The following is a 144179-nucleotide window of genomic DNA, read 5'->3' on the forward strand; positions in this document are numbered from 1 at the left end:
TAAGGACGTAGCGTGACTCTAGCAGCAGCTTATTCCACTACTGTGGTAAACAGCCATGTTTTCAGCTGCTTTCTAAATTGCATCAGAGAGGATTGACAGCTCAGCATGAAAGTAAGTAAGTTCCACCATTTATCTGCACAGATAGAGAAGCCCCTACCCTCCTATTGCTGTGTTTGATCTAGGAACGATGACTTATACCAGGAGAAACGATCTTGCAAATACTTAGGCCTGATCCAATGAAAGGCCTTGTGAACCAAGCACATGGCCTTAAAGATAATCCTTTTTCTCACTGGGAGCCAGTGAAGACTCTTTAATGATTCAGACATAGGACTAAATTTAGGAATTTTTAGCAGCAATCTCGCTGCTGCGTTTTGCAAAGCCTGCAGCTTCTTTATCACAGATTTCTGAGCACCCAGATACAAAGCATTACAGTAGTCCAGCTTATAGAAAATAAGAAATGATATAACTATCTTCTGGAGGTCAAGGGGTATAAATGAAAAGATTTGTATTTATTTGCTCCGAAAAGGATAATTCAGTATCAACAAATGCACCTCACTTCAAACTGCCAAACTACAAACTGTTGTGCTGTATTAAAAGGATCATGGTCTGAAATGCAGTGTGTTTTATAGTATGGGATGCAGGTGTTTCCATTTGTCCAATTTACATCAGGTGTGTTCTACTAGCATCCATCCAATGACTACAGTGATGGTGCATTGTTAAGCGCATAACGCAACTGACTCCCTCTGTCAATGAGACGCTGCTGGGAGACTTCCAGCACTACTGTGACATCTAAATATGGCCAGCGGAGACCTCTTGGCCTGACAGCGATGGAGTACTAATCGCCAATATAGGAGCATGCTGCATCAACAGCGGGTGGGGCGACCCCGGAGGTAAACACTCCGTCTATGTGAAAGGCAAGTCAGCCAGCATGCATCTAAATACGGCAGGCAAAAGACCGTTGACCCGAAGCAGTACTTGGGACTTCCACCATGGTGGGACGCCAGTAAGACCTCCAACATCAAAATCAGGCCCTTAGTCTATTTCTTGGAGAAAATCTTAGTTGAGAAGACTGTCGGCGGGTCAGGATGCTATCAGGATCTGAAGAGGAGATTGTTCATGTCAGTCAGATGAAGAGCAGGACCTGAGGGGGAGCCTTGGCTCCCCTGGGAATTACGAGGAAGTCGACATGGAAGGCAGGAAAATTTGAAACCAGCAAAGTCCGAAAATCAAGCCCAGAAGGTGTCAACAGTGATAAAGTGCCGCTCAGCATTGGTCGTGTTGAAGTTCTCTACAGTTGGGCTAGACACTTTGGGATATATTTATAAAAGGTTTTGCATTTCCTTTGTATCACGCAAAGAGACACAAAACCTAGAATGAGATTTACCAAACCACTTTTCTTGGCCCTGCATGGCTTGAAAGATCTGAGCAAATCACTGCCTTGTGCCCCAGGGAGGAGTTCCATATATGGAGAAGGTGTTTTCCAATGCATCCATCCATGGATTTTGGTGCATTCCGAGATTTAGTAGACCTGTGAATGCATCAAAATGCTATGCCTTCCCACAAGAGGTGTACCAAGGAAAACAACTTGTACTTCTAAAAGTTTTCCTCTTGCTATGTGTGCTGCAAACTGCAACACACTTAGAAAGAGGAAAAATCCTCCAAAGATTGTTTTTGTGCAGAAAGTGTTTCATCCTGCACAAAAACATCCTGTCTGCACTGCAGGTGTGCCTGCTTTGGTGCTGTGCAGCACATAGTTAGCCATAGAAAGGTGATGATAAAAATGAGCCATACAATTTTAAATATGGAGCATTGTAGTAGTGTCACAATAAGTGCAGCAGTCCACTAGTGACATATATCTTACAGGCCCTGGGTACATGGAGTACCATATACTGGAAACAAAAAGGGAAATTAAAAATTCCATTTAGGAATTAACCATTCTTTCATGTTTTTAGAAGCCAAACCATATTCACTGGAAGCTGGACAGCAGCATAGAGCCCATACACCAGCAACAAAATCTAGCAAAAAGTGGGAGGATGACGGCACAAAAGGGCATTTTTTGAATATTACCATATTTTGTAAAGTTCATATCATGATAAATATTTAAAATGCATATACTCACATAATGACAATATTTTGGGCTACTATATTTTTGTGGTTGATTTTTTTGTATTTTATGTAGAAAGTATTTAACGTCTATATTTGTGTCCTTAATATTTTTGTTATATTTATTATCTCAGGGTCTGATTCACAATGGTTGCTATTCACAAAGGGTTTTATGCAGAGACTCCGATAGGCATCAAATTGGAGTTTTTGTGATGGTGATGGTGGAAATAGATAACATCACAATAAATCTTACAATAGGGGATAAGAGGATCAGGAGATCAATCAAGGCTTGGATGGAGGGTGGAATTCCGCAAAAAGAGCGAGAAATGGAATTCAGGCAGTCCCATGGACACAGCATACCTGTCATGGAACGAAGATGTCAGTGAACACAATTTGACAGCTGACAGACTTCTGAATGAATTATCTAGGCTACAATGCAAAATGGGGAGAACACCAAAAGTTATAAAATATTTATAGCTAGTAAAAATGGAACTGCATAATAATGGTGCAACTGCATTCTGGGATTGTCTGTCTGTCTGTCTGGGGCACATGATTAACAATAGATTAATAGTGCAATTGAAATTCCTCATAGAAAAGAATGTTAAATAAGAAATAAAATACCAAAATTACAATCAAAGTAAAAATGGTGTGCACGATTACAGGGACAGGAACTCAATTTTGTGTAGGTGGCATTAAAAAGACAAATCTAGTACCATTAGCTGCACGTACCCTAAATTAGTGATCAGCCTAACATTATAAAATAATTTCTAGCTCTGCCTATTATGTCAGCCACATTAATCACTTTGCATTTGTCCTAAAGCCACTAATCATCATTATTTTAAACAAATCACCTACTTCCAGTCTGTAGAATTATGCCTCTTTGAGTATTTTCCCATGGACGAAGAAATCCAGAAATTGGTCCCTCTCCTGGATGTTGTTGAGTGATGTGCAGATGTTCTTTTCCGCTGATAAGAGAGAGACCTGTTGAACAAGAAAAATGAAAGAAAATTGAGGTTTTGAGTCAAGTTAAACTGAGAGGTCTCAGATAAACACAGAAACGGTGGCATGCAGTTAACTTCTTGATGTCAATGAAGTAACAGTTCCAGAGACTAGTAAAAGTAATTACCCAGAATGATCAACCGAACATTAAAAGTACTTATGTAAATTTCTAATTTTCTACGTTTTATGTGATAATGATATTCTATATGCTTAAACTGTTAATTGCAATTATATATCTTTATATATATGTATTTATTACAAGTGTTTTCAATAAAAAAAATTGACACAAAAAAAAGTACTAACTTTAACTCACATATGGCACATTAATCATAAGCAATTAACTAATTAACCTAAATATGCTTTCTTGCAAACATTGATGTATCTGTTCATCTCTTTGAGGCAACACGCATAACATGTGCAGACCTCTTAATCTTCAATGATAGCTGAGAATGTAAATGAAAAGGCAGGCAAGGGAGGCAAATTATAGCATACATTTCAAACGTATACACCATTGTTCATTGCACAGTCTGTTGTTCACCCTAAGGTTGAATTTGTTTTCTTTTTTACCCTTCACTGTGTCAAAATGCCAGTGTCCATTATTATCTGTCAGTGCCTTGTATAGTGAGCATAATTATCTAGTTTTGCTTCTTTACATTTCTTATGCAAAAGAAACAATTGATTGACGGAATGCTGGACAATGCAAACATTCACCCCCAGTCACAAGGATCTTGCTTTTAATCCATAATTATTTTGCTCCCCACACCACCCCAGTTTGGACCTAGCTATATGCAAATCAGTCTTGACCATGTTCCTTGTGGGAACAGTCCAGCCCGAACTGCCAAGCCAGGTCCTGCCTGGACCGGAAAAAAGCATCCTGGGACCGGTTTCAGGGCATCACCCTTCATCAGCCAGGCTAGCTTGAATCCAGTGGTGTAGTGAGCATGGGACCTATGTCTGGGCATACACTTCTCACTTAGGGTGACATATGCAAAAGAAACAATTGATGGACAGTATACTGGACAATGCAAACATTCACCCCCAGTCACAAGGATCTGGGTTTAATCCATCATTCTTTTGCTCACCGCCACAGTTTGGACCCGGCTATATGCAAATCAGTCTTGACCCTGTTCCTTGTGGGAACAGTCCAGCCCGAACTGCCAAGCCAGGTCCTCCATGGACTGAAAACAAGCATCCTGGGACCAGTTTCAGGGCACCACCCTTCATCAGCCAGGCTAGCTTGAATCCAGTGTTGTAGTGAGCAGGGGACCCACGTCTGGGCATACCCTTCCCACTTAGGGTGACATATGCAAAAGAAACAATTGATGGATGGAATGCTGGACAATGCAAACATTCACCCCCAGTCTCAAGGATCTGGGTTTAATCCATCATTCTTTTCCTCACCACACCACCCCAGAGAGAACCTGGACTAGCAGTTTGGGCTGGACTGTTCCCACTGGGCGCAGGGTAAATACTGATTTGCATATGGCTGGGTCCAAACTGGAATGGCATGGTTAGCAAAAAAACGATGGATTTAGGCCCAGATCACTGTACTGGGGTGAATGTATGACATTGATCTGCATTCTTTCCATCAATTGTTCTTTCTGCATTTGTCACCCTGAGTGAATCCCATTGGGCACAGGGTCAAGACTGATTTGCATATGGCTGGGTCCAAACTGGAATGGCATGGTGAGCAAAATAACAATGGATTTAGGCCCAGATCTCTGTACTGAGGTGAATGTATGGCATTGTTCTGCATTTTGTCCATCAATTGTTCTTTTTGCGTATGCCACACTGAGTGGGCTGGGTATGCCCAGATGTGGGTCCCGTGCTCTCCATGCCACGGGAGTCAAGCTATCCTGGCTGATGATGGCTGAAACCCCGAAACCGTTCCTAAGATGCTTGTTTCCAGTCCAGGGAGGACCTGGCCTGGTAGTTTGGGCTGGACTGTTCCCCTTAGGCACAGGGTCAAGACTGATTTGCATATGGCTGGGTCCAAACTGGAATGGCATGGTGAGCAAAAAAAACGATGGATTTATGCCCAGACCTCTGTACTGGGGTGAATGTATGACATTGTTCTGCATTCTGTCCATCAATTGTTCATTTTGCTCTTTACGTTTCTTGGCACACTGAATATAACACAAGCTAGCTGTGTTCTTTTTTTTAACAATCAACACTGTATTGTTATTTTTTAAATTTTAGTCCAGCCTATATAATTCACTTTCATATTTAGAGACTTCCCTTTGAGGGCAATCACTGCCTATTCATTGTGATCATTGTTATAGTTGATATATGCTGCTCTTGAGCTTATCTGCATCTGTGCATTTGATATAAGTCCCGTAACACTTACAAACCAATGCAGTAAATGTTTCTATTGATGCTGCTGATGCTGGTTTTATAATAAAAGGTGGGACTTCTAATTATGATTGTTAATATGCTGCTGAGTCACTACTGCATTATCTAGAGTTTTGCGAAGACAGAAAATTGGGTCTGCTTTGCCCTTGCAGTTGAAACTCTTTATCTTCGCGTTGAGCCCCTGTTTTGGTGATTCAGTTCAGTTCAATCTAGTAAAAATGTTATTACTCAATTTAAGAAAAGATCATAAACATATACTGTACCTATTTAGCAGCAAAAGACAGACAAATAAATATGTACACACACATAAAATTGAAGTATCATAAAAAGCTTGATGCTTCATCCAGTGCTGAATATAAATTGAAAATCAGCACTCAATGTTTGCACCATTGATCAAGTTTGGTGGCATAGGTGTACACTTTGGAAGATATGATCTTTTACTGCTGCCTGGAATTTGTATCTAGATAAAAGAGCAAACTTTTACAAAACCAGCTGCTTCGGTATTAACATTGGTAAATGTACCTTCCACCTTAAGCAAATGGGCCAGCAGCAAATTGAACAATGAGATGGTATGGGTCATGGTAGAATCTTCCTTGTTGTCTTCCCAGGTCAAAATATCAAACCACGTATGCATTTTCATCAAGCACTCTATTAGCTCCTATTTGTCCACATCCATTGATATGACTTTAGCAGTAATATACTAAATAGGAGTGCCCGCAATGGATTTATTTGCACAAATACATTTATCTGATTTTTTCACATTCAATAATACGTCAAAGTTATGACATCAATAATTAAATTCACAATTATTAAAAAGTCAATCCAAAAAAAGGAAATTATTACCTAAAGAATTTTTTTTTTTTAGAAGCAGGTGTGTAGATTAATATTTTATTTTCAAAAAGTTTAGATTGTATATACAAAGGGGCTCACAAATGATCAATATCAAAAACACACTGAAAACGGTTATGAATAAATTTTACACATCTGGGGGCACCACAAGTAAATGTTTTAGTCATTCAAATCCTATGTACATTCTTTAAAACTGTCTTACAAAGTAGAACAAAGTTACAAATAGCACATTTGAGAATAGCTTTTTAAAGGAAATTGGACGCTGTGTCAATGTTTCGATCACTGTAGCTGTATGTTAATGAGACCATCTTCAGGACTGAGGATGGTAAAGATTCTGCCTATGAAATATTTTAAAAATATAATAACTAGCACATTTTAAACAAACTAGAAATTAATTGGACAGCACCTAAAAGAAATATAGAAGACACCTGCAATAATAAAAAATAAATAAACATGCTTAAAATAGTGTGTATATAGGAGACCCAGGTCCAAATTTTAAAAGACCATCCTTATTTTTGAAGATCACCTGTCTCCAAAAGCTCAGAAAGTGATACTTGTTCATATTCCTGCATAAGTATAAGCCGCTCACTTAATAGCCCAAGAATGAGCAGTGGGGTTGTAAGGGATTGCTCCAAAGTAGTCACCGATATCCATTGTATTAAAAAAGGAGCAGAGATAAATGTTATGGTCATCAGAAAGCTGTTGTAGATGACCCATATATTTAGAAACTTACACGACTGATTGTGAAGTGAAAGGGAAATGTGAAGTTCCTTTTGTCACAAATCACAGGGACAAAGCTGTTATTTAGGCATTAATGAATGAACATCACTGTTAAACTCTGTCAAGAAAGACAAATTGTTTATTAGGTGGTATATATTAAATTTTATACCATCAGAGAAATACAAAACACTTCAAACATTGGGAATTAATAGGGTATAAAATAATTTGTTGTCACAATTAATTGACTTATACCAAACTGAACATTCTTACCAAGATCAATTGATTTATTATCTTAAAAACACTTTCACTGTGACTACAGAATGGATGTGCACTAACACGGATTCCGAATTGGTGATAAGATAAAGATATATATTTTTTTACTTATCCAGCTACAATTAATCGATTTCCACTAACAACAAAATATACAACATATTCAATCCAGTAAGATGTTAATTCAGAGTTGTGATTGTTAGTCCACATTTGAAAGAAGTGCTCATATGGCTCATCGGGGGTTGTATTTTTACACAAGGCAGTTGAAATGAATTAGATGCAGCATTGTAAGTTATGTATTCCAGAAGTCTTAATTCCTAATGATTATGGAGTTTAGAGCCATTTTGGAGAGGATTAGACTAAAAAAACATATGTCGTAAGACTGCGGTAATTGAGAAATGCTGCCAATGATACTTTATAGTGATTTAAGAAGTTTATAGCAGTAAACTTCATTAAAAATCTTAAGGGAAGGTGTAAGAAACATTGTATGTGTATATCTCATTGTGCATATTTTATGGAGAATTAGTTTCATGTCTGTCTAAACAGACAACAGTGGCAGTCATCATGAATAATGTCATATTTACAGTTATTTGTTACAAAAACAAATTGGTAAACAAGCAAAGAAAAAGGGAGGAAAAGAAGGAATATATACCTCCACATCTGGCAGTCTTATTTCTTAACACTTTTGTCAGACCAGCCCTTTTATGGTGCATAGCGAGCAAGCTCAGTTGACTTCTACAAGGGGGCTCTCCCCCCAAGAAAATGTGGGAAGAAATGGCATTTCATTAAATATTAAATTGTATTAGTTTTTAAAGCATAGTACATGATGACCTTACAGTACAGCAGGATATGGCAATCTTTATTGGTGCTCTTCAATGATTCTCCTCACTTTCAACTGCCAACAGTGCCTCTCATGTCTCCATAGCCCCTTTCTCACATGTATTAAATTTTTTTACAGTGCCTTTCATACCAATGTAGTGTGCTGTAGCATTTTACATCACACACACATACAAGACAATGAGTCATATGTGCATAAATCAGTGTATAGAAAATGTTACATATGAGAAAGGGGACTACAAGGTGTAGGATTCACGTCATCTCTGCTCATAAACATTTTTGAAGAGTACTTGTTCTGGGGATGCACAAACTCAGGATTCAGAACGTAAGACAGTGGTTAGGGTTGACTTTACTAATAAGAATGTATTCATACCAAAACAAACCATTTTGAGCAAAGTTAGGGTAATGAAAGACTGCGACGAAAAAACATTACTTTTTAACCCAGATTACGATTGTAATTTATGAACTGCACAGTAACAAACTCATCTCTGTGACAAAAGCAGTAACCCACTGACCAATGCAAAAAAATACTGTTCTGTAATTGCAAAGTGCATACTATTTACAGCAGGCATATCAATCCTCTGTGCTACCTTAGATTAATCGAAACTGTCACTACACAAAACTGTGATCTCTCTCCAGCAGGTACATTAATAACCTGAGATATCTTGGCACTTTTATTGTTTCACTGTTGGATATACAAAGAACTCTGCAGTACTTTAAAAAGTGCTGCACTGCTACAAAACTGGTCCCCAGTGACGAAAGGGGACCCCCACCCATCAAGCCTCCTGGGGAAACATCCGATGCCCGGTACGGCCAGTCTGGCCTTGCTGGAAGGGGCTGTCAGACTTTTATGTTGGGTACACATACACCGTTCTTGGACAAAAGTCCTTTCACAATTTTGGTGACCATGCAACCTATAATTGAAGACGTGGATTAAGTATAAATACCAGGAAATTCAATCCTGACCTCTTTTAATTTGAACAGCACTGACTCAGACATCAAAGGAAAGTCTCCTAAAGTAAATAGTGCCCATCTAGCGATTAGCATAAATCAAGACAGAAGGAGGTCTAGGGTACAAAAAAGGGCATGAAGAACATAGAATATCCTCTTTTTTAACAAGTTGAATATGTTACCTGAGTGCCTACAAACTGAAGGTAAACTAAATAGGGTAACACATGAAGGTTAAATTGTAAGGTCTCCTATATACACCACCTGGGAAATCTGTGATGTGAGGTAACTGATTGAATGTAAGGAGGATAGTCTCTATTTCAGACAATTAGGTGGTCACAAAAGATGTGACCAAGAGTACTGATAATATACTTTCAGAATTTATATTGGTGATAAAATCAGCGCCCACCCAACAAACTCAATCAAGGCTGGCTTGATGATTATTGAAGAAAATTTGGCCTACAATGATTTTGCTTATTGAGCTGACAACATCATATGGTCAAACTTACTATTTTTCTATTTTGAAATTCTGGTGTCTATTAATGGTCTATAACTTCAACGGAATTATGAGAATTACAGGCTTATGACTCATATAATGAAAATATTGGGTCTGAATAATGTTTTGAGTGAATTATTTCTTCTTAGTCTAGAAAAAGAAATTGAAGGTTGCCTCAACAATTGAAGCAGTCAGAAGAATTATATAGTTTTTCGAATCCTCCTTTGAATATCTGCATTACGTGAGGTAAGTGCCTCATATGAATACCTAAGGAGGAGTGACAGTTATCAAACATTCTTCTTTAACTAAAGAAGACAGGGATTTTATGCAGATGATACATTGACAAAATATATTTTAGTTATTTCTCCCTACTCAATGTTATAGAGGGACTATAAGGGAGTAGAAATGCGGTGTATAATGTATATGTGATAGTATTAATAGAAACAAATGAGTATGTTGCAATGAAAACATGGATGTGGAGTGTTGTCAGGTGGACATTTTTAAACCTAATTGGAATTGATATGATGCATGAGTCTGAAAGAATGGTATAAGTATGGAAAAATGATAGGTGAATGATAAGTAAACAGCTAGGTATTTGTTTTGAAAATATGGTGTGCAGGAACTCAGAGTCAATTCTGAGTACTGTGAATATACAGTTTGATAAAGTTTATTGCAGTGTTGCATGTTATCGACAGTAATGAAAGGATTTATGTTTAAAAAAAGAGGAATCAGATTTTTTCTCCATGAATAACATTTGTTTGGTTTGCTTGTAGATCCTGTTATCACAATCATGATCAATATTTCAAATAATAGTTTTCTAGGAAGGATATAAAATGTAATTGTCCTGAAGAAAGTGTTTTTTACCAACTCAATTCTGGCCTTATAAATGGCTTAAACAAACAAAACAGTGACAAAACCCATTAGCATTGATCAATTATATATGATTAATCAATACATGTTTGCACAATGAGATAATAGTAAGACAATAGGTTGATGTGCACAATTTTAATAAGCTGAATGTACACGCATGTTTCTAATATTTCTTCACATGGTAAATGTTGTCTGTTTTTATGGGATTTTAGTTATATCAAAATGAATTAGTAGATTTTCTATGACAATAATAAACATCTAATGTTTATTTTTAAGATTTTATGTGGTTGTGTTCTGAATGTTTTCAGAATGTATAGCCCTCCTAGTGTGGGGAAAGAGGATGAATAGAATGCAAGAGTGTAGTGGTGATTGAATAAGGCTTGTGATAAATATATTTTCTTTTTTTATTCCAGGGAAAAGATCTTTCACTTTGAAAAGTTATATCTCCTTGGTTTCTGAGGGGTTACTCTCATGTATTGCCACAGGTTAATACTCAACTGTTGGACACACATAAACTGGTTTCACAAAATGGCGGATGAGCTTCTGGAATTGAATCACCCATTCACTTGCTTCACAAAATGGTGAGCAAACAATGTCCATCTATTAGACACTCACTAGTTTGACAACTAATTGTAGGAAAAATCCTAAGAAAGGAAGAAAGAGGCATAGTTGACCAAGAGGAAATAGCTGTCTGCCCTGGACACACGTACTTCTACCCCCCAAGGCCATCATGAATACTCAGCCAAGACTGTACAAATATAAATTGTTTGTCAGCCCATCAACAGTCCCATACACCACCAATAAAGCAGCAGCAAGAATTTAAACAAACAATTAACATAATAAAATCATGCTAGCTCAGCAACATGGAAACTGACAAAAATCAAGTATAAAATAATTTACAAAATTCCCAGTTAGCAATAGGCAATATATACCGTAGCCAAACACTGTTAAAATATGCAGAAAATACACATTATCTCTCTCACACATGCAGAAAATGGTGGACAGGCTCATGGGAAAGTTGGCAAACATAGAGAAGAAAGGATTCTGGATCCCGGAAGCAACCCCCTCAGCCACCCTGCAGACATTAAATGAACCAAAACTTTGGCATGATTTCAAAGCCACTAACAGGTCCATAAAATATCACGATCACAGCAGTAGTGAGAATGTAAATATTCGATCAAAATAATAACTGTGTAAATAAATTAATGACTGACAAAAGATTAGGCCCCATACAGTAAAGCACCATCGTACAATCACAAATCTGGACAAAAAAAACAAGGGAAAGGAGTAAACATATTCCCAGACTTTTACTGCAATTTCTCTTTTTATTTATTTTTTATTTCTTTTGAGAATGTTATAAAGCACTCAGGTATCAGAGTACTGTAAATAGCAAGAGCATATCCGTTACATGAACCATATAAATGTTGCAACCTGACAGCAGCAAAATCTCACAGATTTCGCTTTCATTGTCAGATCACCAGTTATCTTGATAAAACTAGACTGGTGATAGATGTGTGTCAGTGAGAGAACCTTGAGTGTCTTACAGTACATAAGTCTTCCTGGTCCAAATCCTTGTGGAAGGAGTTTGTTTAATAGGATACTTTTGGCCTCCTTTTTGAAGGTGCGGGTTGATGGATTAGACCTAAACTCTGCCGTGAGAGACTTCCAAATCCTCATAGAGAATGCAGTGAAAGTGATGGCATAGGTTTTCTTTGTATTTTTTAATCTCTGATGTTCCAGCAGGAGGGCGCTTAAGCTCCTTAGCGGGTGGATGCCTCCTGAGATCGCGTTTTTTTTTGCCAGGTACCTGGGTTCATCTTGGAGGAGGCCTTTGTGCGTCATGCAATCTATCTTTATCTGGATTCTGGCTTTGAATGGGAGGCAGTGGAAAGACAAGACAGAGGGTGTGATGTTGTAAAACCGTCACTCTTTCCAGTTTTTATTCTTGCTGCAGCATTTAGGGTCTCCTTGAGTACTGCCCTGCAAAGGGTGAGGAGTGATGTTTGTGATTTTAGTAGGCCTGTTAAGGTTGCACTACCATATGACTAATGATTGTACTTCGGTCTTGAAGTCCAGTGGCTGGATGAATAGAGTTACCTTTTTTTTAGTTAAATATTTTTATTGAATAAAACATAAGAGTAGTGCAGTATACATTCATAATCCAGTAATGCAGTAGAACATAACGCAAATGAGTACAAGTGAGCTATTAATATTAATATAAAAAGCATTTTAAAAGTAAGAGCTAAAGATAACAGAAAAGAAAAAGGGGAAGAAAATGGAAAAAAGTCATCAAAAACGTCTGACCTTGTAATTATAAAACTAAATAACAAAGATACTATCAAATAACTATAAGAATTATATGTACATTTTGTAAACCTTATAGGATCAAAAATAATTTCACTAAGTAAAATAAACATGTTTAAAGGGTACAATAAAACAGAATGAGTTTTATCATAGATAAGTAGAAACAGGAGACCACACTTTATCACATATAATTTCTAATGAGGGTGCATGAAGGTAATATGTATCCAGACAATGATTGTAACAGATTAAATTCAATGAGTTTTGGATTGGGATGTCCTCTTCTGTTTTGAAGTTAGATTTAACAACTTGTATGGCAATAGCAATTAGCAAGTCTATCAATTGTCCAAGGAGACGATCATGAGACCAAATATCATGTAACTCTCCCAAGACTACCTTTTGCTATGAAAATGTCAAGACAACTTCTATAATGTAATTAATTTTAAACCAGATTGACTTCCAGAACTCTTATAATTTATAGTAATGAAAATACATGTGCAAATATAAGCCATCCAGCTATCTCTAAAATGTCTGAAACAAACAAAAGTGGAAGGTGCACCAGTCAGGAGAAGTCCAAGACAAATCGGTATCTTTAGTTATATCCTTTATTTTCTTACAGATACTCAGCCAACGCGTTTCGTTCCACACTGGAACTTCTTCAAGGCTGCAAATAATTGACATGACAACATAGAAAAACATTTATAATATATAGACGACAAACATGACTTTAAGACAGGAATGTCATATGACATAAACAGTTCTATGAGTATTTAAAAAATCCCACAACTACAGGATTCAGAAAAGACATAAAAACCAGTCATAAAAAATAAACATATATATGTACAATCTCAGACAAGAAACAAGTGACACATAAAAAAGACAAAACATGGGTATTTGGTAACATATTCAATCACATTTATAAAAAGCCGTGTAACTATGTAGCTATAATCCAAAAATGTTTATGAATTTCAGTAAATATCTAATCCTAGGTAATCCAATAGACAAAAACATATAGAGAGTATGGACCTGAGGCAAGATAGGTCCAATGTAACTTGTAGTGTGAGTACAAGATACAATTTGATAGAAACAACAAGGAAAGTAGGATAAGAGTACCGGAAGAGACAAAATGAAACCGAAACTCACCAAATTCAAATCTTAGTGACCAACGGATAAAGCAATGCCATGTGTCATAATCCCACATACATCGGTAATGTTCAGAATAAGTAATCTGGTAAGAAGATCAATATAGATATATAAATATATTTAAAAACAACCATACGTATTGCTGTATGTCAATCTAAGCAAGAGAGTGCATGAAATAATGTCTGATACGAATATAGTAATAATTAATGCCCTAATATTCAGGCCTATATCTATAGACAAACACAATTAGAATAAAAAACTCTTAATAAAGTGGAAAGTGATTAATAGGAACAAGGACTTACCCTCCAAAGTAGATGTCAAATGACTTGTATTAAGGTGATCATGGGTTGCCAGCGCTGTATGTATAAGTTTAACTTGCGTTCCACACAAAGAACCGAAATTAAGTGGGTTCCAATAATCTAAGAAATATTAAATAAAAAATAACTCACTAAATAAATGCAATCTCAAGACAAACATAGCACATCAAATGATTAACGTGCAACATGTGCAAAAGGGTGACAGTTACAGCCCCACGAGTATGGGATTCAACTGATATAATCGCAAATCAGGCTTGCCGTGAACGTAAAGGGACGCCTACAACGTAAATTATCCTGAAAAGGTTTCTCAGGGAGAACAAGGTGGCGTTGGTATAACCATTGCCATGTAAGAATGCACAGCTGCGTGTATAGCAGTGCAACATAAGAAAGAAGCTCGTCATGTCATAACGTAATTAAAACAACCACACATAAAGAAGTAGCGAAACACTACTCCAATTGCTTGTAAGTGACATAGTAGTACAATGGGTAGGAGGCGAACATATATCAAGGTAGGAGTCACCCTAAGTAGCTCCGTAGCCCAGTTTACAATCCAAAAAATAACAAGGGCGGATAGGACTTTAACCCAGACAGTGACTACCACAGAGCCACCAAACCTGCACACAGTATCTCGCTTAAAACATGGTTAGCAACAAGTATATAGCGAGAAAGCACCAGCGCACTATCAATAAAACGCGCACGGCAATAGTGATCCATAAGTAAAGAATCACCGTAGACATTATAGAACGTAAGGCACTTATATATAAAGTTGAACACAACGAGTCATGGCAAAAGGTAACAGAAGCACGAGAAGTACATACCTAGGAAGTCCCATGGTACGAAAGACAGAAATAGGCAACCAATCAGTCCCAGGTGTAACACAAACATAATTTAAAGTATTTAGGAAAGACGCGCGCATCCAGGTCTACGGTCACGTGGTACAAAGTGCCTTAGGTGAAGGCAGCGAAAAAGGACAAAGGGAGCGAGAGAAGACAGAAAAAAGTCGCCATGTTGGAGAAGTATAAACCTCCAACATAATTTTTCCACACACAGTGCACAGTGACGGGAAGATAAACCTGCGTCACCAGTGTGCAACGTTCTGGTGGGATAATAAGTAACGATAACCAAAATAGTCATACACAGTAAAAGAAGCGGACGGAGACCTTTTATACCACGTGGTCCTAGTTTCTCATAACCCACGGGTAAGACAAATATCGATATGTAGACCAGAATAACTGGTACGTCCCGCGGGACATATCCAAACGTTTATGCGATAGATGCTAAATGTGGACAGACTCTTCGCCCCCAAGGAAAGAAAAGGGGGAATCCGATATGCAGCCGTCACCATGATGGAACGGTGGAAAGCCCCATCATTGATCAATTTCAACTAGATGGTGACGGGCGGTAAAGCTAGAGGCACGACATAAGATACAGGGCGGCCATACTTAAGCATTTAAAATAAATAAAGACATGTACCAGGAAGTCATAAAAGTCGATGATAACAGAGATAACGCCCTAAATGTGACCTAGAAAGTGAAACATACATCCCCCGCATGATATTCAAGAAATGTCAAAGCTAAGTGAACCAAAACGTGGAGAGTATATATTCCTACGATGTGGAATTGATGGATGTACTAGATATGTCATATATACACAATATGAAAACATGTCACAAAAGGAGCAGTCCGTATTGATTGATGGTACACATTACAACCAAGTAGGGTAGGCAAGTGGGCAAAATGTAAACTACAGGAAATAATGCATTTCGGAGTCAGAATTGTGGCCCAGTGTGGTAGCACGAAGGCGACATATCCATTTTGATTCTAACTTCCTAAGTGCCAGTTCCCGATTGGAACCTCTTTTTCCTATAGGGACATGATCAATACCATGAAACCAAAAATTGTTACTGCCAATATGTTTGTTGTTATAATGGTCCGTAATAGGATATCTGGTGTCTCTATTATTTATTGCTCTTCTATGTTCCTGTATGCGTATTTTTAAGCATCTTGTAGTGCTACCCACATAAATGATGTTACATTCACATCCAAGGATGTATACCACATAGGTGGTATTACAATTCATAAAGTAGTTCAAATGATAAGTGCGAGGACTGTTAAAGGAGAAAGACTTGGTTTTGTTTTTTCCATTCTTGCAAATATTACACGAGCCGCAAGTAAAAAAGCCCTTGGGTTTTTTAGGAAGCCAATTGGCAGAGCTTTCGGGGGGTCACAATATAGCTAGGACAAAGTTGTTTTCTTAATGGTGTGCCCCTCCTATATGTAATGGCCGGCCTGTTGGTAATACAGTCCTGTAGTCCTGGGATAGAAGAGAGAAGATGCCAGTTTTTACGTAGAGCATTAAAGATGCTATTACTATGGGTTGTGTATTGTGTGATAAACCTCAGTTTCTTTTCATTTTCATGACTGCCTCGTTCAATTGTTTTATCAGCTAATGTCGAGATCCTGTTTGTACATGTGATTCTCTCCTCTGCCTTATCAAGTATTAGGTCATTGTAGCCTCTGTTTTCAAATCTTTTCCTAGTTTTCTTAATATTAGTGCGGAAAATCTCCTCTGTACTACAATTCCTTCTAACACGAATCATTTCGCCAAAGGGAATATTGTTGATGACTGACCTGGCATGGGCACTGGAGGCGTGCTGAACTGCATTGCAAGCTGTCTCTTTTCTGTACAATTGACTCTGTATTTCCCCATCCTCAATGAAAAAATTGATATCCAAGAAATTGATATTGTCCTCATGAAAGGACATGGTAAGTCTGACATTAAAAACATTTTCATTGAGGTACTCAAAATATTGCTGTAACATCTCTACAGACCCTGACCAAAGGCAGATGATGTCGTCGATGTACCTCCCCCAGAACACAATAAATTCAGTACAGGGGGAGGCACCTCGGGCCCAGGCATGCTCCTTCTCGTACCACCCCATGAAGAGGCAGGCATACGAGGGGGCAAACCCGGAACCCATCGCTACGCCCTTGATCTGTTGGTACCAATTATCATCATGTAAAAAGAAGTTGTTCATAAGAATTATTTCCACCATTTCCACAATCATTTCATTGTATTCAATCAATCAATCAATCAGCTTTATTCGGCAATTAAGACATAAAAGCACATTTACAAACACTATTTACAGTTATATAAATTACCTAAAAAACAAAATAAAATTCCAATTAAATTTTTGAATGTCCGTCAGGCTAATTCTTCCTTTAAAAAAGGTGAGAGATCACAGTCATGAAAATAGAACCAGCTCGTATCAGCTTAAATTGCAAGGGGATAACATAATATAACATTATGGTCGCATTAATTGCCTACTTATGATAACAGCAGCGGGTGGTGTTAACAAGATGTTGTATTGTTTGTGGGTGAGGAGTTTACATTGAGTCTCAGAGCTTTTGACCTTATGCCCCAGGCCCATCCTATGAACTTAGCCACTGCTATACAAATCGGGGGTGCAGGATCAGTGCACAGAATGCGAAGGGCGATAGCATATCTTCTGATGCCCATAGACTTACAAATTGGTTTTATCCATTTTTTTCGTGGTGTTACATACATTGGACAAAAGAATAGCACATGTCCTATGTTTTCGCATTCTTCTACGCATCTATAGCACCTATCATTACTAGTACCTGGTCCCCCCCATCTAGAAGTAAAATCTGCAACGGGTAATGTACCCACCCGCAGCTGAAAATATAGCTTGCGATCAGAAGTTTTTTCAATAATGTCCCAAAACTTCTCTTTGAGGGGTTGGACTTTTAGCTCTAGGAAGCGGGACGTTAAATGGGTGGAGAGGCCTTGGGCAGTTTCTAGTTTATAAACCCATTCCCAGTACATAATTTTCAACTTTTCTTTGGAGGGGAAAACTGCACATGCAGGGTTTTTCCAAAGTTCAATCAGGCCTATACTACCCAAAAGGGATTTTATCTCAAGCAACCAGGTTATTTTTTGGGACCTATCGGATTCAATTATATCCACAAAGCCACTCCTATAATGCATGAGTTCATCTGTGCACCAAAGTCGACGCCAGTATAATATTGGACGTAACCTCGCCAGATGTACTAGGGTTTTTTTGCCAAGATCCAATAATAGGGGACGCAATGGCGTACTAGGTGGAAGATTTGTGACTTTGCGAAGAAAAGCATTTTCTAGGACCTTCAGACTATTCAAATTGCCAAAGCCCCAGAGCTCAGCCCCATAAAGGCATGAGCCCAGGACCGACGTTCCATAGATTTCTAGAACTGGAGAGATTGGCTTTGTGAGTGAGTTTTTGAATCTGGATAGGAGAGCCCCTGATTTTTGTTTGTGTTGCAACACGGCGCGGTCTAGTTGGCAACCCCAACGCATGTCTTTTTGTAAAGTTATCCCCAGATAAGTAAATGAGGTAACCTCCTCCAAAGGTAACTTGTTCATGTATATTTTCCCTTTGAAGGATTTTGATCCGTTAAATGACATAAATTTGTTTTTTCCCGTGTTAACTTCCAGACCCCTTTCAGTGCAGAATTCTTCAAAACACCGGAGGGCCTTCGATAGGCCACTGGGGGTCTTCGAAATAATCAACGTGTCATCCGCAAACATGAGGATAGGGATGCGTACACCGGCCAAAGCAGGTGCATCGGTCGGGGTCAGTGAGAGGCGACCGGCCACCCCGTCGACAAACAGTGAGAACAGGGTCGGCGCCAAGACGCACCCCTGCCGCACTCCCCTACCGACCGGGAAGTCCTCGGTCACCTCCCCCATTTCATTGTATTCATAATGTTCTGCGCCATCTCTATCTAAGAAAGAGCGCATAGCCATCATGCCGAAGTACTTATCAATACATGTGTATAGGCTGATGACGTCAAAAGTAACAAACAGGAGTTCATCGGACCACTGGAAGTTTCTAAACTTGACCAGAATATCCTTACTGTCCTTAATGTATGAAGGAAGGTCAAGGACGAATTTCCTTAATTTTGCATCAACGAATTTAGAAAGGTTCTCGGTGGATGATCCCACCCCCGAGATAATAGGTCTGCCTGGTGGAAAGGCCCCCCCTTTGTGTATTTTTGGTAAGACATATATGCAGGGATATGATGGACAGCTAACTTTAAGGTATCTGTACTCCTCTTCCGAAATAAGGCATATATCTCTCCATTCATTGAGCCTGCCATTGATCATTGTAATCAGGGCAGGGATGGGATTGTGTGCGATAGATCTGTAACACGAAGTGTCACCCAGCTGACGATTAATTTCGTTCAGATAGTCCAAGCGGTTCATGACAACCACGTTCCCACCCTTATCGGCCTCCCGTATCACAATGTTAGTATCATCTCTAAGGTGTTGTAAAGCCAGTCTTTCAGATTGTGAGATATTCTGAGTTGGTTTGGGTTTGTATTTATTGATATTTTCCAAAGCGTACAACTCTTCCGACATTTTTTTATGAAAAACGTCAATGTTAGGATTGTACCCAAAGGTAGGCATAAATTTGGACTTAGAGCGGAGGCCGCTTTCCACATGGCCATCTTGTCTAATGTCAAAATCATTAAGTAGGGTGGGCATGTCATAAACGTTATCATCACAGATTGAGAGGAGGCATTGTATATTTCGAATATCAGCAATTGTATGGGTAGTCGGTTCACTACCGGGGATACCCTTAGGTTGTTCTGATGGTCTATTGGCAAAGAAGTCATGCAGTTTTAACATTCTAATAAACTTAAATAAGTCCACATGTGCATTAACCAGGTCACCACTTTGAGTCGGGCAGAAATTTAAACCTTTACTAAGTACAGTCATCTCTTCTTCATCAAGTACTTTATTTGAGAGATTGACAATTTTCAAGTGACAACCATCATCAACATCAACAACAGGTATAACATCATCCTGCATTACTTGGTGTTTGTCTTTTTGGTTCTGCCTACTGATTCCGGTTTTCCGGTTGTAGTTTTGAAACTTGCCTTTTTTCCTCCTCCCTCCCCGTCTGGTTTTTGCTCTTCCCTCTTTTGTTGCAATCTGTTCGAAATGCGTAGTTTCACCAGTTCTTTCTGAAAAGAAGTGGCCCCTTCCCCTAAAGGGACATCGTTAGTCAAAGATGATGATGCCGTACTTCCCTGTGATGACACCGATAGGTTACTCACGGAACTTACGTCATCGCTTTCACCCTTATCCTCTCTATTCCTCTTTTTGTCCTCCAACCCCTGTACGTTATCAAATTTCTTATGGAAAGTGTAGATTCTTCCATCGCGATAATCTCTGTCGTCTCTCTTGATTTTTCTCAACTTTTTGTCTTTCAAATAGATCTGATGATTGTCTATAATCTGTTTTAAAATAGCATAGTTCTTCTCTATTAAGTCCTTCTCTTCCATCTCACTGATTAATTTTTCGATTACACTTATCTCTTCCTGAAGCTTCTCCCCTTTTTCCATTGCATGTTTAACCAAGATTCGCATCATGGTTTGTGAAGCTCCTTCCAAATTGCACTCCCATTCTTTAAGGAGAGCATCACTTAGATCTTCAAAGGTGGGGAAGATTAAAATACGTAAACCCCTTGGAACCTTGCCATTTTCCATATACTGTTTTAGGGTAACCCCGTCCCACCACCGGCTTAATTCTTGTTTTTTCAAACGTTCCAATCTTATAAACAGTGTTTTTAAGCTGTTTTTTTGTGTAGATTCTGGACTGGTTTTATCTTTAGAGGTCCCTGTACCGAAGAGGTTGTGTGCCATTTCTTCCCGGCCGTCATCAAATTTTGACATGTTTAATAAATTGGTATAATACAATTTGCGGGATAAGTGCAAAAACAGTCAACAAAGAATTGCTATACAAGGTAGGAACTACGACTGACTACTAGTTTAGCACTTATAATCCCAAAGTCTCATAGTTAGTATTCAGATCCTGTGCACAATGCTTCCGGAGTGCGTCGTAGAGCAACCCCACTGAAGGTCAGATACAGATGAAACAAACAAAAGTGGAAGGTGCACCAGTCAGGAGAAGTCCAAGACAAATCGGTATCTTTAGTTATATCCTTTATTTTCTTACAGATACTCAGCCAACGCGTTTCGTTCCACACTGGAACTTCTTCAAGGCTGCAAATAATTGACATGACAACATAGAAAAACATTTATAATATATAGACGACAAACATGACTTTAAGACAGGAATGTCATATGATATAAACAGTTCTATGAGTATTTAAAAAATCCCACAACTACAGGATTCAGAAAAGACATAAAAACCAGTCATAAAAAATAAACATATATATGTACAATCTCAGACAAGAAACAAGTGACACATAAAAAAGACAAAACATGGGTATTTGGTAACATATTCAATCACATTTATAAAAAGCCGTGTAACTATGTAGCTATAATCCAAAAATGTTTATGAATTTCAGTAAATATCTAATCCTAGGTAATCCAATAGACAAAAACATATAGAGAGTATGGACCTGAGGCAAGATAGGTCCAATGTAACTTGTAGTGTGAGTACAAGATACAATTTGATAGAAACAGCAAGGAAAGTAGGATAAGAGTACCGGAAGAGACAAAATGAAACCGAAACTCACCAAATTCAAATCTTAGTGACCAACGGATAAAGCAATGCCATGTGTCATAATCCCACATACATCGGTAATGTTCAGAATAAGTAATCTGGTAACAAGATCAATATAGATATATAAATATATTTAAAAACAACCATACGTATTGCTGTATGTCAATCTAAGCAAGAGAGTGCATGAAATAATGTCTGATACGAATATAGTAATTATTAATGCCCTAATATTCAGGCCTATATCTATAGACAAACACAATTAGAATAAAAAACTCTTAATAAAGTGGATAGTGATTAATAGGAACAAGGACTTACCCTCCAAAGTAGATGTCAAATGACTTGTATTAAGGTGATCATGGGTTGCCAGCGCTATATGTATAAGTTTAACTTGCGTTCCACACAAAGAACCGAAATTAAGTGGGTTCCAATAATCTAAGAAATATTAAATAAAAAATAACTCACTAAATAAATGCAATCTCAAGACAAACATAGCACATCAAATGATTAACGTGCAACATGTGCAAAAGGGTGACAGTTACAGCCCCACAAGTATGGGATTCAACTGATATAATCGCAAATCAGGCTTGCCGTGAACATAAAGGGACACCTACAACGTAAATTATCCTGAAAAGGTTTCTCAGGGAGAACAAGGTGGCGTTGGTATAACCATTGCCATGTAAGAATGCACAGCTGCGTGTATAGCAGTGCAACATATGAAAGAAGCTCGTCGTGTCATAACGTAATTAAAACAACCACACATAAAGAAGTAGCGAAACACTACTCCAATTGCTTGTAAGTGACATAGTAGTACAATGGGTAGGAGGCGAACATATATCAAGGTAGGAGTTACCCTAAGTAGCTCCGTAGCCCAGTTTACAATCCAAAAAATAACAAGGGCGGATAGGACGTTAACCCAGACAGTGACTACCACAGAGCCACCAAACCTGCACACAGTATCTCGCTTAAAACATGGTTAGCAACAAGTATATAGCGAGAAAGCACCAGCGCACTATCAATAAAACGCGCACGGCAATAGTGATCCATAAGTAAAGAATCACCGTAGACATTATATAACGTAAGGCACTTATATATAAAGTTGAACACAACGAGTCATGGCAAAAGGTAACAGAAGCACGAGAAGTACATACCTAGGAAGTCCCATGGTACGAAAGACAGAAATAGGCAACCAATCAGTCCCAGGTGTAACACAAACATAATTTAAAGTATTTATGAAAGACGCGCGCATCCAGGTCTACGGTCACGTGGTACAAAGTGCCTTAGGTGAAGGCAGCGAAAAAGGACAAAGGGAGCGAGAGAAAACAGAAAAAAGTCGCCATGTTGGAGAAGTATAAACCTCCAACATAATTTTTCCACACACAGTGCACAGTGACGGGAAGATAAACCTGCGTCACCAGTGTGCAACGTTCTGGTGGGATAATAAGTAACGATAACCAAAATAGTCATACACATTAAAAGAAGCGGACGGAGACCTTTTATACCACGTGGTCCTAGTTTCTCATAACCCACGGGTAAGACAAATATCGATATGTAGACCAGAATAACTGGTACGTCCCGCGGGACATATCCAAACGTTTATGCGATAGATGCTAAATGTTGACAGACTCTTCGCCCCCAAGGAAAGAAAAGGGGGAATCCGATATGAAGCCTTCACCATGATGGAACGGTGGAAAGCCCCATCATTGATCAATTTCAACTAGATGGTGACGGGCGGTAAAGCTAGAGGCACGACATAAGATACAGGGCGGCCATACTTAAGCATTTAAAATAAATAAAGACATGTACCAGGAAGTCATAAAAGTCGATGATAACAGAGATAACGCCCTAAATGTGACCTAGAAAGTGAAACATACATCCCCCGCATGATATTCAAGAAATGTCAAAGCTAAGTGAACCAAAACGTGGAGAGTATATATTCCTACGATGTGGAATTGATGGATGTACTAGATATGTCATATATACACAATATGAAAACATGTCACAAAAGGAGCAGTCCGTATTGATTGATGGTACACATTACAACCAAGTAGGGTAGGCAAGTGGGCAAAATGTAAACTACAGGAAATAATGCATTTCGGAGTCAGAATTGTGGCCCAGTGTGGTAGCACGAAGGCGACATATCCATTTTGATTCTAACTTCCTAAGTGCCAGTTCCCGATTGGAACCTCTTTTTCCTATAGGGACATGATCAATACCATGAAACCAAAAATTGTTACTGCCAATATGTTTGTTGTTATAATGGTCCGTAATAGGATATCTGGTGTCTCTATTATTTATTGCTCTTCTATGTTCCTGTCTTTAGTTTCTTTCTTCTTGGCCAGCTTCCCAACAGCAGGCACAGCTCTCAGAGGCCCCAAAACTGGTTCCAGCACTCTAGGAGGGGCAGAACTCACACAGCAGAGTTCAGGGGGAAGCTGGGGGTGAAGTCCTTTTGTTCCGGGGACTTCTTAACAGGAGGCCAGCTCTACTCAGGCCCTTGGAGATCTTTCTAAGCACAAGTTGAAATAAAGTATTTTGTAGTCTTTCTCCTCTCCTTCAGCAGCAAGGCAACCACTGCAGGCCAATCCCCCAGGTCAGGGACAGTACTCCTCCTTACAGCTTTCCCAGTTCCTTCTCCTCAGGCAGAGGTTATTCTTGTCAAGCAGGATCTAATTTCTTGGGAGCAGGGTCCCAATACTTATACCCCTAATTCCTTTGTTCCTCTGGGGTAGAGGGGCCTTTGCCCAGCCAGAACCAGTTCCTGAGCACTTTGTTGACATGACTCTGACTTTCTATTCAGGGTGCAGGGCAGAGACATCAGCCGCTCCACAGGAGGCGGAGCCAGCATTGTGGTGGCAGAGCACAGCCCTATTCAGAGTCCAGGTGCACTCCTCCCACCCATCTGGATGTAAATCTCTCTATTCACCACCGGGCTGCCACAGCCTGTCTCCTGGAATTCCCCAGCCCTGTCACTCACAGAAACCAGACAGCAGATACACATCATAGCAGAGGCGGGCTGAAATGGTTAGGCAAGCAAATACCAGCTTTCTAAAAGTGGCATTTGAAAAGAAAGAATATTAAAATAAACTTTAGTAAAAGATGTATTTTATTATTCTGAGTTCAGGCATACTAAACTTGCATTTCTACCATGCTCCCTGGGTCTGTTAGGATCATAGAATGTAACAATTCTAACAGCCCATTCTGGCCTATGGAGAACAGGTAGCCTTACAATAGTGAAAAACGAAATTGGCTGTAATTCACTATTAGGACATGCCACACACATCATGGCATGTCCAACCTTATGCTTACAATGCACCCTGACAGAAAATGGTGTGTTCCCGAGCTTAAGCAAAATCAAACTGTCCAGTGTAGTTTGACAATTGACAAAAATCAAGTCCAATCCCTTTGTATGAGGATTTATCTTTTCTTTATTTTCTCAGTTGTCCTGATCGCATATTCCACAGCATCAAGCCAGAAGTGGATGCGGCCAACACGTGTTTCGTCTTGGGGTAATTGAACCCCCACGACTTCCTCAGGGCCTATAAATCAAGTGGTCAATCACAAAAAACGAGTACGATGGAAAAGTCAATCAGAATAGAAATACTAATAGTACGTATCCGGAACCTCCGTTCTAATTCAAACAGCACAGTTCCAATGAAAAGAGTGTCACTCGGCAATTGATATTCTGTGAAGGAGAGTACTCCGTAAATATCTGGGGTCCTAATGTGTATTGAAGCAGATGCACCCTGCCCTTGGGCCTACAATAGGGGTGACTAATATGAAGTTAAGGGAAGGTTTAGGGACTGGCAAGTGGGGGCACTTGCCCAGTCAGCATGACAGTACCAGACTGCATGCAGGTTCTGCAATGGCAGACCTTAGACATATTTTACTAGGCCGCTTCTGTGGGTGGCACAACCAGTGCTGCAAGCCCATCAGCAGCATTTGTATTTACAAGCCCTGGGCACTCCTGGTGCACTTTACTGGGGTCTGACAGTAAACCAAATAAGTCAATCATGGAATCCAAACAACATATACATTTTAAATAGGGAGCACTTGCACTGTGGCACTGGTTGGTAATGGCACAGTGCTCTGAGCAGCTAACACCAGCGAAACACATGAGGCACAGCGATAAAAAGTGGAAGGGAGACGCACGCCAAGGTGACAGGTCTAACATTATGCATCAACTGCGAAACAGTTATTATACTCTTATCAATCCAATCTTTATGATGAAAAACTCAGCCTAAATGTATGAGATTTTTATTGTACCAAATGGGATCAGAAGTTAATTGATACAAAGGTGGGATATTAAACACTATATATGGTCTCAGTAAGTTACAAGTGTGTGAGATAACAGAAGGTAACCAGGGCATAGGATGTGAAGACATAAATAACATATGTAGATATGTGACTAGATCAATAAGTGCAAGTTCCAAATCGGACCATAATATGTTTAGGGTAGTATTAAGGGATAATATGAACTCTGAATGTGTTTAGTACCGAACACCTTCTGATAGCGAGGAAAGCCAATTAAATTAACTCCAGCAAACCAGGTGAACTGGAAAAATGTAATTTTTTTACCCCATTCCATAGAAACCTTTTAAATCTGTTGTCTATTTGTGCTATAGGTTTTTGTACGATATGAATGGGAAACATGTTAAGGAAACATTTTATAGGAAGCAGATGCATCATATTAATTGTGTCTGGCCTGCACCACCACAAAAGAAACAAAGGGGACCAGTTTTGGATATGAGCAATGATTTTGTATTGTAGTTCTTCAGAATTTGCTTCAAGAGTATCATGAAGTGAATTACAGTACCAAATACCCAGGACTTTAATTTTAGAGGATTTCCACCCCAGTCCCGATTAGTCAAAATGGCCCTATACACAGTATTTATTCAGTGGTAAAACCTCTGACTAGTTAATATTGAGTTTGAACTCAGAGGCTCAAGAATAGATGTGCAGTTCTTTAAAGAAAGCAGGGAGGGATGCTTCTGGAACTGACACAAACAAAAACAATAAAATATCATCAGGTTAAGATGTACATTTAATATGTTGATTTTTAAAGCAAAGACCTGAGTAGGAAGGAGAGTTCTTTATTTGATTTATAAAAGGATCTAAAAGCTAAGATAAAAAGTAGTGATGACAACAGACAACCCTGTCTAGTACCTCTTTTTAAAGGAAAGTACAATAATTGAATACCGCTTTCTCATGTTAAGGTTTGAGGAGAGGAATACAATCAGAATATTTGGTCAATCAATTTTGGGCCAAAACCATGCCACTGGAGCTCTTTATTTCAGAAATCTGAACCCTGTCAAATGCTTTTTCAGCATCTAAAGATAGAGCTTCTAAGGAACGTTGTACTTTATGAGCTTTATTAATTATATTATAAAAAGTACAAGAGTTGTCAGCAATATTGAGTCCTTTAACAAAGCCCATTTTTTCAGGATCAGTAATGACTAGTAAGAATGTTTCTAGTGAAAGAGCAAGAGCTTTTTGAAAAATGTTACGATCCATATTAGTGAGTGACATTTACCTGTAATTTTGACACAACTTTGGGCTCTTCTTGTGTTTCAGAACGAGACATATCATGACTTCAGTAAAAGATTCTATAGAAGAATTAGAAGAGGAAAAGAGGTAATAAGTGTATATAGAAAAGGAAGTAACACATTTTAGAACTATAAATAAAATTCTACTCTGCAGCCAACTTGTCCAGGTGATTTGTCTGTTTTTTTTGGTGCAGTTAATAGTTCCTGGAATGTGAAGTTCTGTTCTAAAGAAGAAAGATCTAAGGGGAGAGGAATCTGCTTATGTAAAGAAGAGAAGTAGTTGTTTAATAAAGTGTCCGAAGGGGTTGTATTAGGAGAATATAAATCTGTGCAACAGTGAACAAAGCAATTTAAAATCTCTGTATCTTTATAAACTGTGCATCCTTGTGAAGTCAGAATAGAATTGGCTTTTTGTTTTTTATGACATGGCCTGAAATAACAAAGCAGCCAATATCTGAATTTTGTAGGTCTGAGTCATACATTTACTAATGAAAAGACAATCAATCCTTGATTGAGTTTGATGTAATGTGGAATGGAAAATATATTGTCTAGGGTCTGGCTTCACAAATCTAAATGCATTTATTAGGCCGCCATATGAAATGACCTTCTGAAATTATTTTTGTCTGGGATTAGGGACAAATTTAACAACAGAATATCTATCATGGAAAGGATCAACAATATGGTTATAATGACACCCCAACATAAAATTATCATTAGAGCAATTAATAAGCATTTGTTACAAGTTAAACCAAAATTAAGGGTCGGGATTATTATATACATTAACCAAACACATTTCAATTCATTGACCTTAATATGAACCCTTAACCACCTGCCCACAGTCTTTTTCTTCTGAAAGCAACTGTGCAGTTAAATGTTTATAACATACTATAGCAACTCCAGCCTTTTTACCCAAAGCAGGAGAATAAAACATTTCTCTGACCTTCTACTTTCATAGTTCTCATATGTCACTTTCAACTTTAAGGATTTCTTGTAATAAAACTATTTGTAGATGGGACAAAATCTTGATGTCTCTCAATAGGGTTTTTTAGACTCTTAACGCTCCAAGTGATAACTCTAAGATGTTTTATATTAAGTATAAAGAGAATAGCAACACTTACTGTCTAAGAAATTGAATGCTGTAAAAGTGGGAGATAGGAAAAACATAGATGAAATGTGGAAGAAAAAGAAGTATAGGAATAAATGAAAAAGCCCAAAATACAAAAAGGGATGAGAAAAACACATCTCGAAATTGCAGAATAAAAAGAAAAGGTGACCATACAACAAGATACATATAAAAACATTTCAAACAATGAGACAAACTCAAAATCAGGCGGAAGGGAGTGGGAAGACCCACAGGAAAATTAGCTCATAATCACATATCTCAGGAATGACACTATAATTACAAAAATGGTTTAAATATTCTGAGAGAATTGATGAATAGAACAGCACTAAACAGAAATTACATATAAAAGAAATTACTGTCACTTACCCTACCCACAGGACAGATAAATGAAATGTGCAACTAACAAACATTCAACAACTAATATACATTGAGCCGATTTACTTCACAAAATATTATGGGTAAACATCAAGAAGATTTACAGATGAGTCTGCAAAAGAAGAAAAACAGTAGATTACATTGAACACTCAAAATGGGAATGATAGGAGAATAAATAATTGCTCAACAATGACAGGGAATAATTATACAATTGCATGAGCACCAATTTCCATTTCTTCTGTATGATGTCTGCGTATAAAATCTTCTAAAACCGTAGGGTCGATAAAAGTGGCTTTCCTGTCTCTGTAGGTGACCTTGAAAAGGCAAGTATGTACCAGCCTATTTCTGGCATCCATTGCTCAAAGTTGCGGTCTTAATTCAAGGAATTGTTTCCGCCTAGTAGTAGTTGTGTAGAGTACATCCTGAGACAAAAGAAATGCTATTTCCTGACCATTGAAGAGATTTTTGCAATTCTGCAGCTTCGACGATTTTCATCTGATCTGTGTACTGAAGAAATAACATAAAAATAGCTCTAGGTTTGACTTTTGTGGTTGATGGAGACTTTGGACCCAAACGGTGAGCTCTTTGTATGCTTAAAGGATGTTTCATATTGCAGGATGTACAACATAGGAGTTATTCAGTGCGAGGAGGAGGCAGGAGAGAGCAGCCATTGCGAGGAGGAGGCAGCCGAGGCAGACACATCAAGTTAGTGCCTTTTTAATTATTTTTAATAACTTTGGGAGGGTGGAGGGGCCGGCTAACTACACTCCACCACGGAGTCATAGTTTTGCCTGAACTCCGTGTTCGCCGCTCTAACACAGAGTAGGCAAAACTAAGCAAACTCCGCTGGCGGAGTGTAGTCACCCACCCCAGGTTAGTAATTTGGCAGTTGTGTTTATGAAAATATACCATGTAGATGATTTGGGGAGTTCTGAAGAGGAATCGAAGAGTATGGGAAAAGGTGGATTGAGTGCAAGATAGGTTGTAGGAGACATATTTGGAGTGATAATACTTAGTTTGGGAGTAGTGTTGAATGACATCAAGATTAGACGGCTGTCTACCATGGTGGATAAGTTATCTGTTAACGCATCTCAGTCTTTGCTACTCATAGATGGGGAGATGGTTTTGATAAGAGCGATGGTGATGCAAAATCAACTTGCATTAGATGTGTTACTTGCAAAGGAGGCCAGAGTCTGTCAGATGCGGAAGGTCCAACAGTGTGGTACTTACATCCATGATAAGAGTGAAGATCTGAGGGGATATATTAGTAATATCACTGATATACATCATGATATACAGGACTTGGCAGCTGAAGGAGTTTGGGATAAGATTGAGAAAGGATTTGGTGCAGTTGGGAAATGGTTTGCAAATTTGGGAAGTGCAACCTTTGGAAACATCCTGAAACCGATAATGATTGCTTTAATCTGTATCATTGTTTTTGTAGGGATGATAAGGGCATTAAAGTGGCACAAAGAGAAGCAGTTGGAGGACTCCTCAAGGGAAAGAGAGAGAAGGATAGAAATGTTGCAGGACATTTATTATGGGAATTCGAAGCAAACGAGGTGTTCAGGCAGAGAAGATTGGCTACGACATCTGTTTAGATCGGTCTCCTCTGCAGGGATGTTTGAAACTTTTTGAGATGACTCAACATCATCAGAGGGGGGACAGATGGAGCGGAAATGTTGTTTAATTTGTAGGGGTGCATCATACTTACATATAGAGTGCACACGAATATAATCTTGGATTAAGTAAACATGAGGTGTTAGAAATGTGAAATTATTAATGCAACTACATGACATATTTTAGGTTACTAACAAGTGGTATGGAGAATTAATGTGCAAAATTTATGTAAGTAGCAGAAAACATTAACTTGAAAAACTCATGCTCGGAAGTTGACACTACTCATATACTAAAGATGATTGACAATGTTATTTCTATAATTTGGTATGATGTGTTAGTCCACGTACTTACACCTTTCCTTTTTATTTGAAATGCTTATTTAGGGATGGCATCTTAGTGATAGAATAGGGATAGATTTAATACTTTTCACTCATCAACCCTCAATGCAGGGAATATTAGACTAATGCGTCCTGATTTTCTGCATTATACTTCTTGAATTAATAGTTTTGTTTATGTTGCACAGCTTAAATTGGATGCTTAGATTTGGCTTCATGCTAATTCCTTTCTAATTATATACCCTCGTGTTGAGGTGCCTCTATGTCCAGTTATTTTTGGCTTTGTAATAAATTAACTAACCGAATGTAGTTGTTCATGGAATATTATGCATTAAGGAGAGCTATTGACTAATTGACTGTGGACTTATGATTTTCCCCCTTCACACTTTCATGCTGCGAAGAAGAAGCATAGGAGTGTGTCTCTAGAAAAGATTGAGATCTAATAGGTCCGGTCCTTTAAAAAGCAATCATATCCGAGCCCTCTGCCCTTTCCGGGATACCATCAAGTCTGGGATTATTTCTCTGGTTTCTGTATTCCAAATCTTCAATGACTCTTATTAGCATATCAATATCCTTATTAATTTGGGAGACATTGGGTACCGAGTTTTCCACGTCACTGATACCTAGCTTCATAGTAGAGATCCTTTTATCCAGTGCTATCCATCTTTCTTCTAACCTTTGCGCAGAAGCTGTAGTTCGAACAACAAATAGCTGCAAAGACTTCAGCTCATCCATCAAATCAATAAGAGTAAGCGCGATGGGGATTTAGGAGAGGAGTCTACGGGCCCGATTCACAGAACTAACTTAAGACAAAATCCTAAACTTACTACCATTTTGGTATTCACAGAAGGCACTTACTCATTTTGGTATTCACAGAAGGCACTTACTCATTTCGGTATTCACAGAAGTTAGGAGTCCTAACTTTAGGACTCCTAAATGCCTTCTGTGAATACCGAAAGTCTTAAAATTAGGATTTTTCTCAGTTTAGTAGTAGTATAGTTAGGACTCCTAACTTTAGGACTCCTAAATGCCTTCTGTGAATACCGACAGTCTTAAAATTAGGATTTTTCTCAATTTAGTAGTCCTAAATTTAGGACTCCTAACTTTAGGACTCCTAAATGCCTTCTGTGAATACCGAAAGTCTTAAAATTAGGATTTTTCTCAGTTTAGTAGTAGTATAGTTAGGACTCCTAACTTTAGGACTCCTAAATGCCTTCTGTGAATACCGACAGTCTTAAAATTAGGATTTTTCTCAATTTAGTAGTCCTAAGTTTAGGACTCCTAAGTTTAGGACTCCTAAATGCCTTCTGTGAATACCGAAAGTCTGAAAATTATGATTTTTCTCAGTTTAGTAGTAGTATAGTTAGGACTCCTAACTTTAGGACTCCTAAATGCCTTCTGTGAATACCGACAGTCTTAAAATTAGGATTTTTCTCAATTTAGTAGTCCTAAGTTTAGGACTCCTAAGTTTAGGACTCCTAAATGCCTTCTGTGAATACCGAAAGTCTGAAAATTAGGATTTTTCTCAGTTTAGTAGTAGTATAGTTAGGACTCCTAACTTTAGGACTCCTAAATGCCTTCTGTGAATACCGACAGTCTTAAAATTAGGATTTTTCTCAATTTAGTAGTCCTAAATTTAGGACTCCTAACTTTAGGACTCCTAAATGCCTTCTGTGAATACCGAAAGTCTTAAAATTAGGATTTTTCTCAGTTTAGTAGTAGTATAGTTAGGACTCCTAAATTTAGGACTCCTAAATGCCTTCTGTGAATACCGAAAGTCTTAAAATTTGGATTTTTCTCAATTTAGTAGTCCTAAATTTAGGACTCCTAAATGCCTTCTGTGAATACCGAAAGCCTTAAAATTTGGATTTTTCTCAGTTTAGTAGTTGTAAAGTTAGGAGTCCTAACCTTAGGACTCCTAAACTGAGAAAAATCCTAATTTTAAGGCTTTCGGTATTCACAGAAGGCATTTAGGAGTCCTAAAGTTAGGAGTCTCAAACTTAGGACTACTAAATTGAGAAAAATCCTAATTTTAAGACTTTCGGTATTCACAGAAGGCATTTAGGAGTCCTAAAGTTAGGAGTCCTAACTTCTGTGAATACCGAAATGAGTAAGTGCCTTCTGTGAATATCAAAATGAGTAAGTGCCTTCTGTGAATACCAAAGTGGTAGTAAGTTTAGGATTTTGTCTTAAGTTAGTTCTGTGAATCGGGCCCTACATCTTTTTTGGGTCTTTTAACCGAACCATAACCATAACCAAATCATATCCTGACTGCCAGCAGTTGAAAACTCTTTGCCCAGCCTCATATCTACTTTACACTTGGTTAGAGTTTGGAAATGTTTAATCTTTGATATGGACTTCTCCAAGTGCTTATGGATGTTCTTATATAAGCACAGAAACCAATAGAGAATATGCACAAATAAAAAAAAACTGATATAAGGAAAGTCTGTGGACTCAAAGGCAACATACAAAATAATCCAATGCTGGAAAAGGTATCCGTCTGTTAATTACCATGGTATCAGTCCAATTTTGAGCCAAACATAGGAAATAAAGATAATTAAGGCTTAATATATAACAAGAACACAAACGATTTGTGTTTTGAGAGAGAGGCATGCAGTTCTCATCTTGAATTAAACAAAATGGCAGCTGGAAAATATAAGTACTTAAATTATCATTATATTTCACCCAGAGCTATGAATTACAGACTCAGAAGCAGGCAAAAACATTTCTTATCTGGGTAGTAGGGTCAGCACAAGTGCATCACTATACATAAAGAGTTAATAACCCCATAAAAGTGTCTTCATGCAAAATAAACAAAATGGTGGGCAGGTCTTCACGAAGAGTTGAGGAGTGAAGAAAGCAGGCACTTTCAATTAATAACCAGTATCCAAAAAGTTCATAGAGAGCCTGTTGCCACTCTGACACACTCTAAATTCACCTGGAATCATTTCATTTTAGGTTTCTGTCACATCCTCAGTCCCTCGAGCCGAGATGCCACAAAGCTTCAAAGGAATGTCACCATCTTCCATGGCGCCAAAACCATGCCCCCTGGTTCTACTTTCTTGCGGAGGTTGAATTGGAAGCATGAACCGTGTGTAGTTGTGCAGATGTTTGTTTGCATGTTAAGGTTCTTGTCCAGGGTTATCCCAAGGGATTTTGTTGATTCCCAAGTGATTTTGTTGATTCATTGATGACTGGTTTTCAATTGAAGGCATTGGAGTGATTGATCCATCCCTCCTCGTGGGGAGATGAGAAGGAATTCAATCTACACAGAGTTCCCTTTCACTATTATTGTTAAATCAGCAATAAACAAACGTAATGAAAACAAATCCAAAATGGGGCAATAAATTGGTGGTGCCTACCCTGAAGCGGTCTTTCACATTGTAGTATCTGACCCTTGCTGCGATCCCGCATAAGCCACAGAGCCAGTCTTCTAACAGACTGCCTTATCTTGGCACTCCCCAAGTTCTTGCATAATAATTCAACTGATTGGACCGCCATCTGGGTTTCCCCATTGGCACGCAGTTGCCTTTTGAGTACGTGCCAGTCCCGTACGGGACTACAACAATGTTTTAATGGCATGACGGCAAGTTCCTGCGGTGGTGGGTAGGAGTATGCAGACCACCTGACAGTAAAGATAAGCTATAGCATGGAGGACTGATGCAAGAGCAGACCCTGAGGGGTTGAGTCTGGGGGGGAGCGGATATGGGGGGTGGAAAGAGACAGGGTACGACACACACACCTGAGAGCCGATGTATGCTGCTGCTGTTTGTTTTGCTTTTTGATTTTTGATAGTTGAGTTTTTCTGTTCATAATATCTGCACACTTACCCGAAGTGTTTGATCCGTTAAGACTCTGTTCGAAGGGACCAAGGGAACTAAGCCAAATACACGCACGCTGTTATCCCTACGGAACTTGTACAACCTGCTGAGACCCAGTTTGCAGCTGCGCCCACAGCGCCCACAAACGAACATCTGATATAGGCTACCCAGTCACTATACAGATTGTATTATGTAGAATGATGGTTCACTGCAAGGTCAACTGTTTATGATATATGTTATTTTTCACGATGCTGTATTCTTGTGGTACATAACAGGAAACAAAACAAAATTAAATAAAACAAAAAAAGTGATCAAGTTCTGCAGGGTAAGCTGGAAACATGCTACCAAGCAAGCAGCTCAACTGAAGCGTGTGTGCAGCATGATCCCTTTTATCAGCAGACTGCTACTCCCAAACACAGCTTTTTTCTTTCAAACCTGGACCTCCGAAAACAAGTAGATTCATGTATCATAGACTTAGTCATAGTCTTTTTGGATTTCACAAAGGTGTACCCCCTTTTTCCTAGCTAATAAAATGTACCTATCCATCTATTGTGGGAAACCTCCTAAGGAGTAACTGTGAATACCCATAAAGCTCTCTACATTCCTGACCATCCCCTGGAACTTCAATTTCCTAACATAATAATTAAATTTAGGACTTCTGCAAATCATCCACCCTGCAGGTTCTCCGCAGTTTTAAGTTACACAAGCATCTGTAAATATTGACTGATCCTGCCTTTCACTCAATATCTGTTCATATTGGGCACATTTGTATTATGGTGTGCAACAGATCCTGTAAGTTGTGCCCTGACTGGTCAGTACATAAGGTCTCCCGGAGTCATATCTGGTTCACAAAAGATGTACAAAGGAGCCAATAACTTTCCACATTTGTGTGATTGAGCTCCCCTGATTCATCATAGGACATAAACTGGTCTTTTGAATGGCTTTGATAAAATGGGTTATTTGTAATTTGCATTTGCAGACTTTAATGCAGGAGGTTGGATGGAATCTGCTTGAAAATTCAGATGAGCATTGTACAGCCAACATGTCTTTAAACATAACTGTTGTGTCACTTGTTTTTCTGAAACATCATTTTATTAAATTTCTTATTAATGACTCTAGATTATTGTCAGTGCATGCTGCTGAAATTCCTCAGCTGTATTACATAGCTGTTGATGCTTTTCAAATTTTCAATATATTTTTTTTTTTTAAACAATGTTTTAATGGCATTAGTTTCAGGCATACCTGTCTATGTCCTGATGATGATCCAGCGACTCTGTGTATGGGATCGAAATGTTGTTGACTTTTTCGCACCTTGACTGCTATCTGAATTATCTGATTTATTGTGATATGGTGTTTGTCTCTATATTAGCTTGACAAATCATTGAATCTTCTTCAAGCACTTAGAAATGCCTGAGCCTTGTTTCCCTTTTAATTGTCACAGTATATGCGTTTCTACTTTATTGTTTTTTGTTCTTTTGCAAAACATATAAAAATTAAAAAATGTCTCTGATGGGCAACATAATATAGATCTCATAGTATTTCTATATTTTTCCTTCTTTACTAATCCTCCCTGTGAGTGACCATTAATGACTTAACATACCCTCAATCAAATATCTGATATTTTACAAAGTACATGATTGAACATACTTGAGGTTCCCCAAAAATCTGATGGTAGATTAGACAGCAAAGATTTCAGGAAAATAGGGATGCTTCTGCTAAAGTATCCAAATCAAGAATTGACCAAGACTCCGAAAAGAGCAGAGAGGGTTGTACAGATCAAGAAGGGGCAGTTGTAATGTAGACTTACACTTTATGGCACTTTCACTAAAAAAATGGAAACAATTTAGTCAAAAATACTCGGTGCCTGGCAACAGTAACCGACCTGTGCAACATGGTAAAGCTTTTTATCAATGATCCCACGTTCTTGCAAAAAAATGTTTAATGTGGTAAAATGTTGTTTACATGCCACGGAGTGATGGTGAGATATCGGCAACATTCTACACATCACAAGCGTAACACGAAAATACCCGAGATTACACGAGGTTACACTGGTGGAAAAAAAATATCACCCTGGCTACTGTTATCAGCTTGCTGAGTAGAAAAAAGCAAATCTTCCAATCAGCACCACCCCAACAACATACACATTGGGGATTCCAATTCAATGTGCATTATACAAGAAGAAAAGTTCCCTTTTTTATCTGAAAATATGTATTTATTATAATCAGCCTCTCAACATGAAACCATCGTATATATCTGCCGCTTAAGTACAAATTTTACTTCGGGCAATTACAGATAAAGGCTTTGAATGTGGAGATGCACAAGGATTGAACATAAACCACAGCTCATCATTTATGTGAAGTGAACTTTGAACAACTTGATAGCCAGAAGGGTTAATGAAATTGCACGCATGTTGACCAAAATATCAGACTGGACAGCAGAATATCAAGGCGGTGTTTCTTAAAGGATGCATTATTTTCCACAGCCTACCTTCAGCATTTTAATCAGTGTTATGGATCAGAAGTCCCAGACCTCTGCAACCATCTAACCAGTTGTAACTTTTTTTTACTGAAGAAGTGAGATTAGAACATTAATCACAGGTTTCAATTCAAAATTGTTTTTTGTTTACCCAAGCCAGCAAAGTGAGCCTGAATTACGAACCGATATTTTGTTATTGAGCTTGAATTTCATTTGCAATAAGAGAATTGGGCGTTTAGTAGAGGAAATCCGAAGAGGCATCTCAATAAAAAAGAAACCAAGCAGATTAACATCGCTGCCCACATATACGTGTTTGTAATTGTTTATTGTATTTCTGTGTATTATTCAGGCTGCGTACATTTCTACAGTGCTTAAGGTGGCTACATTGCCTTGATTCGGACAGAATAAAACATTAAATATGGATTGAACACAGAGGACTTTACTCTAAAGGCCTGACTTCTAAATTAGAGTTTTTATAACTTTCTATTTGGAAATGGTTCTATTTAGTGTTTATTTTCACTTTCGAGCACAATGTAGATTTTCGAGTTACTATGGATGATGAAGATTGGTTTCTTTTAATTATTTGGTTCATTTTGCATTCGGGGTTACTGAATGTTAAAAACATATATTTCATATATGTACACTGGCACATACAACTAATTGGAGATGGGAAAGATGAATATATTACGACGATATGCTCTCATAGGAGCGTGTTTAATAGTAAGAAAATAAGGCTTATTTAGGTATGTTTTAGTTAGCATACCTAGGCCACAACTGACATCACTGGACTTCAATCTTCTTGCACTGACCTCATGGGCGTAGATTCTCCAAAATGCCAGGGGTAGCGGAAGTGACATAACTGAGTGACCCATCCCCTTATTACATCACAGGAAGGGATTTGACATGACTTTTGACTCTGAAAACGTCACAGGAATTTTTGTAATGTGACCTTTGACCCTATAGATATTACAAGAAGTGACATCGCTGAACTACACAAAAGCCGCACCAGTATTAAAAGCAGTTGATTAAATATCGAACAATTATAAAGCAGATACAACTCTATTTAAGTGACCACACATATATTAACAACTATTCTATGTCCAGTTCTCTCCAAAGACTCTGCCTGGGTGCAAGGCAAGATCTGAGCCGCTGAGTACAGGGGGAGACGTATGTCTACGTTAGTGTAGAGCGAGAGTTGTTTCGTTGTGAGTGCACACGAGCAGTGTGTATGGTCAAGGGCAGGGTGAGCAGTGTACCTATTTGAGTATAGGGTGAGGGATACAGCATTTTGCGTAGAAGGTGAGTGGTGTGCATTTGTGAATTTACAGTGAGTGCAGGGTTAGTGGTGTGTATAGTGCATGCCAGGGGATGTGAGTAGGTACAAGTGCATAGTGAAGGCATTGTCGACAGGGACATTATTTGGGGGTAGTCATGGGTTGCAGCTGTGACCTTTAGCTTGCTCCCCACTACCCCTGGCACTTCTTTTACGTACACCTGGCCTCAGAGGAGGCAAAAAGTTGCCCCCTCTGAGGCCAGGGATCGGAAAGGAAGTGCAAGGAGTAGCAGGGAGCAGGATAGAGGTCACAGCTGCGACCTCTGACTACCCCAAATGACGTCCAAGATTTCGATTGTTTGTATAACTGCGGGGTAAGCTGTCTGTCTGTATGAGAATAGGAAGTTTTCAGTCTGTAAGCAAAGTGTATTTTGAGTGCAGGTTGAATGGTGTGTATTGTGAGTGTGAGGTTGAGGTCTACCTTTGTGAGTATAAAATTAGAAGATTGCTTGTATAAGTGCAGTGTGAGCAATGTGAGTGCAGGTTGAGTTGTGTGCATTGGGAGTGCATTGGGAGTTCAGGATGAAGAGATGGCTTGTGGGCTGTAGAATGAGTGGTGGGCATCTATGAGTGTAAGGTGAGTTGGGTCTGTATGATAGTAGAATGTACGGTGTGTCTGTGTTTACAGTGAATAATGTGCCTGAATGCAGAGTTTCAGTATGTTTATGAGTGTATCTATGTGGGGTAAGCAAAGTTTTGGAATGTTGGGTGAGCAATGTGTCTGTGTGAATGTAGAGTAGGTGGTGTATCTTTGTAAGTGTGGGGTAAGTGGTGGGCCTTTGTGAGTGCGGGGTTGAGTAATATGCCTAAGTGCAAGTTATCAGTGTGTATTGAGAGTGCTGGATGAGTGGTGTGCCTGTATAAGTACAGGGTTCAGTGCATTAAAGCCAGACCTATTGGGATTGCCAATACTTGTTAAAAATTTAGAAGGTAAATGTGCTTTAAATTCACTCTTTCATTTTTAACCATTTGAGTAGGTGTCCTATCTAGTCTCACTAGAAAGCAGTACCATTTTTGCTAGTATCACTCAGTTGCGCACACAAACAAAAAATGTGCACACACAAACAGGTCACTGCTGCACAAACATTAAAGTAATTAGAGGGAACACTGTCTATAACTATTCTTACCTTTTGAATTTTGTCCTGCAAAGGTTACTTTATTTGCACAAGCGGCCTCATCCTTTGTGACTCACATGGCCAAAATTCTGTGCATCAATCATTTTGCATTCAATGTTTTCTAGATTGGGAGAGTGTCAATAATATTAAAACAGTTGTACATATATTCATTTTTACCTGTTGCATTACACACTTCTCGATTTTCTTTGCACTGTAGTAAGTAAGCACAATTACTAAGAGTGTGATTATGATTCTGGCGGTCCATGGACCACTAGACTTGTGGGGGTGCAAGAGTGATGGTCTCTCAACTGCCCTATTGCAATTAGGGTGGCCAGACTTTCATTACCACACCGCAACTACCAAGAAACCGTTGTTCCCTGATGGTGGTGCTGCAGTGTAGAGCCAGCGATATGCTTGGCTGGATCACCGTGACCCAGCAAGCATATTACAAGCTTCTTCCCTGTCACGGTTTTCATGGCGGTTCCACCACCATGAAAACCATGGCAGAGAGGAAACAAAGGTGTCCCTTCATGGCCCTCTGGTGCCTCATACCATGTTGATGCCCACAGGGGGGCACAAGAAGTGCCCCCTGCACACCAGTTCCTGCACTGCCTGGACATTACAGTCTATGCCATGCAAGAACTGTTTTTGGCATTCCAATTGCGGTGCCCATTTTCTGAGGCACCGCCATGGGAACATCCAAAAAAAAGCCCGCCAGATATGATAAACACTGGCGGGCCACCAAACCACGAGTTTTGCGGGGTGGCGGCGAGGTGGACCCTGCACTACACTGCCAAACTCGCAGTCAGGTGCTAAGTGTAATGGAATGCATTTTACCAACTTCGCAGTCCTGGTAGGGTGGGTTGGCCTTGATGGTATTTCAACAAGTGCCTTCAGGATCACAATATCAATGGTGTTGCAAGTTTTCATTAAACTAAAAATTGTCAATATCCTTCGCTTTTGTTCTGATAGTTTCATTGCAAAATTTCTATAAAAATGATTAAAAGAAACAGAATTGATGTTCCATCCATGCTGGCATTTTTAAATTTGTGTTTGGAACATAAAATATGTACTTCATAATATTATAATATTATTCATTTAATATCTTAAATTAATTACTATATTATTGTAAATATCAATCAAATCAATCAAAATAAGCTTTATTTGAAGTCACCAGGTGAATCATAAAAGCTACAAAATACATACATGTCAAAATGTAAATCCAGAATACAAGTTAAAACAAAGTACAAAAGGTTATTATATATAAAAACAGTCATCGACTGCACGATCATTCAATTACTATTTACAACTGCTTCCTGTAATTGATAACGGCCAGCAGAAACCGTAACATTACTACACTTGTGTATAAATTCGTTAACATTTGCAGGTGTGTAAACGCTGGGCGACATTGTACAAAACCCAGCTGTAATGACAAAGGTTTGATGAGTTTCTTTCTCAGCCCTGAAAAATATTTACAAAAAAGTACAGTGTGGATTGTGCTCTGTGGTGAAGTATCATCGCAGGGGCAATTCCCAGGGTGAGGTGACCAGTTGTTAATCGTAGGTAAACTAATTAAACATTGGAAAATATCCAACCAAAAACGTGTCAACACAAACCTGTGGTGCTGGTTGTACACTTTGACTAAGTGCCATTGCATGTAGTAGCTAGTCGGAATCTCCTGATTCCTCAGCACCGAAGGTTTCAAAATTTTGGAATATAATCTGGTTTCTTCCAATAATGAAATGCAATTCAATTTCAAGGATTTTCTATGAACGGTAACCAGGCATTCGGGACGTTTGAAATACTCGGGATGGCGGAGGTCTGTCAGGAAATTGTGCACAAATTTAAGCCATAGGATATTGAGTGCGTGCGTAGATTTTAAACAATCATCAATTATGGCTTGATTGAGAGAGGTGTGGTCAGATGACCAAATTTTATGCCAGAGAAGAACTGGCTGGATCTTGATCAGATCTGCTATGTAAGGGGCTCCTAATTCAGAGTGACAAATGTAGGTTGAGCTACTTTTTGGGAGTGCAAGGAGATTCCTTAAAAAGGCATTTTCTTCAAGTTATAGAGTATCAATCTTCCCATACCCCCAGAGCTCAGACCCGTACATAGCAGTGGGTCTGCATTCGGCCTTATAGATTTTCATCAATTCCCTCGGGTGTTTAATGCCAAGCTGTCTAGCAAAATTTAGTAGAGCCATTATCGTTTTAACAAAATGAAGTCTCCTTGATTTAATTGCCACTGGCCAGTTCCCAGCTTGACTGAACACAATCCCAAAATATGGAAAAGTTGCTGTGAACTGAATTTTAGAACCCTCAATAAAACTGTCACGGCAGCTGGAAGCCTAATTCCCAATTTTCATAGCAAAGGTTTTACTGATGTTAATTTTTAGACCATGGTTTTGCATGAACTGTGCAAACTCATCAACTAGTCGCTGGAGGCCAAGTGGAGTGGAGGCAATTAATACTGTGTCGTCGGCATAAAAAAGTGCTGGTATTGCCCGATGTCCCACCTGAGGTAGATCCACACACTTGCTTGCCAGTGGTCGCCTACACTGTTGAGATAGAGATTAAACAGGAAGGGCACCAACACACACCATTGGTATACCCCTCTTTCTATAATAAATGGTCCGGTACATTTACCATTAAGGCGGTAACGGACTCTACCCCAGCCTTGGGCGTACAGTTCTCTGAGAAAGTTCCCAATAGGGTTGTCCAAGCCCATGTTAGCCATGATTGACCATAACTTATCATGGGATGCAAAATCAAATGCAAATGATAAATCTACAAAAACTAAATACAAATTGCCTCCTTTTATATGCACATATTTACCAATGAGTAGGTCCAGATTAATGGCCTGCTCTGTGGTCCCAAGCCCAGACCTAAAACTGTACTGCAGATCTGATAGGATATTGTTGGTTTCTTCCCAGTCCTGCAGTTGACCTAGAAGAATAGACCAGCCACCTTTACTAGACAATCTAGAAGAGGAATAGGCCTGTATTGTGCTCGATTGATACGGTCACCCTTCTTGAATATAGGGACAATAAGAGACTCAGGCCAGGTGGGTAAGCATCCTTGTCCCTGACAAGCTCTGAAGAGCAAGGTAAGGATGGGGCCCCCAAAGGTCGGTGTTAGATTTAAACAGATTGATAGGGATCCCATCAGGCCCCGGGGCTTTACCCCCCTTGCTTGCTTTTAGTGCCATAACAACTTCTTCCAGGGAAAATTCTGGATATTTCAAATTATTCAAAGGTTGAAAAGAAATGGTAACATTGGTGGGAGACGCGGACCCAGTATGAGTATAGGCAATAGGAGAGGGGGTTACAATGTCTTCCTTAGAAGAATGCAAATTAGTAAAATATGCTTTTCAGCTCATGGGCAGTCTAGGGAATTATAGGAAGGGAAGTTGATGACATGCCAGAACGTGATGTTATCAGTGGACTGACTAGCCTCGAGTAGTCTGTTCCACATTTCCTCCTTCAGGTTTCTTTTCCATTGTTTAATGGCTAGTTTATATGCTAGTCTGCATTCCCGGACCTCATTAACAGATCTCGGTTGTTTGGCTGAAGCTGGTTTTAGATTTTTGTGGGTTTTTGTGCAAACTGAATCGAACCAGCCACAATGACCCGCCTTTGCTTATTTCTGGTTTACATGAGCCCCTCTCCACTGCCCTTTTTTATAAGATTGAACGTTAAAATAAATTACTGTGCCTCTGTAGTTTCATCTAGGCATACCTCAAACGCCTCCCTCTCTTTCTGAATTAGTTTTGTTGAAAATTTAGAAGGATCCACCAGGGACCATCTTAGCACGTAACCATTACGATGGGAAATATCAATTTCCTCTAGTGCTGTAACTTTTTTTGCATCTCCGAAAAGGTCAAAATTCAGGGCAACACTTTGGGGGAAATGATCACTGATTGCTATATCATGGATAAAAAACTCTAAAACCAGTGCTGAATAGTGCTGGGGAAAGAGTAAAAAGTCTATCACTCTATTCTTGCCCCTGCCATTATAGGTGCGCTTCACTGTGACTGGTGTATGGGTAAGTTCATTGCAAAACCACAAGTTGTGTTTGTAGAGTAAATCATTTAAAGTATCCCCATACTCCGAATGGAGGAAATGGGTAATGTTACAATTATCAGGATATGTCATGCCACACACCTTATTAGGTGACTGAGGGTAGAGACGTATGTTAAAATCTCTGCCCCATAAGATAATTGGATCCCTACAGTTATTAGGGAATGCTTTCTCCAAATCATGAGCTAATTGATGAAGAACTGTAATGATTTCCGATGTGCAGGCGTTATTGTAAAAATTACCAATGGCCAGAGTCAAATGTGCAGAAATTTGGAGGGACACAATTTGATAGAACACTCTTGCAGCAATCACTGTAGCATTTAGGGGAGCCAGCATATTTGGCACATAGATACGCAATCCCCCTTTAGGTCGACCATAATTGGACTTAATCGCTGGGCAGTGAAATGTTTTAAAGCCTTTGAAATGGATTGGATTCACTGCCCAGGTTTCCTGCATGCAAAGGATGTGAAACTTAGACGTGAAGTCAAACCATTCGCTTGTAGTGCCTTTGTGGCGTAGACCAGCTACATTCCAATAAAGCACTGAGGAGGCTACCGCAGGGGTCTTAACTGCCGCGTGTAGTAACTGTAAAGCTGAAAAGTCACCAGCAATACAAAGCCTAGAGAGCTCTGAGGACTCAAATGCATCATCTATCTCTATGTGTGGCCCCCTCTCATGCACTAAAAGAATCGCGGATCCACTCTGGCTCTCCCCACTTAGATTATCAGTAGTCTTTAGTCAATCCACACCGCTTAATGTGGAAAGACAATCAAACCTATTGTGGGTCTCAATTGGGTGCTGATGCACTAGTAATTTCACCTGATAGTGCGTACAAACTGCTTGTGCAGAATTTGGAGGGGGCGGGGGGCTGGTAGTAACAGCCAAGTGGTAGGACCGCAATCTGCTTTGTGGTGAAAGATGGTAAACTGGCTCTTTCAAGAATTAATTTCACTAGATTATGGGAGGTGAATGAGAGCACAGTCGCCCTCTAAGGTTTTGCTTCCCGTATCCACCCATTTAACTCTACTGATCATTTTCAGATCTGCAAAGTGTACTCCATCAAGCCCTAGCCTCGCATTCAACCAATTTAAAGATGTATTCCTAAGAGATTCCCATGATGCATGTACGGAGCTAGAGACACTGGGGACATTAGCTAAAATTATTACATAGGGTGTAACTGCAGGCGGAAGCTCTAAATAGTCAATGTTTGAAACAGGAAAGGAACGTATAGAGTCAATAGTTGCATAGTCAGAAAGAATTTTGTTTTGAGTCGCATTATGTGATGTGGTGGGGGGTTAATAAGTTTGGATCGGGGTATTAAAGGCTGTGAAGGAAAATAACAGCCGCGCCCTGAAGGATCAGTGCTTGAAATAGAGCTAATCATGTCCCCTGTCCTAGCAGGCACTGTGTGGTAAGGTTGATAATTGTCCTGAGTGTTATGAATAGGGTCGGGCAGTAAGCAGGGTCGGTTTAGAACATTGTTATCCCTAATTTGAGGGGGACTTACTCATGGTATTTGATTGTTACCCAGCAGGTCCAGTCGAGAAAGGATATTCCTCTCAATCCCTTTTAGTTGCTCCGTGAGTGAGCTAAATGCAACCCTGACTGACTCAGAAAAGGACTGTACCAGGGCGGACAAGGATGAATGATCAGCATGCTGATGGTCAGCCACTATTTTATTAGATTTTTTGATTAGCGATTGCTTTTGAGTTGAAGTTTTCTTAGGGTGTTGGCCTCCCCCACCTGGTCCACTAGAAACAGACACTAGAGGGGCTTGGGACGACACAGTAGATGGGGTTTTAAAATGTTTACTTGTGGGTTGAGTGGTAGATTGGGTGTCAGGAGGGGCTGTAATAGGGGATCTTGAGGTACACTTCTCTAATTCTTTATCTTCCCACTGCCCAATTACTAGTACACTATCCAAACAGGAATAACAGTTGCAGTAGAAGTAGAGAAAAGCGAGTTAAGATGGGCAAAAGAGATCAGGGCAACCATGAAGAAACTATACCGTAGGATGGAGGTTACCCTGGGCCCTAATGATTCTGTGGTAAATATTGATAAAAAGATCCTCAAATCGCTGGGGAGGGAAATATCTATTGTAGAGGATCGAAAGTATCTTGGGAATAAACCATCAGTACATTTCATGATTATGGCTTGGGAAGATAATCAATGTTTCCCTTATATTGATAGGCTACCTGATTGTGGATTACGGAGGGAGGTCCTTAGGGTAAGAATCGGGGTAAACCCATGTTATACAAATTATATGGTAAAAAGCGCCATGATCGACAAGATGGGAAGATGTACTTGCACTTTGCACACACACTGTGATCTGTTACATATATTATTAGATTGCCACAGGCTCTTAGAATTACGATGTAGGTTCTTAAAACCAATATTTAAGTTATATGAGATAAAAACTAGGATACAGGCAGTCGCACTGTTAACCGAAATGACTAATTTAGATATTGCTGTTGCCATGGGGAAGTTTATGCAAAAAGTGAAAGTATTTTTGAATACCCTTATTGAGCTGTAGCAAATAGATTATGTGCAACTTAGGTTATAAAGGCGTGTAAATGAGTTTTTAAGATGTATTTTAATGTTTTAAAAGAAATGAACTTTTTAAGACGTAATTTTAAATATTGTGTGTTTTCAATTCAATAATACTTTATTTCGACCTGTTTCGGCCATAAAAGCAGCATTTAAAACACAGTACATTAAAATACACGGTAAAAAACACATCAATACTAAAATTTACAGCTGGCAACCCAAATTTGTCTAGGCACTGTTTCGAATTATAAAACTCCTTTTTATCCAAAATGCATGAAGATACTTAGAAAGTGCAAACACAATATAACCTGTTGTGTTCGATTTAAAAATTCTAAGTGCATCAGCATGTTTGCAAAAGCCCAGGTTCCTACATACAGGTACAATCCAGTGCTTCCGGGCTCTGCTATACATGGGACAGAAGAGGATGTGACATTCATTCTCTATGTCCGTGCCGCATCCTGGGCATTTAGAAACCCCGGTGCTAGACCACTTGTTAGTAAGGCATGCAAGAGGGAGGTAGCCAAACCTCCATTGGATATATAACTTTCTGGCCAATACAGGGTAAATTACATTCAAATAGTCCTCAAAAAAGTATATAGTTTTTATCTCTAGGAATGAATTTACCATAAGACCATTACGTGAGTCATGCAACCATACACTAGTGCATCTAGATCTATATGACTGGGTAAGCAGTTTCCCTGAGATCTCACTACAGGCAATCGCTGGCTGATGCCACATGTCTGCAAGACCCATTAACATTAATTCCTGTTTAACATAGGAGAGCCAGGGAATATGCACAGCTTTGCTCAGGTTTAATACTTCCTGCAGTTCAGTTCTATATTGTATGAGTTCGGGAGTTAACCATAATCTCCTCCAGAATCTAAGGGGTTTAATAGATAGTTCCTCCTGGATAGGGAGTAAGCCCAGGTCGAGCCTTAGAGGAATAAGGGGAGTACTTTGTGGGAGCATTAGCAGCTGCCTCAGGAATCTATTCTCTGCTTTGGTTAGTTCGGGGCTCACAACGTGCCCCCATAGTTCCCCACCATACAAGGACGCTGCCCTTGCCCTGGATTTATAAATTTCAAGCCCTGGGCTTATGGGCCTGTATGTTGAGGCATTGTTCATTTTCAGTATTCCACCCGCTATTTGAGTCAATTTGAGCTGGGATTTTAGGAGATGGGGCACCCAGGAAAGGTTTTCGCTCAATGTGACACCTAAATATTGAAAGGTCTGCACTCTCTCAAGCGAGACTGTATCCAAGATAGGAGGGGGTCTGGTGCATCGTGGGGGATTAAAAATCATGAATTTGGTTTTGTCTACGTTGATCTGTAGACCATGATCAATACAAAATTCATGAAACCCTACCAGTATGCGCTGTATCCCCATGGGTGACTTAGATAGTAAAAGAGTATCGTCGGCAAACATTATGGCCGCAATTTTCTTGCCTGCCAGCCTGGGTGCGTCGTTGTTTAGTACTGCATCCAGGCAGGAAATCAACCCGTTCACATATAGGCAAAACAAGGTGGGGGCAAGGACGCACCCTTGCCTAACTCCCTTGTTTACCGGGAACCTCGCAGACAAGACTCCTCCCCTCGCACACCTGACCTGTGCAAAATTCTGTGTGTGCAGTCTCACTAGTATATTCAGCAGAGCATTGGGTACACCCATATCCCGGAGAACAGCCCACAGTTTCCCCCTTGGCACGGTGTCAAATGCTGAACGGAGATCAACAAACACCATATAGAGGCTGCCACCCTCTATTGTGACAGTCTTCCAATACAGCATAGCTAGACGGAATAACTGATCCGTAGTAGATGTTTCACTCCTGAATCCTGCCTGGTAGGGTGACAGAATTTCGTTCTCATTGATCCACTCTTGCAAACGATCTAGAATGAGTCGCGCAAATATTTTTGGGGGGACATCAATGAGACTGATGGGTCTGTAATTTATTGGGAGCAGGGGTGATCCCTTTTTGAAGATAGGTATAATTTCAGCTCCCAACCATGAGCCTGGAACTTCTGCGCCTCGCAGGATAGTATTAAATAGAGCGCACAGGTACGGTGCCCAAATCAAGGGCCGATCCTTGAACATGTCACCGGGAAGCTTATCTAAACCTGGCGCTTTGCCCCACATCAGTTTTCCCAGGGCAGTGGTGATATCCTCGTGAGTAAAAACCAGGGTCTCATCCTCATCGTCTCCAGGTGTGTAAGAATGTGAATGCAGAACGTCTAGGTCGGAGGATCCTGCATAAAGAGACTTAAAGTGTGATTCCCAAACCCCAGGATCTAAATTTACTTCTATTGCGTTGCGGGGTTCAGCAGTCCCATTATTCACAATTGCCCAGAATCTCCGCGATTACTTATTAGTAAGTGCAGAGGCAAGATTGTGCCAGCGCTCCCAGTCCCAGGCAATTTTTGCCTGTTCCATTACTTCCTTATAGGAGCGTTTGAGAGCACGAATAGTTGAGCTATCAGTACCATCCTTAATTGCATTCACCAGTGTGGTTTTTGACTTCCTGCACGCAGCATTATACCAGGAGGAAGGGCGGGGCGCCATAGGTTTGTTGGTAGTTACAGTTGGATTAAAAATATCGGCTAGCGTATCCACCAGATCCTGGTGGAGAGTAAGCAAGTTCACAGGAGGAACAGAATGCTCTTCTGCGATCAGGATGTCCCTTGCCATGGTGAGGAAAGGGAGGATGGTTGAATATAAGCTGGAGAGTGCATCCCTCTTCTCTCGCAGTTTCACCCATTTGACTCGCCGCCTATTATTGGATAAAACAAGGCCAGGATCAGTTGGCACTTCGGTTTGTCGCCTTGAAACAAGGGGGGATACCATCTTGAACACCAGAGCGTTATGATCGCTGTCAGTCCTGGGCAGTACCTCCAGATCCACGATCTTTGGCCAAAGCCTGGTCTCAGCCATGACATAGTCTAGGTGAGATTCATGATCTTTTTTATTGTACGTGGACCTAGAGGGGATGTCCGAAGGTTTCCTACCATTAACCGCCCTAACTGAATTGTGGAGGGTAAGGGACATAATCTGTGTGGCTAGCGGGGACCAAGCCTTAGCTGGAGCAGAGTTGCAGGGAGGAATTCCCCAGAACTCATCCTCTTCCAACAGGGCCCCCTCGTTCATCCCTAATAAGGGCTCATAATGGCAGTTGAAATCTCCTGCAATTATATACTGGGTTTCCCGATTCAAAGAGTCGAGAAAAGCTGAGAGTTCCCTGATGGTGTTGGATTCCCTTGCCAGTGCTGTAGGGCGGGAGTAGACATTAATTAGTGCTAGTTTGAAGGAGGGTGGCCATGTCAGTAAGACACATAAGATGTCAGCTGAGTTGGTCTGAATTAATTCTGCTTTGCAGCCCAGGTGGATACCAACCCACGTGGTCAGGCCACCGGACGGCCTCCCAATGCCTCCCCATCGCGCCAGGGTGTTAAAGGCCACATACCCCAGTCTGTGTGCTCCCTCCCTAGCCCAAGTCTCTTGAAATAAGATCACATCGAAAGTATCTACAAAGGTGCCCCAATCAGGGCACTTGAGTTTAGTGCTTATTCCCGCCACGTTCCAAGATGTTATAGTCATGTGCTGAGCGTGGCTTATGGGTGGGGATAGGAGTACAGGCAAATTGGAAGAACTCTCCGGTGGATTAGGATCAATGGGGGCCACGGAAGCAATACTATCGTTGGCTGGATTTTCTGTGAGGTGTTGCTCACTGGGACTACAGCCAATACGCGCTAGGAAATGGCCAGAACTGAGCCCTCCAGGGAGGGAAGGAACCTCCCTGATGCAGGGGAGCATACTGCCTTCGCGAGTTGCCTCAATCTGGTTGGAAACCTGGGTTCCATCTAACGACCTAATCAGTCAGTCCACCTGATCTAACTGGCTGAACCTGTTGTAAAGGGGGATGGAAGTGCGTGGCAGGGTATGGACTTCTCGCCTTGTTTTCCCGACACGCCCCCATCGGGAATGGGGTACAAGGGTCCATTCAGTTTCTTGCCGTGACACAGATTCACTAGGGTAAAAAGAAGTAAGTGGGCAGGTTGCAATTTTAGTTTCAGGGTGGGAGGATCCCCACCTGCATATGTACTCCACTGTTTTGGGGTCCCTGAAGTTGACTATGACGCAGTCACCTTGTATAGTTTTAGGGGTGCGCCCTATCCAACCCACCCTTCTAACCATAATAATGTCACTACTGGCGTGGGGGGGCAGAGGCCTGTGGATACACAGCCATTGCATCGTCTTATTCTTTAGGGAATTAAAATCTTCTGTGGTGGCTTCACCGATTTCAGGGATGCCTGTGAGAACGACCACAAGGGGACATGATTCGGGAGGTAAATCAATTGTCAAAGTGGGCCCAAGTACCTCTCCCAGATCTCCCCTTCTTGACGATCTTCCACTATCACTACCCTTTGCCACAGGAACAGATGCTGGAATAATAGGAACAGGTAGTTGGGTGTTAGTGAGCCTGTCTTCAAGTTGAAAAGGTGCTGAGTTGGCAATAGGATCAGAAGCTGCCTGATCTGTTGCAGGGTGGTTAGACAGTAGCTGAGTATTTGGGTGGTTTGGAGGTGCAGCTGGTGTTATTCCGTCCGTCCTGCTATTGTGGATGCATTGGCAGGAGCATTGCAAGTGTGTGGTATTGTGGACTTTTCCGAATGCACCATTAATATGAGTCTCAAGCTGTGCCAGGTGGGTTGTTATGCTATCTAACCTTTTAATAATAGGATCGAGTAAGGTGTACAGCAATGAGTTAAGTTGCAACATTGTTGCAACCCCTTCAGTTTGAAGCGAGATGTTGGAAGAGGCACTTGCATCAACTGTAACAGTAGGGGCAGCTAGGTGCGGGGTCCATGACTTGGGATCTTCACTTAACATACTGGGAGCTTCAATGGTTAGATTATCCCGCCGCTTTAGGGTTTTAGTACCCCCAGGATAGGTTCTTTTCCCACTCGGAGCTTTGGATTTGTTTTTCGAAGGCATTGTCAGAGTTTTATCCTTCTTATTTCGCAGGGTAGGGCCTGAACACAGCGGTGGGGGGGATCTAGCTTTCGGAGATGTTAATAATTCATCACAGCTTGTAGTGTCACTGGTGGTGTGTCATCTATGAATTGGGTCAGTGGGAGTGTGGATGATTTGGCGCCTGGGCAGTTAGGAGTACCCTCGATGGCTCGGGGGGTACAAGCAGAGGCCAGAGGACCCAGAGAAGAACGTCTGGCCTGTGCAAGTTCTTGCGAAACTCTGCGTTCCATTAGAACTATGCCCTGATCTATCACTGAGTTAGCTCTGATAATGAAATTATCTAAGGTGCCCGCGAGGTTGTCATTACGGGCAAGATTCCTGCCCACTTTGGTGGCCATTGCGCTATAATCAGAATATCGGGAGGAGTAAGCGTTAGAGCACCCACAGCTATGTCATGCAATGCCTAACACCCACTGTACCCGCTAAACTCTGTCAACCAGCAACAATACAACAGTGTGATTACTAAACCCTATAGGAACCTACACACAAGTCCGTGGATGAAAGGGAGGTAGCCCGGTCCGGTCTCTTGCGGGCTCGAACGGGATACAACGGGCCCGCCCTTGGCCCGGGCTTCGCCCGCGCTGCGATCCGCGCTGCGGAAATACGTGACCGGAAATAAATAATGAGGGGGGGCGGGGCTTTGGGAAGAGGAGCAGGTGAGCAGAGTTAGCGGAGCGCAATGCTCCAAGGTCCTCGCAGTCCCGTTGTTTAGGCAGTCCAAGGCCCCCAAAAGCAGCGTAGCGTCCTGGGCACAAGGAGCGTGAAGGAAACCCAGCCTGAAGTGCAGCAGCCCAGATCTTAAATACAGGAGCCTACGAGCGGCTCCCGCGCAGCGGGGGCCGCGAGGCGTGGCGTGGGTGGAGAGACCAGCGGGAAGAGGAGCAGGTGAGCAGAGTTAGCGGAGCGCAATGCTCCAAGGTCCTCGCAGTCCCGTTGTTTAGGCAGTCCAAGGCCCCCAAAAGCAGCGTAGCGTCCTGGGCACAAGGAGCGTGAAGGAAACCCAGCCTGAAGTGCAGCAGCCCAGATCTTAAATACAGGAGCCTACGAGTGGCTCCCGCGCAGCGGGGGCCGCGAGGCGTGGCGTGGGTGGAGAGACCAGTGGGAAGAGGAGCAGGTGAGCAGAGTTAGCGGAGCGCAATGCTCCAAGGTCCTCGCAGTCCCGTTGTTTAGGCAGTCCAAGGCCCCCAAAAGCAGCGTAGCGTCCTGGGCACAAGGAGCGTGAAGGAAACCCAGCCTGAAGTGCAGCAGCCCAGATCTTAAATACAGGAGCCTACGAGTGGCTCCCGCGCAGCGGGGGCCGCGAGGCGTGGCGTGGGTGGAGAGACCAGCGGGAAGAGGAGCAGGTGAGCAGAGTTAGCGGAGCGCAATGCTCCAAGGTCCTCGCAGTCCCGTTGTTTAGGCAGTCCAAGGCCCCCAAAAGCAGCGTAGCGTCCTGGGCACAAGGAGCGTGAAGGAAACCCAGCCTGAAGTGCAGCAGCCCAGATCTTAAATACAGGAGCGTACGAGCGGCTCCCGCGCAGCGGGGGCCGCGAGGCGTGGCATGGGTGGAGAGACCAGCGGGAAGAGGAGCAGGTGAGCAGAGTTAGCGGAGCGCAATGCTCCAAGGTCCTCGCAGTCCCGTTGTTTAGGCAGTCCAAGGCCCCCAAAAGCAGCGTAGCGTCCTGGGCACAAGGAGCGTGAAGGAAACCCAGCCTGAAGTGCAGCAGCCCAGATCTTAAATACGGGAGCCTACGAGCGGCTCCCGCGCAGCGGGGGCCGCGAGGCGTGGCGTGGGTGGAGAGACCAGCGGGAAGAGGAGCAGGTGAGCAGAGTTAGCGGAGCGCAATGCTCCAAGGTCCTCGCAGTCCCGTTGTTTAGGCAGTCCAAGGCCCCCAAAAGCAGCGTAGCGTCCTGGGCACAAGGAGCGTGAAGGATCTATGGTCTATGGTCCAAATAAACGTGAATTAAAAACTGAAACTGAACAGTTGCACCTGTTTCAGTAGAAGTCGGACCAGAGACATTATTAGTGCAATTTGTTAGAGACTCCTCCACACTCATAAACTGTTTTTCCAACACCCCCATTGCACCTTTAATATAGTTCAAAATAGAAGAGTGGGGTGGGCACTACTCGGCGATTTGATTTCCGTTTTCCCATATCCAAAAATTATAACATGACCAAGTGGGTATACTATTACATGTGCGTGAATCGCAAGAGTAAGATAATACAATAAATATAGCTACATCTACAGAGACTACAAAAGTTGCCCACTGCAGGACCGCAGCAAAGCCCCCAATGTAAAAATCCACGATTGGTTGAGACAGGCACTAAGTAGGCAGGTCAAAGCAATGGGACAAACCTTAGCAGCAGAACTGGATACGCACGGGTCACTTCAGCTCCTTGGGTCATGTGATAAATCCAAGGGAGGGTGGCCCTGCCCTGCCTCCTCCTGTCGCTGATGGGTGCAGATGGGCCGGCCCTTGGCACGGACTTTGCGGGGGTCATGGTGGCTTTTTAAAGTGTGAAGATGGACCTCCTCCCTCCTGGGAGAGCAGAGGATTTTGAGGATTTGAGTCCCCCAACTGGCAACCACAAGCCATCTGTGGCAGTGGCAGCACAAACAGCGTCCTGCGCTGTGGGTTGTTGGTGCTTTTAAAGCACGAAGATGGAGTGCCTCCCTCCTGGGAGAGCAGAGGATTCTGGGGCTTGGAGCCCCTAAACTGACAACAACAACCCTCCGTGGCAGTGGCAGCACAAACAGCGTCCTGCGCTGCAGGGGTTGTGGGCGATTTTTAAAGCGCGAAAATAGAGCTCCTCCCTCCTGGGAGAGCAGAGGATTCTGGGGCTTGGAATCCCCAAACTGCCAAAAACAACATGTCCGTGGCAGTGGCAGCACAAACAGCGTCCCGCGCTGCAGGTGTCGTGGGCGCATTTTAAAGCGCAAAGATGGAGCTCCTCCCTAATGGGAGAGCAGAGGATTCTGGGACTTGAAGTCCCCAAACTGACAACAACAACCTGTCCGTGGCAGTGGCAGCACAAACAGTGTTTTGTCTTTATTTCAATGTTTTATTTAAACAATTTAGGAGTGGGAACAGTAAATTTGACCCCTCCATGATCCAACACTATCCTTACTGTTACTTGAATTGTAGTGGGAATAGTAAATCTGACACCCATCCCCAAGTCCAACTCTCTGTCTACTTTTGTTTACGTTGGAGTGAGAATAGTAAATATAACCCTCCTAAGTCCAATGCTTTCCCTAATGTTACTGAGATTAGAGTTGGAACTGAAAACCTGACCACTCCAAAATCCAAAATTTTCCGTAATTTTCCTTACATTAGAGTGGGAGTAGTAAATCTAACACCCCCTAAAATCAAACACTTTCCCTAGTGCACTGGCTTTTTTTGTGTTGTAATTCTTTATTAAAGTATGACAGACTATACATGTAGAAAGTGGATACATGGTAATAAGTTTTGTCGGTCATTAGTATAACATGTCCAAAACACAGCAATGTAGGAGAGCCACCGATGACTATCAGCTGCATTGTATTAGCAGAAAACATTGCTTGCCTATAAATGGGGGGGTAAAGGTATGTATGGGGTAAGGATGTTGAATGTTCCTGTACATTCTGCACCACACCGTGTATATCCTGCATCTGTGGGATTGGATTCTTCGGGCAGTGTTGTAAGCGGTGGGGGCTTCGTGGTCCTCTGTGGAACAGGGTATCACAACAAGAGTAGTACTCGTGAGGTCATCCCCAGGGCAACAAGACTCTCTACGGGGTCTGGGGATGGAGGGGGTGTCCTGTGGTGGGTGGGAGTGTCAGAGGGTGTAGCTGGGTGTGGTACCTTGCATGCAGTGGCAATGCTGCAGTGAGCAGATTCAGGTACTTGCGGATGCGTTAGAGGTTAGACACATAGGTGCTAAGTTGGGTCGGGTCTCATCCGCAGTAGAGGGGGGCTGCTGAAGTCCAGGGACAGAGAGGAAGGAGAGGCTCTCCCACAATTTCACCATGCCCCCCTGGTCTCTGTTGGTACGCACATCTGCTGTGATAAACTCAGGAGATGGTGAGGTAAGGAGGGCTTGGTGAGCAGGGGGCGGGGGTGTGTGGGGGGGTATCGCAGATGTCATACTAGTCTCCTCAACCCTGACAGACACAGTTAATTTCTGTAAAGGGGTGTAAGTAGGCGGGTCACCATACGACGTGCGAGGGCCCAGGGGAGGGGGAGCCCACGTTATCCTGTCCGAATGCCAGGGGGGGGTGGGAGAGGGCCCAGGAAGAGGTGGGGGGAGGCAGCTGGGGGGCCTAGGATACCAATTTGGGGTGGGGATAGTCTCCAGAGGGGTTGTGAAGGCAGCAGAGGGGAGGGAAAAGGGAGGAGGGAGAGAAGTGAGGGAGGGGAAGGGAGAGATAATAGATGAGTGGGGGAATAATAACAGAGAGTGTCTGGTCACCTGGCAACACAGGGTACAGTATGAGGGTGAAGCTGTGGAGGGTTTGCAGGCACAACCTCAGATTGGCTTCTGAATAGTAAATCAGACTGTTCAAAATCCAGCACTTTCCCTGCTTTCTCTCAGGTTGGAATAGGAGTGGTGAATATTATCTCTCCATGTCTGTTTTTAATTTGATTTTTTTTAAAGTTTTTTAAATATATATTCTTTGTGTTTTAGTTCAAAATTTTAGTTTAGTGGAAATTAATTTTCACTTTTTTTTTTTTTTACATGCAGTGGTTTGCCTTAGACCTATGTGAATGCCCTCAAACATGTACATTTAGGAGCATTCCCAAACTCTGATTTAATCCTTTTCATCCCTGGAAATGGTTGGAGATTTACTTGAGCATGGGCTGGAGTAATTTTCCTTCCTTGTTGAGAAGGCTTTTGAAACACCACTTGATTTTACAGGAAATGTTTGGGAAGGGCCCGTGGGGAAAACATTTCCCTCAAAAAGAAACAATATGTGCACTTGTGAAGGGGAGTCTTTTGTCACTGTTTGGTGATCTATGTTATTGGGAACTCCAGACAGTGGGAAATAAACTCCACTGTAAAAGTCACCTAACCTTTTCCAGAGTACACTTGGAAACCTGAAGCTGTCTTTTCAGGCATACCACTGGGAATTTTAGTGAAAAGCAGGAAAATCACATTCAATCAGAGGTAGAGGTCCTAGTCTGTACTTTTCCTTCATGTTTTGTGACTCAGGCCCACTATTTGTAAATTTGCAGAAAAAAGCTTATCTATCATGGAGTGAATAGTATGAGAGTTGATTACGGCTGTGAGCATTTCAAGTGACAGATGGGATGAGTTTGAGGCTACTGGGTGAAAGAGTTTAGTAGGCCTTGCAAATTGATGTACCTTGCATGCAGACTGCAAACTTAAGAGGGTTTATTACAAAAGGTCATCACCATTGTTAGCCGATGATAGCTATTTGGAATTTGACTTAAAGTGAGCTATGCAGATGATTTAGATCTTAAGAAACAGAAAATAAATCTGTCATTTTAGGAAACTTCCCACATATGTGGACAATAGGGTGGAGAAGCACATAAGCAGTTTACTTTATCACTTACAAGGAAAAGCTCTTAAAAATTCAAATTGAGTGTGGACCCCCATACACAAATTTGTTAATAGTCAAAACATTTAATGCAGCCTCTATACTTCGTGAGGAGTGTGCATAATACCGATGATTTTACAAGCATGCAGAAAAGATAGAAATATAAGTATTTTATTTTTCTCACGAGGAATCAAATGTGTAAGTCGGGAAACACCCTTCAGCCTACTTCCGCTTGTTGCAACATGTTGTCTTGCAACCCACAAAAAGCCTGCGAAACTGGGTGCAAGAGATAGTTTGCCATTTTTAATCTTGGTCTTTGAAATTGCACTAATTCTCATCTCCTATAGTAGTATTTCCACCACGAAATACTTGCACTAAAAATAAAGTGAAAACAATGCATGAAGATAGTTTGTGTATTTTCTTTATGCTAACTCGGTATTCGCCTAATATTTCTTAGGCAATAGTCAAAGTCAATCAATCTGAGAACTCTTTCTTAGTGGCAACGCACCCTCCATTAAAGGTGGCTATACCTCCATGTAGATATGGACATTTTTAACTCATTGATTCTTTTTTCATATCACAGTTGTCTTTCAATGGAATAAATCTTCGTAAAGACTCCCTATGTGGATGGGGAATATTATTATGTGCAATTGACGAAATATGAACAAATAGTTAACCTTTCACATATTTCCCATGATTAAAGAACATAGTCGTACATGCATTTTCTTACAAATATCATAGGTCTCTTTTGAACGAGAACATAACACATCTCCTCATTTTGCATAACTTTTAAAAACATAGTCTGATTTAAATAGAGCATTATTACATATTTATATTTCGTGGACTAAAACATAAATGCTTCTTTATTTCTCATTAAAATTAGAAAACATTGTCATCCTGCTGTAGTGTAAGATTGGACACAATCTTTTATAATAATATTGCGCTCAAGTGTTTTGTATCTTTCATATGAAATTTCATGGATGTGTGTCTCATCATATGTGAGAAGATGGCCTGGCATATGCTGGTCACTAGTTATAGTGGCCACCTTGCACCAGTCCAATTCGACTCTTATGGTAGATAGGTTTAAGACAACCTTTTAAAGAAAGCTATCCTAGTGGAGCAGCCTTCAGGCTAAGTCTCTGAGGAATGTAAAGCAGCTTGTTTTACCTTATACTCTCTTGAATTACCAAATGAAAGGACACCACACAGGTATATATATCAAATATATATGTATTTATTTCTAGACACACTCTACTAATCTCTTTATGAGATTAGAAGTCAGGAACACATTCAAATATCAACGTTTCACAATAAGTTAAGCACAAATATGGCTGGGGCCCTAGGGGCGTACCAGACCATATACTAAAAAAGAGGTTTAGGAAAGTCGACTTGCAAGGGGACAAGGCCTAGGGCCTGTAGAATTGCTGGGGCTTCACTGATCAACCCAAGGCAGGTAAGTAAAAGACCCACGGGAGACGCATGCAGTGTGAGAACACAGCCGCGGGTTCCCTATTGATTTCAATGGAGCAAGTCGCAGTTGGATTTTTAAAGTTTTAGGGTACATCGAGAAGTCTACAAGCAAGCCACCTACAAGGTTAGTAATTCGAGGGCCAACACACACTAGGGCACCGGAGTGCACGAGTTACCTCACCCAGGGAAGCCGGGTGCATAGGTGTCTTTTGGTGTCGGGTCACGTCGCTGTTATCTATGGAAGCCAAAGAAGATTTGCTGCTTGTGAAGACTGAAGAAGTGTCCGGTGGAATCCAAGGCTGGATTGAAGATGAAGATGACCTGAAAGCAGAAGGGACAGTGTTCACAGTCACTTGCCAGTGACCCGGGGCCAGGAAGATGGTTGCCCACGGAAGTCGGGTGATTTCAGGTGATCAAGGGTGTTTTGACTCTTCGCTCACGAGGACCAGGAGGCATTGACGATGACCAGCAGCTGGATTCGGAGTGCCCCACAAAGTCTGCAGCTTACTGAGGTGTCGGCAACCAGATTGGAGCCAACAAAGGGTAAGTGAGGGCAGACCTGGAGCAACCAGCGGAGCCCTTTGGTTTGATCAGAAAGTCTTCAGGGGACCCACAAGCCAATGGGCAAGGGATCGCAAAGACGCCTCATGAGGAAATGCTTTACAGGAGCCTACGGTCACTCGGGACGGGGTAGGCCTTTGATTTTCGGTGCACCACCTGCTGGAGGCTTGGGCCACAAATGGTCTAAAGCACAAGTTCGTAGAATGTCGTGAACGGGTTGCACTCGACAATAGTGCACGGTACCCGGGTATTGCTGTTCCTCATCACTTGTGGGGTCCATTCGCCTCAACTCTGCTGAGGACTCACAATGGCCGTCGAGAAGTCAGGATATCTGCTTCTGGGGCTGCAGGGGCTTCGGGTTCCAGCAGGAGCAGGAACGTTTGCGACTGTTAATTCAAAGTTTTGGTGCCTGCCAAGCAGGGGAGTCACTCCTTGACTCCAAGGGAGATTTGTCCGTCTTCCAAAGGTAGTGGAACGTCGAAGGACCAGGATTCTTCTTGTAAAGCGTTGTCCAGGGATATCTAACTTGCAATGGCAAGGGTTCCCTATCTTACACTAAAAGACAGGGAGGGACTAGCTCTATGACCACTCCTCTGGGTGGGTCAGGGTAGGGGGTGGTTACACCCACTTCCCTTTGTCCAGTTTCACGCCAGAGCAGGGATAGGTAGCCCCTGAACTGGTTTGAGCTGGCATATGCACAGAGGAGCCTACTGCTCCCCCAGTGCAGGACTTCAAAGCACTCTAGGAGTGCACCCACCCAGCCCCAATACACTAAATCCTGTCTGGAAGGTGGTAACACCTCCCTGTGACAGGATGCCTATTGTTGGGCCTCCTCCACTGCGAGTTCCAGTCAGCAGCAGGAGGGCAACCCAGTGTCTGTGCTGGTAGCATCCATTTTGTGATGCCAGGGCTCTTTCAGATTTCTACCGTGTTTCCACAGTGGGTACATGTCGTCCCCTCTAGAAGGGTGGGATCATACTCCCACACCAGTTACTGGTGTGGGGGTATGATTCCAAGTTGTTTGACACCAAACACAACATGTTTTGATGCAGTCATTCCAAAGTTAGCATTTACCGGGAGGTTATAATGCACTTAAGAGTATATGGTTTAACCACATCCACAAACAGTCACAGAGAATAGACTCTGCCTGCTGCAGAGGGGTCCTGCTCATGCAGAGGCACCCCCTCACATTGTAAACCAAGCACCCTGCCCTCAGGATTGATAGGGCCTGCCTTAGGGGTGACTGATAGGTTTATATGTGTGTGTATGGTGAGATATAGGAATCTATACCTCAGTGAGGAGTGCTAACACTACCTCACCCAGGCTGCAGTAGCAGGCCTGTGGTGTCAGATTTAGTCTGCTTCCCAGGGGTGGCATAATACATGCTTCAGCCCCTGGTAGGCCTGTGGAGTACCTATGCCCTTGCTACCTAGGGTACCATATAATAGGGGCTCATAAGGTACCACAGTATCCAATCACTAGTGCATCTAGTATGCACTCAAAGTTGTTTAGAGAGAACAGAGAGACTGGGGCCCTGATTAGCATGGACCCAGCCAGACTATAGCTAGAAACCAGTGTTAACATCAGAAAAAAAGTGGGGACAACATAAGTGCAGATCCTACTCTCCTACACAACCTCCCCCCCAAATGCAGGGACACTAAACTAACCTTGACCAGTTGAGTCTTCGTGTTCTAAGTGGAAATACCTTGAGAGTCCATCTGCATTGGCATGTTGGGTCCCAGGTCTATGTTCCACTGTATAGTCCATCCCCTGTAGGGAAATGGACCACCTTAGCAGTTTAGGATTTTTACCTTTCATCAGTTTGAGCCATAGGAGGGGTGTTTGGTCAGTCTGAACTATGAAGTGAGTGCCAAACAAGTATGGCCTCAGCTTCTTCAGGACCCACACCACAGCAAAGGCCTCCCTCTCTATAGCTGACCAACGTTTCTCTCTAGGGGTCAGCCTTCTGCTTATAAAAGCTACTGGCTGGTCTTGACCTTCATCATTCAGTTGAGACAGTACAGCTCCCACACCCAGCTCAGAAGCATCTGTTTGGACAATGAACTTTTTTGTGTAGTCTCGACTCTGTAAGATGGGAGCAGTGCTCATGGCCTGCTTCAGGTCATCAAATGCCTTTTGACAGCTAGCTGTCCACTGAACCTTTTTTGGCATTTTCTTAGAGGTAAGATCATTTAAGGGGGTCACTATAGATCCATATCCCTTAACAAACCTCCTATAGTACCCAGTCAGGCCTAAAAAGGCTCTAACCTGTGTCTGGGTTGTTGGAGCTACCCATTCCATTATGGTTTGGATTTTGCTCTGCAAAGGTTGAACCTGGGCTCCACCTACAAGGTGGCCCAGGTACACAACCTGACTCTGCCCTATCTGGCACTCAGTGGCCTTGATAGTGAGGCATGCTTTTTGCAGGGCCTCCAAAACATTTCTGAGGTGGACCAGGTGATCCTGCCAGGTGGAACTAAAGACAGCAATATCATCTAGATAAGCTGAGCAATAAGTTTCCATACCTGTCGTAACTTTATTCACCAACCTCTGAAAAGTGGCCGGTGCATTTTTCAAACCAAAAGGCATCACCACAAAGTGGTAGTGCCCACCAGGGGTTGAAAATGCTGTTTTGGCCTTGGCATCATCAGCTAATTTGATTTGCCAGTAGCCAGATGTTAGGCTAAATGTACTCAGATATTTGGCTGAGGCCAAAGTATCAATGAGCTCATCTGCCCTGGGAATTGGATAGGCATCAGTCCTGGTGACTGCATTGAGGCCTCTGTAGTCAACACAAAACCTCATTTCTTTCTTACCACCCTAGGTATGAGGTTTAGGCACAAGGACTACTGGACTAGCCCAAGGGCTATCTGAAGGCTCAATGACACCTAGTTCCAACATTTTCTGGACTTCAGTCCTGATACAGTCTCTGACATGGTCAGGTTGCCTGTAGATTTTACTCTTGACAGGCAGACTGTCTCCAGTGTCCACCTCATGGGTGCACCAGGAAGTCTGACTAGGGGTCAGGCTAAACATATGTCTGAACTGCTGCAGAACTTGTCTGCACTCAGTTTTCTGATGGTCAGTGAGGCTGCGTACCAAAGCAACACCATCGACTGACCCATCATCAGGGTTCTGTAAGAGCAGGTCAGGGAGAGGGTCACTCTCCTCCTCCTGGTCCTCATCAGTTGCCATGAGCAAGCCCATGTCAGCCCTGTCCTCATATGCTTTAATCTGTTGACATGGAGCACCCTAACGGGGCTCCTGGGAGTTCCAAGATCCACCAGGTAGCTGACTTCTCCCTTTTTCTCAACAATTGTATGGGGGCCACTCCACTTGTCTTAGAGAGCTGCTGGGGCCACAGGCTCCAACACCCACACTTTCTGTCCTGGCTGATAGACAGTCAGTACAGCCTTTTGGTCATGCCAAGCTTTTTGCAGTTCTTGGCTAGCCTCCAGGTTTTTGGTTGCCTTCTTCATGTATTCAGCCATCCGGGAGCAGAGACCAAGTACATAGTCCATCACATCCTGTTTGGGAGGTTTGAGAGGTAACTCCCAGCCCTCCTTCACCAAACATAAGGGATCTCTTACAGGGTGCCCAAACAGAAGTTCAAAAGGGCTGTAGCCAACCCCCTTCTGTGGAACTTCCCTGTATGCAAACAGAAGGCAGGGAAGTAAAAGGTCCCATTTTTGCCTAAGCTTTTCTGGGAGGCCTTTAATCATTCCCTTTAGGGTTTTGTTGAACCTTTCAACTAACCCATTGCATTGTGGGTGGTGGGGAGTAGTGAACTTGTAGTTTACACCACATTCCTTCCACATTGCAGTTAGATACCCTGACATGAAGTTTGTAACTCTGTCAGATATAACCTCCTTAGGGAAACCCACTCTGGAGAAAACTCCAATGAGGGCTCTTGCCACCACAGGGGCTGTGGAGGTCCTGAGGGGAATTGCTTCTGGGTACTTGGTGACATGATCCACTACCACCAGGATAAACCTGTGCCCAGATGCTGTTGGATGGTCAAGGGGACCAACAATGTCAATCCCTACCCTTTCAAAGGGAACCCCCACCACAGGTAGTGGCATCAGGGGGCCCTTTGTTGTGCCACCTGACTTGCCACTGGCTTGGCAAGTGACACAGGAGCCACAAAAGTCCTTGGTGTCCTCTGACATGTGTGGCCAATGAAAATGTGGAACAATTCTATCCCAGGTCTTGTTTTGGCCCAAGTGTCCTGCCAATGGAATATCATGTGCTAGGGTCAAGAGGAACCCCCTAAACTTCTGAGGTATTACCAACCTCCTGGTGGCTCCAGGGGTAGGATCTCTAGCCTCAGAATATAGGAGTTCCTCATCCCAATAAACTTTATGGGATCCACTAGCACTCCCAGCAGCCTCAGCAGCAGCCTGCTATCTGAGGGGTTCAAGAGAGGGGCAGCACTGTTGCTCCTTACTCAGATCTTCCCTGGTAGGTCCCCCCCCCCCAATAACTCAACCTGACCAGGCTCAAGTTCCTCTGGGGCAGTTCCTTCTTCAGGCTCTGCTTCTCCTCTCTCAGGAGGGGAATCTGAGATCTGAGACAGAGGTGAAGGCATTGCCTTATCCCTACTGCTCCTCCTCTTGGGTAGCATCTGGTCCATAGTTTCAGGATCCAGAGCTGGTTCAGCTTTATGAATTTTGGCCTGTGACCTGGTCACAGCAAATACCTCTGCAGGTATGCCCAACATCTCAGCATGAGTCCATAACTCCACTTCAGACCAGGCTGAAGTCTCTAGATCATTGTCCAATAGACATTCGACAGGGAGGTCTGCACTGACTACTACTTTCTTGAGGCCAGTTACCCCTCCCCAGGAGAAATTCACAATTGCCAGACTATAGTTGGTCCTGACATTGCTTGCATTGGTAACCTGGTATATTTCACCCAGGATGATCTGTGCAGGGTCCACTAGATCCTCTGCCACCATGGTGACACTAGCACCTGTGTCCCTGAATGCCAAAGCCTGTTTGCCATTTATTATAGGCTGCTGTTTGTATTTGCCCAGATTACTGGGACTCACTAGGAAGGACATGTCAAGGTCTCACTCACAAATCAGCAATGCCTGAGTGGGTACTCTGACTAGGTCAGAGTCCATATCAGAACCCAGGGTCAACCCAACTAAACCCTTATTCTGATTACCACCTCCACCAGTAGCTGCACTAAGGGGAACAATTGCCGTAGGGGCTGGACTGGTGGTGATTTGGTCTTTGGACTTGGTACAATCAGAAGTCCAGTGCACCAGGGCTTCTTTTGGCCTTTTCCCTTTGTAGACTGTGAATCCCCACCAGATGCAGATTTTTGGGGCCCTTGTGAAGACTTCTGGTCTTTTGCCTTATCGCCACCTTTCTCAGAGCCTTTAGGATCTTGCTTCTTGGTGTCACCCCCTTGGTTCTGGGTTTTCTGCCTTACCCTGGTTCTGGCCCATTTGTCTGCCTTCTTTCCCAATTCTTGGGGAGAGGTCAGATCAGAGTCCACCAGGTACTGATGCAACAACTGGTTTTGGCAATTATTAAGGATCTGTTCTCTCATTATAAGATTATACAATCTCTTAAAATCAGTAACTCTACTACCAACCAGCCAACCCTCCAGAGCCTTGGTTGCACAATCAACAAAGTCAGTCTAGTCCTGAGTCTGTGCTTTCTGGGTATCTCTGAACTTCAACTTGTAATGTTCAGTGGTTAAGCCAAACCCATCTATCAGTGCACTCTTCAGGACATCATAATCATCAGCATCCTCTTCTCTAACAGTGAGGAGCTTGTCTCTACCCTTATCTGAAAAGGAGAGCCACAAGATTGCTGCCCACTGTTTCTGGGGGACCTGTTGTACTTTACAGGCCCTCTCCATAGCAGTTATCCACTTGTGGATATCATCCCCACTCTGGTAGGGAGGAACAACCTTGGACAGGATCCTATGGTCTGGAATGTAATCTCTGCCTCTAGGGACACTGTTGCTGCCACCAGGGGGTTCTGACCCCTCTTTTTTAGAAGATCTCTGGAGCTCAAAGGCTTCTCTATCTAAGGCCAACTGCTTGGTTCTGAGGGCAAGTCTTGCTTCCTCATACTGGAGCATTTTGTACCTTCTTTCAGAGGAGGTTTCCCTTCTATTAGAGTATGAGTTCCTCTGCTGGACAGATTCTCTGTCAGAGTGATATGAGTGGTTAGATTCCCTTGAAGGGGACCTAGGCCTCGCTTCCACTCTGTCAGCTCTCTTAGGGAGAATTCTCTGTCCTTTCCAGACCCTTGTGGGTCTGGCCCTTCAATCACAGACTCCAGGTCATCATGATTTTCATCATCTGACCCAGAGACTATGGCTGACCCACCCCCTGATCCAGTTCCACTAGCTCCTAGAGCTAGTTTAAGATCATCTGCTATCAGTAGATCAGGTGTAGTGTGGAGGGACTCTGTCCTAACCCCAGGTGTCTTGCAACACACATGGCCTTCAAGTCAAAGAAGGTCATGTCCTTATACTGAGGTTGAGTGGACCCACTGGCTCCATCCCTTGAGGACATTCTAGTGTTGTGCAGTGTTGTACTACCTACACTAGTTTGTGGCCTACTGATCCTAGCTTGAGCTGTAGCAAGGGTGTCCTATCCCGTCACAAACAACTCTAAGTTCAGTAGAACTTATTGATACTAAGCTTGACTTTTATATGTACCTTGAGTACCTTTAGTGGTTTTCAGTTAGTAATTCAAATAGAGATTTTCTGGTAAAACAATGGCAAGCTGGAATCCCACACGCTGCCCACCAATGTGAGAAGTTGGCCTGGCATATGCTGGTCAGTAGTTATAGTGGCCACCGTGCACCAGTCCAATTCGACTCTTATGGTAGATAGGTTTAAGACAACCTTTTAAAGAAAGCTATCCTAGTGGTAGCTGTGGAGAGCAGCCTTCAGGCTAAGTCTCTGAGGAATGTAAAACAGCTTGTTTTACCTTATAATCTCTTGAATTACCAAATGAAAGGACACCACACAGGTATATATATCAAATATATATGTATTTATATCTAGACACACTCTACTAATCTCTTTATGAGATTAGAAGTCAGGAACACATTCAAATATCAACGTTTCACAAGAAGTTAAGCACAAAAATGGCTGTGGCCCTAGGGGCGTACCAGCACATATATTAAAAAGAGGTTTAGGAAAGTCGACTTGCAAGGGAACAAGGCCTAGGGCCTGTAGAATTGCTGGGGCTTCACTGATCCACCCAAGGCAGGTAAGTAAAAGATCCACGGGAGACGCGTGCAGTGTGAGAACACAGCCGCAGGTTCCCTATTGATTTCAATATAGCAAGTTGCGGTTGGATTTTTAAAGTTTTAGGGTACTTCGAGGAAGTCTACAAGCAAGCCACTTACAAGGTAAGTAATTCGAGGGCCAACACACCCAAGGCACCGGAGAGCAGGAGTTACCTCACCCAGGGAAGCCGGGTGCATAGGTGTCTTTTGGTGTCGGGTCGCGTCGCTGTTTTCTATGGAAGCCGAACGAGATTTGCTGCTTGCGAAGACTGAAGAAGTGTCCGGTGGAATCCAAGGCTGGATTCAAGATGAAGATTACCTGAAAGCAGAAGGGACAGTATTCATAGTCACTTGCCAGTGAACCGGGGCCAGGAAGATAGTTGCCCACGGAAGTCGGGTGATTTCAGGTGATCAAGGGTGTTTTGACTCTTCGCTCACGAGGACCAGGAGGCATTGACGATAACCAGCAGTTGGATTCGGAGTGGCCCACAAAGTCTGCAGCTTACTGAGGTGTTGCTAACTGGATTGGAGCCAACAAGCCTTGGTAACAGCAAGTCTTGTGAAAAGTGAATTAAGTCAATGGTGCAAACCAGCAAGGTCTGAGGGACTCACCCAGCAAGGGTAAGTGAGGGCAGGCCTGGAGCAGCCAGCAGAGCCCTTTGGTTTGATCAGAAAGTCTTCAGTAGACCCACAAGTCAACGGGCAAGGGATCGCGAAGATGCCTCATGAGGAAATGCTTTACAGGAGCCCACGGTCACTCGGGATGGGGTAGGCCTTTGATTTTCGGTGCACTACCTGCTGGAGGCTTGGGCCACAAATGGTCTAAAGCACAAGTCGATAGAATGTCACAAAGGGGTTGCACTTGACAATAGTGCATGGTACCTGGGTATTGCTGTTCCTCGTCACTCGTGGGGTCCACTCACCTCAGCTCTGCTGGGGACTCACAATGGCAGTTGAGAAGTCAGGAGATTCACTTCTATGGCTGCAGGGACATCGGGCTCCAGCAGGAGCAGGAAAGTTTGCTACCATTGATTCAAAGTTTTGGTGCCTGCCAAGCAGGGGAGTCACTCCTTGACTCCAAGGGAGATTCTTCCGTCTTCCAAAGGTAGTGGAACGTCGAAGGACCAGGATTCTTCTTGTAAAGCGTCGTCCAGGGATATCTAACTTGCAATGGCAAGGGTTCCCTATCTTATACTAAAAGACAGGGAGGGACTAGCTCTATGACCACTCCTCTGGGAGGGTCAGGGTAGGGGGTGGTTACACCCACTTCCCTTTGTCCAGTTTCACGCCAGAGCAGGGATAGGTAGCCCCTGAACTGGTTTGAGCTGGCATATGCACAGAGGAGCCTACTGCTCCCCCAGTGCAGGACTTCAAAGCACTCTAGGAGTGCACCCACCCAGCCCCAATACACTAAATCCTGTCTGGAAGGTGGTGACACCTCCCTGTGACAGGATGCCTATTGTTGGGCCTCCTCCACTGCGAGTTCCAGTCAGCAGCAGGAGAGCAGCCTTGTGTCTGTGCTGGTGGCATCCATTTTGTGATGCCAGGCCTCTTTCAGATTCCTACCGTGTTTCCACAGTGGGTACATGTCGTCTCCTCTAGAAGGGTGGGATCATACTCCCACACCAGTTACTGGTGTGGAGGTATGATTCCAAGTTGTTTGACACCAAACACGACATGTTTTGATGCAGTCATTCCAAAGTTAGCATTTACCAGGAGGTTATAATGCACTTAAGAGTATATGGTTTAACTGCATCCACAAACAGCCACAGAGAATAGACTCTGCCAGCTGCAGAGGGGTCCTGCTCATGCAGAGGCACCCCCTCACATTGTAAACCAAGCGCCCTGCCCTCAGGATTGATAGGGCCTGCCTTAGGGGTGACTGATAGGTGTATACGCTCTCACAGCCCTGGTGCCATACCTTTGACTTGCGAGCCTGCCGTTAGGGGAACGGCCATCGTTGGGGGCATTTGTTTCTTCTTATCTTGGCACACCTTACATTGCTTCTATTGCTGCCGTGAGGGGAACGGCCTCCAGGAAACTTCATGCCCCAGCATCCTTAGCTCCGGGCGTTTGCCGTAGACGTCACCAGGCAGTGCCTGGGCTTCATTTAAGGCTTGCAGTTGCCCCGCTGCGCAGGACGCACGCGGGCAGCGCCCGGGCAAAGCCCGGGCCAAGGGCGGGCCCGTCCTTGCCCGTCATCGCCAGATCGAGCCAGGGCAGGGCCATCCCCCTAATCTACAGACTCCGGCGTTGCCTTACTGAGTTATGAGAAAGGTACTGTGATTATCTCAGTAGTTTGCACGGGGGACTGCTTATTTGCTTATTGGTAACTAAGGGTTGAATGCTGAGATTAGCGCACAGCCTGCGAGGACTTTTTATTATTGTACATTCAAAATTTCCTCGCGCTGCGTACTTGAGGTCATCCACGGGAGTGATTAACGTGTGGGGAAGTACCTAGAAGGATTATAAACATCAGGAGCCTGAGGGGCAGTGTCAGCATCAGCGACCCCTCCCTCCCTCACCGGACATTTAAAACTACCTTGCGCCTTAGGCCCTTAGAGGCCTGAGGAGGCTGGGCTGGGACAATCCCTTTTTAACCTGTGTATATATTGTGGCCATCAGTCTTGTAAGGGTGTCACAGGATTTTGTATTCGTATTTTTGGATTTATTTTTTGTCTGTGTTTTTGAGGGGGTTGTTTTATTAGTTATTTTTAAACCCACTAAATATGGCTAAGGTGCACACTAAAATAGGTATGAGGGTGGCGGGTATGGGGACCCTTGATGGGTATCTAAAACAGGTAGAGTCAGCCGTTACTAAGGAAATTGAATTAGTTGAGCGGAGATTGTCCTTGGAACCAATTAGGCAAACAGCCCCACCATCCTTATTTGCAGTGGAATCTGCCCTTATCGACGCTCCATTGGAATGTTTGTATTCTCACGTGATTCCAAATGGGTCAGTTGTATTAGATAATCTCACGATTTCCCCCGCCCCTTTACCTGTAATTAGTGTAGCCCCTTCCCCCGTGGCCACATATACCAGGCAGTTGAGGGCCAGACCGGATATGAAAACTAATCGTAGCAAAACCATTTCAGGGAAAAGGAAGGCTAAGAATACTCCACATGGTAGTCGGCAACAGGCAAAACTACCAAGAAATAGCAATCTTGCACCTGGGTTGGATCAAATTGGAGTTAATGTTCTCCAACTAGACAATGAGGACATGGGGAGGGAAGAAATGACTGTATCAACTCAGATATCGAGCATAGCAGTAGGGGATTTATGACAGATTTCACTAAGATTTTGGATGCACGCTTTAGGTCTTTTATATCGCCCTTAATGGCTAATTTGGAACGAATAGATGACCGACTTAATGTAATCGAAAAACATCGTAACATCGAAGCTGTAAATACTGGGCCAAGTACATCGGTAGCTCACTCACTAAATGTAGTTACAGCCTCAGTAAATAACTTGTTGGATTCTATAATTACCCCTTCCCAACAATCAGTACCCCTAGTGACCTCCCAGGGCATAGAATCAAGTATTCCTCCCCTAGTGCCAAAAGTCATTGGTGTAACTCGGGGAGAGGAATGGGGTCCGTGGAGTTCAGTGGGGAGGTCAAGTCCTCGGACACAGCCTGCTAAGAGAGAATTGTCGCTACATCTTCCAGCAGAGGCATGTCCCCATACAATAATCCTTGCTAATGTTCCCAAACTTGAGGGCGGTAAAAATGAACATTGGACTTCATTAAAAAATAAGGCCCTCCATTATTTGTCCAATAAAACTGTTTTGGGTCAACATTTGGATAACAACTTTATGATGATTAGAAGGGTGCCGTGGGTGGGTAAGACAAAGAAAAGCCTAGAAGGTGACTGTGTCCTCATAAGCTTTAGATACCCCAGGCTGGTTAATGATATACTGAGGCAGGCTAGATCAGTTAGAATCCAAAGTGAATTTGTGAACATACTCCCTTTGGTGTTCTTTTATCCACCACCTTACATCAGGCCAACGTTTAATGATCCTCCTAAAGGGAGCGGTCCCTATGAATTCACCATCCCAGTCTTTAATAGATTTGATACCCTTTCTAATCTGGGAGAAATTGAGTGACTAGGGAACCAAGAAGATACCATTATCCATGCCACTCCGATTAGAGTTCTCCCGGTAGCCACACTGGCAAGAAATGTTCCTATTATAGAAGGGCGTGCTCAAGGGCCTAGGGGTACACCCATAAAGTTGGTAACCTGGAACATAGCTGGCCTGAAAAATAAAATAGACGATCCAGCATGACGAGAATTTATTGGTATGGGAGATATCATAGGACTACAAGAAACGTGGGACACAGGGAATACCCTGACTATGGATGGCTTTTCGAGTTATTTTATCTCAGCGGTTCCATCTAGGATGGGGAGGGCCAAGGGTCGCCTGGTTACCTTAATTTCAGTTACTATTCCCGGTATACATACTCAGTTAGACACAGGATCATGTAACTGTTTAGCAGTTCAAATCTCCTTGAGTGGGGTGGGTGATATTCTAATTATTAGTTTTTATAATTGTTATGATAGAGTTACCATGACTGATCACCTGGCCATGTTAAATCTTTTTTGGGCAGATTACAGGGAGACTAATAAAAATCAATGTTTTATCATAGTTATGGGAGATTTTAATATACACGGCTGTTCAGACAAATGATTGTCATTAGATCTATTAGGTCCGGGAGGGCAAGGGGAGACTCATTTTGAACATTCTGCACAGGGAGATCTCCTCGAAGTAATTTTGGCGGACAATGGTCTGATGCTTCCATTTATGTTGAATGAGGAGATACCTACCTTTAAAGGGAATGGTAGTCACTCAGATATCGACTATATTTTTATTAGCCTAGTTCTAGGGGATAGGATTTATGGTTATTCGCCGGTTTGGTCACATTTTAGCGACCATAACCCAGTGGCCCTCAGTATTTTGGACTTGATCACAAAGCCTGTGATAGCTCCAAATAGAATGGACAAATTTGATATTTGTCCAACGGATCAGGCCCGTAGGTTTAGATGGAGTAAAGTTATACCAGGAGACTTCCATACTAACCTAATAAGGAAGGTAGGATCTGAGCTGGACACATGTTTGAATCTGGAAGCAGGGAACAAGGAAGTTCTAGAGGCTTATTCGATAATTTGCTCTAAGGTCTCAGCAGACCTCAGATGCCCAGGGAAAGCTAAGAATCCTGCTGAGATGGGGTGGTTTGATAAAAATTGTTCGTCAGCCAATAATAAGCTGAAGGCCGCCCTGAATTGCAAACCAGTGAATAGGGACACTGTGGCCCTGCTTAGGAAAAATTATAAGAAGGCTTTGGAAACTAGAAGACGGAACATTCGGGAGGATGCTTGGGAAGAATTATCCTCCGTGGATGTGCTTAGGAATAGCGCCAAATTTTGGGCTGTTGTAAATAAACCCTTTTTCCGTGATCCCTGTAATGACCAATTAGACTGTGGTATTCAGGAACAGTTGTGGTACTCTCATTTTAAGTCAGTCTATGAAGGGGAAAATAGTGGGGAGGTGAATACGCCTACCCCAATCTTAGATCCCTATACTTTAACGGTCACTAAGACTGAGGTAGAAGACGCTATCGGGAAAATGACGAGCAACAAGGTTCCGGGCCCCGATGGCGTTCCTGCAGACCTCTTTAAATCAGATCTTAAGATATGGTCCATAGTTTTAACAAACGTTTTTAATAGGGTATGCACTGCAGGCATTCCGGTCACCTGGTCTGAATCTGTTATCGTTCCCATTTTTAAGAAAGGTAATAGAGGCGATCCCAGTTGTTATCGCCCTATTTCCCACATTGATTCTGCGGTGAAGTTGTTGGGGCGAGTGGTTTTAGGTAAAATAACACCTTGGTTGGAGGACACTGATACCCTTTCATGCCTGCAATATGGGTTTAGGAAGGGACGAGGCACTATAGATCAAAGCCTCAACCTTCACCTATTAATTGGAAAATACACTATTGCCAAAAAGGGCACGCTATATTTAGCTTTTATGGACCTTTCCTCGGCTTTTGACCGTGTGAATAGGTCCAAACTTTGGGGATTGCTCCTTAAACTCGGAATTGATAAAAATATTGTGTATTTTCTTGCTGATTTACATAGGGACCTTACCGCTACAGTTAGATATGACCGTTTAGGTAACTGTACGGGCAAGATTGGGATCACCAATGGGGTTAGGCAGGGGTGCATTTTGGCTCCCCTACTTTTTACCCTATATATCAATGATTTGGGTGCTGTATTAACAGAGGCGTGTAAGGATATTCCTAGGGCGGGCAAGTATTTTATTCCAGCATTATTATATGCAGATGATGCCGCTTTAATAGCACGTACAACAGTGGGGTTGCAACGTCTTTTAAATTCATTTTCTAATTTTATGAAAACACTGGTCTTAAGTGTAAATTTTGCGAAATCGCATGTCATGATTGTGGGCAGCAAGTCCAAAAAAGTTAAAACTATGCACTGTGAAGGGAATTTTCTCTCCAGGGTAACAAGATTTCCATACTTGGGGGTTATTTTTGACGATCAGTCCTCCTGGTCGCCCCAATTAGTTGCTAAGCGCAATGCTTTCGCGAGGTCCATCTTGGCTGTTTCGGACTTTGCGCGTAAACTTGGGGTGAAGCCTTTAAAGGCTGTGTTAAAAATTTACGATGCCAAATGCATTTCAATAGCTATGTACGGAGCTGATCTGTGGGGGCTTAAAAATGTAAGGGTGTTGCAGGTGGTGGAGGATAAGTTTTTGAAATCTATATTATCCGTTTCCCAGTCAACCCCTGGAAACATTGTTCACCAAGAGTGCGGGATAGAATATTTAGGAGACCGCATAGCTTTAGCCCCGCTATTGAAATGGATCTCAATATGGTTAAACCCCGAATTAGAGTTGAATCATGAGATCACCAGGGACTGTTTATCCCTTGAGTATGGTAATACTATTCCCTGGCTGAACTATGTCAAAAAATTATCCATAGAAATGAGTCGCCCTGAACTGTTTGTTCACCCAAATAATTTACGAAAGGGGGATGTGAAATGGGTGAAAGACACATACAAGCAGCGGGTAAATTTAGCAAGAGAAGAAAAGGAACTATATAAACCAACAGTAAGGGCTCACCAGTTGTTAATTACCTCTAGTGGTATAGATCCCTATCTGGGAACTGTCAATAATATGAATCATCGTTATTTACTGACTAAGTTCAGATTGAACAAATTCCACCTTCTCCTCACAGAACGCCCAGGGTGGACGAAGGAGACGGATTTGGAGATTTGTTCCTGCGATAGATTCTCTATTAAAGACACTGTGCACTTTATCTTCTTTTGTAAACATTTGCGCCCCATTCGTAAAAAATTCATTATTCCTCTTATCATAGATAAAGGTTTTAGACAAGTTAAGCCAGCTCTCTTGTATCCTCAGCTGTTGGGTTCTACCTGGGAGATTTTTAATATAGAAAGTTTTCTAACGATAGCAATGAGATTGAGGAAGAAGATCATCTGGGTATGTGCATAGAATTACGGGTAACCCATGAATTATGATTGCGTGTTTTTGCTTCAATTTTTAATGTGTTTTTATCGCCTTTTTAATTGATATTTATAATTCTTGTTTTTTATATACATATGTAATTGTATCGTTTGGTTTGTCACATTTTAAACAGCGGCCCTGACCTTGTTGCACAATGCTTTTATGTTTTTTGCTATGAACCGAATAAAGTATCTTTGACTGACTGACTGAGGTGTATATGTGTGTGTATGGTGAGATATAGGAACCTATACCTCAGTGAGGAGTGCTAACACTGCCTAACTCAGGCTGCAGTAGCAGGCCTGTGGTGTCAGATTTAGTCTGCTTCCCAGGGGTGCATTAATACATGCTTCAGCTCCTGGTAGGCCTGTGGAGTACCTATGCCCTTGGTACTTAGGGTACCATATACTAGGGGCTCATAAGGTACCACAGTATCCAATCACTAGTGCATCTAGTATGCACTCAAAGTTGTTTAGAGAGAACAGAGAGACTGGGGCCCTGATTAGCAGGGACCCAGCCAGACTATAGCCAGAAACCAGTGTTAACATCAGAAAAAAAGTGGGGGCAACATAAGTGCAGATCCTACTCTCCTACATCATCTTTGTAAAAGATTATTCATTTAGTATGGCACATGGGCCTGGAAGTTTTTAATTGTTGGAGTGCTATAAACTGACTTATGCCTTTCATGATGTCATATTAAAGATGTATCACTCTTCACTAAAAAGGGGGAGATGTCAAGTCTGGAGGACACTAGGACCATGGGGATGCAATGCATGGACACGGGACATCACGTCATGCCATTTGGGTTGAAAAACGTCCCTGCCACATTCCAGAGACTGGTCAACCAGGTACTGTCCGGGCTGGAAAACTTCAGCACCACCTACCAGGATGATATTGCAGTGTTCAGCTCCAGCTGGGAGGAACACTTGCAACACCTCTGTGAAGTGTTGAAGGCTCTGCTGGTGGCAGGCCTCACTATCAAGGTCAGTAAGTGTGAGATAGGGCAGGGGGTCTGTGGTGTACTTAGGGCACCGGGTAGGAAGCGGCCAGGGGGTGCCCCTACAGCCTAAGATTGACACCATTCTGGCTTGGAAGCTCCCCTAGATCCAGACAGAGGTGAGGGACTTCTTAGGTCTCACCAGCTACTATTGATGGTTTGTCAAGGGGTATGGCACCATTGTTGCCCCCTTGACTGAGCTGGCTTCAAGTAAGCAGCCAAGGAAAGTGATTTGTACCGATGCTTGTCAGACCGCTTTTGATGCTCTGAAATCTGCCATGTGCATGACACCCGTGCTCAAGGCACCCAATTTCTACCAAGACTTTGTAGTGCAGGTGCATGGTGTAGGTGCAGTTCTCTTACAATTGAACGATGAAGGCTTGGGTCAGCCTGTAGCTTACATCAGTAGAAGGCTACTTCCCAGGGAACAGAGGGGGAGTGCAATTGAGTAAGAAGCTTTTGCTGTGGTCTGGGTGCTGAAGAAGCTAAGGCCATACTTGTTTGGAACTCTCTTCCGGGTTCAGACAGACCTCAGGCCCCTCAGATGGTTGATGCAGAGGAGGGGTGAGAATCCAAAACAGTTTAGGTGGTCGATCTCCCTACAGGGAATGGACTTTATGGTGGAACACCTCCCTGGCACAAAACACGCCAATGCTGATAGTCTGTTCAGATTCTTCCACCTAAGTGATTAGAACTCCTAAGAGAGTGGGTAGTTCTGCCCACTTTTCAGTTGGAAGGCAAACGTGTTAGACTGGGCATCCTCGGTGTGGTTTCCCCTGACATTTTGCCTCTACCTTCTGTAATTTTGATGTTATGCTGAATTTCGTATTTTCTGGCTTAGAAGCTTTGCGCTCTTTGCCATTTCTGATCAGCGTCAACGTGCAAGTGCTCCCTGTGTTCATTGGTATTATGATTGCTTATCCATGATTGGCATATTTTATTTACTGGTAAGTCCCTAGTCCAGTGCATTGTGTGTACCTAGGGCTTGTAGATCAAATACTCCTAGTGAGCTTGCCACACTGATTGTGCCACTCACATGAGTAGCCCTGTGAAAGTATATCAGACCGCAGAGTCTGAGTGTGCAGTTTTAAACTGCTATGTCAACCTGCCAAGTGCATCCACTTGCTAGGCCCTAACCTTCTCTTTTCTTGCATGTAAGGCACCCCTCAGGTAGGCCCAAGATCAGGGTGCAGTACTGGCAATTTTGTTTTTTACTTTTGAAATGCTATCCTTCCTATAGGCTAACATGGGAGTTGCTTTATAACACCTTACCAGTATAGCTTTCCACTGGGACAAGATGGATAAATGGAGTTTAGGCCCTCTGAATTCACAATTTAATAGCACATCTTTTTAGCGAGATGGTTTTTTAAATTGGGTGCTTGAAAAAGCCACTTTTAGAAAGAAAGCATTTTCTTGTATAACCAATCTGTGTGCCTCTGCTATTTTGGATATTGCCTGGTTGGTATTTTGAGCGACATGAGCTGGGGATGTGCATTCACAGTAGACAGCCACAAGGGGGGTTGAGTTGTGTCCTGCATTTCCTGGGTGACTCATAGCTGGGCTGAACAGACTTTTGCTGCATTTACAGTGGTCGGAGGAATTTTACTTGCGCCTGAATAGACAGTGTCTCTTCTGCACAACTGCTGTCTCCGCCTCCTTTAGTGAAGCTGGGCCAGAGATGGCAGAACTGGTTTGGACTGGGCTCAGAGACCCTTTCCCCAAAGAGAACAAAGAGAAAACGGGGTATAAGTATTGGAACTTAAACCCCAGAAAATTAGATCACTTCTTGATTCAAGAGGAACCTCTGCCAAGGAGAAGAGCTGGAGAGCTGTGAGGAGGAGTACTGCCTCATTTACTTTGTGTGCTTAGTTGGGTTGGCCTGCAGTTGGCCTGCAGTTGCTGCTTCCGCTAACGAGAGGACAAAGACTTGAACTTTGCTGTGAACCTGCTTGAAGAATCTCCAGGAGCCTGTGTGTGCTGGCCTCCTGTTCTGAAGTCTCAGGGACACAAAGATTTCACCTGCAACCAACAGACTAGCACCTAGACCCCTCTTTGGACTCCTGTATTCAAAAGGATACCAATTACAGTTTCTGAGCCCTAAGAATTGTGTGGTTGGTGCTGCAAAGCAAGAAAACCAACTCTGATGCCCACAGCACCGCAGCCAATGATGCCATGACCTGCACCGAGGCAAGGGGCACCTCTTGTGTAGTGCATGATGTACTGACCCACTTATACCGCAGATCTGACGCCCTTCAACACCTGCAGTTATTGGCCGTCCTGACACTGGCGCTTGCACCGACGCCTTCACTGCCAGCGTCAGGATCCCAATATCGCAGAGACGATAACGGACGAGGGTGAATTCACAAACTCTTCGACGTGGCATCTCCTCACCGGAACCAATGCCTCACCACCGACCCCACCTAATTTCCCCTGTCCTCGATTCGAAGCATCGACTCCTCACTGACTCAACGCCTCGCCTTCCTCAGGGCAACCGGGAACAGGCCTCACCGTGGCACCTTGCATCAACTACAGAATGCCGCACATCATCTACTAACTTTATTTCCAGGATACTGTGGTGCAAGAGTCCGTGTGGCTCTGTGCCCGACGCCGCAAACCTCTTGGTCGGCGCCGTACTTTGGATTTTTGCCTGTCACAATGTTGTAATAGTCCCAGGTCGAGCTATTAGTTTCTACTAGTGCAATTTTTGAAATAACTGTTCTAAATGTGATACCTTAATACATTTATGTTGGATTTTTGTTATTTTGGTCTTTTTGGTTTTGATAAAGGTACTTTATTTTTCTAAACTGGTATGGTGTCCATTTGTGGTGTTTTCACTGTGTTTGGATACCAATACTTTACACATTGTCTTTGGGGTAAGCCTGTCTGCTCGTGCCAATCTACTTAGTGGGTGAGCAGGGGTTATCTAAAGTGTGTAATCCCTTACCCTGACTAGAAACAAGGGTCCCTACTTGGGCAAAGGTACATATCTCTGCCAATTAGAGACCCCCATTTCTAACATATATCATTCCACTTTTCCATTTTTGGTGATCACATCCAGTCGCATCCAATCCTGTTGGTGTTCCATGGATATAAAGGTAGTTTGCATTTTCTTGTCCCTGCTGTGTTCATTATTATTTGATAATCCTTTCCTATCTAAACGTATATATTTTAAATAACCCTGGGTGGTGAGCTCCGCTCCGCTCGCAGAATTTGCGGAGTTTCCTGCACTGCGCGTTACGTGGAGATCACGGAGTTCCGAAAAACTCCGCTTCACGTTGTGTAGCATAGTTTTTTTCCTCGCTCGCATTCGTCAATGTCAAGTTGGGGAGCGCGAGCGAGGAAAATCAGCCTCCCGGCGAGATTTGTCCTCGTTCACGATCGTCAACCTCAAGTTGGCGAGCGCGAGCGTGGAAAATCAACATCCCTGCGAGATTTCTCAATGCGGGGTGGGGTCAGGTTTCTCATTGCGAGTGGTCGTGTATGCTCACGTTGAGAAACTGCCCGTTTGCGTTGAGAAAGCTGCCGCTCTAGTAAAAATCTGCTCGAGCGGCAGAAAAGGAAAGTAGGGACCCCTTGCACTGTGCATGGTGCCGTTCTCAATAATTGCACAGTGCGGACAAGCATCCGACACTGTGCAATCACTGCTAATGGCATTTTTTTTATCGTACTCCGCCTTTCACGTAGGTCTGCGTAGTGCGGCGGAGTTTATTTTGCCCTCCGCGTAGTGTCGAGTAGTGCAACTCTGTGAACTTCGCCCAGGGTTAATTTTAAATAGTATTTTAGAAGTCGTAGTTCTACCTCATATTTCCTTAGCTTCTTCATGTATTCACATTATATATTTCCATTCCTTTTTCAGTGAGTATACTCACGTTATATTTTCACACCTTATTTATGTATTTCTTAGTTTTTACTATTTTTTTAATGATTCTTATTTCCGAATGTTATCCATATGTGATTATTAAGAGCCTTATTTTGTAACCTAGCTTTTTGGCTCTTAGGATGTCTAGGTTGTTGCAAAGGTTTTCAAAGTTGTTTATAAGAAACATGAACATTATGATTTTCCATTCAGGGAGCTAGCACTGATGAATTTAGCTGGCCAATCCAAAAGATTTCTTGTTCTAATAGCATTTTGTCAACATCTCCTCCTTGAAGCAGCCTCAGAATTTTCTCACATCACATTTGTAGTCTAAGCAAAGTAGCACCTTCATTTAACCAAGTGTGTGCCACCTACAAGAAAGAATTTATAGATCTATTTAGACTAAAACTAATGTACAAAGATTGGGTACACATTGTCAATATGCGCATTTCTAATTTCCCTTAAAACTTTGTGGATCTTTCAAGTATTCAACTGCATTTCATGGAAACAGACACCTGAAAAGTAGGCCTCATAGGACATTTTAGATCTTGACATAGAGGTGGACAATTGCTTTAATTCTGCCAGAAAATGTTTGAAATGTTGTCTTCACTTCTTCAGTTGAACCATCCCCATTATCTTTGTAGTTCCTTTGATAGTGAACATCTACTTTGTACATTCTCTTCCATGATCATCAACGAGAACACAAAGGTGCAGTGGTATCGTCGATAGATCTGTTGAAGAAGTAATCACCCATTCTAAAGTGATCTGGCCATCAGCATGCCTGGCAGAGCTATGTGAAATCAAAAGTGTGTCTGACTATCATCAAAAGTTAAATATAGAATCAAAGACATGCTGCAATCCACTCATGAATGTTAGGGAATGAAGGTTTGTAGGATCTGACATTTCATCCCCATTTCCGGGTACACATTCTCAATAGACACAGATGATGATGGAAATTCCACCATTCTCTAGTGTGACAGAAAGCTTTTTCAACACAATTCCAAAACCAAAGTGGTAGCAGTTATTGCTAAGTTAGAGATTTTTGTGAGGGTCCTCAAGTGCAATAGAAGAGAACTCAAATGGCAGCAGATGTTTCACGTAAATCTGTCACACTAGCAGAAGATAGTTCTCCAGGAAAAACTAAAAATCCTTCTCTTAACACTTTAGGAGGTAAAGGAGTCATCCTGATTAGGAGTACCCACTTGCAAAAATTTTAAATTTATGTCAGCCTGACAACTATTGACAGGAACCACCAAAAGCAGTTCCTGACAATGTATTGTAACTTTGCCGTACAGTTCAATCAAAAAGTTTCAAAAGATTTTTTATTTTCAAAAGCAAAACCCCAAGGTTGGTTTTTGTTTTTTTCAATAAAAAAAGCAAATTACCCCCTCGGAGGGGGTGTGATATCCCATGACAAGTAGGGCATTTTTCGTTTTTTACTGTCACTTAACACAAGGGTTTTACTAGCAGAGACCGTCAGTAGTAAACAGCTATATGTCCACCCATGTAAATTGGGCAGAGGGACACATAGCCTTTTCTCCAACAGCCCTTACTCTGTCGGACCACCAGATAAGTTTGGACATAGTAGAGATGGAGTCATCTTCACTGTTGCCAAACTATGGTTCATTTGCATCTAAATTTGCATATAAATTTGGTGGGAGGAGCATTATGTTGGTGGTAAGGTTACTTACTGCCAACATTCAAATCAGTCACAAACTTCCAATTTCGAAAAGGGTCATAAGTAGGAAAACATAGAAATAAGCGATCACATTTTAATTTGTAATTTTTCACCCTGTAGGCTGATTTACAAAAGTAATATACAGTTGCATCTGTGAGACCCAACTGTTTGCAGGAATATATTGTGTTGCCTGGTTTTCATAAATATGAGATGCCCAAAGACAACCACTGAGCTGCAGCTTACAATTATATTTCACTGTGAATTGACGTTGCATCAATTCGGATGGTAAAATATAATGAATGTAAAATAGGAATGAATGACACCTATTTTTTTTTAATTAAACCTAAATACTTTTTATGTTTGCAGCTCTAAATTTGGGGTTACTCATACTATCATGTAATTTAGACTGTGATTTTGTAAAATATATTCTTTCTTGAACTCTGGCTTACATTTGTACGCCAACATGGGAGAGAAATCAAACTGATAATAACAAATGTTTTACTACTTTTGGTTCCCATTCTTCTTCTCACATGCAAAATAGAGTCATCAAGATTTTGACGTAGAAATTTACATGTTTCTGTGATGTGGGTAGCTGTAGTATTTGGGCCCGCATTTCTAAGGAAACCAACTAAACTCAGACATTTAGGAGGACGAAACACCCAGGGAAGTCCCAGGTGGTATGTCTTGCATGGATTCCACTGTATATTCTTACGAAGAGGCCACTACAAACTTCAAACATTAGTTAATGTCGCTCTTTTTCTTGAAGCGCTCTACATAATTCCTACCACCCAATGTTCCCACACTTCTCTGAAAAAATGTGATACCCCACTTGTATGGATCTACCGATTACATGAGTCAGGAATGGCCCAACCCAGGGACCATGTGAAGACCACAAGGATAATAGTTCAACTTCATATGGTCGCAGTTTTCATCTGTTTTCTGTCATGGGTGAAAGGCATAGCCACACAAGTGGGGTACTGTTTTTATTTCGGAAAAGTGGGAACAATGGGTGGTACGACTTTTGTTAGTAACCTGCAGATTCCAGAACTTACCCGTATATAAATAAAAGGAAAATGTGTGATTTAAGCTAAAAAGTAAGGTTTGCAGGGCGTTCTAGGTAACAAAACAAGTAGGACCACCAGATCATCTTTGGTTCGCCTGTGTCTCTAGGTTTTGAAAATGCCCAGGATGAGAAAGGATCATTTGTTGCCAGCTCACACAGACCCCTAATAGTGCAAGCATTCACAATCGCAAATGAAAGGCAATCAGGATTTACCCCCTCTCTGCTGAACCATATGCCAAAACATATGGGATGGGATGGGGTGTGGCAGGAAGGCAAGTGGTGGAGTGGGGCAGGCAGGCCAGACTCACTCCCTCTGTTTTTTCTTTTAATTATCCTTACTGTTGAGTGAGCTTCCTGGGAGAATATTGCGGGTTAACCCCAATCAGACACACAGGGATGGCAAAAAGACTCTTGGATCTTTTAGTGGTGGGTAAGACCTAATGTCTGGAAGGGCTGCCACTACCACTTCCTTTCTTAAAATACATGCCATTCTGTGATGCTAGGTTTTTGCACCTGTCGGGAAAGGGGGGACTGATTGTGTGTAAGCCACACAATATGCAACCAATGAGGGCTAAAAGGCTGGTATGGCCATTAAGGGTTGGTGATAGGGAGGGCAGGCCACATGCCTAGGCAGGATACACTACTGCTTTTGTTATTTAAAAATCCCCTGATGCTTGATGTCCAGTTGGTTTTCTCTCCTTAGGAGGACACAGATTGGGAATAAGCCCTCCCAACCACATATGGGCAGAAAAACATACTTTTTTTTTCAAGGGGGCCACTTGTCCGTAACTAGTGTGGGCTCTCAAGCCCAAAGATACATTTTGATGCAAAGGGAAGGAAAGATTGGGAGTAAACCCCCCACAGTTTGCTCCAGGGGTTGCAATAAACTGTTGTGGTCTTTATGGGGTTGGACATAGAGCAATTGCCTCTGCAACCCTTTTTTTAAATAAAACACAAATTGAATTCCTTGGTGTCCAGTAAGCTTTCTGCCTCACTCCATGGATATATAGGGAGAAAAAACACATTGTCCAGCCAAAGGTGTGAAAACGGCTATTATTTTAGCTTTAGAGAAAACCCAGGAAAGATTGTAGTGGCTTTTTTGAAAAACGGAGTATGGACCAGAGCCAGTGTGGCAGCCCCCAATCCTTTTCTATAAAAGTAAATCCCAGTCACTAGTGGGTATTCTGCCCCCTTGCTGGGACAGATTGGACTAAACCCCCCAAATGCTCCTGCATGGGTAGCAAAAAACTGTAATTTATTTTTGGGGAGAAACATTTTCCCATGGACCACAGGGTCTGCTGTCCCACACAACTGGGACATCTTGAGGTTGGACCCTTGCTTTGGATTTCTCTCTTGTGGAGATCCTCAAGCAGGAATCTACTGTCTCATTCCTAGTGGCTTCTGTCTGACTTTGATCAGTGCTCATTTGGCTGAGTTATGACCTAGAGCACTAATTAAACTGACAGCAATCAGCTTGTGATGGCCCTTACTGCTCTATATTTAGTTTTTTAGATGTCAACAGGCTACACAAATGAAAAGAAAATCTTCAAAAAGTGAGCAATTTTCTAACCCAGAGCAGACGACGATATGCACCCTTTGCACTCCTGAGAAAGTGTAGTGTATCTGAACGTCTCTTCCATTGCACTTAAGCAGTTAAAAACTGATGCAGTGATTTCTTGTTTTTAGCACCTTAAAAACTCACTAAAAAGTCAGTTCTACAGCAAATTAAGACCCTTAATGATGTAACAACTCCACCTGTCATTCTCTAGCCATTAGACCTAAATAATGTCTATAGAGGCATGTAGCAAGACTGAACGTCTGTTTTGACATCTTCATACTGGAGAGCATCGACAGAGTGTACACAGCTTCTCACAGGTTAGTAGGTGGACTACTAGGACATCAATAAATTCTGATTAGGAGGACTTGAAAACTGGTTGAAACAAACAACATCCACGCTTGCAACTACTGCTTATGTCTGAGAGCTTTGATGGCCTTGCAAGTGTGTCTTGCTAATTCCCAAATTATGTTACGTACTTAGGAGAAAATTGCCCTGATATATCAAATTTGTTGGCTGATGTTTAGTGATCTTTGTTCAGTGTCAAGTGAGCTCTGGGCTCGGTTTCATGTTTCAGAGGTAGAAATTCCACCCAGCATTTTAGAACATTATCCTGCATTGACCAAGATGGAAAACCAAAGTGTCTGTATGCATCAGGGGAATTTGTGTGTGTGCTTTGGTGGAAATTGCAGTAATCCTCATCTTGGATAGTAGAATTTCCAGCACCAAACTTGAGTAGTAGAAATGAACCTCTGAGGTGTGGATACATTCTCAATGTTGACCTTTCTTGTTTACTGAACATGTTAAGGATGTTTCCTAGTACTTTAGAGGCACTACACTCTAACACTATTTTCCTAGTCACCTTGTAGAGAGTAATCACTGCTACACTTAATAGATCAGCCATTTTAGGTTGAGCAGCCAACTTCTATAGTTTTTTTAATGCTACATTTGCTCCAGCATGGACATACTGTTGCAGCAAAATGATTTCTGCCATTCAATAATCTCTGAATTTTGCTGTTATGCTGATGGTAAATCTACAATTGTTTCATCAATTTTTGAATAACACCCTCCTCTGAACCAGACCTATTAGAGCAATGAAAGTAGTTTTGGTTAAATTCATTTTCATTCTCATCTTTATCCCCTGGATTGTGCGTCCACAAGTGGAATAATACATTTTTGGTTTAAAGATGATTTAGATTCCAGTGTGATACAGTCTTAGTATACTTAGAGAGTGTATCATTTTTTTTAAATGTGACAGATTTAAGAGGGAGCGTAGGTGGTACCCACATGTGGTGATGTCCTTTGTTTTTCAGGATTGAGTCTTCAGAATTTTAACTACATTTGTCAAAGACTAATTGCACCATGATGCAATATCAACCAAGCAAGTAGGTATGCATAACCCTTAGGATTGGTAGATTCAAGAAGAGACCTTGTTAGATAATACTTACCCACCATTCATGGCACGAATGTTTAATTAGAGGGGTGATTGCATATCACAATAAGCATTTTCTAGGAGGTGTAAACTCTATTAACAAGATAAAAGTATCACCTCGTGCACAATTTATAGAAATTAGCTACCTACTGAAACTGACCTGGTCAGAAAAAAAGCCACCAAAGACATGTTAACAAGTAGTAAGGATTTCAGATGAATGTAACATAACATTTACTTAAGAAACTCTCATCAAGCAATGCCAGATCTACTGCAGCACTGACAGCACACCTGTGATAATCTAGAAGAAAATATCAGTGATTTATATGCTAATACAGAGACAAGATTTAAACTGTGAAAACAATATAAACTTTCCTTTAATGCCAATCAATGCAAAATCTGCTAGATAGAAGGGGCTTGTTTGGGGAAACGTTTGTGTCACATAAAATACAAAACAGTAATGCAACCAAAGTTGACATCAATTGATGATGCGGATTGCAGGCATTTCATAATGCCACAAATGACATGGATGGTTGTACATGGAATCTTCTTTGATGCAGAATTTGCATGGGTTGTATGACTTCTCCATAAATTAATGGTAAACTATTCATTATAGGCCATTTTAGCATCCGGACATATCAAAACAAAAAATCCAAGAGCTTCTTCTCTGTAGAATGAATTTAGATGCACTGGGACACATGGAGTGGGTGAAAAATGTTTTGCACAATAAGAACTAAATCCTAAAATGGAGGTTGACTGGAAATGTCAATGTTATTATGTTCCAGCTTTGCTCCCTTTCTTTTTTAACCACTACAGTATAAAGAAAACAGATGAGTTTGGGAATCTAGCAAACCTCTATGATAACATATTGATGGATATTTCAAGGGCCCTTGCCCCTTTTAAGATGTCCATCCACAATGACAATGCAGAATCAACACAAAAATGATGCTCAGAGTAATTAAGCAAGATTAGCTTGAATGACAAACAAATGAAAAACACACACAGAGGTTTGCTGAAAGAAGCACAGTCAACAGAAGGTCAGACAGTGGCCAATACAGTTATAAAAGGTCTATCTAGGTTACTATAGACAAACATTTTTAGAGAAGTAACCTGGATGAGCAATTATTCAACAGAAAATGGTATAACCATATAGGGATTGTTTGCCAGGAAAAGTGAAATTAGCACAGTTATCAGCAAAGACTAATGTGCATACTCTTCTTGCAAGGAGGTATAGATTAATAGCAGTAAAAAATATGGTATGTAGACTAACAATGGCTATATGATATGCCAGCCCTCCCTTCCCCACTAGCCGAAGCTCACTCTACTTAGCACCAGCAGTCTACACCCTGAATTACAGTGCTCTCTAGAAAAATTCCCTTTGTTAGACGCAGACGCCCTGGACGCCCTGATTTCCAGAGTTACGTCTGGCTCCCCCATGGACCCTGCCCCCCCTCAGTACCTCTCACTAGTCACCAATTCCATTCGCCCAGTCATCTTAGATGCCCTAAACTCTTCAATCACCTCCGGCACGGTGCCTTTGGCCTGGAAACGTGCCCAAGTGAGAGCCCTTTTGAAAAAACCCAATCTTGACCACCTTATTATGGCCAATTACCGCCCCATTTCTCTCCTTCCGTGGCTAAGCAAGCTGCTGGAGAGACATATAAACTCCACTCTGGTTCAGCATTTGGAATCCAATAACTTGCTGCACATCACCCAAACAGGATTCCGCCCTCAGTTAAGGACCGAGACGGCCCTTCTGGCGGTAACAGAGGAGGCAAGGAGACTTCTGGACCAGGGCAGCTCAGCAGCTGTCATTCTTCTAGACCTCAGTGCCGCCTTCGACACTGTGGACCATAACATCCTGCTTGAGCACCTAGAAAAAATGGGAGTGAGAAACATGGCACCTACCTGGTTCCAATCCTTCCTAAAGGATCAGTCCTTCCAAGTCTTTGAAGGACCTGCTTCATCTAATCAGCGGCCACTCAGCTGTGGGGTTCCCCAGGGTTCATCCCTGAGCCCCACGCTTTTTAACACTTACATGGCCCCACTGGCGGAAATAGTCCTTCCTTTTGGCATAAAGATCATTACCTACGCAGATGATACCCAACTGGTGGTGGCACTCAACCACCCGGAGGGATCATATGATGCTCTAGGCACTTGCCTAGAGGCGGTAGCCGAATGGATGGACCTATCCCACCTCAAGATAAATGGGGATAAGACCGAACTGATGTTTCTGGGGCAATCTCCATCTCCCTCTCCGACACTCACCTGGCCGACCGTTCTTGCCCCATACCCACCCCAAAACAGCAGATTAAGAGTCTAGGCGTGTGGCTTGACAACTCTCTCTGCTTTAACCACCAAGCCACTTAGCTCTCCGCCACCTGTTTTGGCCTAATGAGAATGCTAAGAAAGATCCTTCCCCTGCTCCCATTCCAGGCGAGGAGGATTATGGTACAAGCTCTGGTATTGTCCCACCTGGACTACGGGAACGCACTGTATCTCGGTGCCCCTCAGTCCACAATCCAGAAGCTACAAGTAATCCAGAACTGCGCAGCTCGCCTATTGCTTCAGATCCCCTGGAGGCAAACAGTGAAACCTGCCCTGCGTAGCCTTCACTGGCTTCCCATTCGGGCCAGGATACATTTTAAGGCCTTGTGCTGGCCCATATAGCTATGTGGAAATCAGTCCCAGGCATTCTTCAGTCCTTGGTCACCCCCTATCAACCCCCCAGAAGTGTCCGTTCCAGATCCGCGTTCCTTGCCACCTCTATGAAAGTACAGAGATCCAGATTGGGGGACGCTCCTTCTCCCTGAATGCCTCCAACCTCTGGAACACCCTCCACCTCACCCTCCGCGGGGAACCCAACCTGCTGGCATTCCAAAAACGTCTCAAAACTCATCTGTTCAGTACCTCACACTAGCACCACATGCCTTCTCTGTCTCTCCGCTCCGCAAGCGCTAGGAGGCCTCAGGGTAGCTAAGCGCTATACAAATTTAAATTCATTCATTCTATGCAACTGCAATAATTTGTACTAAGTACACCACTTTACATATGTATTATTGGCTCCTCAGGAATTGTCCAGTTATGGTGTGTCCCGTGGACTCAGTGGCACTCCTTGATTGCTTTTCCTTATGCCAAGAGACTGATTCACAAAGGTAAACTTACATAGGGGCATATCAGCAAGGCGAGGCAATAGAATAATTGCCGCTTTTGCGGCCGTTTTCGGCCGAAAAGCGGCGATAATCTTATCGCCTAATTAGCAAGCTCACGCTAACACGTGAAAACTTGCGTTAGTGTAGGAATTCCTAACGCCCAGCTTTGCATCTCTAATGAGATGCAAAGTGGGCGTTCCTGACCTGACATGACAGGAGAAATGTCGCTAAGCGACTTTTCTCCTATCATCAAGCCCCACGCTATGAAGCATGGCGGCAAGAAAAGTAGCGATAACCCCTGTTATCGCTACTTTCCTTATGCCTGCTTCAGGACTGACTTAGCCATGATATCCTATGGAAGGTGGATATCATGGCTACGTTTGTGAGTGCCTATCATCAAACTAACGCCACATTGCGTGAGATTATCGCTGGGTTTCCAGCGATAATCTCACTTTAGGCAGTTAGCCTGAGGATTTTTATCGCTTTTGAGATAAACGTTGCTAATAGCATGCTATCTCAGCGATAAAAATCCACGCTAGCCAGCGATAATTATTCTAGCGCTAAGTGCGCTTAGCGATAATTATCGCCGGTTGTTGCTGATATGCCCCATATTTGTATACATGTACAATTGTTTTTTATTCCCAAAGGGATTTACTAGTAATATGCTTATGAGTGTGGACACTCTGCTCATAAAAAGACCTATTTTTTTATGTGCTGTGAATCCACACTCGTAAAGATACTACTCGTAAATCCCTTTGTGAATAGTAAGCAATCGTAAACTTACATAAAAGTGTAAGTAAACCTTTGTGAATCAGCCCCTTGGCGTAAGGAAAATCACATCTTAATTATCAGTAAATGATGCAGTCTCTTCATGTAAAAGTTGAAATAAACAATCATGTAAATCAGGCCCTGAGCTCTTTCTTCCAGGCTCATGAAACAGGAAACAGTACACAAGCAAAATTAATGCTCTGTTTGCTATTTGTGAACAGCTACATGAAAAAGAACCTGTCAGGTTTGATTGTCAGCCAGGGAGAGCATCCTTCACTAAGATAAGAAATCTTATGAGCAGATGACATTTTATGTCACTATTCCTCGCTTAAATAATGTGAAGCATCTGGCAGCCCTCTTCGATCCAAAGCTTACAGTGAGAGATCCCATCAAGAACTGTGGTGTACATATAGAAGTGCTTGATACATTCTCATTGCATCTGGAAGCAACTATGGGGCACATTTTTTTTTCCACATGACACAGCAAGGGAACTTGCTGTGCCCTGTTGCATGAAAGGTGGGGAGAGCAGATACAATCCATATTTACAAAGATATATAACATTTCTGCCCTCTCCTTGCACCGTCACACTGCATGCTGCCTAAAACCAATACAGGCACCTTTGCACCACAGTGCTTGGGTGCCTGCATCAGAGGTCAGATTGCTTTTGTTCGGGCATGCACAAAAACAATCCTTAGAGTTATATTCCTCTATCTATGTGTGTTGCATCCATGGAGCAACCATTACACCTCTTTTGAGAAGGCGTACCATTTTCACCCACGCTCCACCCATGTAACATCTATCTAATGCAAAGTAACGCAAGGTAGGTACATCTGGGCCTGAGGATATCATATTTGAATGTAATTATAAGCTCATGAATGAACCCCAGGGTCCAATAGTAAGAAGGGTTGCAAAAATGTGAGTCATGACTAAGGCTGAGAACTCTGCAAACATAAATATAGGTAAACTTACATTTTGAAGTATGTTTTTTAGTATTACAACAGTATTACAAAGGGCAGTTTGTGAATCAGTCAAACATGTTTTTCTGCATCACAGTATAATTTCCCTGCATGACAAATTTGATTTTGCTTTAATTAAACTCAGCCAAACATCAATTTGAACACAGACATTTTCTAAAGAAATGTACTATTGTGAAGCATTCCTATGTACAATGACAAGTCTTTGCAAAAATGTTCTCCCCAAATGTAGCATTTGCAGCAGAAGAGTACAGTTATATCTTACAAAGTGTATCATATAGAAAACCTTTTGTTAATTATAAATAAGGATGTTACTAGCTCACTTTCTCCCAGAAGTTTTCATTTCCTCACAGAAGTGGCAAATCCCAAAAATTAAAAGCTTACAGTTACATTGTTTCCATATAACTTTGACAATTAGTTGGGAAAAAGCTCTGCTTCTATGCCCACCTCTCTTAATCAAGACCATCTTTTAGGCAATACCGTATTACCTTGCATGGTTGTAACTTTGGCAGCATCCCTCTGTTACTCAGAAAACTTGGTTTCATTTTTTCCATATTTCCTGGGGATTTGCTGCTCAGGTACCCTCCAAGACTATGTTCACCCCAATCCAATTTACAGCGTAGACCACCCTTTGAAGAGCAGTGGAATTACTTCCACAAACTTTGAAAATATGGCTAAAGTTCCTCAACTCTATCCCAGTACAAAGTTTACCCATTTTCATAACAAAAAAAACAAAACACTTAAACAAATGGATTGGATAATCTTCCCATAACCTTCCTACTACCATAGTTTCTGTTGTCTACCACAGTAAGACACGTATATACTTCTTTGTTTTATTCTGTAGGCAAATGTATGTGACAGTCTTTTTCCATTACTAATTGTTGTGATGTAGTGTTTGTTTAGGGTCTAGTATGCACCTTCTTTTTCTCTCATGTGAGTGGGGGTGGCTTCCAATCCCTTTCAACATTTTGGATTTCTCTGAGAAATTGAGTACAGTGGCAAATACAGGTTGCACTATTACCAGAGGCAGTTGGCCTTTGAATAACTGTCATTTACTATTTTAAGTTGTTTACCCTTTCCTGATGATATAATGCCTTGATTTGACAATTGCTTCCATAGCCAATCCTATGCTTTTGAGTATTTCAAGAGTCACTATGCTCTTTCTTTTCTTTTTGCAGACAATTGTTTTACGTTTCTTCCTCATACAATTGCTTTTATTCTTGCTGTTTTTCTTCTAAACCATTTTAGTAGGATTTTCATAGCAAGGTGCAGTAATTGTAGCTTCATAAATGTATCTGTCACTATAGAATAGAGATCAATAAGAAGATTGATCATAAAAACTTGAATAATTATCTGGAGCAATACAATAATTCTCAAAGGTGATCCATTAGAGAAGACTCAATTTCCTAAACACTTAAGGTTTTTAGACTTTTTAGTGACATAGCAAAATGACAATGACATAGTCTCAAATGACTTGAACACTTCTCCTCTAAACAAGATAAATAAACAGAATTTGGTATGCTGATAACATAGCTGAAAAAGAAACAGGGGAACATGTGTTCTTTTTTAAACCTCATATTTCATTTTAAGGCTAACTCCACTAGCCACACAACAATAAATCAAAGGGATTGTGGCTGTAAAGATGGTTTTATCATATTTATTTTCTAATTTGACACCAGGAAGTCTGTTCGAAACTATTCCCAACACTTGTATGGCAATAAATGCCCACATTTCTCCACAGATACCCAGGTGTCAAGGGCTAGGCATCTGGTAAGTATTAGCCTCCATTTCCTCATCTCCCAGAGGTAAGCTTGATTCCTTCTATTAGCCAAAATGTTGCATGTGCCAAAACGGACACACCTAGCAACCTGTGCCTTCCAGAAACAGCAAACAGGAGGAAAAAGCTGAAGTTAAAAAACATCCTGAAAATGGGAAGGGAAAGCAAGACTTCTGGAGCTGGAGACAAGAGCTGGCGGTGAAGATGGAACTTGCAGCATGCTGAAACGTTCTGTAGCAAAGAGTAATAAGTAATATCACTGGTTAAGTGGGCCAAATTACCAAGTAATTACTGATAGCTATTAGTTTAACCCAAAAAGAAGTGTGTCTCCTTCACATCAACCAGAGATTTCCATTAAAATATTGCTGCATAATTATGACAATCTATAGAGGCTCCTTGCACACTCAGCCTGAAGCCAAGATATTCTACTTCCGTCTTGTAAACTTCACATGACTCTTGTTTGCAGAATAGATGGTTCTGTCCTAATCTGAACAATACTTTGTCTATGTGTCTATAGCAAGTATTGATGCCCTTAAAGTAAATTAGCATGTTTACAGATTCCAAGATGTATGTGATTAGTAGAACCCTATTCAGACCTTGGTAGTCTACAAGGCCTAAACTCATTTGACTTCTGTGGAACAAAAACATCAAAGTTCTCGCTTGAGAGGTGGATAAAGCAATAAGGCCATTCTGAAGGTTTTCATGGAGCTGTTGTCTCAACACTTACTTTTAAGGATCTTATAAGGAATAAGTCCTGCCAAAGGAAACAACAGCTCCTGGCTTGAGAGGGATTGCACAACTTCATGTAAGGTGGCAGTGAAAATTCCTCAGCTTTTTCAAAAATATCAGGAAAGTGTTAGTATTGAATTTGTAATGACTGCAGAACATTTACCATAGTGAAATTCTGTGGCTTTTCTATGAGGCCCTTCTTAGGAGACCAGTAATTCTCTGAGTATTAATACTGCTCATGAAAGAAATGGAAGGATAGACAGATTGTCCTTGTAAGCCTTTGTTTCAAGGATTATTTTGGGTCAGCCAGAACACTCCCTAGATTAGGGAATGCTGGGTGAAGTTATGATATTATAGGATACAAATCCTTATTATCACCAAAACTCAGGATTCAGTGAATTGATACCCTCTTTACTGTGCCAGAGACCAACGAAGACCTATGCATAGGTTGGACCTATTCTGAAGAATTAATATGGACCTATGGCATATTTATTTTCATTGCTTACATGAATGGGCCTAGGTGTTCGCTGAAGGCGTCTGTGAATGTAAGGGACAACATCGAACTAAATGTTCCGACCAACCACAATAAATGAAGAGCCCAATCTTCTAATATAGTTCGCTCTCATGAAAGTGCACCTATACTTTAGTTTATCTATCTAGGTTCTTCACTATTAGATGTTGAAGGTTCCTCTGGAACTCCCCTTTGCAGCCCTCTAGATAAAATTCTAGAGCTTCTAAAGCTGGAAATTTCAGAGATTTGTGCTTGTCCATCATACATTCTAGTAGACAGTATTCAATGAGCAGAGCCACGCCCGTCAATTCAGATAAGGTAGATGGTTAAACTGATTAAAAAAAGTTTTCTTAAATCACTTTTCTGAGATCCCTTTGAAACAAAGTCCTCTTGATCAAAGTGGTTTCAGTGACTGACGAAAACTGGTGTTATAAGTTAGCAAATCAAAATTTCACAGTTGCATGTTGCACAAGTCTTCCTCAGTGGAAAACTCCAGGAGCGGTCCCCTCAAGTATTCTCGTAAAGCCTTCCAGGAAATTGGAGTAGTTAGGTAGGGGTCATCAGAAGTGCCCAAAGATGCAGCACAAGCCAATGCAGGTCTGGTCAAGGCTCCAGTTAGGTATCCAACCTTAGACTTGTCATCAGCAAAGACAGAAGGCATTCAGAAAGGTATACAGTCAAGGCATTCAAAAATGTGGACTAGAAAAAAATGCCTGTTTGAGGACCAAATTTTCATTCAACTGTTGGGTATTCTGCAACTTTTTTTGTAAGTTTTCTGTAACATCTTGTGAGCAATCCAGCAAGGGCCCCTATAAGGGATGAGTCTTTACCTCAAATCTGATTTGTGTGTGCCACAACAAGTCAGGGGCCAGGTGCCCGGTCTGGCTTAGCTTCCCTGCCTTCATCTGCCAGAGGAAAGTGTGATCCCTTGCAGTAGCCGCAATTTCACCTGTTTTCAAATTTACACACCTAGCAACCAGCGTCTTTCAGAGACAGTCACAAGGAGGAAAGGACTTAAAGCAAAAATAACTTGTGAAGATGAGCAAGAAATGCAAATCTCCTAGAGCTAAAAGTAGGAGATGGAGCTGAAGATGGAATTTTCAGCGAGCTGAAAAGTCCTGGAGTGAAGAGATTCCTAAGGAAAAGGTTCCAGGAGCAAGGGGAAACACCTGAGACAGAAAAAGAACCAGAAAGCAATGATCCCGAGGAAAAAAACACTTTCACAAGTGTTGCATCACCCTGGGCAGGAACAACTAATATAGAGCCAGTTACATCAATCGACAAACTCAGAAATGGGCTCATCTAGAGGGGGACGCTTAGGCCATCCACCCCCAAACATATCAATGCTGTTCCAGCATATAGCCAATATTCCTCACATAACAAAAAGAAAACAACACAACAATGATCCTTTAGTTGGATAGCAGAACAAGGCTGTGTGGTGAGCTTTCAGATGATAATGAGGATGTTGCTTAATTCTACTATCTTCCGCAGAACTTCCCAGGACCCCTTCACACCTGTTGGGGATTGGGACTTGCCCTCACATCTGGTGCTGCTGTCGCTTCTTCCTCAGTCATCACGGGATCACACCTCCTAAGGTTAGTCCCTCCAGCGGAAACACCTCAGGTGCTTGTGCAAACCTCTTGAACCAACTCACATTACGAGTCACAGTCCCAGTTTAACCAAAATTTTGAACTGGGCTTGTGACACACAAGTGACACAAACCTGTGTAATATGTTTTTTTTTACACGCAATCTTCATTTTTCCAATCGCCGTGAGGGGAACGGCTGTTTATCCTCATTTGCCTACCTTCACTTGCCTGCCGTGAGGGGAACGGCATTGAAACCGCCGCAAATTCCGCCAGCTGGACTTCAAATCCCAGGGGGCATAGCGCAACCAGCGCAACGGACGTCACCAGAGGGCGCAGGAAGCCGTCATAAGCAGCGAGCGCCTCCCGCAGAGCGGGACGCGCAATCTTCATTTTTCCAATTGCTGTGAGGGGAACGGCTGTTTATCCTCATTTGCCTACCTTCACTTGCCTGCCGTGAGGGGAACGGCATTGAAACCGCCGCAAATTCCGCCAGCTGGTCTTCAAATCCCAGGGGGCATAGCGCAACCAGCGCAACGGACGTCACCAGTGGGCGCAGGAAGCCCTCATAAGCAGTGAGCGCCTCCCGCAGCGCGGGACGCGCAATCTTCATTTTTCCAATCGCCGTGAGGGGAACGGCTGTTTATCCTCATTTGCCTACCTTCACTTGCCTGCCGTGAGGGGAACGGCATTGAAACCTCCGCAAATTCCGCCAGCTGGACTTCAAATCCCAGGGGGCAGAGCGCAACCAGTGCAACGGACGTCACCAGAGGGCGCAGGAAGCCCTCATAAGCAGCGAGCGCCTCCCGCAGCACGGGACGCGCGCGGGCCAAGGGCGGGCCCGTCCTTGCCCGTCACTGACATGAACAGGCAGGGCTGGGCCACCCCCTCAACGTTGACTTTCAGCTTGTGCTTATAAGGTACTGTTGTGCTCTGTAGCTCCTAGGGCAAACGTAATTGTGTACTGCCTGTGTCATATTGATACTAGGGTCTTTCCTCCTGCCAATATAGCAGGTTATTGTGCAGCTTGCTGTGTTTCCCTGTTTCCCTGTATTGTTGTTATCGCCTGGAGGCGGCTAAAATCTCGTCGCTCGACCTTGGTGTGTTTTTTATGAGATGACAGGGAAAGGGAAGCGCACAGGAGGGGGTGGGACAGTATCTGGTACCTTGGATCAGTTTATAACCAGAGCCGTTTCGGTTCTAGAGCACGAAATTGCTATTACTGAGCGGCGTCTTTCTACCGAGCCTATGTATGCTAGACGCTCATCCATTGGGTCACTAGCATTAGCAAAATCTCCTAGTAGGCTAGTAGGCTAGTAGGGCAGGGTACTAGTTATTTGGCTCAGCAGGGGGACGCTGTGGGTAGCCCTACTACCCTACAGGACAGTGGTAAGATCATGGAGGCCCCCGGTGAAGTTGTTTCCATAACTGACAGCTCCCCAAAGCCTGATGTAGCCTACCCCCAGACAAGGGCCAGTAAAAAAGTTACAAGATCTTCCAACTTGAAGAGGAAAAGAGACGGGGTTGCTCAAGGGGGGAGACAGTCGAAAATTCCTAATGTTTCGAAAAATGTATCTAGCGTGATGGGTGCTATACCGGCTGATGATCGTTTGTTTCTGGGCGAGACAAATAAACGCCCCTTTGTCCAGTCTCAGATAGGAGAAATGATCCCCCAGATTGAGCAGGTGGTGCGATCATTAATACTCCCCCTTTTAGAAAGGGTAAAACTGGTTAATGAAAGGGTTGAACGCCTTGAACAAACGATCCTTGATAATTTTTGCTCATTAAAAAATGTTATCAAATTAGCCACTAAAGACAGAGCAAAGCCTAACCCTATGCCCTCTGGTGCACCCACCATTCCCATTCCTATATCTATCCCTTCTGCTGATCCTGCTGTGATAACCGAGGCTATTCCAGGAACGGTCCCTCACAAGGCTCCGGTCAATGATAATTATAACAACTTAGGGGCAGGTCAGAAAAGCAATGATTCTGGGGGCAACATTAACATTTACAACGTAAATAAGGGTGGGAGTGAAGGCGAAAACCGGGAGACTAGTGATAAATCCATTAAATCTCCTATGGTTCACATCCATCTCCCACCGGACTCCATTCCTTATGTTGCTGTATTGATTGGTGTCCCCGAACTAAAAGGTGGTGAACCCGAATCTTACCAAGAACTTAAAAACAAAGTAACATTCTGGTTAAATAAGAACAGACCCATCCCCAACTACATGAATGGGAAGATCCTTTTTGTTAGAAGGGTTAGCTGGGTGGGACCTAGATTAAAAGACGTCCCGGGTGACTCCATCATTGTTAACTTTGAAGATAGGCGCATAGTGCGCTTTATCTGTGATCATCCATCCTTTGGGGATTGGTCGGGGATTGGGGTGCACGACCTAAGGTATTTCTATAACCCAGCCCCTAATCCAGCTGGAAGTACTAGACAGGATTGGGTAAGAAGCGGAAAAAAATCTGGGTTCATTATTTCCCCCTTTGATTACTACAATGGTATGTGCAATTCAGTAGATCTGGCCTGACCGGTGACAGAGGGGTCGATCCTAACAGTGTCCAGTAATGGAAATTCCGCTGGAGTTGCGCCCTTGGGTGGAGTAGATCTAGTCCATTCTGTATCTCCCAGGACGCCTAACTCAAAAGGGGCACAAAACTCAAGTCCGGACAGGGAGTACCTGAGGGAATATGAAACAAGTTCTGATATTTCCCTCCAGGCTAAAAGGTTCGGATCGGGGGTGGGTTCAATGATATCTTGGAATGTTGCTGGCCTGAAGGCAAAAATGGGTTCTCCTGAATGGGTCGAATTCATTAGTAGTTTTGATGTATGCCTTTTTCAGGAGACTTGGTCCTGCGAGCCCCAGCTTATGCAGGGATATCTGAATTTCCATGTTCCAGCAACTAAGGGACCTAAAGGGCGCCCTATGGGTGGCCTGACAATTTGGGTTTGTCAAGATTTATTTTCGACGGTTATCGAAGTGCCAACTGGGTCCCTTGATATTCAACTAGTTAGGCTACCATTGGGCCCCCTGGGTGATTTGGACATTTATAACCTGTATATGAGAGGGACCAAGGGGTCTAGATCACGGGTCCTGGTTAGTTTGGATTCCCTTATAGATCAGCACTCGAGTGAGAGGGGAGTGCTTGTCGCTGGGGACTTGAATGTTACTTTTGAACCTCTCCTGGACCCAGACCTTGGGTGGGGTGTTGATCCTGAAGAAGACCAGTTCTGGGGAATACCTGGGCTTGACCTCGAACCAATTAAAAGGTGGACTGAGACCGTAGTACAGGTCAATGCTCTTTGTTACGAGCAAGGACTGAGGGCGTTGAATGGTAGGACGTCGGGTGATAAATCAGGGGCCAATACATTTGACAATGGTCGTCATTCAAGTATGATCGACTATGTCCTTTGTAGTTTGAAGCTATGGCGATCTATAAAGGACATGGTGGTCGAACGAAGAGTTGAGAGCGACCATAATCCCATTTGCGTAACTCACCGGTGGTGGAAGAGTAGCTATACAGCAGTAGAGGTGATGGAACCTAAGCCACCTGAAGTTGTCCCCTCAAATGACATGCGCAGACTTAAGTGACGCAAGGTCAAGATCAACGATAAGGCCATTGCCGATATCGATAACAAATTAGCTAGAGCTGCATTGGATCTTGAGGGTGCCTTGGCCATCAAGACAGGTAGTACTCTAGCTACTGGATTCCATGAAACGTTGTTTGAGGGAATAAGTTCATATTTCATGAAACCATCAAGAAAATCCAACATGGCCCCACCCAAGCGGCTACGATGGTATGATGGCGATTGTAGGAGAGCCAGGGCTGATCTGGCTGCAGCCCTTTTTAGTGGACATAATGATTGTGTCCGAAAGGCCAGACAAACATATGAAAAATCTGTAAGACAGGCCAAAAAGAAATGGGACGAGCTCCACTGGCTTGATTTGAAGGGAGCGTGTTATGCCAGGGACACCCGGCTATTTTGGAATATCATTAAGTGGGATAGAGGAGGGCTGCCTGATAGACCCTCAAACCATGTCTCTCAGGAGGAATGTTTAAAATATTTCAAACCACAATATGCTTGTAATCCCAAATTTAATTTCGTTTGGGCTACAACCTATGATTTTTACTCCCTGGGCCCTTTTAGCAGAAAAGATGCTCTAATGGCCCCTGGGATCTGTTGTAAGTGGGCGCGCTCCAGGACCAGATGGGGTTCCACCTGACGTCTTTCTCCACAATAAAGTTTGTTGGAGCAAGTATATTACTCTATTGGCAAATGCTGTGGCTGAAGGTGCGTCAGTCCCTAAGTCATGAGGGGGGCAGTCATAATCCCTGTGTTCAAAAAGGGAGACAAGGCACTCCCAGGTAATTATAGGCCAATTAGCCTGATAGACTCCATCCAGAAGGTTATAGGGAGGATGGTTTTGAATCAGATAGTAGAGTGGATTGAAGATAACAAAATTCTATCCCCCTTTCAAGCGGGTTTCTGTAAGCTAACCAGTACAGTGGACCAGGTCGTTCATTTTGTCCAGCTCCACTGGAAGGTAGTTACTTTGGGAAAAGGCAGCCTCTATACCGCTTTTGTGGATTTGAGAGCTGCCTTCGATCTTGTGCCTCGCCTACGGTTGTGGGCAGTGTTAGAAAAACTAGGTCTCCACATAGAAATTTTGACCCTGGTAATGAGGTTACACAAGTCTAATTTTGCCAGGATTCAGTGGGGTGGGCCTGGTGATGTCACTCCTGAGTTCCCGGTAGAGCGTGGTGTGCGCCAAGGTTGTACCATGGCACCCACGCTCTTTTCACTGTATATTAACGGGATAGTTGACCACATGCTCTGTGCTAGCAATGACGCCCCAAGGTTGGCTGGTGTCACCATCCCAATACTGATGTTTGCGGACGATACGCTTATTGTATCCAAAACCCCGAGCGGCTTGCAAAGAGCTTTGCTTGTGTTTGACGATTTTTGTCTTGGCCGTGGTCTGGAGGTAAATGTGGCTAAAACGAAATTTATGGTTTTTAATCCACACCCAAGTTATAGAGGGAAAAAGCTATATATGAATGGACAACCATTAGAGATGGTTAACAATTTTACGTACCTAGGCATGCACGTAGCAAATGATAACAAATGGAGCAAGCACATAGAGATGGCCGCCCTGAAATTTAGGCAACTATCGGGAGCCCTAAGCAGGGAGCACAAAAAATCTTTTACAAAACCAATAAATCCTGTGCTCCAAGTTTATGAGGCTAAGGCCTTAAGCTCCGTGCTTTACGGGGCAGAGCTATGGGGGTTTGACCAGCTAGCTTCTTTAACCAGAGTTGAAAACAAATTCTTTCGAAGTACTCCTTTGGTACCTTTAAGATATGAACTAGGTAGGAAGGCCATTTCGGATATAGCAAAACTTCGGCCGGTTTTATACTGGCGGAGACTTTGGACCACTCCTGAGCTTTCCCATTATGCTAAAGGTCTCATGGACAACATAAAACTAGATGTGTTTCATAAGTTCGGATGGTTGAAGAACCTCCATGAGACCTTGAATGACATGGGTATGGAGGGGCTATGGAGTGACCCGGTGGCTGCTCTGTTCCCCTCAAAGAGATCCCTTAAAATGGCATACTGGGAAAGAGTTGAATACCAGGTATGGAGTAGAGCAAACCCTTCGGGGATGTCTGGCCGTTATCTGGAGGCAAAAATTACACCTGCTCTAGAACCGTATTGGGACTTGGTTGCCAAACCTGGAGACAGGAAACTTTATTTCCAGTTTAGAGCTGGTTCTTTACCTCTCAGGTCTCTGACAGGAAGGTGGTCCAGTGTACGGGAGGAAATATGCCCTGCCTGTGGGTTACAAGCAGAAACAACTGCCCACTTCCTGTTTGTCTGCCCTGCATTTGCTACCCCAAGACGAGTTTGGTTGTCCCCAATGTGCAAGACTTTAGGTACTAGGAGTAGTGCTGTGGCATTAACAATTTTGTGTACAAGCACCTTAACAATCATTTCTATAGCATTAGCCAAATTTCTGGGATGGGCGTGGATTTTACGGAATAAAGCCATTAAGCAAACCCTAGAAGCCCCCTAATAAAAAACTGGGGCTCGGGTTTCTCCTCTTGTATTATGATATGTTTTTTTAAATCAACTCAGTAATTTATACACTGCAGTAGACTTTGTTGTAATTTTTAACTATGTATTTCTACTCTCCAGTCTTTTGACTTGTTTAATGCTTTTTTAAACTAAGTATTTATTGATGGGTTTTTTTATAACTTCTCTGGGCACTAGATGTCACATTTTGTTTTATGTTTGTGTCTTTTATGATCTTTTTAAAATCGAATAAAGACTGATGATGATGGTTTTTTTTAATTTAATTTCCAGCACAAACTTGTTTTGTGCTAAACATTTGCACTGCTTCATGTTACTCTGTGTCAAGGGAGAATTCCGTGGGTGGTACATGTGCGTTCTCATACATTCACCCATAATCTTTGTCACAAAACACTATCTACTAATAGTAGACATGGTTTCCAACCCAAAAAATACCCCCACTGGAAAGCAAGTGTTAAAAAGGAGAAATAATTTTATTTTTCCAAGTTATTCCCAATTTATGTGTTCTACACTGTAGAGCACACATTCTGATCAGGAAAGGTTTTAAAGTTAGGCACAGACACTGTTGCACTAATTGTATGCCAGAGCTACAGAGAAAGCATAACAGGCCATACATTTATAGATATGGAGATGTCCTTCTCTCTGAAGCAACGCAGCAACCTTGGGTGCTGCCCTATTCTGTGTGAAAGTTAGATAATCTTGGCTATTGTGTCTTGACTCCATCAGGCAATGCCCATGGTACCATTTATTCACACCACCTTTATTGTCATTCGAATGGAAGCCTCAACTTCCTACATGCACAATGACATGATCCCCCACCCTATTTTAAGCTCCTTTTCTGGCTCATGGAATAATTTTGTCATCACCGGGTGGTAACAGCATCTTTATCCCATGGCTCGGGGGACAATGTCATTTGATAGGATACAATGCCTTGAACTGGCTGTCCTGTAAACATCTGACTAGGGATCTGTCCTGAAGTGACAAGCAGTGTATGTCGGTACTCATGCAACATAGAGTACAAGCATCATTCTAAATGATCATGCTGGCATGGGCGATACGAATGTCTTTGCTTACTTTGTGAATGAATCTTTCTGCCTCTTAATTCAACTGAGGCCAGCAGGCATCACTTGTATCTGTCAAATTCCCAGGGATTGTAGATACTCTGCAAACTTGTGACCTTGAAATGGTGGCCTATTGTTTGTGTGAAGTACTCACATCAAACCGTAAGTGTCTAGAATTTTCTCTGGCTTTGGTAGAACTTCACAAGCTGCAGTGTTGCTCACTATTCCAATCTCATGGTACATGGATAAATCATCAATAACTACTACATATATATCACCATAAGGGAGACTGCCAAAGTCAACACTGGAACTGATCAAGGGCTGTATGGGAATGTCTTGTGGAATTACAGGTGGGTGAAGGTCAGGCACTCCAGCCGTTTGGCACATGGGACAAACTTGCACTGCATTCTCTACTCCCATACTCCCACATCAAGTAGGAGGAACCATACCCCCACATCAAGTAGGAGGAACCACACCTAGTTCATTTTGTGGCTTTATGTATGCACTTCCCGTTGATGACACCCATGGGCCAGCTGTATCATTCTGGGGACTAGACTTTGGGAATCACCAACCAACATCCTCTCAACATCCATCTGCCAATGCAGACAGTTCTTGCCTCACATTGTATATTGCAACAGCAGAACCTGTTGTCCTTCCAACATCCTACATGATTCCCTTTCAGCCGATTCCAGTTTCCAGATCATAATGTTGCTAAGGCAATTGAAGGCATTTGCCCTGTGCAGTGGCTTTCACAAGGATATCCAGTGACACGGTACCCTCATGTCCAAGCATATGCGCACTTCCTGCAGTTGGGTGGGTTTCTTACTCATCACTATGGGTAAAACCCACTGCTCTAAGGTCTACATACCTTCAATGATGTTGGCCAACTTTGCCAGTTCCTCTTTCACTTTTGGACAGAGATGGAAAGTTACTTGTCTATGTTCCGAGGTGTTTGGATTGATTGTAGGGTATTTGGACCTGTTTTTTCTTATAAACAGTTGATTGCCTTAAAATGAAATGACATGAAATGAAACCACATTTGTAAAGTGCATATATACTAAATGGCATCAAGGCACGGAAGCAACTAGATCCACCTGAGCAAGGGACTGGACAATCATCATAGAGGACCTAGGGAACCATTGAACACTGTGAGGCTAAGCCAGCCAGGTTTTAAGAGCTATTCTAAAGGCCATGTGATTTTTAAGGCACGTTAAGTGGTGAGGAAGAGTGTTCCACAACTTACCTGTGGTCACTGGAAAGATCTGCTTCTCCACCTCGCCTTCAGAAATTTCGGAATCACCACCAATAAGGTGGGGTTAACCCAACTAGCAGCCCTTCTATTTCTTTAGCATACACTTGGTATTCAAATGGCACCTGGTGTAACTCATGGGCTGTTTGACAACTCAGGAACATACCTTTTCCGCCTGGAGTCACATATACTTTAGCTCCGTGGGTCTCAGCTCGGAGGCCCCGCAGTCGTGGGGGAGTCTTCGCACTCAGGGCAGAATCTCAGCAGAGAGAATTGTCACAACTGCAGGTCCTCCTCAACGAGCATGGAGGCCCTTTGTGAATCAAGCCCCTAGTGTCTGTCCTTGATGCTCAAGCATTGCTGCAAATATTCCAGCCAGTGGCAGTGGTGTGGTGTGGCTTGCTCATAGGTACGTATTTATAATCGGGAGGGCTTCAGTGCCAGGAGATTTTCAGTTTATCGAAGACTTGTTGGGTCATTACGTTCACAGATGCCCCTGTGTCTGTGTTTTCAGTAACAAGATTTTACCCTACCAAAATCAGGCACTTTGAAGCTGACCTTGTGTCGTACTTTGAGATTTGGGACCGCGTAGGAGGCAGGGCCCTACCCCTGTCTATCCCGGTATTAGCGAACCGCAAATGGTTAATGCGGAATGTACAAGTGCTTTGTGTAACGTTTTAGCTATGAATGCACTGTGTATACGCTATTATACATCACTACGCGGGTTCCATTTTGTATCAGTGGCCCTCTTATGGTTGCCCTCACATAGACTATACAGCACGAAGCGAATACGGGCCTTTTTGAACACATGTGCCTTTCCTTGACTTTTCTGTGACCTGGGCAGCTCGGCTCTGCTGCCCCAGGTCAAACTGGTCTCACGAGTTCCCCATCCCCTGGCCACCCGTGATTAGCATCAGGGCTTGACACACCATAAAGTCTTTTCATCCTACACAAGCCTCCATCTAATCTCTTTCACACCTGGCTGTTCCTGCTTTATGGCTTGTTTACCAAAACAGGAGATGCTCATGTTTATTGGGGGCCTATCGATATCTGATGTGGGATCTAAGCCTTACTGTGTAAATAATTGCGGGCTGGCTGAACTGGAATGTGGGATGGTCATCATGACTCTGCTTTTTCGTTTGTAATGTATACTTTTATATGGCCGTACCGTAAACCTAGGAATGTATGCCTGAGGCAGAGAAAGCTGTATTTAAGAAGGAGCCCGTTTCTGTGATTTTTAGCAGTCTCCTGAGAACATACACGCTGTTGTACTTCTAGGACGCCTGTAATTGGTCTGCAGCCAATAAATGAATCTTTGACTTCACTCAGAAGACTCTGTGTTTCTGTAGGTCTGGAACAGGGAGAACCCAGAAGTCATAGGGTGTGTGCCCCTGCACCGCTGGGTCTAAAATTCCCAGAACTTCAGTTTGGCGCCCAACTCGGGACGATTTCAGCGGTACCAGTCCAAGCCAGAGGTTCGTGAGGAGCTTCGTGTGAAATTCCGGAGGAAGGCCGCCACTTCATCGACCCCTGCATATCGACGTGGTCCGAAAGTCTTTTCTGCGAGGTTCTCCGCGTCCCGACGGCTACGAAGGACTGCTGCCCTGATTAATCGACCTGTTTTGGACCCTTGACGAGTTTTGATAGAGCGAAACAATCGAGAGAGTCTTCTGGTGACGCCATAGATCATCAATATTCAGTTAAGTATAAGTGGAGCGTCTCCCATTTGTTTGGTATCCCTCGGGATCGTTTTGATTTGGAAATTTGGAGTTTGCAAACGCCAAAGCCAGAGGACTCGTGTATTCACGAGACTATCAAAATCGATAATCCTTTGACGTTTGGATCTAGACTAGTGAGCGAGGATGCCTGGTTCTAGAATATTTGGTAGATTGTTTTGTTTGGGTTGTGGAAGAGATTTCCAGCTGGAGGAATCATGTCTGGTTCCTCCGGTTGGAACTCCAACTTATGAGCTCTATGTAAAACATGGCGTAGGTCCCATTGCATATAACGAAGTATGGATCCACTACACCAGAAAAGACGGTGTTTTAAAATGGCCCCAAAATGGTAGTTTCGATACCGATATTTTAGATAATTTGGAAATTAAATTGTTTAAAAAGAAAGCCCGGCCGGCGATGTTTGATTCTTTCCGCTTATGGCGGAAGGAAGCCAAACAGAAGGAAATTAAGCTAGCGAAAAAGAATAAGAGAGAGAAAGGTATGACGGTAATGCAAGCAGCTGTACAATTCAAGGACAATGAGGAGGAACAGATGAATGAGCAATTGCACAGACAGCATAAGTTAGGGATCGACAAATGTTACCCAGCTTTACCACACTCTAAGCAGAATGAGTCCAAAGAAAAGGAGAAAGATCCCCTGATGTCGCATTTATTGAGTTCGCCACCCCCGTATGCTCAAAATGCCACGGCGCCTCCCCAGCTTGTGAATATGCCACCTCCAGTTAATATACTGCAAGCCTTGCCGCTACCGCCAGCTGCTTTGCAGCCGGCTCCTATCCCTATAGTGCAGCCCTCTCAAGGGCCGCCAGTTGTGTTTCCAGCTGCCCCGCGCTTCCTGCGACTTTGTCTAATTCAGCAGCTGCCTCCCCTGACACTCTTCCTTGCACCACTCCAGTACCTGTTTCTACATCCTCTTTTCTCCCCTCTGTTTATCCCCCTGTTTTCGCCTCAACTTCTCCTTCAGCGCGACAGCGTTTAGCTAATGTGGTTACTACGTTAATGTCGCCTCTCTTTGAGTCACCCGGTGCGACTCCTGGCTTACAGCGTAAGCAATTGCGCAGTCAATTGCCTAACCCCGATGAGAAAAAGGTAATAGATCGCATGGCGCGTAGATGGATTGTTTTCCCTTCACTATATGATGTGGAATCAGTTGTCAACGTTTTCCATCAATGGGATGCCCAAAAACAGAGGTATGTCTTTGAGAAAATGTGCGAAATTCTCTGTGAGGAATTGGATGATAGTGGTAAAGACCCAAGCCCGCAGGAGTTGTGTCGAGTGAGATTTGATTTTGGAACTGGTACCATTGTGGATCGCGATGTAGATAAAGCAGTTGCGGTTGTATTATCCTTCAGGAATGATGATTGTCAACAGTCATTGTTTGAACCTGATGGCCCTGTGGGAAAAAGGGTAAAAGCACGCCAATATCCGATGCGTGAGGTTCCCCCGGTTTGGAGACCTGCTGATCCAAATGCTAATCCACCTGTCCTAGCGCATTTTCAGCGTATTTGGGTACATGTTCCATGGAAAAGATCTGAGGTGTTAGCACTTAAGCAGACATTGCCTGATCCCCGTAAAAACCCTACCGGTTATTATAAGGAGTTGTCACAAACTGCAGAATCCTGTGTAATGAATCTGGCGGACATAGATATGCTGTTTGGGAATGTGGTTCCACAGCCTTTGTGGGGATCCATTCGTAATACAGATCATGCTGCAGAACTAGGGGACACATGGGCTAACATCATTGCTGCTGACGCTAGACAGATTGGTGGCGCGAAACCAGAACCTTTAATAGCAGAACTCCCTGGTAGAATCATCACGTATATGAAGACAATAATGCCCGCGATGCGCGTAAACTGGGATAAGCTATCTGCATGCAAGCAGAAGAAAGATGAGACAGTGTCAGACTTCTTTACCAGGTTTGAAAAAACGTTTATTGACCACAGTGGGCAAGATATGAGTACTGAGGGTGGCCAACGGTTATTTGTGGATAAATTTGTGCAGAATTTACTTCCTGACCTGTGTAAAAAGTTAAAAGATTCAGAAAGTTCTTGGGCTGTTTCCTCTTCAGCGCAAATACTGGCTACTGCACAGTATTATGAAAACAGAGATAAAGACGAGAAGGATAGAACAGAAAAGAAAACGAAAGAACTAAAAACAAAGGTCCTTTTACAGCAGGCCTATCCGCCACGTGGAGGTCAGAATAATTATAGGCAACCCCAAGGTGTCTATCACCAACCCCAACAATTTCAGAACAATCAGCAAATGAATGGGTATTATCAACCACGCGTCCCTGTAGGTCCCAACCAATGCTCATACTGCAGAGAGGAAGGTCATTTTAAATATAGTTGCCCTAAATTGATGCAGCGTAACGGCAATATGTATGGCGCAAGAGGGAGGGGTGGTCAGCAAGCTCCTAGAGGCAGAGGGCGTGGAAATGTTCCACAGAATGCGCGTCCTCTTCCGCCTCAAAATACCATAAATAGCTTTGATCAGCAAGCCAACGCGACTAGTAATACAGCTCAGTATTACAATAATGATTATTATGCAGAGGACGGCGATGCAGAAAATAATGATTACTAGGACAGCCGTAGACAGAGAGAGGGAGTTGTTTCAGTGCCAGTAAATCAGAGCGGATCGTATTTTGAGGTGACTACAGCAAATGTAACGGAGCCCTTTCTGCTAGACACTGGTGCTGCAAAGAGTTCAATCATGCATTCAAAACTCCCTGGCGCATCTTTGTCTGGCGAAATAAATGTTTCAGTAGGTTTTTCTGGCGCCCCAGTTAGAAACCCGATTTCTAGTCCCATGTCACTTTCTATTGGACCTTGCGAGCTGAAAGCACCCCTGATTCTAACAACAGGTTGTGGTGAAAATTTGCTAGGGTTAGATTTGTTAAAAAGATTGCATGCTACACTGTATTGTTCACCGTCAGGAGTACAACTTACATTAGGTAGGAAAGTGATTTCCCCGATGTACTTGTCTAAAAATACAATGCCGCCTGAATTGTCATCCCTCCCGGATGTCCTTTGGGCTACTGGTCCCAATGATGTGGGCCTCTTGGAGATACCACCATACGTGGTAACTTTAAAGGCTAATGTCAGACTGCCACGTATTCCCCAGTACAAGATCTCTAATGAAGGCCAGAAAGCATTGTTAGACATTGTCAGCGACTTGATTAAAAAGGGTGTAATTGAAGAGACAAGAGGCAACGTTTGCAATAGTCCGATTTTGCCTGTCTTAAAACGAACGGACCCTTCACAGCCACCTGTTTACAGATTCGTGATTGATCTTAGAGAGGTTAATAAGATTGTTGTGCCACAGTTTCCAGTTGTCCCTGATATAAGTTATAACTGCCTTGTTAATGATGATTCCAGCCTCTGCTGCATGGTTTTCAGTGATCGATTTAAAGAATGCTTTCTTTAGCATCCCAATTGCAGAGGAGAGCAGAGACATTTTTGGCTTCAGTCTGGGAGGCCGAAGCTTCCGCTTCAAACGCGCTCCCCAGGGCTACTGTGAAAGTCCATCAATATACAGTCAGGCTTTAAAAGCACAGCTTGATGCACTTGTTTTACCTAGTGGCGCTATCCTGATTCAGTACGTTGCCGATTTACTAATTGCCGCGGATACTTAGAAGATCTGCAAAGAAGCCACATTATCATTGTTGCGTCATTTATCTGCTTTCCATCACAAAGTGTCTCTCTCAAAGCTGCAATATTGTCGACAAGAAGTGACCTACTTAGGTCATCTCTTATCGAAGGAGGGAAGGAAACTGACCCCAGAAAGAATTCAAGCCATTGCACAGTTGAGTGTGCCAAGAACACAGAGAGAAGCGCGTGCTTTCTTGGGCATTACTTCATACTGTAGGCATTGGATTCCTAATTTTTCCTTGTTGGCAAAACCTTTGTTAGCATTAACATGCAAAGACACACCGAATCCTATCCCATGGTCTGAAGAGTGCCAGAAAAGTTTTGTGGAATTGCGCAATGCATTATGTTCAGCTCCTGTGTTGGGTACCCCTGACTACAGCAAGCCTTTTACATTGTATGTTCACGAGAAAGATGGTTGTGCGTTATCAGTGTTAACACAGCCTTTTGGCGACAGACCGCGCCCATGCGCATATTTTTCATCAACCTTGGACCCTGTAGCGAGGGCATTGCCAAGCTGTCTGAGAGCGACAGCTGCTGCAGCTATGTCTATCCGACAATCTGCTGGTCTGGTAATGGACAACACATTGATCGTTATGGTTCCACATGCTGTAGACACATTATTAAACAGGACCAAGACACAACACTTGACTAGTGCGCGATTATCAGGCTATGAGCTCACACTGTTAGCAAATCACATACACATAAAGTGATGCAACACGCTGAATCCAGCTACGTTATTGCCAAATCCAGCAGACCTAGATGAGATTGAGCAACATGACTGTCTGTTCAGAACAGAGGAAGAGACGAAAGGGAGAGTAGATCTAAAAGATACTCCCCTGACTGAGTGTGATGGTACTTTATGGGTGGATGGTTTGTGTTTCAAGCTCCCTAATGGTGACACGACTGCTGCATATACTATCACGACTTTACACACGGTTGTGGAAACTGCACGAGTGCCACATAATTCGGCCCAAGCAGCAGAATTAATCGCCCTCACAAGAGCATGCGTATTGTCTGAAGGAATGAGAGTGAATATATACACCGATAGCCAGTACGCCTTTGGCGTGGCTCATAGTTTTGGGCGATTGTGGAAAGAACGTGGGTTCCTGACTTCGCATGGAGCTAAAATTCAGAATGGCAAGTTGGTGAATGATCTCCTTGAGTCACTGACCCTACCGTTGCAAGTTGCGATCATGAAATGCAGTGCGCACAGGAAAGTCACCGATGATGTCGGACGTGGGAATGCGTTTTCTGATGAGATCGCGAAAGAAACAGCATAGAATATAAAGACTAGAAAGTATGTTGCAGGCCCCGCAAGATGGGTTGATGATGTTGGAATGTGTGAGAACACGATAGAGAGTGTGAAGTCCCTTCAAGCTGAAGCCACAGAGAAAGAATTAAGCAAGTGGAGAGAAAGTGTGGGTAAGTTGGATGAGAATGGTTGTTGGATTGATCTGACAGAACATAGGCGATGGTTGTTGCCTGATGCATATGTGCTTCCAGTAGTTACAATGGCACATGGAATGGCACATATCAGTACGAAAGGAATTTGTAAGTTGTTGGCTCCAGTATGGCAGAATACTGGAATTCCTAAGTGTGCAGAGAATGTGGTCAAGAATTGTATGATATGCTTGAAGTACAACCCTGGTAGGGGAACCCCAACTCCAGCTGGTCATTTTGCGCCTCCATCATGTCCATTTGAAGTTTTGCAGCTAGATTTTATCCACATGGAAAGATGCAACAACCTGAAATATGTATTGGTGGTTGTTTGTGCTTTCTCGAAATGGATAGAGGCTTATCCTCTGAAAGATAACACTGCCCTGTCCACAGCCAAAGCCCTTGTGAAGGAATTTTTTCCCAGGTTTGGAATGCCAAGAATGGTGTGGAGTGATAATGGAAGTGAGTTTGTGGGTAAAGTAATGAAGAATGTGTGTGAGGGTTTAGGCATCAAGCAAAAGTTTCACGCTGCAAATCACCCCCAATCAGCTGGATTAGTAGAGCGCTACAACGGCGCTCTAAAACTTAAATTGGCCAAAATCCAGGCGAGCACCGGTCTTAAATGGCCTGACGCTCTGCCTTTAGCACTTCTATCCACAAGAATGACCGTACACTCGCGAGTGGGACTTAGTCCTTATGAGGTCGTTTTTGGCCGCCCGGCCAATGTATGGGGCGTGCCAAGACCGGCGAAATTCAGTGAAATCGAACACCCAGTCCTGCTTGACTACTTGTATGATTTGACGGTTAAACTGCGTGTTTTACACCAACAGGTGCATGATACTCTTCCCCCGGCTTCTGAAGCTCCTGGACACCCTATCAACCCTGGCTCGTGGGTCCTGGTCTGAAATTTTCAGCGCAAGAGCAACGACGAGCCTCGCTGGATCGGCCCTCACCTTGTACTTTTATCAACAAGATCAGCGGTGCGAGTAAAGGGGAAGAAACACTGGATCCATGGCACCCACTGCAAGGTAGTCCCCTTGCCCCTGCCATATGACCGGTGGGTCCAGGAGGGTATCGCAGACTCTGAGACAGATACTGTACCTCGTTTTGTACCATTCAGTGATGCACGCATAAGAGACACAGCTTCAGACCAAGAGAGTAACGATATTTTGCAAGAAGCTGTGCCACCGTCAATTCGATTGGACACCTCAGAACCTGAACTCTTGTTCCAAGACCAAACAGTGCCTGGCCGTTCTCGGTACAATCTGAGGCCCAGGCCCACGGACAAATAAATATTCTTTTCTTTTACCTTTTTATTTTTTGACAACCAGAGCTCTCCCATCTGAAGGACTTTCTTGATTTTTGTTTTTCGAACCACCATCCGGGTTCAGCCGCAGGGTCGCGGTGTCAAGACTTTGGGGTACAGGCCAAAGACGTTAGGTCAACGGTTCTGGTTGGTCTAGGGCGTTCCCTGGACTGACAGGCGTATAGCAGAAGAAACTCACCCGCCGCGAGCGGCACGATTAGAGGATGGAGTTTTGTAAGATGGAGAGACCCGCTCAGGAAATGAACTTTAAAGCAAGAATATGTACAATAATGAAAAGTAAATGTTTTGTGTTTTTATGCCTATTTATGCTATGTAGTATAGTAATGTTTACTGTAGGATTTGTATACTTCTCCTCCCAAGAGCCCATTGCACCCACTGTACAACCTATACTTCCTTCTACTGTCTCCTCACACTCTTTTCACCCTTTACCTGAACATGAACAAGCCAGACGATCAGAATTTGTAAATAACTCGTTTATTCAGCTCCTGCACCAGCACCAACTAGTCATGAATACAACCGATTGCTGGGTGTGTGGTTTAATGCCACATACCATTAATAAGGGTATTCCCTATCTAGTGCTGCCGTATAGTTACAATGGATCGTCATGGGCATTCCAGACCATGTTCCTCTATGCTCTAGATGCTTACTCCCCGCGACAACCGCGTTCCATCAGACCTAGTACAAATAATAAAGCTCTACTGAAAGGAGTTGCCGATATGAGCAGAGATATCGATGCATACGCATCTATCCCCAAGGAAGAGTTAAGAGCTTATGTAGGGTGGAACGCGACGGGGTATAGTATTAGTCTAGGTGAAAGACAGCGGAAAATCTCATCCCCAATCTGGGTCGTACCCCACATAGGTCGGTTCTGTTTGCAAGGTAATGGTCAGAATCCTAGAGCTCAACTGGGGAGAAGTGACTGTACCGAAACGTACACCTTTCCATCACAGTTTTCCCCTGCGTTTTTGGCTGCCAAGGGTACATATTTTATCTGCAATGACCGAGCATATACATGGTTGCCCCCTGATTTCTCGGGCACATGTTATATTGCAAATCTGCTACCACCGACATTTACTGCCGCCTCTGACTATCACAAGACCAGAGTTGTGAGAGGCGTGATTAGTAAGGAGGACACTGCGGGTCAGGAAGCGGGAGACTTCTTTTTGGGTTTCCTGCCGTTTTGGGGACCTATGGTTAATAGTAGGAACCTGAGACAACTGACTCATGTGGTTGAATCCACTGTTAATGTTACGGCTGGTGCCCTTGGTAATTTGACAGCTGAGCTCCAAGCGGATCGCCTTATGACTTTGCAGAACCGCATGGTTCTAGACGTTATACTTGCAGACCGCGGTGGGGTATGCAAGGTTATCCAATCCAGTTGTTGCATTTTCATACCAGACAACGCTCCAACAGTTTATCAAGCCATCTCCAAACTCCATAAAATATCTGAATCCTTACACGTGGATAAGGGAGATTGGTCACTGGTGGGGTGGTTCTGGGAGCTGATATCTGCCTGGGGTTGGAAAGTTCTGATGGTCATTGGAATGATCTTAGCCATCCTTTTCCTGTTCTGTCTGTGCATACAGTGTGCTCCTGCGATATGTGGCCACTGTGCTACATTATGTGTAAGGAAACCTGTATCGAGGGACGAGCTAAGTAATAGGATGATGCTACAGCAACATCTCCATGACTTCGTGAATATTGACCTAGACTCAGATTGAAATGAGTATAGTTATTGCCTATGTAAGGGCAAAAGGAGGGTCTGTCGTACTTTGAGATTTGGGACCGCGTAGGAGGCAGGGCCCTACCCCTGTCTATCCCGGTATTAGCGAACCGCAAATGGTTAATGCGGAATGTACAAGTGCTTTGTGTAACGTTTTAGCTATGAATGCACTGTGTATACGCTATTATACATCACTACGCGGGTTCCATTTTGTATCAGTGGCCATCTTATGGTTGCCCTCACATAGACTATACAGCACGAAGCGAATACGGGCCTTTTTGAACACATGTGCCTTTCCTTGACTTTTCTGTGACCTGGGCAGCTCGGCTCTGCTGCCCCAGGTCAAACTGGTCTCACGAGTTCCCCGTCCCCTGGCCACCCGTGATTAGCATCAGGGCTTGACACACCATAAAGTCTTTTCATCCTACACAAGCCTCCAGCTAATCTCTTTCACACCTGGCTGTTCCTGCTTTATGGCTTGTTTCCCAAAACAGGAGATGCTCATGTTTATTGGGGGCCTATCGATATCTGATGTGGGATCTAAGCCTTACTGTGTAAATAATTGCGGGCTGGCTGAACTGGAATGTGGGATGGTCATCATGACTCTGCTTTTTCGTTTGTAATGTATACTTTTATATGGCCGTACCGTAAACCTAGGAATGTATGCCTGAGGCAGAGAAAGCTGTATTTAAGAAGGAGCCCGTTTCTGTGATTTTTAGCAGTCTCCTGAGAACATACACGCTGTTGTACTTCTAGGACGCCTGTAATTGGTCTGCAGCCAATAAATGAATCTTTGACTTCACTCAGAAGACTCTGTGTTTCTGTAGGTCTGGAACAGGGAGAACCCAGAAGTCATAGGGTGTGTGCCCCTGCACCGCTGGGTCTAAAATACCCAGAACTTCACTTGGCTGCTAGTGTGCATGTCATAGAGTGTGTACAAGGAGGATACCTTCCTCAGTATTGTCATTTTCAATGTCTGGGAGAGCCAGGATCCGTCAAAACTAGATCTGGCCTGGAGGACTCCTGTGTGAGCGTGTGGATTTACATGCCTTTGCAAAGTCGTTTGCCTTGCCGAAGACTACAGACTTCTTTCACACCGCTGGACATTTTCCTTAGTGCAGTGTCCCACTGCCACATCAGCTACATGAGCATCGGACCAGTTTATTGCTTCATCCTTTTTTCTCCCCCTTCACTACAGAGTTTACTGGCTCGGACTTGTTCGTTTTGTTAAGTATGGTTTCTATATGGGATGCAATAACTTACGGCAGATTCTTGAATTGCCCAGTGTAAGGATGTTAGTCAATGACTTGCCTGGCTCCTGGAGATCATGATCTCACAGTTTGGCTGATACACACCCTTAAATTATATTTTCTTTGATTTCCTCAAGCTTGTCTCTAAATGTGCAGATGCTTGCCAACTCTTTTAGGCACATGCAGAACATATTGATGGGCTCCTCAGCTTCCTGTCTTGCTTGGTGAAACACGATCTTTTCATAATTAGGATTTACTATGGGCTGACAATGGCTGTTGGGGGTTGCTACCATTGTGACATACGTGTTTCATGACCCTGCCTCATGGGAGGGTCGCTGCCAGCATATACACTTCAGCCACTAACAAGTGAAGGAGGAGCATCCATTTTCTGTCATTGTCAAAACTAGTAGCTATGAGCTACATATTGAATCGTTCTTCACACAGCTTCTATTTAGTTGATTTTGTCAAGGGGTGCCTGACATAGCAAAAGTTTTGATGACCAGGTTGCTCACCATCTCATATGTTGATGCTTAATGTTACTCTGCAGATGACTGTCTGTGAAATGGTTCCCCTCTTTTGTTATAGTGTGCCTTGTAGTGTCACGAGCGACACAGCGACACAGCATTGCTCTTTTTTGTTGAGTCACTGTTGCTGGTGTCTGTGAGGTCCCTTGCCTCCTGTGTTCTCAGATGGTGAAGGATGTGTGCCACTCTCAATGGGGTCTGACCCTGTATTCAGTGGAAAAAACTGAGTGGCACTGAAGGCATGTGGTCTTCACAGTGCCCTCTGGCATCTGTGTGGTCAACACATGCTGTTCGGCTTTCCCTGGACAGGGATCCTGGACCACTTGGGGGGGCCTGCAGTGCCAGTGGCGCTTAGATCATGTGTTTATGCCTGCAATGGTGGTGAAACCTCAAACCTGTTGTGATCACATTGTACTTAGAAGGCACTGCAACGTCTGTTGCGCCTGCTTAGTGCAAATAGCCTTCCTTAGGCCACTCAGAGCTTGACGGCTCCTCAGAGCTTGAAGGCAATGCCATGGCCTGTTCACACCACAGTTACCAGCACCAGGATCGTACATGCGATGGAGTAGGAAAAGGGCTCTTCATCCTAACCAGCAAATGTTGTGTCGGACATCTTAGCATGCTCTCTGGCACTGTTATTTAAAAAACAAATGCCACATGGTTTGCTGTAACTGTTATTCTTTTACTGTCATCACCTGGCACCACCCTGGGTAGGATCTATTAATATAGACCAAGTGACATCACTGGAACTAATCAAACACATGGGCTCAGATAACGGTGGACACTTCGGCCACACAAGGTTCAAACATACTAATATCCTAAAATACCAATATCTTACAGCTTAAAGCCGAAAGGCCAAATATCTTTGGAACCCTGAGTTCTCAGCTATTAACTGCATTTGCAAGTTTGCTTAGCTCTTCAAGTGTATACAAAAGACCAAATCTATGAAGCTTGATCTCAAAACTTAACTGGCAGGGGTATGTAGTTCTGTAAGCATATGAAGCCTACAAAATAAATCAACTAGTCTTCAGATTAGAAAAGGTAGTTTACAGGATCACTTGTTCCTACAACTATTGGCGTACCAATATGACATTGAACTTGAGAATATATATTCATGAATGTGCAAGTAGTATCAGGTGTGATAGTCTCACAATAGGCTGGGTCTCTCATTTTAACAGAATCACAACATTACTATTCTACAAGTAACTGTAGGAACAGTACATGCTGCCTCTCTTAGGTATTACCATCAGCAGCGGCTGGTAAAGGACGGTGGTGGGGGGATGGGGGAAGGTAGAGGTGGTAGGATATAAATAAAAAATAAAACTTGTCTGCTGATTTCCATTGCCAGCTGCCGCCTCTCCTCAGCAGGAGCAGGCAGCACCCAGGCTTCCACACTCCCCTAGTCAATGACAACGCAGTTGATTTCAGTGTTGTGATTGGTCTGAGAGCTGTGGTACGGCACTCAGAAAGGGAGGTGAAGCCTGGGCTTGTTCTCAATGAAGGCTGTAATGCAGCCTAGGTGGAGAACAGGCAAAGTACGCATGACTGTTTGGCAAAACAGGCCAGACAGGCATGTGCACTTTAGGTGAAACATCAGCCACTCCTCCTCCCTGAGATGCGGGGAGCCCAGCCCCACCCTAACCTGGCGGTAACTCCAATACAAAAAAGAAAATGATAATAATGCTCCGTTATTATCGTCTTATTTTTTCCTTTGCACTGGTGGGGTTACGCTCTTCTGCCTTAGCTGAGGAATACCATGTTAGAATTGTTCAATTAAAAGGAATAATGTTAGATTTATTGGCTGAAGCTACACATACAGTGATTTATTGAGTGGCTGAAGATAGCTATTTATCCATAGCTGATAGTGTATGTGTAAGATCCTTTTTTGCTGATGTGTGGTAAAGATGGATCTAATCAGCTGTTTTGACTGTCCAATAACCTCTGCCCCAACAAGTATGTGACCACAAGATCTCTATGCCGGAAATAAGACATGAAGAAACATCAGTGACGTAGGCAGAGTCCTTGTTCCATGGCCATTTGGCTACATTTGTGTTAGGAGTTGGTCACCAAATAATTAATTAATACTTACTTTCTTTTTCTCCCCGTCACAATTGTTCTGATAGGGAAGTGATTTGCTTGGAATACGTTGAATTCCAGCACTGAAGAGATGCAGGAAATATTTCTACACACCTGGCTGTGCTCGATGAAAACTTTAGCTTTATTAAAATGGGTCTTCAATCAAAGCGTTTTAACGGGTCACGGAACATTGTTTAAACAGTCAAGTCAAGAAAACTATATTTCGGCAATTATTGCCATAAAAGCACAATAAAATAGATTTAAAAATACAGCATCATATATAGCTCGAATATTAAAAATTAAAAAGAAAAAGAATAATAGCATTTTAAAATCAAGGTAGCAAAATCAATTAAAATGGCACCGTCCAAATCTCAGTTCTAGCTTTTCACTAGACATCTGCGTTTACGCCACAAAGCAAAAATAAATTTGGATATAGCAGCAACAAGAACCGGATGTGTATCATATTTTAGTAGCCTAAAAACCTCTCTAAAATTTCTAATTACCAAATTCCTACAAGGCTGGAAAACCCATTTAGATCTGGTGGCCTTATATGCGGGACAAAAAAAGATCACATGGGTCTCAGTCTCATCTGTCTCATTACACCCAGGACATAATAGTTTGTTGGCCCCCGCCCAGTTGTTAGTAAATGCATAGAGAGGGAGCGTCCCGTGTCGGAATTGGAGAAAAAGTTTCTTGGTTAAAAAGGGTTGAATGAGATCAAGAGCTGGCTAAAATTTATAGTCCATTTTAACATCTAAAAACCTAGAGGTTAAACTAGATGTCCCTAACACCCTACTGGTACACATCAGTCGGAATTCTTTTAAAGCGGAGGTTAGTGACTGTTTAGAGATGTCCAGACAAGATTCCTCAGGAGAAGACCACAAATCACTCCTCCCAATTTGACGAAAGGTATCCCGAATATAGGACAGCCAAGGGATTTTTTCCGCCCCCCGGATGTGCATAACTGATTCTAGTTCCTCTCTATATACAACCAGCTCAGGGGTACTCCATAGCCTTCGCCAATACAAGAGTGGGCGAGAGGCTATCACTTCAGTGATTGGGAGAATGCCCAGATCTATCCTTAAAGGGACTAAAGGGGTACTTTTAGGGAGACCCAAAAGTTGCCTTAAAAAGTTATTTTCGGTTAGTGCCAGGGTTTTAGTCTGGCAGTGACCCCATAATTCATCTCCGTAGAGGGTGGCACCCCTTGCTTGAACTTTATTAATTTCTACAGGGGGGCCAATAACCCTTTCAGCACATCTCCTATGGACTTTTAAAATCCCCCCACTAACTTGAATAAGTTTTAAGTTCGCCTTGGAAATCTGCGGCCCCCAGTCCATTTTATCGTTTATAGTAAGCCCTAAATAATCAAAAACTGGGACCCTCTCTAAAGGCCTTTCGTCCATTTTGGGGTGTGGGCAATTTGTGGTATTGGCATGAAACACCATGTACTTTGTTTTCTTTATATTTACCTCGAGATTCCTTTTCTTACAAAACAAGCCAAACTTCTCTAGGACACGTTGCATCCCCATAGGTGTTTTAGATAGGAGCAACGTGTCATCTGCAAACATTAATGCAGGAATTTTACGATTGGCAAGTTTAGGGGAGTCTATATCCTTAACTGATAAGAGATCTTCAATTAACCCATTTAGAAAAAGGGAGAAGAGAGTTGGCGCGAGGACGCAACCTTGTCTCACGCCCCTCTCTACAGGAATCGGAGCAGAAAGTTCCCCTCTATTTCCAAATCTAATTTTGGCAAAATTGCCTTCGTGGAGGTGTTTTATCTGTTGACAGAGATAAACTGGGGCCCCCATCTCTAACAGCAGGTCCCACAGCTGATCTCTGTCTACCAAATCAAAAGCTGATTTGAGATCCACGAAAGTAAGGTAGAGAGGGAACCACCCTCCAACATGATGGTTTTCCAATAGATTAATTATAATCTAAACAACTGATCTATAGTTGAAGTTTTAGATCTAAAACCAGCTTGGAGAGGGGTAAGTATGTTATGGTCTTCCATCCAAATCTGGAGTGTTCCCAAGAGAACATGTGCAAAGATCTTTTGTGATACCTCAATTAGGCTGATAGGCCTATAATTTGCCGGATCTATTGGAGAACCTTTCTTGTAGATGGGAATAATCTCAGCACCCACCCACGTTTTGGGAGGTGACAGGCCAAGAAGAATTGCATTAAAAAGAGATCACAGGTATGGAATCCAGACTACCTGGTCAGTTTTGAATAAATCTCCTGGGACCCTGTCCAATCCAGGTGCCTTATTGGGCAAGACCTTGGCCAGGGCCATTCTCACCTCAGACAACGAGCAAAGAGGAATGTCTGTAGGTGGAACATAAGTAGAATGAATTACTGGCAGCCCAATTACAGCTGTTCCTTTTTGGGACTTAGAGTATAACACTTGGAAATGATCTTGCCAGATTTCCTCCCCAAGGTTCGGCTTAATCGCATTCTTACCAACGGTGTTGCCTGTCTTCACCAAATTCCAAAACCATCTGGGGTCCCTAGCGTCTAATGCTTTCTTGATGGCCTGCCAACAATCAATTTCCCATTCAGATTTTGCTTCTAGTATGAGTTTCTTAAAGAAAGCCCGTGCCTCCCGTGCCTCCCTGATCCGTGAGATGTCACCCTCACGTAATTGACTCAAGCCCTATTATACCAGGGACTAACTCCTCTTTGTTCTTCTTTTTTGGGTTGAGATAGTATAGAAAAACGCACCCAGGGTTTCAACCAAATACTGGTGGTTGTCCCCCAACTCCACTAAAGAGTCAGTACCACCACATCTATCTGTAATAGAGCTGGCCTTCACCAAAAAGGGTATTATAGATTTATACAGTGCAGCCTTTGCTTCAGTTGGGCCGTACAGAACTTTTCCAGTTGCCAGCTTCCATTAGTAAGGAGGACGTTAATTGGATCAAAACTAAATTTATGGAGAGGGCTAGATTGGATCGGGAGGAAAAGGAACTCGAGAAACCAGCTGTTAGGGCGCACTTTATGTTAACCTTTTCTCCCGCACTAGAGCCCTACCTTAAAATTGTCACTAAACCTTTTCACAGGTTTCTGTTGACCAAATTTAGGTTTAATTTGATTCATCAGATTTTAGGCAGTCACCCATCCTGGATAAAACCTGAACTAGGTCCCCCCTGTAATTGTGATACATTTTCGCAACAAGACACTCTGCATTTTATTATGTTTTGCGAGACTTACAGGGATATAAGGAAAAGATACTTGTTACCAACATTGAAAGAGGCTGGCTTTACCCAGGTCAGGCCTGCATTGATCTATCTCCAGCACTTGGGGTCCACTCGTATTATTTTTTGTGTGGCTAGTTTTCTAGTGGCAGCCATTAGGATCAAATGCAAGCCCCCCTCAATGAAATGTTTTAAGTTTTTAAGTGGATTTTAATAACAATTAATTTGTTTTGTATTGTTTAGGTTTCGTACTGATTTCTGTAAATCTGAAATTGAGTGTTTTTATGGTGTATGTTTTGATTATGTATTTTTTGTGTCTTTTATGATTTTAACGAATCGAATAAAGAGTATTTGACTGACTGACTATACAGTGCAGCCTTTGCTTCTGGTGTTTGTGAGAAAGTTCCCCATCGGATTCTTCTATCTCCCTCTGCTACCAGTAAATTAGAGGGGGGTGCGGTAGACTCAGATTGCCCTGCTCCCAATTGATGCCAATCTAGAGTAACAACCAGCGGATTGTGATCGCTTTCAAGACGGGACTGTACCAGGAAATTCACTATCCTATGCCAGATATCCACCTTCACCAAAATATAATCAATTGTGGATGCCTGGCCGTTTCTTTCAAAGGTGTGTTTCCCAGGGTTATCTGCATATATTCGACCATTACATGCCCTCAATGAATAATTAAGAGTGAGTGAGGTCAACTGCAGGGCTAGAGGAGTCCAGCCCCCCAATGGATAATGGTTACACGTTGGAATTCCCCATGTTGAATCCTCATCACCCGTTATGGGGTGGGATAACCCGTTTAGGGGTTCAAAGCGCCAATTAAAATCTCCACCGATAATAGGTAGAACTTGTTCAGGCAGCGACGCGAGAAAGGCTGACAGACAATCTAACGTCTGTTAAGTCTGCCCATACCTTATGGGACGAGAGTAAATATTAATGATAGCCACTTTGGGGAAATCTTTCAGGGATAAAATAATACATAAGATATCAGGAGAGCGGGTTTCTATCAGCTTAACTAAGCAGCCGAGGTGTGTACCAATCCAGATACCTAAGCCCCCCGATGGTCTACCCCTAGGCCCCTGAACTGCCTCTTTATAATAGGTGGCAAACTCTACTCTATGCAGGGGCTTCAGTGCCCAGGTCTCCTGAAATAAACATATCTCATGTGTATCGATAAATTCAACCCACTCAGGAATAATCATTTTAGGGGTTAACCCAGCTATATTCCAGGATAACAGGGTTAGCCCAAATGGTGAGGTTACTTTAGAGCTCTGCAGGCCCATGATAGAGATCCCTCTATCAGGGGCCGCGGACAAGATCTTCTCCTCAGAGCTACCAAAGTTTTCCACGGGAGCGTCCTGATGGCTAACTACTTCCCCTTTGGCAAGCCCCTTAAGTGCCCCCCCATTACTAGTCAATAGAGTGTCATCAAGCACCATAGCTCCCTGAGTTACTTGGGCAATTCTAGCCAGGGGAGGAGAGGTCGGTTGGCCCATGGTGGAATTAATAACCTGCTGACTCCCCATCCTTCCTGGTGGGCTACGATATACATCCCTCTCGAAATCGCCAATATTTTCCCTTATATTTTCTTTATATACAAGTTCCCTGTTCAAAGTAAGTGTCTGGGCAATATCCACGTCTCCCTCAACAATTCGCAACGTTTGGCTGTTCGGAGTCAGTCAATCTACATGGTCTAGGCAACTAAATCTATTTGATAGAGGGAGAGGAAAAAGTGAAGGTTTATCATAATTACATCGTCTATTGATTGCTCTCTCTACCTGCGGCATGAGATCATTCCCATCCCTTCGTTGCCCCAACTATTTAATAGTAGAAGGCTAGGATGGGGGGGATTAATATATGTTAAAGAAAGGGACCGTATCCCTTTAGTTGCCCACGTCTGATGCCAATTGCATATATGATCAACTATCCTGCTATCTCTAAAGTTGATCAGAATGCAATCGCCCTCAATGTGTTTCTTTTTTTGCCGTACCCAACTTACTCTACGAGCGAATATTATTTCGCTGTGTATCTGTGGTGGTAGTGGTCTATTGATGTTTAACCAATGGATGCACTTGTTTTTCAAATCAGAATACGATTCGTCTTTACCTTGAGCCAGTCCCGGTGTTGTAAATTAAAGCAGAATGTGATTAAGCATTTACTGAAAACATTAATGCTTTCCCTTTAGATAATGTTTTCTTCGTTATGTTGGCCGAAGTCCGGACTCCATTTTGTATTGGCATACTGCCATGTGTTCACCACGAGGAGAGTCCGACCTCTGTGTTAGTTGCTCTTGTAATCTGCCTAGCAACAGTCTATAAATAGCTCTCTCTTGTCCGTCTGGCGCATGCCCAGACTTGACCACATCTGTTATAATTAGCCTTGCTTGACCATGTCCTTTTGCGGGCTCGAGGAATGTGTTAGCTCCGCCCATGTATTGATTCAGTATCGAGAATGACCCTAAATGGTAATGTTCTTCAAACCTCATGTTGTATCCACCCACTATGAGCCCCTCTGCTGTGTATAAAAGGGGACTGTGTATGCAAGTTCTTTGTGCTACTCCTTGCAATACTGAAGAGTGTTGTGTGGATTGTAGGACCACCCTTAAGGGTTAATAAACGTTGTTTTTGTACTTTGCAGTTTCCGTGCCAACTTCCTTATAGATTTCGTTACAGAAGAGCGAACCCTTGTCTCTTGCGGGCCTAGCTGGGGCTTGTATTCATCAATTGGCGCCCGTCACGTGGGGCTCATCGGCGACTCGGATGCTCGAAGGACTGGTCGCGACGAAGGTGAGGAGTTTGGCCGGGGACGTGATCACTGCCAGCGGCGTCTTAGCCTTGGCATCCCGAGGTTTTTCTTCCTTCCCTTCCGAGCTGACCGTCTGGGTGGCGCCGGTCATCGACTGAGACCTCTTCTGTCGGTCCTGCCGTGAGAGCCGTTTGGGCGATTGTGGAGCTTGGCAGTTGGAACCTGGACTCTTGATTGGTAAGAACCGTTGTACGGTACTTGCTCCGAGTTTTGAAGCCTGGTCTGGCTATTTGAGTTTGATTGATGGTGACTAGTCATACTTTGAATTTGTCTTTGTGAAAATATATGCGTTGCAACACATATAGGCAGGTAATGTGGAGAAATTTCTCCGGAGCTGTGTAAACTTTGAACGGCGCAACGATTAAGTGCCATTTTTCTTGATAATACTGCATATTTTGCATTATTCTTAGCATGCCTGCTTTTAGCGCACTCCGTAAGTGGTGCTGCTGTTTTGGACACCGGTTGAACCTCGAGGAATCTGCTCCAGCTCCCCCAGAGGGAACTCCTAATAGGGATATGTACGTGAAGCATGGTCTTTCTTCCATAATGTACAGCACGTTATGGAGGAAATATACGAGGAAGGATCCTGAGTTGCGATGGCCTTTGTATGGATCGTTTGATATACGCAAGATTGAGTATGTGGAACAGTGCATGTGTAAGCGACGTGCTCGTCAGGATATGTTTGAGTGTGTGCGATTATGGGTGAAGGAAGTGCGTGAGCGAGAGAAACGTGAGAAAGCGCTGTTTGATAAGGAGCAACGAAAGAATGATCATATGCGAGCGCAGGAAGCGAAGCGTCGGGAGGACCAAGAGCAAACGGACAGACAAGAGAAAGAGCGAAGGCTACAAGTTTCGGGTCAATATGTTGTTCGTCAGCCACTTTATCCTGTCCTTAATAATCCTGATGACGATTTTTATTTACTAGATCGCTCTCCGCCCCCTTATGTTGGCGCATCTGCTCCGCGGCCGCAAGATTCTGGCCCGGCTCCGGGTAAGGTCGACACACGGTCCATGTTATCGGCCGAGCATATGGCTGAGCTTCGGAAACTTTCCCTCCGTGCTCTTAAGGGCAAGATGTCTAAGGATGAGTTGTTCCATACTTGGGGGTCGTGGCAAGATAGAGAGAGGGTGTATTTTCTGTCTCATTTTTCAGAAGAAGTAATTGCTGCTTTTAGAAAATATTCTAGTGTCCTTGAGCCTGACGAAGTGTCTTCGGATGCCGGAGCATTACGTAATGGTGTTTTTTCTCCCCCTAAGGCTTCTGAGGCGGCTCGGCGGCTGTTCGCTTTGCGGGACGAGGTGCTGGCCCTTAGAGAGAAAGCACGTCAACAAACGGAGGAGGAGAAGCAGTCGGATTCGTCTGCAGCAGGGGGCCACCCATCCACCTCCCAGTCAGATAAGGATGACATAGTGCATGTTAAACCAATGCGAGAGGCGGCGCCTTTGTATGTTCCTCCCAAGGGAGCAGGGACTAGCTCGGATATTAATTCTGTCGATGCTAGGGGATATTTTGTGTATAATTGGGTTTATACTCCATGGCATAGGGCCGATGTTATGGCATTAAAGAATGCGCTGCCTGACCCCCGCAAGAATCCAGCGGCCTTCTATGAAGAAGTCGAGGGGGCCTTGAATTCTTGCATTATGACCTTAGCGGATATAGACCTGTTCTTTGGCCTTATCCTACCGCCGGATACGTGGCGCTCTGTCCGAAAGGTAGATGATGCGGTTGCCTTCAAGGCCCGGTGGTCTGACCTTGAGGATGAGGATAGGGAACGGAAGCCCGCACAGAAACCACCCCAGAATATTTTAGATCTCCCTGCGGCTATTGTGGCTAAGTTGAAGACGATTATCCCCCCTAAAAAGATTGATTGGAATATGTTAGCTGCGTGTAAACAGAAAGTTGACGAGTCAGTCGCGGACTTCTTTACGCGTTTTGAGGAGACGTTTCATGATTTTAGTGGCCAGTCGCTTACTGACGACACGGGCCGCCACCTTTTCGCGGACAAATATGTGGCTAATCTGCTGCCGGCAGTTGCGGCCCGGTTAAAAGCGAGTGAGAGTTCTTGGTCCTCCGCGACACCGACGGCCCTTCTGACCATCGCCCAGTATTATGAGCGTCAGGAGCACGAGGCGAAGGGCCAGGAGGAGAAGAAATCGAAAGATCTCAAAACCAAAGTGATGTTAGCACAAGTATATGGCCCGCCCCGACGGGGTAATAATAATAGGGGAAGGGGCGGATCTTATGGTCCCCCTTCGGGCCGATCTGATTTGAATAGGAACCAGTGTGCGTATTGCAAGCAGTTGGGCCATTGGGCCAGGGATTGCCCAGCGTTGCGTGCTTCGTGTCAGGGGCACACTCCGAGTGGCCCGAGAGGTAGAGGGGGCTTCTCGAACTTTAGAGGGAATTCCAACGATAATGTCCGTTTCGATACTGCCGGACAGCACCGAGATGGCTCAAATGTTTTCGATCGCCATCACCAGTATCATGTATCGGACATCGATCGCTCGGAATATCATGATTCCCAGCATGCATAGGAATGCGTTGGATGGGGGTCTGAATCAGTTGAGGTGCCGGTCGATCAGACGGGTCCTTATGTATCGGCTGAGGTTTTAGGTTCTACTGATCAGTTCCTAGTGGATACAGGAGCGACACGTAGTGCATTGTCTAGGTACTTGGTTCCGGGGGCTCCCCCATCCGGCTCAATAGTTACATCGGTAGGGTTTGACGGTACACTCTCCCGAAGCCCTCTTTCACAGCCCCTTGCATTTAAAGTTGATTGTTTTTCTGCGCCCTGTCCGTTTCTGCTTGCTCCGTACACACCGGATAACATTATGGGCCTTGATATGTTAAAGCATTTTAGGGCTACAATCCGCTGTTCCCCTGAGGGTGTGAGGGTGATTTTAAATGACAACTACCCCCGATCTGGGCGGATGTGTACGATCTCAGAGGATGCGTTGTTGGCTACCCTCCCCCGAGCTTTATGGGCGACTTCGGACACAGATGTCGGACAAATGGTGATTCCTCCGGTCCACATTAGTGTCCAGGAGGGGGCGGTACTACCGCGCCTCCCACAGTATCGTATTTCCCAGGAGGGCGAGGAAGCTCTCATACAGATTGTGCAAGATTTGATCGCAGTAGGAGTAGTGGAAGAAGTTCCCTATAATATCTGTAACAGTCCGATTCTCCCTATTCTGAAAAAAGACACGGATGCAAAGGTCTATCGGTTCATAATTGATTTGAGGGAGGTAAACAAGATCGTGATACCTCAGTACCCGGTGGTTTCCGATATCACGACGTTGCTTACCTTGGTCCCGCCTACGGCGACCATGTTCTCAGTGATTGATTTGAAAAATGCCTTCTTTTCCATTCCCATTCACCCTGATAGCCGATTTCTTTTTGGGTTCACATTAAACAATAGATCTTATCGTTTTTGTAGAATTCCCCAAGGTTATACAGAAAGCCCTAGTATTTACAGTCAGGCTTTGAAGCGACAGTTGGACTCCTTTGCCTTACTCGAGGGGGTCGCCCTCATTCAATATGTCGATGACATCCTGTTGGCGGCTGACACCCTGGAGTTGTGTGAGAAAAGTACGATAGCCTTACTTTCCTTTTTAGCATCCCACAATCACAAGGTCTCTAGGAAGAAATTGCAATTCTGTAGACCAAAGGTGACTTATTTGGGTCACCTTTTGTCTAAGGAGGGGCGTGCACTCACACCAGATCGTATCCAAGTAATTTTGGATACACCGAGGCCATCCACGCAGAAGGATGTGCGTGCATTTTTGGGTCTTGTTTCTTTTTGTAGACAGTGGATATTGGGGTTTTCACACATAGCTAAGCCATTACTAGCTCTCTTGACAAAAGACACGCCCATCCCGATCCCCTGGTCAGATGAGTGTGACGCTGCTTTTCAGCAATTGAGACAGGCCCTTTGTTCAGCACCAGTGTTAGGGACCCCTGATTATGCAAAACCCTTTTCGTTGTATGTGCATGAGAAAGATGGATGTGCATTATCAGTCTTAGTGCAGATGCACGGCGATAAGCAGCGCCCTTGTGCATACTTTTCGGCTGTACTTGATCCTGTCGCCCGAGCATTGCCAGGGTGTTTTCGCTCGGTTGCGGCGACAGCTGTGTCAATACGCCAAAGCGAGGGAATTGTGTTGTCCCATAAACTGTTGGTGTTAGTTCCCCACGCTGTTGATGCCCTGCTTAATCAAACAAAGACGCAGCATTTGACCAGTGCCCGTTTAACGGGATATGAGTTGACGCTTTTAGCTCCTCATATTACATTGAAAAGGTGCGTGACATTAAACCCGGCCACATTGTTGCCATATCCCGAGACCCAGCCTGAGGCACAGAAAGTGCATGATTGTATTCTTGTGACTGAGGAACAAACAAAGGGTCGTATTGATCTCCAGGATACGCCCTTTTCAGACGTAGATGGAGAGTTGTGGGTGGATGGATCTTGCCTGAAGCTACCAGATGGTACGGCTTCAGCAGCGTATGCAATTACCACGTTACAGACGATAGTGGAGACAGCACGCATACCACAGAAATCAGCTCAAGCAGCGGAACTGATAGCGTTAACACGAGCGTGTGAGCTCAGTACAGGATTGTGTGTGAATGTTTACACAGACAGCCGTTATGCCTTCGGAGTAGCGCACGATTTCGGCCTACTCTGGAAGGAGAGAGGGTTTCTAACGTCACATGGGGTACAGATAATGCATGGAGAGTTAGTCCACAATCTTTTAACTGCATTGACATACCCAAAGAAAATCGCCATTGTTAAGTGTAGCGCCCATAGGAAAGTGGTTGATAAGGTTGGAGAAGGGAATGCGTTAGCGGATCGAGTAGCACGGGAGACTGCGATGCAGCCCGGTACTACTGCCATGTATGTAGTGAAGTCACAGGTGGAGAGATGGCATGATGCGAAGGAGGAAGTGCGAGAAATACAAAAGACCGCTTCTGACAAAGAGCGGGAACAATGGGCTAGCGAAGGAGAACTGGATGACGAGGGTTGCTGGAGAAATAAGCAGATGGATAGATGGAAATTACCCACGGCTTTTGTACAACCTATGGTCCAGATGGCACATGGGCTAGCACATGTTGGAGCTTCCGCAATTGTGAAATTGCTTACCCAAGTCTGGGAGCATCCAGAGATTGCTAGCACGGCAAAGAGGGTGGTGCAGACCTGTATGATCTGTCTGAAGTATAACCCAGGGAAAGGCACGCGAACTCCAGCAGGAGGATTTGCGACGCCCACTGCACCCTTTGAGGTTCTACAGATGGATTATATACAGCTTGAGCGCTGTAACAATTTGAAGTATGTCCTAGTAGTGGTCTGCGCCTTCAGTAAATGGGTTGAGGCGTACCCTGCGAAAGACAATACTGCAATGACTACAGCGAAGCTATTGCTGAAAGAGTTTTTCCCCCGATACGGCGTCTGTAGACTTCTGTGGAGTGATAATGGCCCTCACTTTGTAGCGGATGTTATAAAGTATGTCTTGAAGGGCCTAGGCATCACCCAGAAGTTCCACGCCGTGTTCCACCCCCAGTCTGCAGGACTAGTCGAGAAGTATAATGGTACGCTGAAGCTTAAGATCGCCAAAATCCAAGCTTCAACATCTTTGACTTGGCCAGACGCCTTGCCACTGGCGTTATTATCAATTAGGTCGGTGCCACACTCTCGAACCGGCCTTACACCCTATGAGATTGTATTTGGACGCCCAATGAATATTTGGGGTCCACCAAGGCCTAAGGCTGTGTATGATGTACCTTGTGTGATGATGAGTGATTATCTGGCACAGTTAACGGATAACTTGGTTTCTATTCATCAACAGGTCCGAGAGGCGCTCCCTGATCGGTCTACTGGCGAAGGACATGGTCTCCGGCCTGGAGATCATGTGATGATAAAGGTTTTCGACAGATCGAACAGTTTGGAGCCGAGATGGGTCGGACCTGAGCAAGTCCTTCTTGCAACGAGGACGGCTGTGCGAGTCTCGAACAGGAAGAATTGGATCCATTCCTTGCACTGTCGAAAGGTACCGCCCGGATTGGTGGAGTCTGCTGTGCTGACCGATCAACGAGACATCCTAGCAGCAGAGACAGGCCGTGCTGCAGAGCCAAATGACACTGAGGAGCTCTTTTCGGACCACACGACTTCTGGAGGAAGGCGATATCATCTGCGACCAAGGAAGTGAGATTTCCAGTACCGGGACATACTGTCAGAACGGCCCTTGGGTTAGTGAAACGGAGAGCCGATGAGGCAAGGGGGGGGGATCAGCCCTGCATTAGTGTAGCGACACCCGTCTTGGCCCGCTGGTGAAGAAATCAACCGCTGCCCAAGGGGAAGAGTTCTGACAGACCTTCTTAGTTTCAGGAAGATATCAGGGTATTGTTTCCTTTGACATGGAGAAGAAGAAAATTCTTTGTGCGTTGGGGTTCCTGCTAACAGTAGCTATCGTTGGTATAACCACATGGTTTGTGGAGGAGGCAACTCCTGCTCGAGAGACGCTTGTATTGACGACTCCAGTGCCTGCGGAGCACTACTTTTATACATTGCCATATCAAGAGTTGAAGCATCGACAGTCCTATCTGAATAACACTTTCATTCAGATGCTGCATCACACCCACGTTGCTACAAATGCTACGAACTGTTGGATATGTGGGATGATGCCAGCCCATCAGAAGAAAGGAGGTACGCCATTCATACCACTTCCTTTCTCTCACAATGGCTCTTGTAGAGCATGGTACACTTTGTTGTTTGCCACTCGGAAACCGACAGTGGGACGATTGCTTTTCAGACTTAATAAAGAATGCCATCAGGACAAGAATGGATATCCACAAGCGAATGGGACAATTTGGGAATGGGAAGAGTACCGACCGGACAATGAATCCATCCCCTATATCTTCACGAACACCAGAGACACTGTGGGGAAGGACAAATTCGTAATCCAAGTAGCGCAAGCCCAAGCGGACCTGTGTGTCCAGAGTGTGGGTTTTATTCCTGTGGGTGTCAGTGATTGTATAACCGTACTAAACATCGATGGGTTAAACAACAGCACCTTCCTAGCATCCCATAATACCTACTTTGTATGTGGAAATAAAGGTTATTACCGTTTGCCGGCTGGGTGGTCTGGGGTATGCTATGTATCATTCCTATTACCTCCTGTATTCTTAGCACCTGCGTCATATCATAAGGATTTAAAACTGTTGAATAATGTGACTGTAAATAGATATAAACGTACTCTATCAATTGATGAGGTGGATCAAACAGATACCAGCTTGCAACAGTATATTGATTTTAACTTAGGATTGTTCTTTTTTGTTGGAGCTGCTTTGAATAGTAGGAAGATCCGAAGATTAACGAGAGTGGTAGAAGCTGTGACTAATCAGACTGCTGCTGCTCTTGGGAATCTTACGGAAGAATTACAAATTACTAGGATTGTTGCATTACAGAATCGTATGGTATTGGATGTAATGCTAGCTGATCGAGGAGGAGCCTGTAAAATTATTGGAAGTAGCTGCTGTGTGTTCATCCCTGATCATACGCCATCCGTTTATAACGCCATTAACAAACTGCACAAAATAGCAGCTGAAATCCACACAGAAAACGGCACTTGGTCCTTTTCTGGATGGTTTTGGGCGTTGGTTACTGCCTGGGGTTGGAAGGTTCTAACTGGTCTCTGTATTATTGTAGCAATTCTGTTCTTTCTCTGTATGTGTATTCAATGTGGACCATTGTGCTGTTCCGTATGCATTTCATTCTGCATTCCAGATAAGAAAGCTATTTCCGATGTTGCCCGCCAGAAGGGTCTAGCTAAAGAGGTTAAAGGAATGATGATAATTGACATATATGATGATTATTCTTGGAAACCAGATGTCTTCAGTAAATGCTGAAAGGGTCGTCTGTTGTAAATTAAAGCAGAATGTGATTAAGCATTTACTGAAAACATTAATGCTTTCCCTTTAGATCATGTTTTCTTCGTTATGTTGGCCGAAGTCCGGACTCCATTTTGTATTGGCATACTGCCATGTGTTCACCACGAGGAGAGTCCGACCTCTGTGTTAGTTGCTCTTGTAATCTGCCTAGCAACAGTCTATAAATAGCTCTCTCTTGTCCGTCTGGCGCATGCCCAGACTTGACCACATCTGTTATAATTAGCCTTGCTTGACCATGTCCTTTTGCGGGCTCGAGGAATGTGTTAGCTCCGCCCATGTATTGATTCAGTATCGAGAATGACCCTAAATGGTAATGTTCTTCAAACCTCATGTTGTATCCACCCACTATGAGCCCCTCTGCTGTGTATAAAAGGGGACTGTGTATGCAAGTTCTTTGTGCTACTCCTTGCAATACTGAAGAGTGTTGTGTGGATTGTAGGACCACCCTTAAGGGTTAATAAACGTTGTTTTTGTACTTTGCAGTTTCCGTGCCAACTTCCTTATAGATTTCGTTACAGAAGAGCGAACCCTTGTCTCTTGCGGGCCTAGCTGGGGCTTGTATTCATCACCGGAACACCAGCCAAAACAACCACATACAGGATTGATTCTGGAGGCAGATCCACACGTGGCAAGCTAGGGCTCTTAGAATCACAACTTGGGGGGCACCTACCAGTCTCATCAGCTTTGTTCTTTCTCGATGAGCCTATCATAGGACCACCCCCCTGAGTAGGAATCGCTGGATTTATAACCTTGTTGGAGGCTCCCTCACCATGTGTTGCTTTACCAAATTTCCCAATAGTGCCCAACTCGACAGACCCCCTTAAAGGGGCTGATATTATATTAGAAGGCAAAGGGGGGCATAAACTGGACAGGGTAGGGAGATTAGCATGTAAATTGGAGGTTACATCAGATGGCCTAGGGTGGTCCCCCCGTAACAGATTATTATTCAAATGGCTGTTTGTAAAAGATAGTTCCAAATATGAAAGTTTGTCTTCAATTAAAGATAGTCTTTTAAGAAGTGGTTGAAGAGAAGATGTAAGTAAAGTTCCCATTTTCACCAGGAAATCCTCTCTGACTAGGTGTACAAGGGGATCCATTATAGCAGAGTTTACTGGACCCGTCAGAGGTGAAGATGGTCGAGCCTCCGTCCCAGGGGGTGATACTAAAAGTTCTGTCACACCCGTTCCACGGGGTATTTGAGTCTATGGGTTTTTTAGAATTTGTTTTCCTCTGCAAACCCCCACCCTGCTTTTTCTTTATGGCAGGTTCCTTGAGTTGAACCACAGCTTGGGTGGCGGTGTTACAGATTGACCTCGAGTTTGGACGGGGGCATAAACGAGAACAGGCTCTTTAAGTACCGGATCAACAAACTCGATGATAGGAGCAGGCTCCACTAGGGACGAAATGATAGTAGGACTCACTAAGGCCTGTGAAGGCTGGTTACCTTCTTCAAACATGGGGTGAGTATTAAAACTCATGGTGGTATGTTGCTCTGGTGACCTAGCGTGCGTGATCTTACCCAGAGATTATCGCTTTGAGGATGTGGGGTCCAATGATAGACGCCGCTCAGTAAGGGAAATTTCATGGTCCAGTACTGAGGTAGCTCGAGTAATGAACCGGTCCAATGACCCTACCACTGTCCCCCTGTGAGAGAGATCCTCCCCTTTCCTCCTTTAGAGGCCATAGGCAAGGCCAACACTAGAGCTACACCTTATGTCAAAAGTTCCAAATGATGGCGTGGATATAAGAGAAAACTAGTCACTCACACTGACCTTATGAATGTGGTTGTATCAGAGGGGGGGGGCCTGACACGACCTCTCCCAAGCTCAAACGAGCTCAAACGGGCCCAGCGCGCGTCCCGCCGGGTGCCGCGAGGCGTAAACTAGTAACTGGTGGGAGGGGCTGGAGCGAGTGGCTGCTGGGTCTGGTTGTCCGCTGGGCTCCAAACAAACAACAAAGACCTCCCCTGCCTCCTGCGATGCGGGATATTCAGGTTATTTGGAATTGTAAACACACCTGTAAAGTAAGCAGGAAGGAGGCAGGGGCGGGGCCCAGTGGTTGGCTTGTATTCTTCGGGGTTCACAGGGCCCGGCTACAATGGGCTCTTAATGTGCTTGATCTTTACGGGGTTGGGCTGCGGGGGTCACCGGCTCCGGGGAAATGTCATTGAGCTCAGAGTCTGCCTGTTCATTGAGGTTTTTGAGGTGTCAGGGCTTTAATCCGTTAGTTAACCCGTTAGTTCATTATTGCAGGAAGTGGACATTGTGCAAGGGTCCGGGGGCGGAGGGTTGCAGCGGTCTCAGTAGTTCTTACCTCCCAGGCTGCTCAGCCCTTGGTGGCCCCGGTAACTCCTCTGCTCTCCGGCCCCGGGTGGCAGCGCCGCAGAACCCTTGTCACCCTTTCTTCCGGCAAAGGCGTTCGGCAGATGAAAGGCTCAGAGCCTCTGTGGTTTCCCCAACAGAATGCTCTGTGCTCCTAGACCCGGTGGGTGGATACGTCCAGCCTCCTCGCAGAAAAGACCCCACACTAGAACGCTAGGCTTCACTGTGTTACAGCACTGTCCTCGGGATCCTTTCAACTTGGTGCGCCGGTCGGGCCGGTGGGCGACAAAGAACGGGAGAACCGGATAAAAATTGCCGCTGGATGCCACCGCACTAATGAGGCGGGGCTGCGGGATCAGGCTCAGGCTCCTCGGCTCGCCTCTTGCCTCTCACCTCTTTCCAATATTGTCTGAGATTGTTTTCAGAACACTGACCGGTACCATGGGAGCCGGACTGGCCTCGTGTGTACGAGAGCTTCCCGAGCAGCATGTGCGGGGCAAAACTGTCCAAACTCGCCTGGCACAGGGCAGTTCTAAATCATGATTTATTGCTCACAAGGTGTGCACGCTCAGAATCCGGGTCATGTATCCTTTACTGTTCTTGAAATTTATATGGCATACTTCTTGCTAGGTGAAATCCGGGAGAAAAGTGCATTTAAAGAGTGATATAGCAAAAGTTGCATCCCAGGAAAGATGCCGCTCCGTCCATGGATATGTTTAAACAGTACACAAACACACATGAATACCCTGAAGACATGCCAAGCAGGATTTTTAAAGGCTTATTACTGGCCACCTGCAAAGTAGTGACTGCAAAAAGGTATGGCTAAAGCCCTAATGGAATATAGGTTAAGGCAATTACAAAAACTGAATAGAGGAGACAAAAATGACAAATAAGAACACAATAAAGATGCTTATATGGCACTTCATCGTTAATCACGAATATAGACTGGATGTGGAAACTGGGTAAAATATAATTCAACATTACAGAAAGACAGTTCATTGTATTTGCACACTAGAAAAGTTTGGCTTCGTGTTGAGCTAAAGCTAAATTAGCATCGCCGTTCCAATGTAAGATTACCTGCCTGATGATCGTAAAGATAAGGTGTGGCTCATCGCTGGAGATAATGTAGGAAGTGCGATTTTGTTGCCGTGTGCGGCATTTTATCTAAGGAAACAGGAAGATACACTTTACAGTCATTTTGATCCTGAACATATCAATAGAACAAACCTGTATAGGGCAATACAGACAGGAATCTCTCTTTTTATGAAAGCTATTTAAGAGCCAAAACCTTAGGGGTTAATCCAAGTGTACTACAATGCAACTGAAATTTCATTGCACTGTTTTCTTGAATATGTCATTGAAGATCAGCCCCATGGAGTGATAACTTCAGAAGCATCAAAGGTATATCTACTCAAAGATAAAAAAGACATTCTTTTTCAACCTTGTATGCGCTTCTGATTAAACAGCAAGTGAATAGTGTACAGCTACATCCAGTTCATCTTCTTTGACATTTAGAGAGAACATTTTTGAATGTCATTGCACCTCCCATTTCCTGCAGGAGATTTTCATGCTAGTTTGGTATTGAGCAATTGTTAAATATTTATGTTTTGGCTCTCTAATGCATTTTTAGAGAAGGATATGCATGTCTAATAAGAATGATAATGTTGACAATACAGCAATATACTTTTTATGTTCTGTTATGTAAGGCAACAGCCCTAAAACAATGACTAAAAGGTCGAGACTGAATATTTAAGACATACATTTAAAATCTTAAAAAAGTCATATTAATGTTCCCTGGTTTTAAATATTCCATGGTGCTGTAAATATACTTGTAAAACAATTGCATGCAAATGAAGCTGACTGAACTGTTGAGTTTAACCAGTGGAATTAATGCATGGCTGACACTGTTATATCTAGTCCATCATCTCTTAATGTATACATTTTGTGTTTATATATATCACAGGAGAATGGCTAGACACCCACCAGTCCTTCAGATCTTAAAACACACTGCTGTCAGTGACGGATGTTCTGACTTTTAACGTATAAAAAATCTGATGTCTGTAAGGTGGCTCTGTTTATATTAAACTAATCCATGCAGCTGAATTTGGACAATCAAAGCTCTTAATATCCATACAGATACTTTCTAGATTCCTGGTAATCATCCTTTAAATCAATCAAGGGACTTTAAAAGATGTCAGCATTTGAGATCTGCTGCGCAAATGCTCACTAGACTTCTCTTCCTGACCGAAACCTGTCTGACTCCCTCATCAGCCCCCGTAATCCCCATTGCGATCCCTCCCCTGGATACAAGATCACAAGACAGGGTGGACAAACAGATCTGAAGTTGGAATCACTATCTTCTTCAAATAATCCATCCATGGCTCTACCACCTCGAAAAGCACCACTAGCAACATGGAACTCTTGACCTTCAAACTCCTCACCACCGCCATCTATACCCTGAGTGGCATCCTCATCCTCTGCTCACCCTGGCCATGCACCAACTTTGGCAGCACCACCACAGACTTTGTTGGCCCCCGATCCTCGACTACCTGGAAGACCTCATCGATCCCAAGTCGACTTACCTCCTTGAGGACCTGTCCAACCTTGGGCTCACCCAATGAGTGAAAAAGCCGCACACATGCTGCCAGACACTTACTGGACCCTATCTTCACCAACTTCAGTGACATCACAGTAGACAAGTCCACACCAATCAGCTGGCAAACCACACCCTTGTCAGCTTCAGGATACCCATCCCACAACATCACAGAAACACCATCACCAAATATTCAGGACAGAACTGGAACAAGATATAAGAAGCATCCTAGTCTTCCAGCTCCTACACCACCAGCCTCAGCACAACATCCTCCCCCAATCCATCTCCATTTTAATGCATTTGCATACACCCTGACTCCTCTCAAAGCCCAACACACCATGATAATCAGATTGCAAGCAAGCTGATACCCGAAAGACCTCGAGCTCACCAACAACACCTACAACAAACTTGAACTCAGATGGAGACAAAGACTACATCAACAAGAGTACCTACAAATCTGCCCTGAGATGCTACCATCAGTAATCAGACCCACCAAATGCTCTGCATTCACTTATCGCAACAAAAGCAGCACCAACATTGCCAAGAAAATCTCTATGGTGAATAACCTCACCTCTCCATTGTAGAGCTTGCTTTAAAGAGGATTCTTTAAGGTCTATCTTTCTACCATCTCACTTCTCCTACCATCCTGATCTTCGGTACTGGAACCAAGCTACCAATAAAGAAGTAACCTACATGAACAGATGGACTCTGTATCTTCCTTTACAACAGTCTCTGATTGAACAATGAAGTACAGCACAGGTTCCAAACTAGTGTTCATGATGGAAGCAGGCTCACAGAAGGTCTTCAAGTATCACCACCTGATGGCAGGTTAGGAGGATCCTGACAGATAGAATGAATGGAAGAAAAGAGAGAGAGGAGAAGAAGGAAGCATCACTGGTTTGAACGCTGTTGCCAGGGTTACTTTTGCATATGGTTGCCAGTTCAGCCATGAAAAATGTGATGGGAGAGATGGATCTCAAATTGTATATTGTCCTATATGGCGTGCATGGTCAATGAGTATCACAAGTATATAACAGGCATGTTTATTGTATAACTCAGGAAAAATGCATGTCATGGAGCTGGACCCAGTATGCACACAATCTTGACCTTTTGGTAACATATGTATTAATTATATTCCTATAAATGTGGACCTTTGCTCTACAGGTAAGAAAGTAAAACAGGCTTCCCTCATTTGGCTGTGATTCCCCAATGCCCATAGACTAAACAGAAATCTTTACCATCTCCTCATCAATTAGTGACATCATGGTATTGCATTGAGGACAACCAAAGAGTAACAAAAAATAAATTCTTCTCCATCAAAGACCTCTCCATGGACACCCTCCAAGAAGAATCTATTAACCTTTCAAACTCCACCATCCCAGTTCAGATGTTTACACACTTCTCAGCATGTATGTTTCAATCCTGAACAACATAGTACTCAACACAACTGAAAACATAGACCTCCATACTGAAACCCTCAGTATTAGAAAAACAAACAAGGGCTCCCAGAGAACAAGGATGCCATACAAATTTTAAAAAATAAATGGAGACCTACCACTATCCAAGATAGCCTCACCCAACTCAAAGCAGTTTGCTAGGTACTTGAATTGCTCATCACCAAAACTAATGCTATTTTCAACAACCAGCAATGAAGCAAGTAATTGAAGAAAAACTCTGTTCAAGGCTGCCTGTTCACACATAAAGCCAAACCCATAAACTTTATTCTCACAATCAGTAGACAATTGTAATGCCAGTAATTCCTTCTTCATAAAGAACACGTCCTTCCTTATGCTAAACTCATTAACATCGTCAACTCACTCCAGCCTGCATCCTATGAATATTCTATTTGATAATGATCCATCAATTGATCTCTTCAAGAAGATGCCATTGCACCCATATTCAGCATATTTAATGCATTCCTCAATATAGGACACTTGAAATATATCCACAAGACAAAACGGATCTTCCTACTGCTGAGGAGGCCAAACCTCGGATCAGATCTTGCCAACTGGCTCCTCATCACCTACCTAACACTTTTAGGAAAGAACATCAATAAGCAGTTTCTACACAACTACAGGAGCCGATCAACAAGAACTAGACACAGTGTCAGACAACACTTTCGTTCACTCCATTGGTTACCTGTGGCCGAACGAGTCAAATTTAAAGCCCTGACCCTGGCCCATCGGGCTTTGCACGGATGTGGTCCCGGCTATCTACGGAAGCGTTTCAGGTTCTACACCCCTGCTAGATACCTCATCATCCCAGCTCCTGGCTCATATTCCTCGCTTACAGCTTACAAGAATGGGGGGCAGTTCACTTGCGTTAGAGCTGGCATTGATTGGCACTCCATCCCACTTGCTCTTCGTAGTATTCACGACCGTTGCTTATTTAAAAAAAAAAATGAAGACCCATCTTTTTGTTTGATCCTCTCTTCCCTAGGCTTCCTCTCTCTCTAGGTTCCGGCTGGGACACTCTTTGAGTATCTGTGCCTGCTACAAGTGCAAAATAACATAAAATAACATATTAGTCAGGACTATTACTCAAGTTTCAGGCCTCTTTGAAGACTTCAGATATCTACTCTTCAATAATTAACAACAACCTCCTCACCTGTGATTGAGATGAATCCTGCCACTTTCTCAGAATCAAACTTTTTGCATCCTTCTACATAGAGGTTCATCAAGTATTGATCCAGGCCATGAACACGATTGAGTAACTCCAATAGAGTCTGTAATTGTTTGACCTCCAATGTCAACAACCACCATTGTTGTACTGAGATAGAAATTACAAGCCCTCTGAAACGTCCTGTCTCCTACAGCATACCCAGCTAGCCGCCCTCTTCCCCAGCATCTTCAATCTCTACATTGAACCCTTTGGTCCCATACTCAACAACAACAACAGCAAGGTCCATCAATATGACAATGACGCTCAACTCTATGTCTAGCCAAGGCATTTCATCAGTCAAGACCTGCTTTGAACTGATCCAAAACCGGATGTGAGCAACCACCCTGGAATTCAAACCACAGTAATTGAGTTCCTCTGATTTGTCAAATTCCTCAATCACAGGTTCAAATTTGACATAAAACTAGACATATTTTCCCTGAGCTGACATACAGTGCTCCATTACTTACATTCACCTTTGACAGCGATCTCACAATCAATGAACACATGAGCAAGAAACCCAAGACAACATAATACCAGCTCTTCCTCCTTAAATAAATGAAACCATTCCTTTTGTAAGCCAACTTCAGATCAACAGTACTTACACTGGACCATCCTACTGTGATGAAAGCAGCTGTCTAGTCAACAGACACTATAACACCACCTTGCTAGCCATGAAAGGCATCCCACATGATGAGGATATTTAAATTATAAGCTTGAAGAAATATGAGCAGACTACCCCAATACTGGAACACTTGAAAACGCAAAACTTGTACTATGTTAATTTAATCAATTTTGTTTGTAGGGGTTTTACAGCCAACACATGTTTTGTCCCATGGGGTGCAGAGGTGCGGGACATTTTAAGGTGGTGGACCAAAAAATACGAAAAAGGTTACAAGAAACAAAGATATGTTATGTTATGTTATGTTAAGTGTGATTTGTAAAGCGCACTGACACCGAAGCTTCCTGGCGCTGATAAACAGAACAAATGAGGGGAGAACGTAAATGATTAATTCTAAATAGGAGTGGGAAAGAGATGGGTTTTTAGCATTTTCCTGAAATTCAGAAGGGAAGAACAGGATTTGATTGGGAGAGGGAGGAGGTTCCAAAGCACAGGAGCTAGGTAGGAAAAACGACGAGCGCCGAATCTCTTGGTTTTACTCCTTGGGGTAGTCAGTAAATCGCGGTGAGCAGATCGGAGATTGCGTGTGGGACAGTGAGGGCAGATGAGGGATTTAAAAAGGCAGGGCTAAGACAGTGCTTTGAAAGTAAGGCATGCCACCTTAACGGCGGCCCTACGATCGATTGGGAGCCAATGAAGGCTCGTGAGCAGAGGCTTGGCTGATTGCCATCTGGGAGTTCCATGGATCAGGCGGGCAGCCTGATTCTGGACAACCTGTAGGCGTTGAATCAAGAATTGTGGCAAACCGTGGTAAATGGCGTTGGAAAAATCCAGACGGGAAAGTACCAACGAGATGATGGTTTGAGTGAGTGCTGCTGGGGGCAGAAAGTGACGTACTTTGCGGATCCTTCGGAGTTGATACATGCAGGAGGAGACCACCGCTCCAACTTGAGCCCTGAGAGAGAGCTCGGTGTCAATAACGACACCTACACTCTTTACTGTTTTTGCTGGGGTAGGGGGGGAGCCGAACTCTGGAGGCCAGAACTGAGGGCCCCAGTAGATGTGGCTGAGTCCAGGAAGAAGGAGCTCGGTTTTGCCGGGGTTCAGCTTTAATTGGTTCTGGTTCATCCAGAGTTGGATGTGTGTCATAGCTCCGTGAAAGGTTTTAATAGCGTGTGGTGAATTGAGAGAGAAAATAATTTGTAAGTCGTCAGCATAGTTATAGGTGACGATATCCCATTTCAGAAGTGAGGTGATAAGGGGCCGAAGATAGAGGTTAAAGAGGAGCGGGGAGAGAGAGGAGCCTTGGGGGACACCACAAGAAGTGTAGGTCTTATTTGCAGTATAAGGACCTAGGCGGACCGCCTGTGTTCTTCCCGTGAGGAAGGATTTGACCCACTCAAGAGCAACGCCCTGGATGCCCGCCTGCCCGCCACGGTGGAGAAGAATGTTATGATCCACCGTGTCGAACGCGGCAGATAAATCCAGTAGGACGAGGGCTTGGGGAATACCCGCGTCTGCTTTACTCCTGAGTGTGTCAAGAACTGCCAAGGTGACAGCTTCAGTAGAATGGGCAGGTCTGAGGCCAGCCTGAGTCGGTTCGAGATAACAAGAAGATTCAATAAAACTTGATAGGCAGCGGGTGACATGGGCCTCCATGAGTTTAGAAAAATAGGGGAGGAGGGAAATGGGGTGGTAGTTCGATGGCTCCGCCACATCAGCACCAGGTTTTTTTAAAAGGGGTACCAGGATGGCCTCCTTGAAGGAGGTGGGGCAGATGCCGGTGCTGAGAGAGCTGTTGAGTAGATGTAAGATGCTATCGGGTAATTTAAGACATATGCTCCGCAAGATGAACGGCGGGCAGCAGTCATTCGGGGAGCCAGATTTTACGCAAGTGGCTAATTCCGCCAAGGAGATGGGATCTAAAATAGGAAAAGATGTGAAAGTCGAGGGATTGTTAAAGGAATTATCCGGAGATGGCAATTGGGGGAGTGAAGGGATAGATTTTTTGATTGTGGAAATTTTTTCTAAGAAGAAAGTGTTCAGGGTATCACAAGCTTCCTGGGTGGGGGTCTGGGCTGGGAGGGTTCTCTCGTCGATAGTTAGTTCGTTCAGGACTCTGAACACCTCCTTAGATTTATCAACTGCCGAGGAAATCCTATTGGAAAAGTGATCAGTTTTAGCTTAGATTTAGAAATCGTGTGTAGGCACATTGTGGATCCCGGCACACGTGACATTTTAATCCATTGTATGTCCTTAGATTTTATTTAAATATGAGGAGAGTGGGGGAACAGAAGTAGATAGAAACACTCTTTAGTCCAAAAGCTAGGTGTGAGCTAGAAGAAATTCATCTTTTTTACTCTATAGGTCTAAGTAGAGGGCACAGTCTGTATTATAAAAAAAACTCAGTTTAGTTGAGTTAGAGATTTGCTTTCATTAGATATTTATGATGTTAAGAACAGAGTTAATTTATAATCACTTGAACAAACTGATATATTATTACCTCCTAAGTTTAGGTGAAAGAGAAGTTCCTTGGTCCAGCTGAGGCTTGAATTATAGTTAGTGAGTATTTAACAAGAGGAAATAATATGTAACACAGTCGGTACTCAAACCGAGTCTGACTCCACTACATCTCCTGTTTTATCTGGTGGGGGTGTTGAGCAGGTAGAACAAATTGTTTTATCAGTTTGTGAGGCTGCATTTGGCCGAATGTTATCCCAGATTAATGAACGCATGGATACAAAACTTAGTGTTATGGATGCAAAATTAGAGCAGTTAAATTCGGCCATAGACCAATTAAATATGCTAAGTGAGGACATCAAAGTAACACTTAAAGAAGGTTACATCAAACAAATAAGGCTAAAGACCCACTTACACACACTCAATATAGAACAAAGGGGACAAGCAGTGGGCAAACCATGGAAACACCCTTGATTGAAGAGTTGAATAGGGGTGGAAACACAAGGGGCAGGACAGAAGTAGTATGTGCTAGTGACGAAGGTCCCAATGACAGACTTCACGCTCAGGCAGCTACAGTTCCCCTAGAAATGGTTAGAGGCTCAGAGGCAATGGACAGCCCTAAAGGAACCAATCTTATTCCCAATACAGATACCCTATGCCTACTCCCAGCTGCATGTCCGTATGTTTTGGTTCTAGATGGGGTCCCTACCCTTAAAAGAGAACAGAAAGAGTCATGGCTCAATCTTAAAACCAAAACTGTTGATTGGCTAACAAAGTTTACAAAATTTAAGCCGCAACATATGAATGACATTTTGATGGTTCGCAGGGTAGGGTGGGTAGGCAACTCTTCAAAGAATATAAAAGGGGATTGTATAGTTATAAACTTTAGATGGCCGTATATGGTCCGCAGCCTGTTGAGAGTTCAGGAGGAGATGTCCCTTCAGAATACTTGTATCCATGCCTTACCTCTGGGTTACTTTTACAGACCAACATTCGGGAGGTCTGGAAGTGATATTGACGGCCCTCTTCCAACCAGGAATAGATATCAGGAGCTATCATCCTTAGAAGCCGTAGATTTACATCAAACCATAGAATTTTATGGGAGGAAATCCTATGATGTAAGGAAGGAAAAGGTAACTGTGAACCAGTAGAACTGGTAGGAAAAAGGGACTAGGGGCTATCCAATGCCGGACATATGAGGAAGGGTTACAGGAAGGAGGATCACACGAGTACAATGAGCAGGAAGGTGGGCGAACTACATCTATCCCGCTGCCTATCATATTGGACCGTTCAGATTATGCTACAAGTATCAGTGATACTAGTAATATTATTAACAATATGGTAGGCGAGTTCCAATTTGCTGGTACAACTGATAAACCATTAAAGCCATGCTTTATCTCATGGAATGTAGCAGGGCTCAACCGGAATCTTAGAGACACAGATTGGCACGAGTACATCGAACAGAGCGACATCTGTCTCCTGCAAGAGACTTGGTCCCTAGAAACCCCTCATAGAGTCTGTTACAAGACATTTAGCGTGAACGCAACTCCATCAGCAAGAGGGAGGCCATCAGGGGGTCTTGTAATATGGATAAGGGTAATCCTAGCAATTGAAATAACCCAACTGAGTATAACATCCCGAGATATTGTTGGTGGAAAAATTACCACCAAGGATGGAAGGGTATTATAGCTATTTAACCTCTATACCAGGCCCAGCTTAGCCTCAAAAGAATCATTGATCATAGAACAATTGGATTCCATTTAAAATCCCTGGAGACAAAGGCAAGTGTACTAATAGGTGGGGATTTAAATTGTAACTTTGAGCCCGTGACAGGGCTTGGTAATATTTTTGAGGATGAAGACATGACTAACAATATTCCTGTGCTAGAGAGTTCTAGCACAGTACCATGTACTGTGGCAGAAGTACAAATTATGAAACTAGTTGTCGGGCATGGACTAAGAGCCTGCAATGGGCGTTTACCATCGGACAAACCAAAAGCGCACACATTCTGTAGAGGTAGCTCCCGGAGTAATATAGATTACATACTAGTATCATTAGAACTTTGGTCTTATGTAATTGACCTAAAAATAGACCCAAGAATAGAGAGCGATCATCGTCCCCTCCAATTGTCATTATCTGACCAGCTTTTTCCTTTTTCTCCTCGAAGTATTGAGGATTGCAATACTATCTCTGATTATCTTTTAGTAAGCAATAATCGTCGCTCCCTGAAGTGGCCACATATCCTAGGGAATACCGAGGCTCTGGCAAACATTTATAATATATTTGCAGACTCTTTTGAATCCCATATAGATTCATCAATAGAGAAGGATAATTTTCTAGAATTACACAAAGATATTTTGGTAGCATTGACACCGATTGTGACCAACATTCCAAGGAAAAAGAAAGGAGGAAATAAAAGCTATAATAAAAATTTATGGTATGACAAGGGTTGCCATGATGTAAAGACTGAACTAATAACGGCAATAAAAAATGGAAATACAATTAGTATAAAGGAGACCAGAATTAAATACAAGAAAACACTTGACAATGCGAAATAGTTTTTCGCATTGTCTGGGACAATGATATTTGGACAGATTTACTCAATGCAGCCAAGACTAAGGACCACTTGGGCTTTTGGAGGCTTGTAGCCAAAGGGAAGAAGATGGGGAAGCATACTAAAGACATATATCTTGATGCAGATACATGGGTGGACCATTTTACGAGTTTGTACGCGGTATCAGGAAACAGGAAATTTCAACCTAATGATGGGTTGGTACCTAATACAAAGGATCTTAAATTAGTTTTTACCTTAGATGAAACAATATTGGCAATTAGTGCAGTTAAACTAGGGAAAGCCCCCGGACCTGATAAAATTCCGGGTGATTTATTGAAGCCCGATATCAGTGTCTGGGGACCATACATTAATTGTTTATGCAATGCCATAGCTTCGGGTGCTTCAATCCCGGAAACTTGGAAAGGGGCAGAAATGATTAAAAATTTTTTAAAAGGGAACTGTTATGACCCAGCAAACTATTGCCCAATTAGTTTAATAGATATTTTACAACAACATTTTGCCAGGCATATTTTAAATCGATTAAATATTTGGATTGAGGAAAACAACGTGCTTACAAAATTCCAGGCAGGTTTTAGAATAAAACTTAGCACAACGGACCAGGTTTTTAGGTTCACTTGTTTGTGTTGGAAATATGTAAAATTAAGAAAAGGACACCTCTACGTTGCCTTTGTAGACTTAAAGGCAGCGTTTGACCTTATTCCACGTGCTTTATTAGGGGACACACTGAGACGCCAAGGGGTGTGTTAAAATGAAGATTATCTTGTAGACAGGTCACGTAGAAGCAGTCTGGTGACTTACTTGAGCAGATAATAAGGTTACACGAAGACAATTACGCAAAAGGGAGGTGGGGTCTGAGGGGCGAACTCTCAGGAGCAATCCCTATAAGAAGGGGTGTACACCAAGGATGTGTACTGGCACCAACACTATTTTCACTGTACGTAAATGATATCCCCAATTTTCTGAATGGCTGTATGAATGATGCACCAAAATTGGGGGGTGAGTTGGTGCCAGCGCTCTTATTCGCTGACGACACCATATCAATATCAGAAACACCAAAAGGATTGCAAAGCCTAATAGACTCCTTTTATACATATTGCAACACAAAAGGTTTACAAATTAACACTAGTAAAACCAAATACATGGCCATAAATCCCTATAAAACTTTTAGGAAAAACATAGTTTTGAATGGCCAAAAGTTGGAGTATGTGCAGGGTTTTAGTTATTTGGGCATATCTTTGGACACAAAGCTATCATGGAAGACACAAATGGAAAAAAGTAAGATAGACTTGCTCCAAAATTCCTTACCCA

Source organism: Triturus cristatus, chromosome 5_2, assembly GCF_964204655.1.
Source record: "Triturus cristatus chromosome 5_2, aTriCri1.1, whole genome shotgun sequence".
Taxonomy (NCBI): Eukaryota; Metazoa; Chordata; class Amphibia; order Caudata; family Salamandridae; genus Triturus; species Triturus cristatus.